Consider the following 144,179-nt stretch of genomic DNA (forward strand, 5'->3'; position numbering starts at 1 on the left):
CCTTTTGGCTAAGATCAAGTGTATGGACGGCAGCCCATGGTCGGCCGCACTTGGTCGAGGTCATTAGGTTATGCTGAGGCTTCATATGTTTCATATGAAGCAATTTTTAAAAGCGGCATCTTGGCCTTTTGGCTAAGATGCAAATGAGCTCAAGTTTTGGAGGAGGAACCTCCCCCTTCTCCAATCAGCTTGGCTCATGTAGATCAGGCCCAGGACAGGGTGGTTTGGTCACTCGCCCTGTCTTGTCAGCCTGGATCTGAAATGTCTCAACTTGTTGAGACTCTGAATTGGATTTGATTTGATTGAATTGGAAAAGTATAAAAAAAGATTATATGGGGGGGGGGGGAGGGGCGCATGTTGGCAGTCTCGAGGAGTTCTCGCGAGATCTGGGAAAGGGGGCGGGGCGGAGAGTGCGCGGCGACGGGAAGGCCCCGGGCTCGGAGACGCACAGTGTGTGAGAGAGAGAGAGAGAGAGCGCGATCTTGTCAGTGCGATTTGAAAGCCAGCCGCCATGGAGGACATCAAAGAGGAAGCGCAGCCGGTGCAGCACCTGGAAAACACCCAGCACGAGGAAAACGAGACGCCGGTTAAAACGTAATGAATTCTTCCTCCCTCTCCTATTTTCCCGCTCAGTCTTTGGGCCTGAGTCTCAGGCTTCTCCCGGCCTCTCTCTGCTCAGCCTCCCGCCGCCACCTCTCTCTTTCCTCCCCCCTCATTCACTCTAAACTTCTCATGAAGTTAGCGCCCGGCCTTCCACCTCCTCCCCGCGGGACTTCCAGTGGGGCAGCGAGGCCGGCATCTCCCCCCCCCCCCCCCCCCTTAACCCAGGCGCCTCTGATAGTTGCTTTGTTGTGCACTTAATCCATTATAATCTGTCCCGCCGCCTCTCAACTGAAAAATTTGAATTTTGACCCTGAGGTTTTGTGGGGGATGTTTTATTTTTATTTTTTTTGCAGCCGTCCAACGCAAATTCTGCCTTTTGTCTTTTATATTTCCCCCTTCCCCTCCTTTTGAGGTGAAAGCCGCTACCGTTTTGAAATGTATTCATGGCTTGTTGTGGGGGGTGGGAGGGAGTTTTACTCATACCCTTGGGGGAAACTTACCCATTCGTGGTTTCAAAACAATTAAAATAACTGCTCCTCTCTGCAGCCCTCAGTGTAAGTGGGAAGATTTATACTCCTTGGATTAGATATCACTCACTCGGCTTGGATCTAAATATGTGACATTTACCGTGGTCTAAAACGTTTTCCTTTTTATTCTTGTACCTTTTTTTCCCTCTCCCCGTATCGTGGGCAAATTGCCCTGATTGTTCCGTCATTGTACATCTAACAAAGAAAATGCCCACGTGGGACTTGGCAACCGTTTTACAAATGCGAGTATGGTCATTGGAGAACAAAACTGCCCATTGGAAATAAAACATTCCGCCTGTTTGTAGAGGCACTTCTATTGTACAGTAACACTGCTCAGAGAGAGAACATTTATTCCCTACGGTTAAATGTGGAAAAGATCCTAGTGCGAATTCAGTCTGTCTGGTACAGTAACTTATCTGCAAGAGGAAAGATTGCCAGTTGGATCCAACTTATGATTTCAGCCCTCACACGGCCTCTGTTGTCTTTCAAGCATTGCATCTTTTCCAGAAAGCCATGGCTCAGATCATACTTTTTACTCTGCTCTGAGGAAGGGTCATCCAGACTCGAAACATTGGCTCTATTCTCTCTCCACAGATGCTGTCAGACATACTGAGATTTTGCAGCATTTTCTGTTTTTGTCTCAGATCATACTTACCTGGCAGGGATGAAATCATGATCAAGCAGGTGACGAGGCTAGCCCATTGAACTTGGAATGTGCCATCGCCTGGTTTGCCTAGGCTAGGGTTGAGTAAAGGATCAGGGTAGCCAATGAGGCTTTACGTGCAATTTTTCAAAGCCACCTTGGCCTTTTAGCTATAAGGTGAAGCGTCAGATCAAGCCAGGAATGGGGTGCAATGCCTCATCCTATCAGCTTGGATCTTGTTTGAGCAAGCCCAAGATGGAGTGCAATGTCTCATCTTGTCACTGTGGATCTTATTTGTCTTTTACGTGGGGACCATGGATTGGATTCAATTTGAATTGGGTTTTTTGGTTGGAATAAAAGTACCAAAAGTTAGCAAAAAAAAAGGCTAAGATCAAGCCCAAAATGGGGTGCAATGCCTCATCATGTGAGCTTGGATTTTGTTTGTCTCTTCTGGGGATCATGAATTGGATTCATTTGGATTTTGAATTAGGTTTTTGGAGCAAGCAAGGAATGAATGGATTTGGGTTTGCTGGTCCACTCTGAGCATTGGCTCTGTAACTTTAAGGACGGAGTAAACAATTATTTTTTTAAAAAATAGTAATTCGCAAGTTAGTTAATGATAAAGTCCTGAAGCAGCAAGCTGCTAATTAATTATATTTTATACATTTCATTGCTTCCAGATTTTACTCAATAATATTAAACGTTCAAGGTATAATTCCAATTCCAGCATCCTACCAGACCAACTAATTTAGTATGGATGAGCTGAGCAAACTGAGCGACATCCTTCTGACTACTTGTTTCCTCGGTTTGTTTCTCAGTCTGGGACTGATGGCAAACTAATTAGATGAACACCGTTTGATTTCTCATTGATAATGAGTCAGTGGTTTGCATGCGATATTTATAATGCTGACCTGTGGTGTCCAGGACCCATTTTTTCACGAGACACAAGAGCTACTGTTAGAGACTGCTAACGGTGACTGTCTCTCCATCCATTTAGCTCTCCTACAACCCAGACTGCAAGATTATTGTTTAATTCAGGTATCAGCAATATTGAGTCAGAAGGTTGTGCCTTCTAGCCCTGTTCCAGGATAATCCAGGCTGTAGACCTGCTGTAAATGCCGTTGATGGGTCAAGAAATTAAATTGAGGGTCTGTCAGGCGCATATTGGGAATTCCTATATTATCATGTAGAGTGGCGTTCTCTCTTTTCTCACAACCAACAACCCCAAGATAAGTTTGTCATTGTGATAAAGACATTTGGCGTTTCAATTGGACTTACTGTATTGTGTCGAAGAAACATAGGAGAGGACCACTCGTGTCCAGGTCTTCCGTACCACTGCTTTTCGTGTTCCCTTTCCTTCCCTTAAAAACACCTGCTGGGATGTGAGTGTTGTACAATCTATCTGTGGCAAGGAATTTACTCAACAAGCTTTATTCAAAAATAAGAGTTCTGGTATTTTGGGTTACAATTCTTTTGAACGTTCTTTCTAAACATTTTTAAAATAATAGGTTCCTTAGTTCACTTTGGCTCTTCTATTTGCTTATGGTAGACACATGCAGCTATAGTAAGCAATTAGAAAATCAAATGGATACAGTTTCAATATGCAGGTACAGGATGCAATTAATAACCTATTTATTTAAGCAAATTCAGTATAAAACTTCCCAAGAGGCCTCAAAGGAGCATTATAAAACAATGTATGACAGTCACAAAGGAGATTATAGGTCATATAGCCAAAAACCCTTGTCAAAGAGGTAGGTTTTAAGGACTTTTAAAGGAGCAACATGATGTGGAGAGCTTGGAACCGAGACATGGCCACCTATAGTGAAGCAATTATGATGGTGAATGCATGAGGCTAAAATTTGAGCGCAGGTTATCTTGTGAGGTTGAAGAGAATTATAGAGATAGGGAGGGACAAGGTCATAGAAGGATTTGCAAACAAAGATGAGAATTTTTAAAACCAGACATTGATTGGCTGCAACCTAATGTAGGTCAGCAAGCACATGGCTGATAGCGGAATGGACATTGCTGAGAGTTAACACAGGCAGCACAATTTTACAAAGGGTCAAGTGTGGGAGACCACCCAATAGTGCATTGAAATCGTGAAGTCTAGAGACTACGATGACATGGATGAGAATTTCAGCAGTGGACAAGCTGAGACAGAGGTGAGAAAATATGATTCTATCATGGGCACAAGTATGAAGTTGCAAGCTCATCTGAGTCAAATGTGACAGGTCACAAGAAGCCTCTTAATCTCAGACTATTGCCAGAGAGTGGGATGGAGTCGGTAGTTATGGAACAGGATTTGGAGTGGAGACCAAAACCCCTAGTTTTAGTCTTGCAATATTTAATTGGACAAAATCAGAGCATATGGTATATTTGGTTTTATTATTAAGGAAGTACAGTATAAGAGTAAAGTACTGCTGCAGTTACTAAGATCTTGGTGAGACCATACCTGGAGCACCATGTACATTTTGGACTCTAATATATACTTGCATAAAAGCAAAATACTGCAGATGCTGGGAATCTGAAATAAAACCAGAAAATATTGAAAAAACTCGGCAGTTCTTGTAGCATCCGTGGAGAGAGATATACTTGCCTCAGGAGTGCATTGTAGGTTGACTAGACTGATACTTGGGATGATGAGTGATTGAGTAGATCTTAGATATATTATCTGGAGTTTGAAAGATTGATAAGGCAATATAAAATATTTAATGGGCTCAAAAGAGTTGATTTTTGAAGGATGTTTCCCTCGGTTACAAATTTTGAACTAGGTGTGCATTCAAAATAAAGAATTAACCATTTAGGACTGAGATGAAGAGCAATTTCTTCACTTGGGGTTGTTGGAACTTTTTTCCTCATCTGGGGACGCTCAGTCTTTGAATATATTCAAGACAGACGTTGGTAGATATTTGGAAGCAGAATCGCAAGGTAGTGGGGAAAGGTGGAGTTGGGGAGGCAGTCAGCCATGATCTTATAGAATGATGGATCAGACTTGAAAGGAGTCTGACCTATGTCTGTCCCTACTTCGTGTGTTCCATGCTTTTAAAATCTGTAATAAAGTTAAGTTTATTTATTTATTAGTCACAAGTAGGCTTACATTCACACTGCAATGAAGTGACTGAAAATCCCTGGTCGCCACAGTCCGGCGCCTGTTCGGGTACACTGAGGGAGAACTTATCATGACCAATTCACCTAAACGAGGGAGGATGATGAGGTGCAAGCAAGGGCTGGCTCACGCAGCTAACTCACTAATCACAAAATTGATTCATGGTCTAGACTCTGCTTTTTGGGGGGAAGGAACTATATAATGCACAGAACATGGTGAAGTTTGTTTAATGTGTAATTTTTCAATTATAAATCCTATTAAAATATCTGGTTGTTATCGGGTTGGAAGGTGCTGATATTGTGTTGGAATTTTCAGACAAATTGCTCCTTTTTTAGAAGATTTGATTTACTGTTGTATGAAAGTTAACGTATTTTTCTTTAATACCTAGTGAAGAGGATGAGCCTTCAAAAGACGAGACTTCAAGTTTGAAGGAAAAATCCACAGGAAACAAGAAGTCTAGTAGATTTCATCCATATTTGAAAGAGAGGACGACAAATGGAGACAAGAAGGGTTCTAATCGTAACCGAGTGTTTATTAGCAACATTCCATATGATACAAAGTGGCAAGTGATTAAAGACCTTATGCGAGAAAAAGGTAACTTATGGAAGCAGTTTTCATACATGAATAACAATGCTTTCCAAAACAAATCCATATTTTAATACTTTAGGGTTCTGTTTAATTTTACTGAAGACATAGTAAACGGGAACACAAAAGTGCAAGCATAAATAAAATTGAAGCAAAACCTTCTATATTCATCTTCTGTAAACAGTACTCCTGGCATCATATTCTGTGCTTTGAATTTGGCCTCAAAACGTTTGCCTTATGTGAAACATAGTATGCAGGACAGATCTTAAAGCTGATCTTTTGCTTTGAAACAAATGTACGCAATATTTTATTTGGTCCAATCTGTAGTAAATTAACCGTGCATAAAAATGAGAATTGTTATCTTATAGTGGGGTGGAACAAAAGAGAAAGTGTTTTAAGAGCTCCGCATCATGCTTACTTCATGTGCTTTAATTTTTCCAATAGCCTATGCTTTGCAAGTTGATGGGCCAAATGGCCTCATGCCCTGTAGGGATTCTATAATAATGTTTGAAGAATTTCTAATAGTCTGCCACACTTTTGATGGTAAGAAGTTTAACAACACCAGGTTAAAGTCCAACAGATTTATTTGGTAGCAAAAGCCACACAAGCTTTCGGAGCCCCAAGCCCCTTCAGGTGATCTTGAAGAAGGTGATCCTGAAGAAGGGGCTTGGGGCTCCGAAAGTTTGTGTGGCTTTTGCTACCAAATAAACCTGTTGGACTTTAACCTGGTGTTGTTAAACTTCTTACTGTGTTTACCCCAGTCCAACGCCGGCATCTCCACACCATGACTTTTGATGTACAGACAAGGATTTTCTAGTCCGTTCTGTCTTGCAAAAACACAGCATAAAAAATATCAGGCCCACATGACACCTGAAGAGCTGCAGCTCTAGGATATTTGTGTAGCAAAAATATTCTCTGTGGGATTGAAAAACAGCCACCTGGAGAGCTTCTCTTTGGGGACATTATGTAAATACAAGTTGTTTGTTGTTGCGATGTCTCTTGTGATGCAGGCTGTTCTGAAAACCTTTTAAAAAGCATGGAAATTATGCTGATGGCTTCCAAAATATGGCTCTGGAACAAACTTGTGCTGCTTTTTTTTTTCAAAAGACAGCAGGGTTTTTTTTGGCCAAGGAGGGTTGACACGAGACATGCAAAGGAGTGGCATCTCTGTGTTTTTTTATTGCTGTCATCACCATCCCATTGCTGTTGTAGATTGCAGTGGATTACTTTTGAATCATTTGGAGCAAGGTTTTTTTTGGAGAGGGAGTATGATGAAGTCTATACTCTCTTTCACTTTGTTTGAAGTCTTTCTTGTCCTAGTCCTCTCTGAAAATGATCAGAGTCAATTTCTTGGAATGGTATGAATTTTCTGAATATCTGGATTCCAGCAACTTTTTTTTTGGAGTGGGGCGGGGGGGGGGGGGGGGGGGTGCATAAATTTATAGAGCCTGAGCTTCATCAAATACTTTGGAGTCCCATCACTGCATAACCAAAGAGAGCCTATATTCATTCTAGCAAATGGAGTTTTGGATATAATTCTGTGGTAACCCCAAAAATGAATTGCTTGTGCAATTTGGACCTAAAGATTCTGGAATCCTATGAAAAGGTTCAAGATAGTAATACCATTACAGATCGGATAACGCACCCAAGAGGTTGGAAGACAAATGTATTTTAAAAACAGTAAGAAGTCTCTCAACACCAGGTTAAAGTCCAGCAGGTTTATTTGGTGTCACCAAATAAATATCACCAGTGATGCCAAATAAACCTGTTGGACTTTAGCCTGGTGTTGTGAGACTTCTTACCGTGCCCGCCCCAGCCCAACGCCGGCATCTCCACATCATATTTAAAAACAGTTTGATGTACGGTCACTCGAAGAAATTGCATCCGCAAAACTAAAGAGAGCATTTTGTTCCCAGCTGCATAGCGATTGGGTATAATTCAGCGACACCACACACACACACACATCCCAGCAGTGGAAACTCTTGGAATCATATACTTGTATTCTGTGGATCTATCTACAAATTTAATTTGAATTGTTTTTGTCTGATGTTTTAATTACAACTCCGTAGTGTGTACCACTTAAACTGTGAGCAAAAACAGGAAAGGTCGAGGTGCCTTTTCATTTTTTTTAAAGCTGTAGGTTGCCATAATTTGTCACAAGATAAAGCATTTATCTAATTGCTGCATAATGGGAGCTTGTTTGCTTAGCAATTTCCTTGTTACGCTGTCCATTGCCTACCTCTAGTGAAAGACTTGGTTGTTTGTTTTAATATTCTTTCATGAGATATGCGCATTACTGGCTAGGCCAGCGTTTATTGCCCTTGAGAAAGCTTTCGTGAACCGCTGCAGCCTACGAATCTCTGCATGCCATGTCCATCTGTCTTTGGAATTTAGTTTCTCATTTAGTGCTGTCAACTTATTAATATTCCAGATTGTTGAGCTTCACTAAACTGCCTTATCATACTTGAGCTGATAGGATTACATCCGACGTGTTTTATTTTTATCTTGGGAAATCATGTTTCCAAATTTCATTCCTGTACTGAAAGAAAGTTGATGCTTGTGCACGGAAAGGAAGTGAATGTGTAGGATTATGGTTTTTTTTTTTCTGGGTAAAGTTTTCCTCCTCAATGGCATCCTTGACAATCTTGTGATGAAGCAATTTTTGGTAATTTGGCTGTTGGCAAGCATAAGCATGAGACCTGGCTGTTCAAGAAAGTTGGTGCCCAGTCAGGTGTGACACTTGCTGTTGGCAGGTCCTTCAAGTAACTTCCATGCTCCGTTAATGTCCTTGATTTGATGGCTATTTTACAATAGTCAGTTCAGATTTGCCTATATACAAATGATTTCCAATAGCTTTTGTGTACTGTATTTCTGGAGTCAAATGTGAGGATCAATTTTGGATTCCTTTGGTTTTTATTCAGCCCCACATGCAAAGCTTCTTTCCCTATTTCCCTACTGTCATTAAAACTATACAAACCCTTTTTTGTTACTTAGAATTTTTCAGGACCCTAGGATGTAACCACATGTTGAATAAATGTGTATATGTTTTGGTAGAGCACCTGATGAAAGCATGAACGAACCTCTTGAGGGACAGTATTTCTGATATGTCCTCTTAGTACTATAACAGTTTTTTGGGGATGAACTATTAGTGAATATATAAGAAATTGCACCTACGGTAGGTAATTAACATTATACGAAGACTTGATGTTATTGCAGTTCGCTGCAATTGTTCTGATTTTGGGTGCTGGTAAATTATCAAACCGTTTGATTATTATGGATGAGTACAACTTAAATTTTACAAATTTTCAAAACCTTTTTTATTATTATCCAAAATAGTGCATATTTTTCATATTTTGTACAATCTGATTTATGAGTAGATGAATGACCAAGAGCAATTTGAGACTATCTAGCAGAGCCGTGTAGGCATTTGAGACAAAGCATCAAACAGTGTAAAGGCCTTCCTAATAAGGATTTGTTCTGTTCGCAGCCATTTGTCTAATTTTGGCTTTGTTAGGCCTCGGGATGGATTATTGAAGTCCTATAATTGATGGTTGAGCATTGTAACTTCTAAATACATAGAAAGTGAAATTTCCTTATTGTGAACATGGCAATGTAGGTTTTTCTGGTGAAAGGAAATTGCATCTGGAAGAGAAAATGTAGAAAATTACTGATGCTTGCCTTTAAGTCATAGGAGGAAACTGGAAGTTGTTTTACTTCCTTTATCATCCGTACTAAGTAAGATGGACATTGGTTCCAAGTATCGTTATTTATACTGTCTTTACTATTGAGCCAATTACTGGAGCTTAAAATGAACTTGTGCTAAGTACAATGTCTGTAACTTTTGATTTCTGCATCTGTTGTAAGGTGACACAAAGTTTAATTGTGAAGCTCAATGTCTTGGATTTGGATTTAGATTTTTATGCCATGATATGGCTGAATTATTGCTTGTGTGTTGTGCAATAAGCATTTTCATTGCAGTATTGTGTTTATGTATTTGTGACTTTACACATCCAGGGTTGTAAGCTTTGTCACCTTAAAACAGTGTATTTTGACTGCCACAAAGTTGGCTTTGATAGGAAAATGTATCTTGTTTTAGCAATGTTGGATTGTTTATTAAATGGTAGTAACAACATTTGTTATTTGTTCACCAACTATATCATACAGGCCAAATCTGTTTAAATAGTTGCTATATGATGGTAAATGTTGTTTGAATCTGATTCGGATGCTGCAGGTGACAAATCTTTGGGTAAAATGTTGATTTTTTTTTTCATTTTTAAAAAATTGTTATGTATTGTAATTACTAGGAGGTGTGCTGGTCTGGTGTTGATTGTTGGTGAATAATGGGTTGTTCCTCTGTAGTGTTGTGTAAGCGGCAACAGTGAAGTAAGTGTGTGGTCTTTTAAATGCATTGTTTTTGGTATTTCCCCTCTGTATATCTCATGTAGTTGGTGATGTTATATACGTGGAACTCTTTAAGGATGCTGAAGGAAAGTCAAGGGTAAGTGGGAAAATCTGCTCGGGGGTTCATAAGGTCCTCAGCAGTTTTATTTTTTTAATTTATTGTTTAGTACAGGTAGCTCAATTTAAGGTGTTTGTTAGCTGGGATGCCCTTGTATTTACTTGCCAACTCTGCTTTATGCTGGAGTTTGATTGTGTTGTCTGGCATTAAGAAAGGGATAATCTGCAGGCCTGCAGTGGATATTTTCATGTTTAATTGATTGGACTGGTGTTACTATAAACAAGTTGTAATGCATTGCTTGCTTTTACAGAAAAGTAATCCTAAAATATAGGAGGTAGATGCAGCAAGGGCCTGTTATATATAATTACAGTAGTTCTTTTGCGAATCCTTTTCCTGCATATAGTAGTAAATAAAATAAAACATTAAAGAAAATTGTGTAACTTCATGTACTAAACTATTTTTTCTTCTTCCCCTTTGCATTGCTTGTCATCTGACTTTAGGGTTGTGGGTAAGTAACTCTCTATCCATAATTAATGTTCAGTTGTTAAAAGGGAAATGAAAAGTCTGTTGAAACACAACATTTCTGTATCTTGGAATAATTCATTTTTGATTTAAGGGTGCATCATACTAAAAAGAACTATGCATTCAGTTGTATTAACCTTCCAATGAAAATTCCAGTTGCCATATTTAGGTCATAGGTATTTTGAGTGGCGGCTTTTATTTTGGTTTCAGAGGGGTGCATGTGCTGCTACTTTCAAGGTACGGACTGCATGCACTGGCTAACTGTCTCATTTTAAACTTGCTGGATTCAGTTTGCTATAATCAGTCACCAGGAAGATCAGGCAAATTTACATGGGCCTTTCCCGTCCCGCAGCCATTCTCAGGGTCAGAAACTGGTCAGTATTTAGTGTGTTACAAGAATATAGGATTCACAGCTGAGAACAATTTGCAATTGATACTGCATTGCTTTGTTATTTAAAAATCAAAGATACATTTTGTATTATGCAAATAGAATCCTGTAAAAAATTCTAGTATTTTACTGAGCTGTATGATCTTGCACATCCTTGTTGATTAGAGTCCATTAATATTTGGAAAGTAAAGGGGGACATACAGTTGCTTATGTATTTGGGCAATCTTACCCAGTATTCAGAATATTTATTTCAAGAAAATATTGCTTATTAGCATTGCAACTATATGAACAGAATTCCCATGACTTATAATTTGGAATTTTGAGAAGAACTAGCCTAATTGCTGATTAAGAAGAACATTTTAGTGAGGAAACTCACTGTAGCATAAAATGTTACTTGGTGGACAGGTTATATCGATAGCAATCAGTGCAAGATGCATGGACTGATTCTCATTTAATTGAGACTCACTGTTGTACCTTTTAGAATAGATTGAAATAAATTCCTGTTTTTTAAACAAAGTATTTTCCATTGAAATCTACAGTGTTGTGGAATTCAAAACTGAAGATTTAGTTTCAAAAGCTTTAGATGTTATGAACAAATATGATCTTGGTGGAAGACCACTGAATATAAAAGAGGTGAGTAGTAAGTCATTTCTCTAGTTCTTGGTGAACCGGTTCTAGCAACTTGTATTTGAACTAAACGTTTCTCATTTATGCAGTTACAAGCATACATCTGCTATGGTAATGTAAATTGGAGGGATGGGGGGGGGTGTTTGGACAAAATATAACAAAATGGTTGTTTATGCTTACCGCTTATCCATTCAAATATAATGAGGTATGGTGGGGAAGTGGGCAACTGTCATTTATTTACTTGATAAAATCTCAATATTTGAATTGACCATGTCAGATTTTCATGGTTTTCCATGTTTTTTTTCCTGTCAAAATGGCATTTCAATTTCAGTAACAATGTTGGGTAGTGGGGGACGGATGGCAAAAATGAAGCTCAAAGCTTGTTTTGCATATGTCATGCAGTGTCATCAAAGAACTCGTCTTTCATGATGAGCACTTGAAACACTATCACATAATAGAAGGTTACAGAGCAAGTGTTGGAAAATGGCTAGAATAGATAGATGCTTGATGGCTGGTGCAGGCATGATGGGTGAAGGGCCTTTTCCTGAGATGCAAGATGCTGAGTCAATGTCCTCAGTCGCAGTCGATAACATGACATGTTGTGTGATCATTGGTGTAGTCAACCAATTTCCACAGTGCAGTATTCCACCAACGCCAAGTTAGATAAATGATCAGGAAACCTGTGTAGAAAATTGCAAAACTAAAAAACAAATCTGAGTTTTTTTTAAAAACAGGATAATACGCCTGCGTTTTCCCTTTAACATGACCACAGCTTCATTTACAACTCGTTTGCTTTGTCTAAACAACATTGTGGCCATAGCCATTTTGCTGGATTTGCTTGTTAATTGGCTATTAAGTTTAGACAAAGTTAAATCTGGTAGGCTTGAGTAACCTTAACAATACTATAATTGTCATCATCCCCTTGACCTAGAAATGGAACAATGCAGATTGTGGAGTTTTGTTCCTTCAGATTGTAAATTAAGATTAACCAATAAAAATAAAAATTAATAAAAATCTTGCTCTTCCTATCATTTTCTCTCTCAATCTAGTCTTTCTTTTCCTCTTTATTTCTCTTTCTGTGCCTGATTGGATTCTAATCTGTCCTTGTTCTGAGTTGACTGGAATTCTCTGCCCACTGAAGTGGTGGAGGCTACCTCGTTGAATATGTTTAAATCACGGATAGATGGATTCCTGTTCGGTAAGGGAATTGGGGGTTATAGGGATCAGGCAGGTAAGTGGAACTGATCCACTTCAGATCAGCCATGATCTTACTGAATGGCGGGGCAGGCTCAAGGGGCTAGGTGGCCTACTCCTGCTCCTATTTCTTATGTTCTTATGTCCAATTTCTCTCTCTCTCCTTAAATTCACTGGTTAAGGAAATACATTGTTAGTTCCACCTTTCACTAGGGCCCCAGATATCCTGTTGCTATCTTCCACCCTGTTATAATCCCATACTGTAAGGAGTCTAACAACACCAGATTAAAGTCCAACAGGTTCCAACAACCTGTTGGACTTTAACCTGGTGTTGTTAGACTCCTTACTGTGTTTACCCCAGTCCAACGCTGGCATCTCCACATTAGGGGCGGCACGGTAGCACAGTGGTTAGCACTGCTGCTTCACAGCTCCAGGGACCTGGGTTCGATTCCCGGCTTGGGTCACTGTCTGTGTGGAGTTTGCACGTTCTCCTCGTGGGTTTCCTCCGGGTGCTCCGGTTTCCCCCCACAGTCCAAAGATGTGCGGGTTAGGTTGATTGGCCATGCTAAAATTGCCCCTTAGTGTCCTGGGGTGTGTAGATTAGAGGGATTAGCGGGTAAAATATGTAGGGATATGGGGGTAGAGCCTGGGTGGGATTGTGGTCGGTGCAGACTCAATGGGCCGAATGGCCTCTTTCTGTACTGTAGGGTTTCTATGATTTCTATGATTATAATCCCATACTTCCAGCAAATTAGGCCACAGAGAAAAAATGAGGCATGCTGCAAGATGATCCAATCCATTACAACATTGCTTGAATAGTGAAAGTCCAGTTGTTTAATAGATAAGTTTACGTCATTTCTAACACGATACAAAACAATTTGTATGCGCGGTTTTGAGGTTGTGCATTTTGATTGCAGTGTTAATGTCTAAGGTTAAAGTGCAAAAAAAAATGATTTGAGTATCAAACCAGGGAGTTGCCTTTTCTAGACTGAATTGTACAAAGGCTGGCAAGATTAGTTACGTTCACACCCACAAGTAAATAGAGGGTTTGGCTCCTCAATGATACACCCACAGGAATCAGGAATGCTTTTGTGTGAAAATGCATCCTTTTTTTTCAGCCATTGCTTAAGAGGGAAAATAAATTACATATATGACCCACAAAGCTTCCTGGAGTAAAGGAAGTGATGGAATAAGTATGTGGGAACCCCATACTATTGTATAGGTCCTGATTAGTCTGCACTTGAGTTAGATATTTGGGAAACAGTGGCATGACAATGCTTTGGGCTGATGAGAGTCTCTGGGCCTGGTGGATTCATGGCATTTGTCAGAAAGAGGATCACATGTAAGTCTGCCCTCGCGTACAGCTCAGGAGCAATATTGGAATTCATGTATTTCAAAGATAGTGCAATAATAAAGTTTTTGTAACAGACATGAAACAAACTATCCCAAAACCCTTTTGGAGCTTACCCCGCCCTTGGCAAGTTTGTCAGAGGTGCTAGCATATTAAATTTGTGTTGTTTTATTTGGTTACATTTATCTTAAATTCACTGGTTAAGGAAATACATTGTTAGTTCCACCTTTCACTAGGGCCCCACATATCCTGTTGCTATCTTTGAAGTTGGATTGCAACTAATGAAAACATTTTCTCTAAAATAAGGGTGCAGAGATTTTTGGGAACAGGGAATGGCACTGTAATAAAAAAATGTCTACATTAAATTTTTGATTTGGGATCCATCATTACAGGACACGGTCGTAGACATTAGTAATACAGGAATGCATGGACTTTATCAGTCGGGAATGTTGCGTCAAAGAGCATATCGACTGTGTGATGAGGACAGTTCGTGCCTAGATTATGTTGAAACGTGGATGACTTCAGATGCATTGTTCCCGAGAAACATTTAACAACTAACTCTTCACTGTTTCTTTGTTTGGCATTTGCTTACAGGCAGGCTAGGTCCTTGATAGTTTACTGGCAGTTCTTGTTATAATTTATGGAGAGAAACATTTTAAATAACTCGCGTGAATGGCACAGTAGTTTGATATTGAGAAATGCAATTGTCTGATGATGTAGACGGGACTGGTTTAAACTGTTCTGTGATTGATTCAGTGGTCTAATGTAATTGAGGGATATTTTTGTCTAAAGCTGTGGATAATGCAAGATCAAAAGTAAAATGCTAAAAACATTCAGCAGGTTAGTCAGCATCTGGGGTGAGTAGATAAGTTAACAGAACTGTTCTGATGTAGACTTGTACCTGAAACATTGTGTATGCTTTCTCCATAGGTGCTGGCTAACCTGAGTATTTAAACATTTGCAGTTTTTATTTCTACTGTTGACAATTTCAGAGTTTTAACTTATTAAATTGGTTAAGCAACCTGCGATTGCTTTTCATAATGTCTTTGCGGTTTGACCCTTCCAAATTGAAAGGATTTGGAACTATATTTTAGTGCGAAAACTAGATAGTCGTTAAGCATCCAAAGCAGCAGAATGACTGAATTTTGGTAACCCTGTGGTAATGTTCTGCTACATAAGTAAATATCTGTTTTCCATCTTTGAACAATTTCACCTCTTCCTCCCTTTAAGTTGCACACGGTGCAGGGGACAAACAGCCACACACAAGAAGGGAGCCCTTTAAGACATGTGCAAGGGTGTTCATGCAGCCATCTTAATGAGGTCAGCACAGCAAAGGGAAATTAGAAGGAACATTCTCACTGCCTGGCTATACCCTCCAATGTCCAGAAACGCACCCCAATCAGATCATCTTTTAACACACATTCCCATTTTAATTGGGGGGGGAAAAAACTGAGCATGATCAAGTGGCCTCTGCTTCAAATGAACACTGAGTTAGAAATGAAAATTTAGTGCTTATGTATTTTTTTTTTCATGGGGTGTGCAATTTTATTGGTTTTAATGTCTTATATCTTACAGGATGCTGATGGAGAACATGCCCGGAGGGCTATGCAGCGTGTTGGTGGTGGCTCATACCCTGGTGGAGCTGGGCCAGACATGGGTACACCAATTGTTAATTTGCCACCAAATCTTGTCAACAACCCAAATATCCCCCCTGAGATTCTCACTGCTCTGCAGGCTGGAAGACTTTTACCAACTGTGTTTGTTGCTAATGTGAGTATAATTTTTCCACATTTCCCTTGGGGGGGGGAGGGGGGGGAAATTGAAAGACTATTGTGCTGTTTTGAACTTCTTTTTAACTGCCTCCCTTTGTGTTTAGCTTGACTTTAAAGTGGGTTGGAAGAAGCTGAAAGAAGTATTTTCCATGGCTGGGACAGTAAAACGTGCAGATATCAAAGAAGATAAGGATGGCAAGAGTCGTGGGCTAGGAACTGTGATTTTTGAACAGTCTCTTGAAGCCGTTCAAGCTATTTGTATCTTTTCCCCCGCACTCATGGTTTAAGATAACGTGCTTTGCGAATATCTTTGAAGAAAATGTTCGAAATTTCTGAATTTGCAATTTAATGGAACCTTGATTATTTTTAGATGTTACGGTGGAATTCAAATAGAGACCTAGAATTTTCTAACGTGGGCATCATTGTCTACTGCTGGGCGGCACAGTGGTTAGCACTGCTGCCTCACAGCGCCAGGGACCCAGGTCCGATTCCCAGCTTGGGTCACTATCTCTGGAGTTTGCACGTTCTGTTCCAATTTGTTTTTGCTTTTTTTTCCCCCTAAATTCTATGTGACGTTAAAGGCCCTTTTTATTGCCCAACCCTTGTTTATCTTGGATCACAAGTGCTAATTTGTATAATTGGGCAGATATCTGGTTAGGACCGCATGATTGAAGGTACCAAATACAATTGATGTGAAATGATCAGTCTTGACAGGTGAAGTAACTTGTTCCAGATCCTGGTTTGATGTATCTGCCAGATAAAATCTTTGAAAATTGTGTACAAGTAATGTACATTTATTGGAGTTTTTATAATAGACACATCCCTTTGCAATTTATGTTTCTCTTAAATAACAAGAGATTCTTGTACAGAATTAGGTACTGTCAGCTTGTCACTTGTCCTTAACTTGTTCACAGCTATGTTCAACGGACAGCTTTTGTTTGACAGACCAATGTATGTGAAAATGGTAAGATTTGATTGCATTATTACAACAATGATGTGGAAGAGTTTGGAAATAGATCAATTCTCTGGTTACACACACATTCCTTTTTATAATACAGGATGATAGATCTGTTCCACATGATGACTTTCGTTCCATGGATAACAAGACTCCACAATTACCTCGTAAGTCTAATGTCTGATACTATAATATCCGAACATGTCTTTTCTATGATAGTAGCTGGCATGAATAAATTTGCTGCTTTGCATAGTGCCTCTATTGTACCAATTTCATGCCTGCTGTTTTGATTTAAGGTGGGCTTGGAGGTATTGGAATGGGACTTGGACCTGGTGGCCAGCCTATTGCTGCAAATCAACTGAATATGAACAGTGCAATGGGCAATATGGGATCTGGAGGTATGAGGCTTGAATGATGTTGCCTACCATACTGTGTAACATATTTAAATTAAATATAAGCATATAATTACTAATCAACCTCTTGTCTTAGGAATTGGGATGGACGGGCCAGCCTATGGAGGAATGAATAGAATGGGTGGAGGTGAGTTTTCTGTCCTAAGAACCCCAAGTTTTTAAAGTGTAAGTTTATTTATCTTTTATTGCAAGACTCTTCCTTCTTCTCCCCCCCCCCCCCCCCCACCTGTAGGAATGAGTGGTCCCAGTGGTTTCAGCAGTGGAATGGACGTAATGAATAACATGGGAGGATACGGTGGTGGAAACATGGGAAGCATGGGAAATATGGGTCGCATGGCAGGTAATTTTTTTTCTCTCTCTGCTTGCTTTGAGGCTTTATTATCTTGCCAAGTTTGGTGACCCTTTTTATTTTCTATCACAGGTATGGGCACAATGGATGACTTCAGAGGAAATATGGCCACGGGAATGGGAAACATGGGAGGAATGGCTGGAAATATGGGAGGAATGGGCAGCAACATGAGCGCCATTGGAGGGATGGGCAGCAATGTAACTGGAATGGGAAGCAACATAGGAGGTAAAGGTTTTATTTTAATATTTGCTGTGTTTCAATATATTTAAACTTTATTGTAGTTGCAGTCACTTGGGCTTACTGTTGGTGTACTCATTAATAAATATCAGAACTAATTCCATTATGCCATTCCCCAAATGTTTTAGTGAGTTTATGCACTGAATATCTGAAACATAAACTGAGAAAATCCCCGGTTGAGTTAATGTTTTGTGTAAAGTTAACTAAAGAGAGTGCACCAAGTGGTTTTGGTGCCCTTGAGTTTATTTTTTGAGAGAGAAATGGGTACCTGCTTCTCTTCACTGTCCAGCAACCCCATTATGGAGGAATGTTGGAGGAGCACTAAATCAGACTGGATTACGTTGTAGAAGATTAACTTCTGAAACAGATGAATGAAGGACCTATTGTCCTGCTGCATGATTCCATGGGAGTAATTATGAAGAGCAAGGTTAACCCCTCTCAGTTACTTAACTTAAATATATAACTCTAACCATATCTCAAAGGTTTTCTTGCGTATGAAAACCATTCTGTAAACAAAACTTTAAAATATTTATACAAATGGGTAAAACCGCCAGAAGTTTTTTATTTTCTGCACAGACTCAACTTTGAAAAGTATATATATATTTTTTGCTGTATTGCATTTCAAAACCAGAATATAATTTTTCTGTATTTTTTTTCCAGACATGTACCGTGCAGGAATGGGGTCAACTGGCATGGCAGGCAGTTTCGATCGCGATTTTGGAAGAAGTGACATGGGAATGAACCGTGGCTTTGGTGACTCATTTGGAGGAATGGGTAAGAAAGTGAAGACACTTTATTTTTGTTTGATATATATAGTAAGCTGTGTACATTGTTTGCCAAAATTAAGACTAAAGAAAAGAGGTGCCATTTAAAATGTTCTTTTTGTTGTGACTCATTTGAGAGAACAAATTTTTTTCAAAATCTCACTTCTTTTCTACCGTGCAAGTTATTGCATTGTTTTGATTGCATTATTTTTGTTTGAGCATTCAGTACCAGTCTTTGAAGGATCCAAGAATGAGAACTTCATGCCGCTCGATTGGTCTAGTTGGACCAAGGAGCGGCACAGGCTTGGAGGGCCGAAGGGCCTGTTTCCTGTGCTGTACTGTTCTTTGTTCTTTGTTCACACCCTGAATCGATTTTATATTTAAATTTTAAAAAAAATCAAACTCCCAGTTATGAAATGGAGGTGAGTAGCATGATGGGAAAATGAAAATTTCTACCTGATTTACGAAAATGTAGACCGCTTCACGGAACTGTTGTCCTATTTATCACTTTTTGCTTGAATTGCAGCTCGTTTTCAATATAGAATCCTTACAATGCAGAAGGAGGGCTTTCAGCCCATCATCCCTGCACCAATGACAATCCCACCAGGGCCCGATCCCCATAACTCAATGTATTTATCCTGCTAGTCCCCCTGACACTAGGGGCAATTTAGCATTGCCTGCACATCTTTGAACTGTGGGAGTAAACCAGAGCACCCGGAGGAAACCCACACAGACACCAGGGTGAATGTGCAGACTCCGCACAGACAGTGACCCAGGGCTGGAATCGAACCTGTGTCCCTGGCGCTGTGAAGCAGCAGTGCTAACGACTGTGCCACTGTACGTTGCACGTAGAGAATCACATGATGGTAGACTGTGTTGAGTCTAGAAGGAGCCTGCGTGGAGACGGCACCCGTGCAGGGCTGTACCTTGAACATGTGTATAGTTTGAGTTGTTAATGAACAGTTGATGTTCAACCACAAAAGTCTCCAGACCTCTTAATGATACACCAAACAGCCCTTACAACACTGCCCCGTGTGAATACAAACCAGCATATTATGGAAATGTGTTAGCTACGCACTGGAAGACTTATCTTTGTTGAACTGACAATTTTTAAAAGAAACTTAGCTTTGTCCGTTAATTTGTGTGTAATTTACATTGGTTCTGATTTCTTTTGAAGTTTAAGCCACAAAAAATTGAATTTTGTTGCTAATTTTAAGGCTTTCTGAAATAAATTTGTTACTCCTAAACATTGGTTGGTTTGAGAAGAATCATCAACGCTGATGCAGCAGAGGTCATTTTCATAACCGGGCTGAAGGGCATTGTTGGTGTAGGGAATGGGAGGGTACTTGATATCACACTGCATACCCAAAATCATTTGTTCCTTTTCCTGACACTAATCTCATTTTACCAAATGCAGAAATTACCTCCAGTCATTTGAAAAATGACAGACGTTGGTCAGAATGTTTGGTTTCGATACCAAAGTAAAGTTATTTAAGCCTTCATCTAATTCCTTTTTATGCGCTGCCTATCTTAAGAAATCATGGATATCACTTCTGTGGAGCTGAAATATGACATTAATTTTCCAAGTGTTTTTTCTTGTTTTCCTTCACCATCCTGAATAACACGGGGCGGCGCGGTGGCACAGTGGTTAGCACTGCTGCTTCACAGCCCCAGGGACCTGGGTTCGATTCCCGACTTGGGCCACTGTCTGTGTGGAGTTTGCACATTCTCCTCGTGTCTGCGTGGGTTTCCTCCCACAGTCCAAAGATGTGCAGGTTAGGTTGATTGGCCATGCTAAAATTGCCCCTTAGTGTCCTGAGATGCGTAGGTTAGAGGGATTCATGGGTAAATATGTTGGGATATGGGGGTAGAGCCTGGGTGGGATTGTGGTCGGTGCAGACTCGATGGGCCAAATGGCCTCTTTCTGTGCTGGAGGGTTTCTATGATTTTGCTGTCTGTGCCATGTCCCCGTTTCTCATGTGAAACGATTGCTGTAGAAATCTAATGAGAAGGAAATGCCTTAACTATTTGCAGTGTGTATTTGGAAGGATAAATGTACAATACAGCTTTTGCTCTTAAGATGAATGCTGTAGTACCTTGTGTAAAGGCGTCTTCCTTTTGACCTTATTTGGCAATTGTGATTCCAGTTTAAGAATTGAGAAATACAACCAGGCATTTTAATAGTTTGATCTTATCATTTGTGGCTGCAAATTGGTCTAAACGCTTTTGCTTAATGTGAAAATTCTCTACCTCTGTTAACGAGTTGTCTATAAATGTTTTTCATTGGTTTTGTTCTCCTTTAGGAGGTGGAATGGGTGGAGGTCTTGCAGGAAGCATGGGAGGTGCGATGGGCACCACTGGCATGGGCCCCATGCCATCTGGATTGGGTACGTTTTGATTCCTAATTGTGCAGTCATAGAATCATACAGGTTTACAGCATGGAAACAGGCCCTTCAGCCCAACTTGTCCATGCCATCCTTTTTTTAAAAACCCCTAGGCTAATCCCAATTGCCCGCATTTGGCCCATATCCCTCCATACCCATTGTACCCATGTAACTATCTAAATGCTTTTTAAAAGATAAAATTGTACCCGTCTCTACTACTACCTCTGGCAGCTTGTTCCAGACACTCGCCACCCTCTGTGTGAAAAAATTGCCCCTCTGGACACTTTTGTATCTCTCCCCTCTCCCCTTAAAACTATGCCCTCTAGTTTTAGACTCTATCAATATCTTTTGGAAAAGATATTGACTATCTACCTTGTCTATGCCCCTCATTATTTTATATTCCTCTATAAGGTCACCCCTCAGCCTCCTACGCTCCAGAGAAAAAAAGTCCCAGTCTATTCAGCCTCTCCTTATAACGCAATCCATCAAGTCCCGGTAGCATCCTAGTAAATCTTTTATGCACTCTTTCTAGTTTAATAATATCCTTTCTATAATAGGGTGACCACCCGTTTAACATTTTGAATGGTCTTCCAATCTGGAGATAGCAGAAGGTTGTTTTTCAAACTGTTTGAACTGGGAGATTACCACTTTCTGCTGTGATTGTTTTTGCATTGGCCATTAAACAGTAATATGCTCTAATTTGGAGATTGTTTGGGATGGAGAGGAAAGGCCTGAGAATTTTGGTATCTTTATGATAATTAGCTTGGTGGTCTGCTAACATAAACAACACTATGACAATTCAAAATATTCTGCACTGAAATTAGGTGAATCCAGGATGAGAATCTAATCCGTCCTAGCTTTCTCATGTGCTGGCTTTGTAAAGATATCGCCTTTACAAAACCATCAGAACAAAGAACAATACAGCACAGGAACAGGCCCTTCGGCCCTCCAAGCCCGCGCCGCTCCCTGGTCCAAACTAGACCATTCTTTTGTATCCCTCCATTCCCACTCCATTCATATGGCTGTCTAGATAAGTCTTAAACGTTCCCAGCGTGTCCGCCTCCACCACCTTGCCTGGCAGCGCATTCCAGGCCCCCACCACCCTCTGTGTAAAATATGTCCGTCTGATATCTGTGTTAATCCTCCCCCCCTTCACCTTGAACCTATGACCCCTCGTGAACGTCACCACCGACCTGGGGAAAAGCTTCCCACCGTTCACCCTATCTATGCCTTTCATAATTTTATACACCTCTATTAAGTCTCCCCTCATCCTCCGTCTTTCCAGGGAGAACAACCCCAGTTTACCCAATCTCTCCTCATAACTAAGCCCCTCCATACCAGGTAACATCCTGGTAAACCTCCTCTGTACTCTCTCCAAAGCCTCCACGTCCTTCTGGTAGTGTGGCGACCAGAACTGGACGCAGTATTCCAGATGCGGCCGAACCAACGTTCTATACATCTGCAACATCAGACCCCAACTTTTATACTCTATGCCCCGTCCTATAAAGGCAAGCATGCCATATGCCTTCTTCTCCACCTGTGACGTCACTTTCAAGGATCTGTGGACTTGCACACCCAGGTCCCTCTGCGTATCTACACCCTTTATGGTTCTGCCATTTATCGTATAGCTCCTCCCTACATTATTTCTACCAAAATGCATCACTTCGCATTTATCAGGATTGAACTCCATCTGCCATTTCTTTGCCCAAATTTCCAGCCTATCTATATCCTTCTGTAGCTTCTGACAATGCTCCTCACTATCTGCAAGTCCTGCCAATTTTGTGTCGTCCGCAAACTTACTGATCACCCCAGTTACACCTTCTTCCAGATCATTTATATAAATCACAAACAGCAGAGGTCCCAATACAGAGCCCTGCGGAACACCACTAGTCACAGGCCTCCAGCCGGAAAAAGACCCTTCCACTACCACCCTCTGTCTTCTGTGACCAAGCCAGTTCTCCACCCATCTAGCCACCTCCCCCTTTATCCCATGAGATCCAACCTTTTTCACCAGCCTACCATGAGGGACTTTGTCAAACGCTTTACTAAAGTCCATATAGACGACATCCACGGCCCTTCCTTCGTCAACCATTTTGGTCACTTCTTCAAAAAACTCCACCAGGTTAGTGAGGCATGACCTCCCTCTCACAAAACCATGCTGACCATCGTTAATGAGTTTATTCCTTTCTAAATGCGCATACATCCTATCTCTAAGAATCTTCTCCAACAACTTCCCCACCACGGACGTCAAGCTCACCGGCCTATAATTACCCGGGCTATCCTTCCTACCCTTCTTAAATAACGGGACCACATTAGCTATCCTCCAATCCTCTGGGACCTCACCTGCGTCCAGTGACGAGACAAAGATTTGCGTCAGAGGCCCAGCGATTTCATCTCTCGTCTCCCTGAGCAGCCTTGGATAGATTCCATCAGGCCCTGGGGATTTGTCAGTCTTTAAATTCTCTAACAAACCTAACACTTCCTCCTTTGCAATGGAGATTTTCTCCAACGGTTCGACACTCCCCTCCGAGACACTCCCAGTCAACACATCCCTCTCCTTTGTGAATACCGACTCAAAGTATTCATTTAGGATCTCCCCTACTTCTTTGGGCTCCAAGCATAATTCCCCACTTTTGTCCCTGAGAGGTCCGATTTTTTCCCTGACATCCCTTTTGTTCCTAACATATGAGTATCAGTTACCATCATATGGTTGATAGGTTTACAGAAAGCTGTCTTTTCAACACTAATTGGAATCCTAATGAAAGATTAAAATGACTCAATCAAAAACTGGAAGTTCTCATCACTGCAGTAGATATACCTTTTAAGATTGGGGTTCAGATCGTGGTGCCCAAAACTGATTACTGGGGTCTGACCATGGTGAAGTAAAGTAAAAAGTAAAGTTTATTTATTAGTCACAGGTAGGTTTACATTAACACTGCAATGAAGTTGCTGTGAAAATCCCCTAGTTGCCTCACTCCGGCGCTTGTTCGGGTACACTGAGGGAGAATTTAGCACGGTCAATCCACCTAACCAGCATGTCTTTCGAAATGTGCTAGGAAACCAGAGCACCCGGAGGAAACCCATGCAGACATGGGGAGAATGTGCAGACTCCACACAGACAGTGACCCAAGCCAGGAATCGAACCCGGGTCCCTGGCGCTGTGAAGCAGCTGTGCTAACCACCATTTATACAAACTGAATTTACTGAAACTGGATTTATACAACTGAAGCATCATTTCCTTCCCTTTTGTATTCAGATCCCCTTAAGATAAAGACCACTCTGTTAGCCTCTTTAAATCTTAAACAGAATTTTAATTTGTGTACTTCACACTCCCAAAACATTTGCTCCCACACTGGTTCTATTATTTCTCTCCATTTAGAAAATACTCTGATTTATCTTTCTTGAGTTCAAAGTGGTTGACTTCACATTGAACTCCATTTGCCATAGTTTTTGCCCACAAACTGAAATGTCTATCCCTTTGCAACTTCCTGCTTCCATCTGCACTGCCTATCGGCGAACTTAGATGCGTAACTCTGCCTTCGTCCAAGTCACTGTTAAATCTGGTGAAAAGTTGAGGGCCCAGAATAGATCCTTGGGAATACCACTTGTTGACGCCGAGGGACCAAAAAAGACGTCCTTGGAAAGAAAAATTGATCTCTAGTAAATGTGGTGTTCGTAGCCACATTAGAGATACCTTGTTGAAAATCCAAAGACTTCTGTGTTTGAATTGGTAACAGCACAAATTTTGTTTTAAACATTTGGGTTGACAATTAGTTTAGCTAAAATGGGAAAGATTTGTATTCACATAATGTCTTTCACAACCTCTGAACACCCCAGGTGCTTTAGTCACTCGAAATACTTAAGTGCAGTCACTGTTGTAATGAAGGAAAGGTGGCAGCTAATTTGTGCACAGCAAATTACAACAGTGACGAGGTAGCCAGATTTAATGTGGTGGTGGTTGAGGGATAAATATTGGCTAGGACAAGGTGACTGCCTCTGCGCTTCTCAAGTAGTGCTGGAGGATCTTTTTATGCCTAACTGAGATGGCAGCTGATGCCTTGGACTTCTGACAGTACGCTACGCTGTTGCTGCTGCACTAATGTAGCCAGTCCAGCTTATGTACTAGACTCTGGAGGGCTGGAACCCGCAAGCTTCTGACTCCGGAGCAAGAGTGCTATCATAGCCAAGGCAGAATGTAAGATAATTTGGTACATCACTGTTAAAATGGTGGACTCTGCTATTGAAAAGCCTTTTTTGATCTGTTTTGCACCATAGGTGGTGGAATGCCTGCTATGAACAGTATGGCAGGAGGCATGGCAATGGGTATGGATCGCATGGGTTCCAGTCTTGACCGGATGGGAACTGGAATGGGAGTAGGACTCGACAGGAGTATGGATATGGATCGTGGATATGGAAGCTTGAACACTGGATCCATGGGAAGTGGATTAAGAGACCGTGGAAGTGGGTTTCGAGGCTGCCAGATTTTTGCAAGAAATGTAAGCAGCAACTTTTTACTTTTAAAGTTTTTCCTTTCATGTGAGAAGAGACACGTAACAATTGTAAATACTTTTTGTTTTCAGCTTCCATACGATCTCACATGGCAGAAGCTAAAGGAAAAGTTCAGTCAGTGTGGTGAGTGTTTACCTAGGCCTGTTGTTTTGCCCTAATGTTCTCACTGGTGATATGGGAAAATTGATTTTCTTGTGTTGCCTTTTAGGTCACGTAATGTTTGCTGAAATAAAAATGGAAAATGGCAAGTCCAAGGGTTGTGGGACCGTGCGTTTTGATTCCCCAGAAGCGGCAGAGAAAGCCTGCAGAATGATGAACGGCACAAAGATCAGCGGGAGAGAGATAGATGTGCGCATGGATCGTAACGCATGAATGAAAACCATGCAATGTACAGAAAATCACAGCATGTCTGATTAGCTTTATTGTTCTGCTTTTTGTTTTGTACCAAAATGATTTCCAACAGCTTAGTGGAAGCTTACATGTTGTGTGAGCTATACTGTAATTTTAAAGATTGCCAACCTTTGTAATTGAATATTGAGACTGTTGTATGTTTACATAATTTCTGTTATCAATGTCTGATTTTTTTTATATATATATAATAGACAACACATCGCTGGTCACTTCTGTTTGAATGGTAAACTGTTTTTAATAAAATGTTGTCTGACTTAAAATTGTCTGACCTTAAATTATTACTAAAATCTGTTAACTAGAATTTATTTAGTGTTATTATGGCATTACATAATTACTACTTTAATTCATGCAGCCAACCAATCAACATTTAATTGCACAACTTCAAGCCACTCTTTCTGCCCCCTCCCCCCCAAATTGTCTCAAAGTGCCTGGTCTTTGCTGGGGAAGTACCAGGTCTCTTACGTTCTTGATAATTAACTGAATTTGCTGCATGTTGTTGCTGTCTACTTAAGTGCAATGTGCTCAGTTCTTGCCCAGCCCACATCAGAATAGCTTCTCTCGATGTTGGTGTCAATGTGACACTCCACAAGCTTTGATATGGGTTACTTTGAATTAATTGTTGAGTGTTAAACTTTTATATGTAGATGTTAACCTTGTTGGTTGGGGCCAAAGTTGGTGAACTTGGCGTGGAATTAGCTGCTCTTAACAACTGAAACAAATACTTTCTGAAGATGGTAATTTTTTGTATCATTGAAGAACCAGTCAGTTCAGGTTAAAAGCCGGTTATTCTGTGAAACTAGTTGTTTGTTTGGATCTCCGCGATAAGTGCATTTAAATTCTAATACACTGAGTTTACCTGCTTACTATGTACAAGAAAACTTTGGTACTTCATTTTCAATAACTAATCAGTAAATCTGCCACTTAATGTAATTTCTACCTAAACTAAACAAGGGACTTCAACAAGCTGAAGTTATGCTGAAACAAAGTGCAGAATTTGCCAAAAATTCAGGGAGGATTTGGAGTTGTGAATTAACTGCCTGTGTCAAAGTCCACCTTCAGGTTGAAATACTGAATAATTTCTTACTGTTGCTTGGAGGATTTAACCAAAAGAATACTTACGCATGTACTTCATTAATTTGGCCTCAAATAATTTATTGTGATGTTGTGGTGTCTAATTTTAATGGTGCTTTCCCTACTCCCCTGATATTTACTCCTACTCCAGAGGTAGTAAAGAAACAAGTGGACAAATCCATTAAACATCACCCAAACAGTGAATGGGCTGCTTTGTGGTGTGAAAGGTGTTTGTATCTGAAGAATGGGAGCCTCCAGGCTTGTAAGCTTTTTAAAAAAAACGTCATTTTGCTCGAGGTCATGTAGACAATAGCAAGGCTGCGACACATAGATTAAATAATGTGGAAGAACTAAGTCACAACTTGGCTATTCAGAGCTTGTTTTACTTTGGGTTAGGTAACCAAACATCGCATTTTAAATTCATTAAATTTAAATGTTTTTGCATTCATGTCCAGAAAAAGCAATAGAATACTTGCATTTTGTTTGTGATGAATCCTTAAAATAGTCGCATTTGAATCTTGCAAAATATTATGAATTCTGTACTGTTCATTTTCAGGAGCAATATTTGTTCTCCAACTGTTCTTCTTTCCCAAATATCAGTGACTTTCCTGGATCCCCCCAGGTCTGAATATTATTACATTCCAGTGCATAGTATTTTTTTTCCTTTGGCTAACATTGTGAAAGCTCTTTAAGCAAGTATAAAATTAATTTTCATCCAAACATATGGATTAGGCGTAGGCCACTTGCTGCGTCATTCAACATGATGATGGCTAATCTCACATTAACCACAACTCCACGTTCTTGCCTACTCCAATAACCTTTTACCCCCTTGCTTACCAAGAGTCTTATCTACCTCTGCCTTAAAGATATTCAATGACTCCACCTTGGCCATCTTTTTGAAGAAGTCTCTCAACCCTCAGGAAAACATTCTTCCTTGTCTCTGTCCTAAATGGCTGACCCCTTATTTTGAAGCAGTGACCCCAAAATCTCAGTCTTGCACCCGTAGAAACTACTGGTATCTCTAACAAACTATTTGAATTGACTTTTTTCAAAAAATGATTCATGCTTGTCTAGGTGATGTTGTGGTTTGTGTACCATGTCTGGAATCTGTTCGGAACCCTTTAGTCGGACTCTTCCATTCAAATTCTTCATTCAAGATGGTCCAGAGCAAGATGTAAACTGTTTAAATCAACTGCAGCATGCATTTTAATAGCACCATTGCTGTAAAACATCCCACACTGCTTCACAGGAGCGGAAACAAAGAAAATGACAACTATAAAGGTGGACACGTTCGAATGGATCAATCAAAAGCTTTTGTCAATGAGGTAGGTTTTAAGGAACATCTTTGAGATATTTAGGGTGGGAAAGCAAAGCTTTCGCACGAAGGCAGGATGGTTTGGGGCAAAGGAAGTGGGAATGGCACAAAGGTTAGAATTAGAGGAGATTGGATATGAGGGATTTTTAAATAAGGCTGAGAATTTAACATCTGGAATGCTGGTGGACTGAAGCCTATGTAGGCTTATAGGCATCGGTGAACATCAGATGGGCAGGAATGGAACTAAACCAGGTCAGTCTCTGGTGGACAATGGAGGTGAGGTGTGATTAACTGAAAGGGCGCAGACAGGTAGAAAAAGATGAGAGCCTATGTTACCTATGACTGATTCTGACAATCAGGTGGAGACTTGGTTGAAATGTGAGTTCTGGGAAAGCTGGGCACAGATTTGGGAGATTGATTGTGTTCAGGGACCTGAGTGGAAAAGGGATGGAGTTGATAGCACTTGTTCTCAACCCAAGTTAAATTATTAAAAACGGAAAAATCATTTAAAAAAGCATCTTTGGTTATAAATTTGTAATAATTGCACTTCAGTCACAAGTCCTTATGAGAGTGTTGCCGAGTATTCCCAGTTCATTGAGGATGGAGACAGTGAGAAAAACCATGTAAGCAAACAAACACGTTGCTCCAAGCTTCTTATCTAGTTTCCATCCATTGACTTTAATCGCCACAAATATGAAGATGATGGAAAGGAGGAGAGAAGCTGTGGTGTAAGTCATACCATTGCTGTTCACTTTTGCAGGTGATGTGTCAATAAATGCAGTTTTAATAAACCAGGGTATGCCTAGACACAGCATATCAAATACATTGGAGCCTACGATGTTTGACATTGCCATATCGCCTTTGCCTGTGAGTGGAGGGAGGAAAAATATTGTTTTATTATAGTAAAACAATCACATGCCAACATCACTTTTATAGAGAATAGGGCAGAAGAATCCCACAGTGCAGAAGGAGGCCATTTACCCACTGAGCCTGCATCGACAACAATCCCACCCAGGCCCTATCCCCGTAACCCTGTGTATTTACCCTGCTAATCCCCTGACGCTAAGGGACAATTTAGCTTGGCCAATCTACCTAATCTGCACATCTCTGGTCTATGGGAGGAAACTGGAGCACCCAGAGGAAATCCAAGCAGACATGGGGAGAATGTGCAAACTCCACACTGTCAGTCACCCTAGGCTGGAATTAAACCCAGGTCCCTGGTGCTGTGAGGCAGCAATGCTAACCACTGTGCTACTGTAGCCCATTGTTGAAGTGTCAAAAGTGTCATCAGACAAAAAGACAGCATACTGACTGGTGACTAAAATGAACTGTGATAAAGTTTACTTAAAGGTGAAGGATCTTGGATATAGAGGGGCAGAGTTTAGAAGGAGATGTAGAGCCTGGGGCATCCAACAGTCCTGGCTTCTTTTCCCACTGCTTTATGATAAATGGTCATTTGGTCATAAAAAAACTTGTGTTGCTGAAAACGAAATTTGTTGTTCAAGCTTTTATTCTTGCACTCACCAGGACATTCACAAGGTTACAACGCAAGGGAAATTAACAAATATATTGTGTGTGAGAAGAGTGCTGATTGCTTGGCAAGTGGAGTCTGGTAGAGGCATTCCTGTGAAGAATGAACCAGTTGATGGTGCTAGACAGTTAACTGCCAAGCATTATTTGAAATTTAAACTAGGTCGCTCAACTCTGATCACAGCCTTGCCTTGAGGAATGAACATCACTCATTTTGTTTAGCTTAAGCAGGCACAATTTGTGTTTATGCACAAAGATGTGCAGGTTAGGTACATTGGCCATGTTAAATTGTCCTTTAGTGTCCCAGTATGTGTAGGTTAGAGGAATTATCGGGGTAAATATATGGGGTTACAGGGATAAGGCCTCTGGGATTGTTGTCGGAGTAGACTCGATGGGTCGAACGGCCACCTTCTGCAGGGTTTCTACGTTCTGTCTGCAAAGAACAGGGCACTGTATTATAATGTAGTTTCCAGTAGGCCACACTGTGAGCCCGCCTGAATCTTAAATTGGTCAAAAGTGTAACTCTAAGCATACTTGAGGATTATTTAAGCAAATGTCCAATCGCAGCATCACTGAATCACATCTGAGTGGACATTAGGGATAAAAGACAGGAGAGCTTTGAGTATTTTGACAGCAGACGGAGGGAAGTGAATGGGGTGGAGCAGTTATGGGGTCTGATGGAATGCTGATGAATAAGTTTTACTGGCAGTGGAAACAACTGGCACAACTTAAACCAAAACATTACAAGAGCCACACACACTGAAGTTATCGGCAGCAGTTGAAAGCAAAAACTGTAGTTTCAAATGTTTAATAAGTGAAAATTGCAGCTCAGAAGAGCAGATGTCAGCCAGCACAGTGGTCATGGCAAAGCAGAGTAGCGATGGAGAGATTGGGGTTTAGTGCTTCGATTTCTCAAAAACCTTAAATCAGGAAATTACCATGCCAATTTACCAAACTCTTTTGAAAAAAAGAGGGTTTGCTACTGCATCTAAAGCAAGGATGCCAGAACTGCAGTCTAACCGCTGACCTAGTCAGAATGGTAATATCGCAGAATGAGTAATCTAGGAATCTTGGCTGATACTCTGGGGAATAGGTGCAAATTCCACCATGGCAGCTGTTGGAATTTAAATGGTGGCCATGAAACTAAAACCGATCTGTTTCACTCATGTCCTCTAGGAATGGTCTAGCAAGCCCTTCAGTTTAAGGGCAATTAAAGATGGGCAATAAATGCTGGCCTTGCTAGTAATGCCGCATCCCATGAAAGAATAAAAGGGTGGTGGGGGAGGGAAGTAGTTATGAAGTATAGCCATGGTTATGGTAAGGTAGGTAAAATGGCAGCCAATTTGTACAAAGCAATCTGATATTTAAAAATTGGGTAACCTGGCATTATAATTTTGATGTGGAGATGCCGGCGTTGGACTGGGGTAAGCACAGTAAGAAGTCTCACAACACCAGGTTAAAAGTCCAACAGGTTTATTTGCTACCAAATAAACCTGTTGGACTTTAACCTGGTGTTGTGAGACTTCTTATTATGATTTTGGCCAGGCTATTGGGGGAAATTTGCTTACTCCTCTGTACCATGAAACCTTTTATTTCCATCTGTGAAGGCAAACATCTCATCTGAATGATAGTACAGCACTCCCTCAGTGCTCCACTGGAGTATTGGTTTGAGTTTTATGCACAAGTCTGAAGGTTGGAAAGCTCTATTGTGCCATTAGGTTCTCCAACATTAAAATGGTGGCATAGTGGTTAGCACTGCTGCCTCACAGCACCAGGGATCCGGGTTCGATTCCCGGCTTGGGTCACTGTCTGTGTGAAGTTTGCACGTTCTCCCTGTGTTTACATGGATTTCCTCCCACAGTCCAAAAAGATGAGCAGGTTAGGTGCATTGGCCATGCTCAATTCTCCCTCAGTGTACCTGAACAGGCGCCGGAGTGTGGCGACTAGGGGATTTTCACTTCATTGCAGTGTGAATGTAAGCCTGTTTGTGATTAATAAATAAACTTTAACTTTATTAAAAGGTATTCAAATTGTGACTATAGAACTTAATATTTTTCTGCAAGGTTTTCCTTGCACTTAAAGTTACATCCTGTCTGTCGCAAAATACAATATATATTCTTTAAAAAGCTCTCTCGAATAGCTACAATGTGGGGATAGGAGTCTGCAACACTTCTGATTGGGATTCTCATCAATAGTAACTTGGAGAGTTATTTTTGTCTTGGACACAATCTGTTTTCTACTTGAGTAACTTAGTGAGGAGAGAACCTCTTAATCTTTCTGCCAAGGTGTAGGCTTTGGATGAGTTGAATCGTTGCAGGTACAATGTTGCCATTTCAGAGCTAGTCAGAAGGAAAAGGTCTTTGGTGGAAAAAGTAATGCTGTTTAAATGTGTGAATAATCTAATTTTTCCTGTCCGAGGGTGAAACAACCATTTGAAACTGCAGCAAGTCTTTGAATGTTCTAACTTTTATCTGAGGTAAATGATATCAGCAGAGCTGAACTGGTGCAGCACAACATTTAGCAGGCAGCCAATTTTGTTTTTTATGGGTGTCCCATAGAATCCGTGCAGTGCAAAAAGAGGCCATCTGGTCGATCAAATCTGCACCAACTCTCTGAAAGAGCACCTTACCCAAGCCCACCTCGCCCCATCCCCGTAACTACACACATTCACCATGGCTAATCCACCCAATCTACACACCTTTGGACATTAAGGGGCAATTTAGTAGTGAGTCTACCTAACTTACACATCATTGGACTGTGGGAAGGAACCAGAGCACCCGGAGGAAACCTACGCGGACACGGGGAGAACGTGCAAACTCCACACAGTCACCCAAGGCTGGAATTGATTCCAGATCCTTGGCGCGGTGAGGCAGCAGTGCTAACCACTGTGCCACCATGTCACTTGCAGCAGGGATAGTGAATTGCAAGGTGGCATCAAAAGCTGCTCTGTAACTGGAATAGTCTCATTAATAAAATCCAGTTAGCCAGTTAGGTAGATAGTACCCTTCATGCCTCTTGCACTAGTGTTTAAGGTTTTACATTCTATTAAAATCTGCCCTTGCAGTTTCACATTAAGATAATTTAATACTGTAATGGAATATACAGATTAATTACCCATACTATGCTGCTGATTAGCAAATTTCTAGCACCAATTACTTACCTCATTTTTATGGTTGCCTTTCCACCTGTGCATAAAAATCAGTTATTTTTGTATCAGGTTAAAAATGTATTCGTACCTTCTCTGGCAACGAGTACACTGGCCACCATGTCCGGAATACTGGTGCCTGCTGCCAACAGTGTGAGACCCATTACGGTCTCGGGTATTTCCAGAGTTTCTCCTGAATTATAAGCAATTGAGTAGTGTTAAGTGTTTTAAGTCGTCCGAGAGAATTAACAACCCTCCCCTCCCTTCCACAGCCTGCACTTTGTAATAGCTGTATAAAGTCACAATATTTGAAAATGAAACATTCAAGGATTTAAACACAGGACATATCAGGCATCAAGTAAATAAGTTCTTTACAATTTATCTTTTCAAGTTTTGATCGGTTGTCATGACTTATCTTTCACAATCTCAGCACAATAACCTTATTTTCCAATTCAGTTGATATATGGTTTTTGATACAGCTTGCCACTTTCAGCTTCCAAGGTCCACACTTTCTCCGATATAGATCAAGAGGAATGACATGAAATTACATTCACGCTCCGACATTGAATACTCATTCAAGTTTTGCGATATTTATTTTCTGTGTGTGTGCTGCAAATTACACCGAATGGAGTGCTTCAAGGTCAGAGGTGGCATCAGATAAATGGCTATAAAATATCTCATGTGCAATTTGAAGGGGGCATTCTTCCTGTACCCAGGTCAACCACCACAAAAACATCCAATCTAAGGAGTAGTGCAGCATTGTCACCAGTATGTTCAAATCCAGATTTTACAATTTATTTAATATCTGTCGTTCATGCATTAAGAATCATAGAATCCTACAGAAGGAGGCCATTCGGCCCATTGAGTCTGCACCGACCGCAATCCCACCCAGAACCTATCCCCATAGCCCCATGCGTTTACCCTAGCTGGATCCCCAACACTAAGGGGTAATTTACTATGGCCAATCCACCTAACCCGCACATCTTTGGGCCATGGGAGGAAACCGGAGCACCCGGATGAAACCCACACAGACACGGGGAGAATGTGCAAACTCCACTCAGACAGCGACCCAAGCTGGGAATCGAACCCGGGTCCCTGGCTTTGTCAGGCAGCAGTGCTATTCACTGTGCCACCATACAACCTGTAGATATTAGCCATCTTGGTGAGTGGTGGGGGGAGGGTGGAAATAATACCCATGCTAATAATTATGGAAGAGAGAATAGTGGCCATATCATATTAAGTAACTATAGCCAGTGAACACACACATACATATATCCTGCACATAGTTAGCTAACAAGCTGCTTCGCAAAGACTGCCTGTTCAGATCGGAAGTGGAGGGGAAAGGCCATTAAGGCAGACGTTAGGGTGATTTGTTTACATGACTGTCCTTCCAGATTAAGAAGGGAAGATAAATAAGTCTTAGCCTGGGGAAAGGCCATTAAGGCAAACATTGGGTTGATTTGTGTTCTAACATTCAGACACAGCTGGGATGATAAAAGATAGTTGACACAATACCCATTTGATACAGATTGAATATTATAATTAAGCAAGCGTAAGGTGATTGGTTTTAATATCCGAATGATGCAACTTTAATTAATAACTCTTGAGTGGACAGAGATAGCTCCTACACCGTGATTGGTACATAATCTAATTTGAAACTATAACTGCTTGCGTATTGCCGAATTCTGGGCTCTGACTAGTTGCCGGCACTGACCTGTGGCTTTTCAGGGATCAAGCTATATCACTTGATTAAAACTGCTGTTTAAGAGAACTCTGTGACTTGGTCTGGTTACTTGAAGGGTAAAGTTGTCATCAATTAAAAGACTAACATCAAAGACCTCAACACTTGGGTTTGTCCATTGAAATTTATATAGGTTTGACATAGCAATCACAGCAGTGTCACTTATCCTTTATTTACCTCTTGCTGTGCCAATGAATATTGAGGATAATAATAAAATTGTGGAAAGCCTATGTATTTCCATTTATACAAGACCCAGAATAAGGCTATTTCAATAGGTTTTTACCTGCAAGTGTGAAATGCAATAATTGACATTTTAAGCCTGCAGCTTTCTGAACTGTGTAGATACCAGTGTTCTGTGAGCACTCTTTTCCTTCTTGTCAGCTTTTTCTATGTTACATAGAGTCGTCACAATACTGATTGATCACCTTCCAATCACCCATAATTTGTTTTCAATTTGTCGGGTAATTTTAGAGCCAGATGTCCTTCCTGCCACCCCTTAGCACTCAAAAGGCAATTATATCCAGCTAGATGTTTAGTACCTTCTCTTTGTGGTCAAAGAGACTCAGCCAAGTTTTCCATTTCCAAAATTTTGTAGAGTAGGGTTAGCAAGTCTTGGACTTAAGATCATTGGTAAGCATTTGCAAAGTTAGTAACCTGGTAAGAGAATCTATTACTGAAAATTTTAGTTTCCATAACAAGTTAAGTAAAACTGATAAGTTTTAAGTTTATTTAGTGGTGTCACAAATAGGCTTACATGCTGTGAAAATCCCCTGGTCGCTACACTCCAGCGCCAGTTCAGGTGCGCAGAGGGAGAATTTAGCATGGCCAAAGCACCCAACCAGCACGTCTTTTGGACTGTGGGAGGAAACCGGAGCTCCCGGAGGAAAGAGGAAACCCACGCAGGCACAGGGAGAATGTGCAGACTCTGCACAGATGGTGACCCAAGCCGGGAATTGAACCCGGGTCCCTGGCGTTGTGAGGCAGCAGTGCCAACTGTGCCAACCCAATATGGGTTTGACAAATTTGAAACAGGAAAGGTCACTTATCTCGCGAATAAATGTCAGCCAGGCTATATAGAGGTAATAAAAATCAGTGGGGAAGTGAACCTTTTACAAACACTACCAAGAGGCAAAGCATTGAAATTTTATTTATATCAAGAGAAACAGATTGAATTATTTGTTTATTTTAGTTTTCATTTATTAGTCGCAAGTAGGCTTACATTAACACTGCAATGAAGTTACTGTGAAAATCCCCTAGTCCACACTCTGGCGCCTGTTTGGGTACACTGAGGGAGAATTTAGCATGGCCAATGCACCCAACAAGCACACCTTTGGACTGTGGGAGGAAACCAGAGGCAACTCACGCAGGCACGGGGGGAACATGCAAACTCCACACAGACAGTGACCCAGGCCAGGAATCGAACCGGGGTCCCTGGCGCTGTGAGGCAGCAGTGCTAACCACTGTGCCACCGTGCCACCCCGAATTAGGCATAACTGAGATCATTCTTACCGACTATGGATACCATCCAAACTAAGACGTATGTAAATCCAGAAATCCACACAGCACTCATGAAAAAGGTTAGCATGAACCACTTTCTCCAACAACGTCTGCGACAGTCCGGGGTTGTTACAAACAGCAATACAGCGATGGGAAGAGACAGCACCCACATGATTCGCTTGGTATCCGATTCAGGCATCACAAAAACACGAGATTCATCTGTACGTCCATGTAAAAAAAAAACAGGTCAAATAATTCAACCATTAAAAAGAACATCCAATCATCATAGCTTAACGTTGTGGAATCCAATGATGCCAAACTGATCAGGCTTAATTATTTCATTCCTTGGACTCATGTGTGAAGTGCTGTGGAATGTTCCCCCTCCCCCCATGTTAAAAATATTTAAGTTGATACACAAAAGAACCTGGAAACACTGAAGTCAGCAGCACCTCTGTGCTGAGCAGAGAGTTGGTATGAACCGTTTCCATGAAGTGGTCCTCAAACAGAAGTCTGGAGAAGGCCACTCAACTCTTAGACCTTACCGTTCCATTCAGTCGTGGCGGGTTTCTTTAGAAGACGCCAATCAAACATTTTGGATGAAATGCTTTAGATCTAATTAAAGAACACATTTATTTTACAGAAACAAGGATCCAGATAACTCTGGAAGCAAAACAAATCGGGCAGGGCCAGCATATACGGTCAATATGGCGCAGAAATCTAAGTGGGGTTATGGATAAAAATGAGAAAATAATGTGGAAAGGAAGCAAGAAATGCAAGTGGAATGCTTGTTAAATGATGTGGCAAAACATCTCAGATGAAGTAACAGGATGGTAATGAAAGAAATTCGACAGATGGATATGGGAATTACGTGGGTAATGGGAAAACTGAGGAAAAGGGGAGAGACGAATGGTTCTAGCCAGTTGATTGGTTCTCATCCGAGACAAAAGGCCAAGAGGAGGTTTGATAGAGGTGTTCAAAATCATGAGGGTGCTGGACAGAGTAGATCAGGATAAACTGTTCCCTGCTCGTAAAGAAGTGGAAAATGAGAGGGCACAGATTTAAACTGATTTGCAAAAGAAACAAAGGTGATGCAAGAGAAATCTTTTTCACACAGCGGGTGGTTGGGGTCTGGAATGCAGTGTCTGGGAGTGTGGTGGAGGCAGGTTCAGTTGAGGCATTCAAGAGGGCATTAGGTGACGACTTGTACAGAAACAATGTGCAAGGGGAAAGGCAGGAATGGCACTAAGTCACAATGCTCATTTGGAGAGTAGGCCAATAGGCTTCCTTCTGATAAAAATAAAAATTTGGAAAACCTGGGGATCGGGTTTGTAATTTCAACAGCAAGTGCTGGCAAGATGTAGTGCCTTGCTCTCTTTGTTAAGCTATTTTCCATCTTGGGACATGCTGTACTTTGCCAGCATCTTGTGTTTTGATTTTGAACTTGATGTTCTTTTGGTTTGGTTTTTAAAGAAGGAGCTTGCGTCCATTTATACATGCTGTCTGAGTGTTTCCAGAATTTTCTGTTTTGGTTTCGGATTTCTAACATCCACATTATTTCCGCACCTCTCCCATTTTGCCACTTCTTTAAAAAATTACTTCCATCACCTTAGTGGTTAAATTTCTCTAATACTTTGTTCTATTACTTGACTGAGAAGATGTATTACTACAATCAGCCAGCAAGTATTCCAGTTTAGGGTTACGGCACCAAGATGGGCAGATGTTCCACAAATGCTACAGCGTTATTTTACCCCTCCCCTTTCCTAATGCTATTAATAGACTTGTTTATCTCAGCTTTTTAGTATTGAAGGACAACAAGCTCAAAACATCAACAGATGGGAGACTGACTGGTACAAGTTTATGCTTCAGCATTTGCAAAATCTTTGGCTTTCATTTGAACAGTAAAAGATGATTTTTTAAACCACAGATTCTACAATTATCTAACATTGTTCATCATTTTTTTTCTTTTAACTGTTTATCTTTTAACTGCAACAGCACGAGGTCATGGTTCAACTTAGAGTCAAGGTCCAGCTGGACTCGAAGTGGTCACAGGTTGGTTGGGAGCATAATATTCAGAATCCCTACAGTGCAGATGGAGGCCATTCAGCCCATTGTAGTTACACATGTAGTTACACAGACTCGATGGACAAGAGCTGATGCAAAGAGGGATAGCAGCAAGCGCACTGTGATTTCTGGAAATTCCAAACACCACACTTTCCAAGTTGTTGAAGGCAGTCAGCGAGAAGACAAAGAGGACGGACCCAAGGAATCCTCCGAGGATGCCCATTGAGCCTGCACCAACAACAATCCCACCCAGGCCCTACTCCCGTAACCCACATATTTACTCTGCTAATCCTCCTGACACTAAGGGTCAATTTAGCAGGGCCAATCAACCTAACATGCACATCTTTGGACTGTGGGAGCACCTGTGGGAAACAATAGCACCTGAAGGAAACCCAGGGAGAATGTGCAAACTCCACACAGACAGTGACCAGAGGCCAGAATTGAACCCAGGTCCCTGGCCCTGTGAGGCAGCAGTGCTAACCACTGTGCCACCATACTCCTTGCAGAGTTTAAACACTGTATGGAATATAATTCTGGTGCATTAGAAATAGAAATAGAAATAGAAACCCTACAGTGCAGAAGGAGGCCATTCGGCCCATCGAGTCTGCACCGACCGCAATCCCACCCAGGCCCTACCCCCACATATTTACCCGCTAAGCCCTCTAACCTACGCATCTCAGGATTCTAAGGGGCAATTTTTTTTTTAACCTGGCCAATCAACCTAACCCGCACATCTTTGGACATATTGTCAAATGCCTGAGACAAAGTGCACATGGGAGACTTGGACTTAGAATCAGAATGGTTACAGCACATAATGGAGGCCATTTGGCCAATTGGATCCCTGCGGGCTCTCGAAGTTGACAGTGGCAGGACCAGAAGACCCAACCACTGGCCAACAGCAAGCCACGTCCACAAATAAAAATACCATGTTGTTGTGGGGGTGGAGATGAGAGAGTTTGAGAGACATCCCACTCCATGCTTGTGTCTGCCACCATCTTACTCTCAAGCAGTGCACTCTAGTCCCTAACCATTCGCTGCATAAAAAAGGTTTTCCTTCACGTGGCTTCGGCTTCTTTTCTCAATCACTTTAAAATCAGGACACCGACTGAAGTCTGTGCCCAGAAACTCTCGGCTGATGCCAGATTGTTAGCTTCAACAGAAATTCAGGATGAAAACCAAAAGGCAAATTTGGATTTCAAATTAAATTACAAGAGGAGGGACAAGTGGACACAGGGACACAAGTTAATTAAAAAAACAGAGGATAGATGATCAACATCTGGAGGCACAGTGGCACAATGGTTAGCACTCCTGCCTCACAGCACCAGGGACCTGGGTTCGATTCCCAACTTGGGTCACTGTCTGTGCAGAGTTAGCATGTTCTCCCAGTGTCTGCATGGGTTTCCTCCGGCTTCCTCCCCAGTCCAAAGATGTGCAGGTTAGGTGCATTGGCCGTGCTAAATTGCCCTTTAGTGTCCCAGGATGTGTAGGTTAGAGGGATTAGCGGGGTAAATATGTGGGGTTATGGGGATAGGGCCGAGGTGGGATTGTTGTCGGTGCAGACTCGATGGGCTGAATGGCCTCCTTCTGCACTGTAGGGATTCTATAATAGATTTCCAACAGGAGTAAAGTCTGAAATTGTTGGCAAAGAAGCTGTAAAGATGATTCTGGATGGATGAATAGGGGCCATCGTCATTCTGTGAAATGCAAAGGTCTGTTTATTTTTGAAGAATGAGAACAAATCAGGTGAGCCTTTTTGGGGTCTATAATTTAAAAATCTGATACGTTCAACATAGATTAGTTTTCAGCATTATTCATATTTGTATCAGCAGAATTTTAGTGTTGTCTAAACCCACTGGTCGAAATAATTCAACTAATAGAAATAACAGCTCAACATTTTAAACTACAGAAGGTGGCAATCATTTAAAAATCTACACCAAGGTTTATAAGCCCCCTGACTGTAGGACAGAGTATACAGGAAGAAAAGGGATGTGTAAAAAAGGTACCACCATAAATCATTGGCCACTTTAATTTACGTGTACATTGGGCACTGACAAAGATGACCTGGGAAATGAGTTTATTGATGTATAGAAATCATAGAAACCCTACAGTACAGAGAGAGGCCATTCAGCCCATCGAGTCTGCACCGACCACAATCCCATCCAGGCCCTACCCCCATATCCCTACATATTTTACCCACTAATCCCTCTAACCTATGCATCTCAGGACACTAAGGGGCAATTTTTTTAGCATGGCCAATCAACCTAACCCGCACATCTTTGGACTGTGGGAGGAAACCGGAGCACCCGGAGGAAACCCACGCAGACACGAGGAGAATGTGCAAACTCCACACAGACAGTGACCCAAGCCGGGAATCGAACCCAGGTCCCTGGAAGTGTGAAGCAGCAGTGCTAACCACTGTGCTACTGTGCCGACGATTTCTTATAGTACATTCTGGAGCTGACCATGGGGCAGGCTATTCTAGATTTGGGAATGTGCAATGAACTAGAATTAATCAATAATCTCATGGTAAAGAAGATTCTGGGTAACAGTGATCATAACATGATGAAATATGTGGGCCGGGGTTTTCCAAGGTGTGATACAACCAGAAATAATGCTTCCATCTATGGTGTGATACAACCAGAAATAATGCTTCCATCTATGGGCCCCTGCTCTGCCCAAGACCGCAAGGAACTACAAAAGGTCGTGAATCCATCACGTGAATCAGCCTCCCATCCATTGTCTGTCTACACATCCCGCTGCCTCGGCAAAGCAGCCAGCATAATTAAGGATCCCACGCACCCCGGACATTCTCTCTTCCACCTTCTTCCTTCGGGAAAAAGATACAAAAGTCTGAGGTCACGTACCAACCGACTCAAGAACAGCTTCTTCCCTGCTGCTGTCAGACTTTTGAATGGACTTACTTTGCATTAAATTGATCTTTCTCTACACCCTAGCTATGACTGTAACACTACATTCTGCACTCTCTCATTTCCTTCTCTATGAATGGTATGTTTTGTCTGTATAGCGCACATGTTAATACATGTGACAATAATAAATCAAATCAAATCAAAGCGGCTGCAAAAAAAAAGAATTTGGGCTAAAATATTTCAATATTATTCTGAAACGGTCTGAGCAGATTGGAAAATAGCAAAAGTAACACCTTTATTTAAGAAAGGAAAGAGACACAAAGCACAAAACTATGGGCCAATTAGTCTAACATCTGTCAAAAGGATCTGTCAAACATCTGCTGCAATTCATTATTGAGGAAGTAATAGGGGAATACTCCGAAAATCATTACAGGCATCAGGCAGAGCCAATATGATTTTGTGAAAGGGAAATCATGTCCAAGAGTTCTTTGAGGAAGTAACAAGCAACATGGATAAAGGAGAACCTGTTGATGTGGTGTTCATGGATTTGTAAAAACCAGCACTGATGCACAGTGGCAGCAGTTTGTACCATGTACAAAACGACCCACAGCAACTCTAAAATTCCTTCGATAGCGCCTTCCAATCCTCTTAGAACAAGCAAAGCAGATGCATGGGAAAAAGATGCAATTTCCCCTCCAAGTAACACATGATCCTGACTTGGAACTACATTGCCGTTCCTTCACCGTCGCTGGGGGTCAAAATCCTGGAATTCCCTTCCTGTGGATGTGACTACAACACGTGGACTGCAGTGTTTCAAGAAGGCAGCACACCACTACCTTCTCAAGGGCAATAAATGCTGGGCTGTCTTGTGGCGCAGTGGTTAGCGTCCTTGTCTCTAAGCCAAAGATTGGAGTTCTACCCCAGAACTTGATAGCCAAGGAAGGAATGTTCATAACGCAGACAACCAACTGCATCAATCTGCAAAATCCTTCCAACAGACGCTATTGGCAAGTGGTGGGAGCAGGAGAGACTCTTGATCAGTCATGCTTGATACTGAGTATCAAGCTACAAGCCTCTGGTGACAGGCTAGCAACCTATTCCAGGAAAAAAACTAGCTATGGAAACTGATGAAAGTCAGCCTTGTGCACCACTAGGGGCAGGAAGTCACAAACAAAAACAGCAATAAATGTTAGCCTAGCCAGTGACACTCACAACCCACGAACAAAAAAACATTGATGCAAAACTCTATTGAAAAGATCAAGATAACTCAATCTAGTGCGCTAACATTTCTGAATGCTACATTTGTGTGGAACATATAAAAAACATATTTGGAAACAACTTGGACTCAGAACTTTATAAGCATATCCAAATTTCAAGCCATCATTCAAAGTATGATGCATGCTTATTCAACTCAGTACACATCGGCCAGACCAGGTGAGGACAGCAGATTTCTTCCCTAAAGGACATTAGTGAACCAGATGGGCTTTTACAACAATTGATAATCAACACTGCACCACTGTCCACCATCTCCCCTCAAATTTAAACAATTCAGAACTGAAGGGGTCACTCAGCCCATCATACTTGTGGCTAACTCTTTAAAAAAAGAGCTATCCCCGCTCCCTGTCCCATTCTTGGAACATCTCCTCTATATATTGATACCAAAGGCATGATGTTTACACTCCTCATGTTGGCCAAACACAAGATCTCCTCCACAAAAGACTTGTTCTACAAAGATGAACTCTCATGTAAATGTTTCTGTGTAAACCAAATGGCTAATCCGTGCGTTACCTTCAATGATCTCAGAGAGTCCGTGTAAACTAAGAGAGAGTTGGGAGTAATCAGAGTCTTCTTGAAAGATCCCACTGTCTGATCGAGAACGTCGATGTACCAATGGCCCATTTTTCTCTTGCCAATCCATCAGTGGTTGCTGCTCATTGCCTTCTTCCACTGCTCGCGTTAGACAGGTGCAGCAGGGGCTAAATTTTTCCATTAGGCACCGATTTATTCGAATGTCAAAGCACAGAACCACAATGTATAACGCATAGATCAGCAACATCAAGGCAGACTCGTACCTAGAAGGCAGAGCAGGCAACTTCTATAAATACCAATCTTGTACAAATACCAATTAATTCATACATTGTGGGCACTCAGCATTGCAATATAAAAGTTAATTCAACCACTTACTGGGAATTTAGCATCTTATTACTGCAGGGACCGGTGGTGGGCTAACTTTTGTATATTTGCAAATAATGAACAGCTGTACACACAAGTAGTTAAAACTTTTTCCTTAAAAAAAAGTACAAAACCTTTTCCTTAAAAAAAGTGTAAAACATTTTCCTTAAAAGACAACCAAAAAGTATATTTTTTCCTTGGACTAAAAGATAAAAAGCTGTTAATTAGAGATTAGAGGGCTCCAGTAATTGTGCAGAAATGGACCTGAGTTCTCGAGGTTCAAGGTGCAATCCCAGCTTCAGTTCAGATTCACAATCAGCTGTGTCCCGAGGGATGGTTTCACCATTCCAGGCCAGATTGTGAGGTCGGGTGGGTGGGAGAATATGATCTTGCATACCATTAAAATCAATCCACTCAAAAGAGCAATATGGACAGAATTTATGGGTGAGCTTAAACAGTGGTTCATAGAATCCTTAGATTACAGAGGAGGCCGTTTGGCCCATCGAGCCTGCACCAACAACAACAATCCCACCTAGGTCCTATCCCTGTAACCCCACGTATTTACCCTGCTAATCTTTCTGACACTAAGGAGCAATTAAGCATGGCCAATCAATCTAATCCGTAGATCTTTGGGCTGTGGGAGGAAACTGGAGCCCCTGGAGGAAACCCATGCAGACACGGGGAGAATGTGCAAGTTTCACACAGATAATTACCAGAGGGTCGAAATTGAACCCAGGTCCCTGGCGCTGTGAGAGAGCTGTTAAGCACGGTGGTGCCCAAGGTGAAAGAGAGGTATCATTAATCGCATATTAAAATAATTAGCCATGCAGATATGAAATCGCTCAATTAATGCCATAGTTTCCTCTTGGCACAGGTGTATTTTTAGTGCTTAAAAAAAGCTAAGGAAAATCAGTGTTGGAAAACAGAAGACTGTTATTCTTCCTTACGTAGCCCATTTTCCCCATGCAGATTAAAGCTCTTTCCACACAGCCCTAAGCTTAGAAGAGTTTTGAAAACTGCTTCACTGACTTTCCGCACATCAATCATACTGTGGCTGCCAAGTTAATTTAATAGTTTTTCTGCCCACAAGATGATTGGAGCTGTCCTAATCTCATTCCACAAAATCCTGAGACAGATCCGGCTGCCAAACAAGCTAGATTTGAAACTAGGCTCTGGTAGGTGAAAGATGAGTCTTCCAACCCACTGCACCACCTGATCCAAACAAACAGTCATTCTTTTAAAGTTTTAATAATTGTAATTGTATAACTTGTATAATGTCTTGAAATGTAGGGCAGCCATAAAAAGATACATTGGGAGCACATTGAGTCTGCAAAGACAACAATCCCACCCAGGCCCTATCCCCGTAACCCCACATATTTACCCCCTGACACTAAGGTCCAATTTAGCATGGCCAGTCAACCTAACCCACACATCTTTGGACTGTGGGAGGCAAACCATGCAGACATGGGTGATGGTACAAACTTCACACAAGCAGTGACCCAAGGCTGGGTCCCTAGCGCAGTGAGGCAGCAGTGCTAACGAACTACTGTGCCACCCAACAGCTATATAATCCATCGAATTCCCATAGTGCAGGAGGCCACCATTCAGCCCATTGAGCCTGCATCAGCTCTCTGAAAACAGCATCCCACCCAGGCTCTCCCCACCGCCCTATCCCCATGCATTTCCTATGGCTAATTCACCTAACCTACATATCTTTGGATACTAAAGGGCAATTTAGCTTGACCAATCCACCTAACCCGCACACCTTTGGACTGCGGGAGGAAACCCATGCAGACACAGGGAGAATGTGCAAACTCCACACAGACAGTCACCCAAGGCCGGAATTGAAACTGTCCTAATCTCAATCCACAAAATCCTGAGACAGATCCGGCTGCCAAATGAGCTAGATTTGAAACTAGGCTCTGGGAGGTGAAAGATGAGTCTTCCAATGATGATCCCTGGTGCGATGGGACAGTAGTGCTAACCACTGTGCCACCCACACAGTGAACAGAATAGCTTTGTATAGAAGGAACTACCCAAAGGCCAGTGACTTGAACATTCTGAAGTAACCAACACGGGGAATGCATGAGGGCGACATGGTAGCACAGTGGTTAGCACTGCTGCTTCACAGCTCCAGGGACCTGGGTTCGATTCCCGGCTTGGGTCACTGTCTGTGTGGAGTTTGCACATTCTCCTCGCGTCTGCGTGGGTTTCCTCCGGGTGCTCCGGTTTCCTCCCACAGTCCAAAGATGTGCAGGTTAGGTTGATTGACCATGCTAAAAATTGCCCTTAGTGTCCTGAGATGCGTAGGTTAGAGGGATTAGTGGGTAAATCTGTAGGGATGTGGGGGTAGGGCCTGGGTGGGATTGTGGTTGGTGCAGACTCGATGGGCCAAACGGCCTCTTTCTGTACTGTAGGGTTTCTATGATTTCTATGAATAGTCCAGGGATGCAAATTGCCCTCAGAATTGTGGCTGAAATTAGGGAGTCAGGAGCAAGAGTAAACCAAATCACAGTTCAAAATCACTTCACCAACTGGATTATTTGGTGGGGGAAATAACTAGACATTTAAAATTATATTTTAATAATAGACAAAGAAAATTCTTACCAGTAAATCGTATTGTCGAAGATGATGACAACAAGTGCTGCAACACTGATTGCATAAGCAACACAATCTCTGAACAGTGGCCAGCAAGTCAACCTACAAGCCTGGAAAAGTTGATAGAATTATCTCATTACAACAATTTAACCTTTTTTTTCACCTCCACTCCACCTCCTGAAAGGTTGTTCCTAACACAGAATATTTAACAAAATAATTTCTCAACCTCCAAAGAGTCAACCTGCAAGCCTAGAAAAGTTGATAAATTTAACTCATTACAACAATTTAACTTCCCCCACCACCGACCCCCCCCCCCCACACCCCCTCAACAAACACTTAAAGGTCTTTCCTAAATATATAAAGAAAATCATTCTCCAAAGAGGAATTTTACACGAGAAACACAGTTTCTGTCTAGAATACTTCCCCAATCTATGATTGATGTTTTGACAATCGCATCTTGTGTGACTGGACTTTACATCAATAAATTCTAAATGCAAGACCTTAAAGCAAATTTAACCTGGTTAGATTTTGTTATCATTCATGCATAATTTAATGAGAGGTAATATTACAGTTCGCTTTTCCTGCCCTACTAATGCAATGATCTTCAAATTGGGTCTCCCAAGTGCCAAACTGGCGTAAGCTTTACTCACTTCTTAAATTGTGTCAGTACTAGGATTCTCTTTACGTACCATGGTGGTTAATAACCCACACGCAGCACTGATGCCAAGCAAATTGTAAACTGCTGACCCAACTATTGTACTGACTCCAATATCTCCCTTTGTCACAAAGACTCCTGTGGACAAGAGAGAAGGATCAGGTAGCAAAAATTCTGAAATGTAGCATCCCACAAATATGCAGAGTGCGTTGTTCAACTATATCTAAAGTGGTCCTGTGAGTCCAGTTTATAGTAATTGGCTAACTCATAGAATTCCTACAGTGCAGAAGGAGGCCATTCGGCCCACCGAGTCTGCACCAACTTTCCGACAAAGCATCCTACTCAGGCTCTATCCCCATAACCCCACGTATTTACTGCACTAATCCCCCTAACCTACACTTCTTTGGACACTAAGGGGCAATTTATATTTTAGAATGGCCAATCCATCTAACCTGCACATCTTTGGGACTGCGGGAGGAAACTGGAGTTCCCGGAGGAAACACACGCAGGCACTGGGAGAACATGTAAGCTGGACTTGCGGATAGCGAAGAGCATTGTCGGGCAATACAGCAGGATGTAGATAGGCTGGAAAATTGGGCGGAGAGGTGGCAGATGGAGTTTAATCCGGATAAATGCGAAGTGATGCATTTTGGAAGAAATAATGTAGGGAGGAGTTATACAATAAATGGCAGAGTCATCAGGAGTATAGAAACACAGAGGGACCTAGGTGTGCAAGTCCACAAATCCTTGAAGGTGGCAACACAGGTGGAGAAGGTGGTGAAGAAGGCATATGGTATGCTTGCCTTTATAGGACGGGGTATAGAGTATAAAAGCTGGAGTCTGATGATGCAGCTGTATAGAATGCTGGTTAGGCCACATTTGGAGTACTGCGTCCAGTTCTGGTCGCCGCACCACCAGAAGGACGTGGAGGCGTTAGAGAGAGTGCAGAGAAGGTTTACCAGGATGTTGCCTGGTATGGAGGGTCTTAGCTATGAGGAGAGATTGGGTAGACTGGGGTTGTTCTCCTTGGAAAGACGGAGAATGAGGGGAGATCTAATAGAGGTGTACAAGATTATGAAGGGTATAGATAGGGTGAACAGTGGGAAGCTTTTTCCCAGGTCAGAGGTGACAATCACGAGGGGTCACGGGCTCAAGCTGAGAGGGGCGAAGTATAACTCAGATATCAGAGGGACGTTTTTTACACAGAGGGTGGTGGGGGCCTGGAATGCGCTGCCAAGTAGGGTGGTGGAGGCAGGCACGCTGACATCGTTTAAGACTTACCTGGATAGTCACATGAGCAGCCTGGGAATGGAGGGATACAAACGATTGGTCTAGTTGGACCAAGGAGCGGCACAGGCTTGGAGGGCCGAAGGGCCTGTTTCCTGTGCTGTACTGTTCTTTGTTCCACGCAGACAGTCACCCGAGGCCGGAATTGAACCAGGGTCTCTGGCGTTGTGAGGCAGCAGTGTTAACCACTGTGCCATCCTGCTGCCCTAATGCAAGTATCCAGGATTGTTTTAAAGAATACACTTTGATTGGAACTTCTAAAGTGCATGAAGTTTGTATATTTACATATTGTGCTTCTGGAAACAATTGCCAACACTTTTTTCAAGGGCACTTATAGTTTAAAGTTTATTTATTAGTGTCACATTAGGCTTACTTTAACACTGCAATGAAGTTAACGTGAAAATCCCCTAGTGGCCACACTCCGACGCCTGTTCGGATGCACTGAGGGAGAATTTAGCACGGCCAATGCACCTAACCAGCACGTCTTTCAGACTGTGGGAGGAAACCCATGCAGACACAGGCAGAACGTGCAGACTCCACACAGACTGTGACCCAAGCTGGGAATCGAACCCAGGTGCCTGGCGCTGTGAAGCAGCTAACCACTGTGACACCGTGTCGTCCTAAATAATGGGACCAAAATAAGTTTTAAAAACATTTTCCGAAATTCCCTGTGGATAAACATTAAAAAAACAATCTAAGCATAACGCAATAAATTAAGGAAAGATATTGAACTCCGACACAAATGAAAGTAAACACTGAACATTATGGTCTGAGCAATAACATTATCTGTGTCCATTCACATTAAAATGAATATAAACGTTACCTAGAAAAGCGGTGACCAGTTCGGGTGCAGAACTTCCAGCGGCCATAAATGTTGCTCCAGCCACATCCGGAGTGAGACCAAGACCTAGCAGTCAATTGCAAATGCTATTTTACTCCACTATTGAAATTTTATGGGTGAATTAAATATGCATTTAAGTGAAGTCAGCTAACAAGAAAAGTACAAAATTGTCTAGAATAACTTGACAGAATGTTTTATTTTTTTCTCCAAACTCGACTATGGTGCACCACAGGATAGCAATTACAAGGGGGCACAAGTTCAAGGTAAGGGGGGAATGGTTCAGTGGAGACATGTGGGGGAAGTTTTTTTTTTTACACAGAGGGTGTTGTGGGGCTTGGAATGCACAGCCAAGTGAGGTGGTTGAGGCAGACACGTTAGCCACATTTAAGACTTATCTGGATGGACAGATGAACAGTCAGGGAGTTGAGGGATACAAACGGTTGGTCTAGATAGGACAACGTGATCGGAGCAGGCTTGGAGGCCGAAGGGCCTGTTCCCGTGCTGTACTGTTCTTTGTTCTTTGTACCGAGAGATGGTCAGCCTTAGGAGTCTCACATGGCTTGACTCCAATGCATTCCAGATATGATGACGACAGAACTCCGCAGTTAAACTGTACATGAATGCAAATCTGGCAGCACAACTGAAGCCTTGAGCCAAGCCCTACAGATACACGTCAGAAAGTTCATTGCAATAAAAATAAATATATTAATTAAGTTTCTGCAATGCAGTTGGGACATTAAGAGCTCAGATAGAGAAATCAAATACCCTAAAGAAAACTCAGCCCAAAAAGGAACACTGCAGAGCAGTTTTCAGCGCTCTGGTTAACAGCACAGTGAATCCTTTCTGTACAAGATGCAAAGCCTCCCAGCTCCTGAAGTCAAGAAACAAAATATGCACTACATGATAAAACTAAAAGGTTATCACCTGTTCAACCCCATTTAATGAAGTGAAATAAGTTTAAACTGGAAACCTTATTGTCTAAAAAGTAGAATTCACACATTAAATTGGAAATTCTACTGCCCCATCCGCCATGGAATCGGAGCGGGCGAAGGGAGGACAATGGAAATGTCCGTTGACGTAGAATCATAGAATCCTTGCAGTGCAGAAGGAGGCCATTTGGCCCATCAAGTCTGCATCGACCACAATCCCACCCAGGCCCTATTCCCATAACCTCACACATTTACTCTACTAGCCCCCCTTGACACTAGGATCAATTTATCATGGCCAGTCCACCTAACCCGCACATCTTTGGACTGTGGGAAGAAACCAGAGCACCCGCAGGAAACCCACGCAGACACGGAGAGAATGTGCAAGCTCCACGCAGACAGTGACCCAAGGCCGAAATTGAACCCAGGTCGCTGGCGCTGTGAGGCAGCAGTGCTAATCACTGTGCCACCACTGCCCAAATCCTTCAGGTGGGATTTTTCGGTCTCAGGTCAAGCGAGGCTCCATCCCGCTCCATGACGTTTTAATAATTAAAATCCTGACAGCTGAGGTCCTAAATCTTCATCATACACAAACATAAAGTCCAGAGCAACAATGGTTCATTCAAGAACAACTTGTAAGGTAACATGTGTCCCAAGGTCTTGCGATGCATCCTTGCTTCTGAGCCAGAAGTTCCAAGTTCAAGTCCCAGGATGTGATGGCCAAGGAAGGTGCATTCATAACGCAGTCAAACAGGTTAAGTATTAACCCGCAAAACATTCCAATATGGCAGGTGTTCAGAACAAGGGAGTTCCCTGATCAGCCAGAGCCTGCAGAAAGCAATGGCAAATCACTGCAGTACCAAGACAAGCATAACCATGGAAGTCCATGGTCACCAACGCTCTTTTACATTTTGGTACCCAAGGTGCTTCACAAGAGCATTGTTTTTGACTCCAAGTCACATAAGGAGATATCAGATGACTGAATGTTTGGTCAAAGAAGAAGTGCCTTAAAAGGAAGAAAATGAGGGAGAGAGGCCGAAAGCTACAAAGACAATGTTCTAGCATGAAGGATCTGAGGCTAAGGCAACTGAAGGCATGGCCACCAGTGGTGGAGCAATTAAAATTGAGAATGCCAAGAGGCCAGAATTAGAGGAATGCAGATATCTTGAAGGATTGCAAGACTGGAGGAGATTCCAGAGATGAGGAGGGGGCAGGCCATAGGGAAATTTGAAATTCAACACTGACCCGCATTAGCTCCCAGTCAAGCAGTGAGCAGAGGGGTGATTGATGATACTGAGTTAAAGCATGGACAGCAGAGTTTTGGATGACCTCAGGTTTAGAGAGTGGAACATGGGAGACTAATCAGGAGTGCGTCGGAGTAATGAAGTCCAGATGTAAGGAAGAGCTTACTGCGGGTTTCAGCAGGTGGGCTGAGCCAGGGCCAAAGTTACAGAGGTGGAAATAGGTAGCATTAGTGACGGAAGCTCCTCCCAGGGTCAAAATGACATATCAAGGTTGCGAACAGAGTGGCTTAATCCACTTATTGCCAGGGAGAGGGATGGAGGCAGTAGCTTGGGAACAGAGTTTGGAGTGGTATCCAAATATAATAGCTTCTGTCTTTCTGTTATCAAACTTGCTCTGTTACTTTTCAGAGAACCCCGTCACTTGACATATGTTCCACATCATCTTGTAGGGGTTTAAAAAGAAAACACTAATATCAAACTTTGCTAGGGAAATGTGAATTTTGTAACTTGCATTCCCCAATTTTCTGTTGCCAATTTTACAGTACGCACTAGACTAACAGCAACTGCTAACCAACTGTTAATATAATGACTTCAGTGAGGCTCATGCAGTTGGCATCTTGGAGTATGAGCTCCCTGATTGAGGTCATGATTGTCTGCCCAATCAGGGAGCCTCACCTGTATATAAATGTGGTAGTGTCTGGGCTATTGACACTCCGGATTCTGACTTTTTACCTGAAGTCTTTTAGGAGTGGAATAGCATTTTAAATAAAGGGAATCTAGTGAAGGGACATCAGTCTCTGAGGAGTTATTTCACTTAATTCTTGCCTTATTCACAAGATTGTTGCAATAGTACTTTAAACAGTAATTTGAAAGAAGCACAGCCTAGCTTATCTCCTGCGGTATTGTAAATGGGCCATGCAGACAAATCAAGCAGTATGGGGCAAATACTAGTCATCTTAATTTTTATACAATACTTTGATTGGACACAGGTAACAAACTTAGGAAGCAGAGAGAGTTTTAGAGTGTAGATGTTTGGAGTTGCAAAGTTAGAGGTACTGGAGGACCATCGCTGGTCAAATGGGTGTTAGGCAGGGCCAAGTTTACATAAGTTCTATTATAAATGGGGGAATGTGAATTTACAATACAAGTGAATACTTAAGAGTGATAACAGCAAGTAAAGCTTTGTAGTCCAGTAGATGCAAGATTATTTATACAAGTTAACATTTACACTTACATTCACTGATAACTTCTAAGGAAGGTAAGAAATAATCTTCACAAACTATATCAATAGCCAACAGCATGTAGAGGATGATGATAAAATGAATAATTATCCCTCCCTCCTTTCTCTCTTCCAGTGTAAAAAATCCTTCAGGGAATTCACCCGCAGGAGAATGCAAGCACTTGGTTCCATTGTCTGCTGAGAGAGAGAGAGAGGAATATAATTGCCTTAGAATGAGAATGAATCGAAAATTATCTGCATATTTACTGGCAATTAAAACACTGGCACAGCCAGGAATTTGTTAAATGACCAGTCTCATGATGGAGCACATCCTTAAACAATCCACATTGATCACGTTAAGGTAGTTAATAGGAACTAACCTGTTACAGCTCGTCGAACTCGTTCAGCACTGCCCAAGCTGGAGGAGACAGCTTTGTGAATGACATGAGCGATCCCATATAGGACAAGGCTGATCCCCACCGCCAGAAAAATCACAGGCGTTCGCCTTTTCCTGGGGTTCTGAAATACTGTTGTACTCATCATCCTTGATCACTCACCCCCAACAACGTGTACTCTTAACGCTGCTCTCTGGTCTCAAGAAGTGCTTGTGAACCTCTCTGTATCACCGCACGCTCACACTTGGATGGGTAAATCATCAGAGTGGTCTAGTTTTGATTCGCACAGAGAGATTGCAACTCTCATCACAAAGTACCCTTTTAATTCCACTGTATGGGAGCTCAGATGACTCGGATCACGAGTTGTGCTCGCTAATCATCCAGAGTCAAAGCTTTCCCGGGAGGACCAATTAACGTCTTGAGCAGGGAAAAGAAGCTTCAGCTCAGAAAGGGAGTGGTTGTTGAAGGGCAAGGAGAAAGGTTGTAGTTTTATCAGACGTGTATTGTAACTATTCATTCATAACTTTCAACAACTTTAGAAACAAAAGAGTAAAGTCATCTTTTTGCTTTGAAGATTTAGTGGTTTGCAATTAGAAAGAAAGTTTGGAACATGTGTAAAGACCAGCGTAAGTACATTTTGAATACAGATGATTTTACGGCTAATTCTCATTGATTGCATTTCAAAATTTTTAAAAAATTGCCCCCAGCCATATTACTTTTTGGATCATCTGTTTTACTGGAATCACAGCTATTTTCTCGTGACTGTGGAAATAATGGGGCTTTCAGAAATATGAATCCAAGCCCAAAAAAAAATGACCCTGTACATCTTGTTCCCCACTGAACGAGTTGACTTTTTCCTGGGTTGGGGCGGGTCCTACTCACATTCCTTGGCCTTCATGACCTTGTCCAAGACACTGTTACCCGCTGGCGAGGCTGATAGTGGTAGTTATGAGCGAATGAGAAAGAGCGCACTTGTTTTTGGGGTGAAATCCAGTATTCAGAAATCTTCCCTTTCAACAGTGACCAGGACCAGTACTCAGGAATAAGAAACATAGAAACATAGAAGATAGGAGCAGCAGGAGGCCATTCGGCCCTTAAAACATGCTCCGCCATTCATACTGACCATTCATGGCTGATTGTCCAACTCAATAGCCTAATCCTGCTTTCTCCCCATAACCTTTGATCCCATTCACTCCAAGTGCTGTATCCAGCCGCCTCTTGAATACATTCAATGTTTTGGCATCAACTACTTCCTGTGGTAATGAATTCCACAGGCTCACCACTCTTTGGGTGAAGAAATGTCTCCTCACCTCCGTCCTAAATGGTCTACCCCGAATCCTCAGACTGTGACCCCTGGTTCTGGACTCCCCCACTATCAGGAACATCCTCCCTGCATTTACCCTGTCTAGTCCTGTTAGAATTTTATAAGTCTCTATGAGATCCCCCCTCACTTATTCGCCTGAACTCCAGCGAAAACAATCCTAACCTAGTCAATCTCTCCTCATACATCAGTCCTGCCATCCCCGGAATCAGCCTGGTAAACCTTCTCTGCACTCCCTCGAGAGCAAGAACATCCTTCCTCAGGAAAGGAGACCAAAACTGCACACAATATTCTAGGTGTGGCTTCACCAAGGCCCTGTATAATTGGAACAACACACCCCTGCTCCTGTACTCAAAGCAAAATAGCTATTTCCACCACCCCCATCGCTTCTATGTAGATGACTTGACACCAGACAATGTATTTCAATAGAGAAATAAAATATTTGTATATTAAGCCTATTTTCTTGTAGCTAATTGCTGAATAATATGCATGGGAGTTGGGGGGGCGGGGGGCAGGTCGAGGGAGGAGACTTTCATTGCAGGATTGTGAAATTTGATCATGAACTTAAGATGTTTGACTATAATTTGTGCATAGAGGTTTTTACAGTACATGATATTCCCTTCCATATTGTTTTAACAAAGTACATACACAGTGTAAAAGGTCAGCATGTGTGCGTCAAATGCTCACTGAATTTACTGCTTTCAAACCTGTGATATTTAAGGCTTTTGAAAAGATGTGCTCTTTTAACCACATGTCGGGAAACTCGTGTGTAGATCATGCCCCTTGTGATTTGGTAGGCTGCCTTATAGTTGGGCATTTCAGAGCTAACAATGATCTTACTTTGCAGCCTACACAACAATCTATGGCTGCATTCCTACTAGGGTAGAGACTATTGCATTGAACTAGCAACCTCGAATTCATGACTATTAATTCCATTCTGTTAAATTGTGAAATTAGAATTAATGAATCTGCTAGTTAAGGGATGGGTACTAATTTAAAAAAACTCTTGGCTAACTGTGACTCCAGTCCCACACTGGTTAATCCTTGGTGTCATAGCAACTGTGAAATCAGTTAAAATGAGTTTCTATTCTGGCAAGGCATTGAAGAATGGGTAATGAATGTAGGAGTGTCATCCTGCAGCTCAGGAATAAACACAAAACGTCCCCTGGTGTTTCTTGTCTCTTGAAAGACAAATATATTGGTATGGGACTGAAATCGCTAGCTAAATGTATTTACACTCAAGCAATTGTTGAAAGTAAATACAGCTCAGCATAATACACACTTATAATATTCGATAAACAGCCTGCAGTTACTCTAACATTTCAAACTTCGGACCTCCGTCAGTGGACACAGGTTAATCAATTTGCCCTACATCAAAATGTCTATTGATTCTGTAAAATTGCCATTTGTATAACATAGATGTTCGATAGTTTCTCTCTTCTAACCTCAGCTGAAGTGAAACTTTTTTTATTCATTTGTGGGAGTTGGGTGTCGCTGGCTGACCAGCATTTATTGCCCATCCCGAGTTGCCCTTGAGAAGGTGGTGGTGAGCTGCCTTCTTGCAGTCCAAGTGCTGTAGATTGACCCGTTAGTTTTAAAGTTAATTTATTAGTGTCACAAGTAGGCTTACTTTAACACTGCAATGAAGTTACTGTGAAAGTCCCCTAGTCACCACGTTCCGGTGCCTGTTCGGGTACACTGAGGGAGAATTTAGCATGGCCAATGCATCTAACCAGCACATCTTTCGGACTGTGGGCGGAAACTGGAGCAACCGGAGGAAACCCGTGCAGACATGGGGAGAATGTGCAGACTCCACCCAGACAGTGACCCAAGCTGGGAAATAAACTCGGGTCCCTGGCATTGTGAGGCAGCAGTGCTAACCATTGTGCCACCGTGCTGGGGGAATTCCAAGATTTTGACCCAGCGACTGTGAAGAAAGACATATTTCCAAGTCAGGATTGAAGGAGGAAATTTTCCAGAAAACCATATTTGCATCATCAAACATATTTTTATTGGACTAATTGGCACCACTCATAACGGGCCAACAATGCAGAGGGGCACCCCCGGATGGATATTCGATCGGGTCTCCCCCTGCACAGCTGAGAGACTCACGAATTTCAGAAACTACGGAAGATCCCTAATCTGCCTAGCAACAGCACGTAGCTGCATTTTTAAACTGGCCAAGGCAGACATAAAAATCTGATAAACTAAGAGATAAGGATAAGAGGTTAAGAATGAAATACCCCAGACACCCAACAGGACAGGATGACATTAACACTCAATCTCACAAGCAGGAAACACAGACACGGAACAATAGGATCAATTTAAATAAGAGGACACATAGAGATGGTAATGGGAAACGCATTTAGACACCGGGGCAGGACCAAGTAATCCCATTAACACGAACACACACCATACAAATGCTAATCCATGAAACTTCCTAGGGACTTTTGAAACTGACAGACCACTTTATACATTGTGTAAAAAAAAGGCATAATCAAATGTTCCCGCGCGAATTTTGGATCCCTATAAAGATCCAGAGCTGATGTGATTTAATTGAGATCAACGTGGCCAAGCCACTGTTTCTGAGCTGGCTACGGGGGTCTCCCTGGGATCCCAGTAATTGTACAATAAAGACACGCTTTGAACCTTGATTTGCGACTCAACTTCTATTCTGCACTGGTAAGGGATATTTCCCTACAACAAAATGGCGTAGTCGGCAGGATTTGATATCTGACTTCTGACTGATGGCCACAGTTTGAAAGTCGGGATCAAATTTAAACGAATCTGATACAAATCCAGAGCAGTCAAAGGCGAGTGCAGGTCTCCGTTCAAAGTGAGGTACCTTTAAGGGTTAGGGTTTGTCTGTTTTAAGTATTGTTGTCTTGTAGAACTGTATAATCTTGCCTAAGTTTTTAAATTGAAACAGAAGTCCGCACTGAAGAGGTACAGGTCAGAACGACCGCGTGGAAGAAGGTAAGTAACTTTTAACTTTAATAGGAGTAAAGGACCAGAGGTAAAGATAACAGGTTTTGGGCTATTTGATAACAGGAATTAAGACTAATATAAAGATAAGTACCGCATGCAGAACTAATTGGTGTAACTAACCCAGGATTGTAAATGAAACCGCTGTCTGTGCCAAGGCAATAGGACAAGGGAGTGCTTGACTCAAGGTGCCCTACCCTAAACTGGACGTTAAGAGGAGAAATCTCCCACGCTAAGGTTGGGTTTTGAAACGGGCGCTAAGAGGCACAGGCACTCAGGGTGCAAGGCACGGACAGTGTAAATCGGGTAACAACACTGACTCTGAAGGGACGAACAACCTCAGAGTCGATACAGTTACTAACTATAACAGGGGCTTTGATAACAGAATACATGTGTGTAAGTGTTGAGGAAAAGGGGACCCGATCCATCCTGACCAAGAGACACGACGACGGAGGATCCATTAGGGACCCGGGCGGAGTTTGATAACCTTGTTCGTCTGTAGGGAACACCACAGCCCATAGCAGGATACCCGGTTTTGGGGTAACGGATCAACCCTGCTAGTGGGGGTGGTGGCCGAGCGGGAGGCGTTGTACTTAGAGGGGCTGGGAACAGGGGCGGACAAACCCACTAAACAACCAGCACACATCCCAATAAGACAACACGAAATAGTCCAAGCGTGAGGTGTCAGGAATAGTTGGGGGAGCCCAGGGGAAAGAGACCCACTGGAACCCCACTACGAGGCCCTACAGCAATACAGACGGTGCTGGGGCAGTATCAGTGACAGGAGATAAGGGAGAGAGTTGAGGCACTTTTACTGTAGCAGCCAGCATACGGGGGTTGCAGGACTGCTAGACAGAAAAATGGCAGACCACGTTGTTAAGGGAGAAACTGCAGTAGCTCTCATTTTGAAGTATCTGTTAGCCAGAGAAGCGATTGTTGCAAAGATGAAACGGAACGGGTGGAACGCATCACAAACTTTAGAAGATCAAAGAAAGTGGGTAGACGGAGTTAAACGGGACAAAACAAAAGTAATGGGAGTAATATTAGTGACCCAGTTAGCTGGACTAATTGAGGAAGTAAATGCCTCAATGGAGGAGAGACACAAAGAGACAGAACAAATTAAAGTATTACAGGAGAGAGTGAGGGAATTAGAATACAGAAACCACACTGCGGAGATAACGCAGAGATCAGAGGAAACGGACCCTCGGCGCCCATACGAGTCAGTGCAGAAACATACAGCCACTCCAGCATCAAAAGAAAACATAGACAATTATAATCTAGCGCCAGTCACGAGAGGAGGGACGTTAGCACAACCAAAGGCAACCTATAAGCCTTTTACGCCAGGGGAAAGGCAGCAGATTATGGCATCCCTGGGGAAGTTAAAACCCAGAAGCGCAAACATGGAATTTTGGGGCGAATTAGATTCGCTCTGGGTAGGACACCAGTTACATTTAAGGGACATACACCAGCTGGTCAGGGCAGCCTGTCCAGCGGATAAATGGAGGTTGGTGGCAGGAGGGCCAGCGACCCAAGCAGCACAGGACTATAATGGAGGAAGGTGGACACATGCCGTTCCTACAACGGCTGAGATAGATGACCAGCAGGCACCTTTTACATTATTCAAGACCGAAGTCCAACGGGTCTTAGGGAACTCCCCCACTAATTGGAGCAGGATCACAAACACTAAACAAGGTCGGGGGGAAAATGCATCGGAATTTGGAGAGAGATTATTCCGGGTATATAGGGAATGTTCAGGACGAGACGACGCGGATAGGAGAGACAGGGCTTTTGTTCAGGCATTTAAGGACGGGCTCTCAGAGGCACACCAAGAGATCCTTAAGATGGGGGTGATAGCATCCCAAGACTATGACGAGCTAGTCGAGTGGGCTAGCGGGATAAGAGAAGAGAAGGCTGCCCAAACCAAGCCCAGACGAGAGAGAGTTGGAACCCCCCATAACGGAGATAGGGGAAGAACCGGGTTCAGCTGCTACACATGTGGCCAGCCAGGGCATACGGCTAGATTCTGCAGGGGGGCACCAGTCAAAGGGAAACCTGAGAATGGCGGGCCTCGCTGTGACCACTGCCACAAGGCAGGGCACACTGAGGCAACATGTTGGGGGAAGCATGGGAGACCCCAAGACAACTATGGAACAACCCCGGGGGCACCACATTCCCGGAATCCACCAGGGTGACTAGGAGAAACCTTAAGCCAGGGAGATGGGAGACGAGAGAGGATTAGTGTAGCCACGCCCACAGAAGACAGTGAATCCCGACAAAAGCCGGTGTCCGTCCACTCCACTTATCGGCCAACATTGGTCGAAATCTCACAACCCGTAGCTCCCATCCAAAACAGGAAAGAGGGGGAGAGAATATATGTAGATGCCTTGAGGGGGGCTGGGAGAGTGTTAAAACTGTTAAAGATTAAAGTGATAGGATTTCTTGAATTTACTTCTGTTTTGAGTTAATTACAGTTTGGAAGAAAGAAGAATAAAAGCGATTGTCTTAATCAATGTTCTGTATTCTCTTTGAATGTTTTACACTCATCCCAGTCTGAAATGATAAGTTTGAATGAAAAAGGATGTACTGTGGAATGACTTTTGGAAGCTTCCATGTGTGTATGTGTGTGTGTGTTTAAACAAAGTGGTTGCGTGGATGCTTTGTTGTTGTTTGTTTTAATGTTAAGAAAGGATTTAAACCTTGGAAGGAAGCATGTGCTCTTTCCTTTGTCTTGAAGTAGAAATTATAAGAGTTAGTTGAGGAGTTAAGAGAAGAAAATAAGTTATTTTGTGGAAAGGTAGAAAAGCAGGAACAAAAGACTGAGGTCTATGAATTAGTTTAAAGTGTATCAAGTCAGTGAAATACAGTATTAATCGCAGAATATCGCGATTTGCGAACGTCAGATAGTTTAGTATTCTGAACTAGTTAAAATTATGTACTGCCGTCAGAATTTCATGAGCCATCAAGGTTCAAGGTTTGCCAAATATAAAAGCACTGCAAAGCTTAAAACCTAGCCAGTTAAGAAACCAAAATGTTCCTAATCAAATAACTGGTATGTATTGTACCTGCTTTGATTTTGATTCGGCGCCTGTTACTTTTCCTAGAGTGCGGGGGTTTCGATCTGGAGCTCAGTTTAAAAAAAAGAAACGGCTTAAATTAAAAGGGTTTGGATATCACGGGTACGATGTGTAAAGTGGTATGATACAACTGCCGCTTGATTATTTTCATTATACAGTATAGCACTGCCATATAGACACAAGAATAACATCAAATCCTGAAAAGCCTTAACCAACTTTGTATGATATATTCATATACTATATTGGGCATTGATAAAGACATAATTATTTTGTGAAGTACTGTGGTGTAGCGCTTGCACGCAAACAAATGATCAAATTAGAGATAATGTAAGAGTACATCATATAAAGATCGGAACTGTATGGCATGTGATTTTAATGGGGAAAGCGATGTCTTTTGATAAGATTACATACAAATGAATGGATGTCCAATTGCAGCCAAAAAAGGCCAGTACAAAGTGTTATTTAATTCACACTAAGCTTGCTATGGATGGGGGATGCCAATTCCAAGTTGATTCGGACCAGGGAACACATTTCACAGGAAAGGTTCTGAAAAACATTTGCCAACTATTAGGAATAAAACAAAAATTTCACATCCCCTATCACCCACAAAGTTCCGGGATGGTGGAGAGGATGAATCGGACTCTAAAAACAACAATGGCAAAAGCAATGCAATCCTCAGGTAGAAATTGGACAGAAGTCCTACCTGCAGTTCTGATGAGGCTTAGGGCGACCACAAATCGAACTACCGGCTTGACTCCATACGAGCTGATGACCGGGCGAGCAATGCACTTACCCGAAAACATTATTACAGGCTGGACAGATGTGGGTCCGATAAAAGATAGGATCCGACAATACATCCGAGACCTTAGCACCCAATTGAAGGGGATGCGCCGGTCCGTAATTTCTAATCAGGCACAGGTCGACGCAGAGGGGGACTCAGAAATATTACCAGAAGTCCCAAAGGCCGGGAGCCGGGTATTAACAAAAGTGCTTCCTGCAAAACCAGGATTTGCCCCAAGATGGCACGGACCTTACGAGGTCATTATTAGCGGAGATACCTGTGCCTGTATAGATATAAGGGGACAGGGGGTCTGGAAACACTGGACCCAATTAAAACTATATGAGGACAAATGAACTAAAAAATACCGTTTTGCTCATTCAACTTCCACAGGAACCAGGACCAGATCTACTATCAAGACGTCGGAACCAACTACTTTTAATTTGATTGCCTGTTTATTTTCTGTATATACTGTAATTGTAAAATACTGTTGAAAAAAAAAAAGAGCGATATGGGAACAGGGACATATCTGATAATAACCCTGACCATTGTAAATACACTCCAACATATGGGGGTTAGGGGAGCAGAACCACCAATCATGGAAGGAAACCTATTCCTGAAAACACACATCCAGATCTATGGGAATAGGACCGCTTGTTACCCCTCAGCGCGATCAGTAAACTCCCTATTCATCGCAACACCAGGGTGGCTCCCACAAGAGTTATTCACTATTGACACATCGGGGGCACCCTGCAAAGAACATATTGGGTACTTTAAGCAAGGGATACAAGGAGGGTGTGTAGAGCTCACTGAGCCGGGAATTCTAAGGGGGACGGGACCCCAACCGGAGGAGACACATGGGAACTACCCACAATGTTTTAAGGGAGAGGGATGGGGGTGCGTGCATGCCTTTGTCCCTAAAAATGATTCGTGCGCTGAGGCACATTGTGCTCTCCAGGAGTGCCGGGTCCGGGAAGGACACTTCACTTGTGACTGCAAGCAACAAAAATGCATTGCAGTCACCGCGGGTAGGCAGCTTATGTGTGGCAAGTGCAACAGCACCCACGTAAGCTCAGCCTCAGGGACATATCCATTTGATTCTCACCAAGAGGTACAATCAAGTGGACAGTCCAGGGGGAGGGAAGGTTCCACAAGATGGGGCCATGCGGTCAAACGACCCCAGGGTAATGCATGTTATCGGGTTAAAGACGGGTACGTGTTTTTATTTAAAAATGTATATATGACGGCCACAGACAGGCCTCCAAGGTTCTTTTCCGTAGGGACAATCAGACCTCTCACGGTTCCATGCCCAAGTGAAGGGCATGTCCAGAAACGCATAGTGACCAGGGCCATCAGCGCAGAATTTTGCTCCGACTGGCAGGCCCCTGTCACACTAGGGTCTTCTTTAGGATATGGATTTCTGGGGACACTATCCCTGGGAGGCGCCGCAGGGGTGATCAGTGCCAGTAATAGGAACTTCTTCATATGTGGACTGACCATTTTAGGAAACAACACCCTACAAGCATTAGGCGCAATTGACCAAGAACTCGCAGAACTCAGACTATACACACAACAAACGAGATATGCGGTGGACTATCAGCTAGCCAGACAAGGGGGGGTATGCACCATCATCAAGGAAAAATGCATCACATACGTACACGACGAGACACTAAACATAACAGCAGCCATGTCCGGGATACAAAAGCAATTGGATAACTTTAAACAGGGGTTAACAGGGACTGATGGGTGGTTAGGATGGCTGTTTAACACAGTTTGGGGAGCATATATTATGAAGGGATTAATCCTAGTAGTAGCCATCCTGTTCACACTCTGCCTTGGCCTAACCTGTATTAAAGTGATATGTGCAAATATTACATCAAGAATGCTACCCACTGCCAGTATCCAGATGCAAGAACTTAACAACGACCCAGAAGAGGAGGAACAACGGCAAGGACAACAGCTGTACAAATCACTGTTCCTCTGAAGGTCGTCCATGGGGGGTCAGCCATGAATGGCACCCCCTGGACGAGAGGAGGGACTGAAGGAGGAAATTTTCCAGAAAACCATATTTGCATCATCAAACATATTTTTATTGGACTAATTGGCACCACTCATAACGGGCCAACAATGCAGAGGGGCACCCCCGGATGGATATTCGATCGGGTCTCCCCCTGCACAGCTGAGAGACTCACGAATTTCAGAAACTACGGAAGATCCCTAATCTGCCTAGCAACAGCACGTAGCTGCATTTTTAAACTGGCCAAGGCAGACATAAAAATCTGATAAACTAAGAGATAAGGATAAAAGGTTAAGAATGAAATACCCCAGACACCCAACAGGACAGGATGACATTAACACTCAATCTCACAAGCAGGAAACACAGACACGGAACAATAGGATCAATTTAAATAAGAGGACACATAGAGATGGTAATGGGAAACGCATTTAGACACCGGGGCAGGACCAAGTAATCCCATTAACACGAACACACACCATACAAATGCTAATCCATGAAACTTCCTAGGGACTTTTGAAACTGACAGACCACTTTATACATTGTGTAAAAAAAAGGCATAATCAAATGTTCCCGCGCGAATTTTGGATCCCTATAAAGATCCAGAGCTGATGTGATTTAATTGAGATCAACGTGGCCAAGCCACTGTTTCTGAGCTGGCTACGGGGGTCTCCCTGGGATCCCAGTAATTGTACAATAAAGACACGCTTTGAACCTTGATTTGCGACTCAACTTCTATTCTGCACTGGTAAGGGATATTTCCCTACAACAGGATGGTGAGTGGCTTGGAGAGGAACTTGCAGGTGGCGGTGTTCCCATGTACCTGTTGCTCTTGCCCTTCTAGATGGAAGTGGTTGTGGTTTTGAAAGGTGCTCTCTAAGGATCTTTGGTGAATTTCTGCAGTGCATCTTGTAGATAGTACACACAGTCCAGTTTTAAAGGACATTTTTTTCACTCTTTCTGGTTTAATTAGCAAGGAAGAAAAACTCACTCAAAGCATCTAGGAGCAACTTATAAAGGTTGCCCCCCCCCCCCCCACCCCCCACCCCCCCCACCCCCGCACCCTCATTAATCATGACTTCTGAATTAAGTTCTTATCTGGTAATGAGTACATTTATACTCAGTGTTTGGATTCTTTCTGTTATCACTTGGTTGTAAGCCTCAGCAAAAACAAATTTTATTTCGCCTCACCTTCACAGTGATAGTCAGTGGAGAAACATGTTCTGCATATTAAGAAGCTAAGATTAAAATAGGATTTTGTGTAAGCTTTTTCCATCAAGCTTGAGTAAAAAAATCATCACAGTATCGATGCTGTTTTATTCTGCGGCAATATTTACACATGCATATATGATGGAAAGGCATCAAAACTGTTCCCTCTGCAATTGATGCTACACATACACTGCGACCAGCCATTGTTCCTATTCAACTCACATCTTTTCCTGAGGGAGATTTCAATCAAAGCTTTGCCTGACCTTCCATGGTAATTAAGTGGAACTTCAGCATATCTACCTGATTATGTTGTTATTTAGACGTGACAGCTTACTTTCCACAAGTGACATTTGAATGGTTCTTTTGGTGTCCTGATGTTATTGACTATTTTGGGATTTTGATTTCTACCCCTCTTGTTCGATCAGCATTGAGTGCTATTGGACATCTTATAAGGGTACTGGTGAGGCCACACCTGGAGTACTGTGTACAGTTTTGGTCTTTTTACTTGAGAAAGGATATACTGGCACCGGAGGGAGTGCAGAGGAAATTCACTAGGTTGATTTTGGAATTGAGAGGGTTGGCTTATGAGGAGAGACTGAATAAATTGGAACGATACTCATTGGAATTCAGAAGAATGGGGGGGATCTTATAGAAACATATAAGATTATGAAGGGAATAGATAAGATAGAAGAGGGAAGTTGTTTCCACTGGCAGGTGAAAATGGAACCACAGGGCATGGTCTCAAAATAAAGGGGAGCAGATTTAGGACTGAGTTGAGGAAGAACTTCTTCACCCAAAGAGTTGTGAATCTGTGGAATTCCCTGTCCAGTGAAGTAGTTGAGGCTACCTCATTGAATGTTTTAAGGCAAAAATAGAAAGATGTTTGAACGGTAAAGGAGTTAAGGGTTATGGTGAGCGGGTGGGTAAGTGGAGCTGAGTCCATGAAAAGATCAGCCATGATCTTATTGAACGGCGGAGCAGGCTCGAGGGGCCAGATGGTCTACTCCTGCTCCTATCTTGTGTTCTCCATTTCAATGGGATAGTTACACTTTCTACTTATTCCATCATATTATCTGAATAGCTGGATCTATTATAAAGAACCCTATTCAATGTGACCAAAAAGCGATACTTACTGTACAAGTTTTATATTAACATTGCAGATTCCATGGGATTACTTTCCTTCATTCTCTCTGCACCATCCATGCCCTGAAGTGTGGGTAGCTAACACTTGATTGTCTCAAATATCTACCGCAATGTGTTAGTGAGGTTAGCTCCAGCGTATGAAATTGTCCTTCCGATATGGGCACTGCAAGTGTAGTGTAAATTCTGCTTGGTCTGAGGTGACTAAAACCAATACCCTATTCATGTAAAATACCATGTTCACATTTGTGTTGGCATATATTGACTTAGGATGTGAATCAGCTTTGCTGAATAGGCCAACAGCACTTACTGGTGTGGTTTAGTAACTTTCATTTAATTAAACAAGGGGTGGCACAGTGGTTAGCACTGCCACCTCACAGCACCAGGGACCCCATTCGATTTCGGCCTTGGGCGACTTGGAGTTTTCACATTCTCCCCATATCTGCATGGACTTCCTCTGGTTTCCTCCCACACTCCAAAGATGCGCAGGTTAGGGGAATTGGCCATGCTAAATTGCCCTTTAGTGTCCAAAGATGTGTAGGTTAGGTGGATTGGCCATTGTAAATTGCTCCTTATTGTCCAAAGACATGCAGGTTAGGTGGATCGGTCATGGTAAATTGCCCCTTAGTGTCCAAAGATGTGCAGGTTAGGTAGATTGGCTATGGTAGATTGTGCAGGTGGGGTGGGGGGCCTGGGTAAGAGATCCACTATAGACGGGATGGGCCAAATGGCCTCCTTCTGCATTGTAGGGATCCTATGGTTTTTCTTGCTAATGCTTTTTGTTTCCTCTCTTCCTTTTCTGAATACAGCTTGCCAGATATCATTCTACGGATATTGAGAGATCCCTAATAACTTGACCAACTAGTTTGTTCACCTGTGAGCTTCTGCATACTATTCAACGCCTGAGGCTATCACCTTCCTGATCTGTATGACCTCGACATCATCATGATCCAGTTTCTGGTCGAACACTGTCCTCAATTTCTTCAAAGCTACTACCATCACTCCCTTTCCTAGGAAATCCACTTTCAGCTTCTTCCACCCCTATGCAACCATGTGCTAACTATCTCAAGTCCTCTTTACTCTTAAAGTCTTGGAACACATTGTTGCCTTGAAACTATCTTTCCATCTCTCTTCATTTCTTCTTCAACTCCCTCTCTATTTGGACTTCTGCTCTGTGACATTGCTGAAACTGCACTGGGCAAAGTCATAAATGATGCTGTGTGTGCATGGTGCATATAATGTGGTTTATTACCCTTCCTCATGTTCCTCCACTCCCTGCCATATTCAATGAAGTAAGTTGCTTTATCTCCCTCCAAAATTATTTATTTTTAGTCCAGCTCCAGGGCACAGTCCTCTCTCCTGGTTCCACTCTTACTTAAATGGGAATGGCATTGCTACCAATGGCTTCTTGACCGCTATACAAATTATCACCATGGCCACATCTTTGGCTCTGTCCTCTTCAATATACATTAGTGTTAGAGTCCCAGACCAGAGCCCCAAGGTATATTGTGAAGCCAGACTGGACCCCAACAATTTTTCTATTTTGGCATAAATGTGAGGAAAGGATATTTCCTTCCTGGAATGATTCCACTGACAAATTAGAGATTTTTTTTAATAGTAAAAGAAACTTTATTAAATAACACAGTTTCAATATAACTCTAACAAATGAATCAACTTAACTATTAACAGGTGAACAATATTTAAAAATGAAAAGGAAACAGCTTTAGTTTCTAACTTATCACCATTTCAGTTCCAAATAAGCAACATTCCTCTTACAGACTTAAATACCACTTTAAATACAATTAGCAGCCATAAGTATACTTGCTATTGTGAGTGTAGATGGTCTTGAAGCTTTCAGAGAGAGATAGGGTTCCAGAAGCCTGCAAAATCCTTCTAACTTCAACCCAGGCTTCATCTGCAAACTAACCGCCTTCTGCAGAAGCCTTTTTGCTTTCTCTGCTACAGTCCCAGGACTGCACATAAACCACATTATCACATGGCCCTGCCGATCATTCTAATCAGAAATCCCAGGGGAACTTGAGTAAACAAAAGTCCATTAAATCTACTTAACATAACCACTTGCAAGGCTAGAATGAGTAATTATCCTGCTCCCCCAGCACCTGAGTTACATTCCAGCCAGACATACCGACTGCTTGTAGCATAAAGCTAAATTTTTAAACATTCCCCTCAAATACAATATATCCATATCAATTGCAACATTATCATCACGTTTTTGAATGGAGGGCTGTGACAAGTGGCATTCCTCAGGGATCAGTGCTGGGACCTTTGCTGTTTGTAATATATATAAATGATTTGGAGGAAAATGTAACTGGTTTGATTAGTAAGTTTGCGGACGACACAAAGGTTGGTGGATTTGCGGATAGTGATGAGCATCGTCAGAGGATACAGCAGGATATAGATCGGTTGGAGACTTGGGCGGAGAGGTGGCAGATGGAGTTTAGACATATGTGAGGTAATGCATTTTGGAAGGTCTAATAAAGATAGGAAATATATAGTAAATGGCAGAATCCTTAAGAGTATTGATAGGCAGAGGGATCTGGGTGTACAGGTACACAGATCACTGAAAATGGCAATGCAGGTGGAGAAGGTAGTCAAGAAGGCATACGGCATGCTTGCCTTCATCAGCCGGGACATTGAGTTTAAAAATTGGCAAGTCATGTTGCAGCTTTATAGAACCTTAGTTAGGCTCCACTTGGAATATAGTGTTCAATTCTGGTCGCCACACAACCAGAAGGATGTGGAGGCTTTGGAGAGGGTACAGAAAAGATTTACCAGGGATGTCGCATGGTATGGAGGGCATTAGCTATGAGGAGAGGTTGGAGAAACTTGGTTTGTTCTCACTGGAATGATGGAGGTTGAGGGGCGACCTGATAGAAGTCTACAAGATTATGAGGGGCATGGACAGAGTGGACAGTCAGAAGCTTTTCCCAGGGTGGAAGAGTCAATTACTAGGGGGCATAAGTTTAAGATGCGAGGGGCAAGGTTTAAAGGAGATGTACAAGGCAAGTTTTTTACACAGAGGGTGGTGGGTGCCTGGAACTCATTGCTGGGGCAGGTAATGGAAGCAGATACAATAGTGACATTTAAGGGGCGTCTGGACAAATACATTAATAGGATGGAATAGAGGGATATGGTCCCCGGAAGAGTCGGGGGTTTTAGCTTAGCCGGGCAGCATGGTCGGTGCAGGCTTGGAGGGCAGAAGGACCTGTTCCTGTGCTGTAATTTTCTTTGTTCTTTGTTCTATCACACAAGAATGACCATATATGTAACGGTCTTGTATGCTGGATGCACTGTTGTTTACTTGTTTGTGTGGCTATTGTCAGGTAACGGACATCAATTGGATTAGTTCCGTAATGAAGATGGCTATTGTCCTTGGCAAGACTGTTCTCCAGGCAATCTCCAGGCAAGACTGTTCTCCAGGCAATCTCCAGCCATCACCAGGCAAGACTGTTCTCTTCCTGTTGGGGAGCACTTCAGCGGTCACGGGCATTCAGCCTCTGATATTCGGGTAAGCGTTCTCCAAGGCGGCCTTCACAACACACGACAGCGCAGAGTCGCTGAGCAGAAACTGATAGCCAGGTTCCGCACACATGAGGACGGCCTCAACCGGGATCTTGGGTTCATGTCACACTATCTGTAACTCCCACAACTTGCCTGGACTCGCAAAGTCTCACTGGCTGTCCTGTCTGGAGACAATACACATCTCTTTAACCTGTGCTAATGCTCTCTCCACTCACATTGTCTGTACCTTTAAGACTTGATTAGCTGCAAAGACTCGCATTCCAATCATTATTCATTATTCTGCAAATCGAGTTTGTGTCTTTATGTGGCCTGTTTGCTGTTTATGAGCAGATCTCCCACTCACCTGACGAAGGAGCAACGCTCCGAAAGCTGGTGGCGTTTGCTACCAAATAAACCTGTTGGACTTTAACCTGGTGTTGTGAGACTCCTTACTGTGTTTACCCCAGTCCAACGCCGGCACCTCCACATATTGTCCTTGGAGACAGACTAAATGAATTATTCAGATCAATGGGTTTCCCAAGAAGGAATCAAGCCATTCCATTGTAAGCAGCCCATGGTATATTTGTTTGACAACTGCTTTCTGGTGTTCTGTGAATCTCTGAATCCTTTAATATAGTTATGAGTAACGCTGTTTTGAGTTCCTTTTCTGAGGGAACTCAAAACAAATTTGAAGTTGTATCCAGGATGGTAATACATGAATCTTTCTATCAGTCTGAAGCAAGTAGAGGCACAAGGATAGTCAGTAGCTGTGGTCAAGTGCAAAAAAGTTGGTTTCATGTATCAGCTCAATGTTGAGCATTATAGCATGGAGAATTTAGCATGGCCAATGCACCTAACCAGCATGCCTTTCGGACTGTGGGAGGAAACTGGAGCAGTGGGAGGAAACCCACACAGACATGGAGAGAATGTGCAGACTCTGCACAGACAGCGACCCAAGCAGGGAATCGAACCCAGGTCCCTGGCGCTGTGAGGCAGCAGTGCTAACCACGTGCCACCGTGCCGCCCGTACTGCAAAGGCTAACAGAGCACCAGTCAGGAAACCACCCTGACTATAATGACTATAATCAGGCCATTGAAGTTGGAGTGTTGGAATATGAACTCACTGATTAAGGGGTCAATTGATGGGCCAATCAGGGAGTCTTTTCAGTACAGCACAGGAAACAGGCCCTTCGGCCCTCCAAGACCATATTTCCTTGTATTTAACCAGGAGTGTCAGTTCCTCTGGCACTCTCGAAGATAGACTGCTGACTGATAGAGCTCTGTGTACTGCTGTTGGAATTGTAAATAAAGGGATTTTGGTGAAGGGACTTCTGTTTCCAATGACTTATTACAGAGCAGAAGATGTGTCTTTGTTGCTTTTGATAACTTGGGGATGTTGAAGTTAGAATTTGTGAATGTGTTATTTATGCTGCTTACTACCTACTTACGTCAATAATTTGTCTCCTTATTTGTAGCCTAAGGCAGGTTGTGGCAGAGTGTATATACTTCCAATGAAGATGAAGTGATCACATGAAAGCATGTGAAAACTGGAATGTAATGTTGAGGGTGGTTTCCTGACTGGTGCTCTGTTAGCCTTTGCAGTAGGGGCGGCACGGTGGCACGTGGTCAGCACTGCTGCCTCACAGCGCCAGGGACCTGGGTTCGATTCCCGGCTTGAGTTGCTGTCTGTGCGGAGTCTGCACATTCTCTCCATGTCAGTGTGGCTTTCCTCAGACTGCTCCGGTTTCCTCCCACAGTCCGAAAGGCGTGCTGGTTAGGTGCATTGGCCATGCTAAAGTCTCCCTCAGTGTACCCAAACAGACGCTGGAATGTGGCGGCTAGGGGATTTTCACCGTAACTTCATTGCAGTGTTAATGTAAGCCTACTTGTGACTAATAAATAAACAGACTTTAAAACTATAAACTTTAAAAACTATGCACTTTAAGGACTGAGCAGTCAAGACAGAATAAGTAACACAATAACTTGGGTTCTTTATTCAAGGAAGGCTCAGCCATGAATAGACAGGTCTGCACTGTACAGGTCTCTCCAGACTGCCAACATACAGAAGTCTCATGGTATGTTACATCACGTCCCTTACACTGCTTGTACATTGGAAACATAGCTCGCCTCTTAAAGGTGTCCCATAACATCCTGGGCCTTGCTTGGGGGCAGGTCAAGGTATACTTTGGTTGGAACAGCCAATGTTACTGAAACCAAGTCAATATCAAATGCAAATCCCCCAAAAATGTATGGGGTCAGCTTTCACATGTATGCCAATAACACTTGGCTCTGTCATTTTGTCCCCTTCCCCTGTTGACACTCACTCTCAAAGTGCTTGTTCAATATCTTGTAGGGTTATAGGGCTGGATGGGATTACAGAGGTAGAGGGGGGCAGACCATGTCGGGATTTGAAACCCAAAATGAGAATTTTAAAATTGAGGCATTGCGTACTTGGGAGCCAGTGTATGTCAGCAAGCGCAGGGGTGATGGGTAAATTAGATTTGGTGCAAGTTCAGACAGAAGTAGCAGAATTTTGGATAAGCTCAAGTTTATGGAGGGTAGAATGTGGGAGGCTGGTAAGGAGTGCATAGGAATAATCAAATTTGGACATAACAAAGACATGGATGAGGGTTTCAGACCAGCTGAGGCGGGAAAGAGACAGGTGTGGGTGTTGATTAGCTCAGTTGGCTGGACAGCTGGTTAATGGTGCAGAACAATACCAACAGTGTGGGTTCAATTCCCGTACTGGTTGAGGTTATTCCATAAGACATAGGAGCAGAGTTAGGCCAGTCGGCCCATCGAGTCTGCTCCATAATTCAATCATGGCTGATATTTTTCTCATCCCCATTCTCCTGCCTTTTCCCCATAACCCCTGATCCCCTTATTAATCAAGAACCTATCTATCTCTGTCTTAAAGACACTCAATGATCTGGCCTTCACAGCCTTCTGAGGCAAAGAGTTCCACAGATACACCACTCTCTGGCTGAAGAAATTCCTCCTCATCTCTGTTTTAAAGGATCGTCCCTTTTGCCTGATGTTGTGCCCTCTGGTTCTAGTTTTTCCGACGAGTGGAAACATCCTCTCCACATCCACTCTATCCAGGCCTCGCAGTATCCTGTAAGTTTCAATAAGATACCCCCTTATCCTTCTAAGCTCCAATGAGTACAGACCAGAGCCCTCAACCTTTTGATTTGATTTGATTTATTATTGTCACATGAATTAACATACAGTGAAAAGTATTGTTTCTTGCGCGCTATACCTACAAAACATACCGTTTATAGAGAAGGAAACGAGAGAGTGCAGAATGTAGTGTTACAGTCATAGCTGGGGTGTAGAGAAAGATCAACTTAATGCAAGTTAAGTCCATTCAAGAGTCTGGCAGCAGCAGGGAAGAAGCTGTTCTTGAGTCGGTTGGTACGTGACCTCAGACTTTTGTATCTTTTTCCTGAAGGTAGAAACATAGAAACATAGAAAAACTACAGCACAAACAGGCCCTTTGGCCCACAAGTTGTGTCGAACACATCGCTACCTTCTAGACCTACCTATAATCCTCCATCCTATTACGCTCCATGTACTCATCCAGGAGTCTCTTAAAAGTTCCTATTGAGTTCGCCTCCACCACCACTGACGGCAGCCGATTCCACTCGCCCACCACCCTCTGTGTGAAAAACTTACCCCTAACATCTCCCCTGTACCTACCCCCCAGCACCCTAAACCTGTGTCCTCTCGTAGCAGCCATTTCTACCCTGGGAAAAAGCCTCTGAGAGTCCACCCGATCTATGCCTCTCAACATCTTATACACCTCTATTAAGTCTCCTCTCATCCTTCGTCTCTCCAAGGAGAAAAGACCGAGCTCCCTCAGCCTATCCTCATAAGGCATGCCACTCAATCCAGGCAACATCCTTGTAAATCTCCTCTGCACCCTTTCAATCTTTTCCACATCCTTCCTATAGTGAGGCGACCAGAACTGAGCACAGTACACCAAGTGGGGTCTGACGAGGGTCTTGTATAGCTGCATCATTATCCCCGGACTCCTAAATTCAATCCCTCGATTGATAAAGGCCAGCACACCATACACCTTCTTAACCACCTCCTCCACCTGCGGGGCCGATTTCAGAGTCCTATGGACCCGGACCCCAAGGTCCTTCTGATCCTCTACAGTACTAAGAGTCTTTCCCTTTATATTGTACTCCTTCATCCCATTTGACCTACCAAAATGGACCACGACGCATTTATCTGGGTTGAAGTCCATCTGCCACTTGTCCGCCCAGTCTTGCATCCTATCTATGTCCCTCTGTAACTTCTGACATCCCTCCAGACTATCCATAACCCCACCAACCTTTGTGTCATCGGCAAACTTACCAACCCATCCCTCCGCTTCCTCATCCAGGTCATTTATGAAAATGACAAACAGCAAGGGTCCCAGAACAGATCCCTGGGGCACACCACTGGTGACCGACCTCCATTTAGAAAAAGACCCATCTATACCCACTCTCTGCCTCCTTTGGGCAAGCCAGTTCTGGATCCACCGGGCAGCAGCCCCTTGGATCCCATGCCCTCTCACTAGAAGGTGGAAGAGAGAATGTCCGGGGTGCGTGGGGTCCTCAATTCTGCTGGCTGCTTTGCCGAAGCAGCGGGAAGTGTAGATAAAGTCAATGGATGGGAGGCTGGTTTGCATGGTGGATTGGGCTACATTCACGACCTTTTGTAGTTCCTTGCGGTCTTGGGCAGAGCAGGAGCCATACCAAGCTGTGATACAATCAGAAAGAATGCTTTGTGTGGTGCATCTGTAAAAGTTGGTGTTCCTCATACAACAAGCTCTTCATTCAGGGCTCATTCTTGTGAACCTCCTCTGGACCCTTTCCAAGGCCGGCACATCCTTCCTTCATGAAGGAATTCACAAAGGCCCCACCTGAGGTGTGGTGATCCTCAGGTTAAAATCACCACCACCAGTCAGCCTTCTCCATCAAAGGGGGATGGTCCTCATCAAAGCCTGTGGTCATCTGGAACTATGGTGACATTGCCTTTTTTTTAACAGAGGTGCAAATAAGCTATTTTGGTGACGACATGTATATAAAAACTCACTGTGGCGATAATAAAAGATCAGAAGATAAATGTAGTTGATGCAGATGTAATAGTTGCCTATTCGTCATTCATTAAAAAAAATCATCGAATCCCTACAGTACAGCAGGGGAAATAAATGACAAATATTAATATTAATTACTGCTACTTGGCTTTTGGCTTGTTTTATGCCAAGCTGGACAAAGCATTGTATTTACACAATTGCCTGGCACCGTGATTGTTTCTTGGAAAGTTCTGGATGTTGTGGCAGCATCTTCCTTTTTCAAATCTTGGAGAACGGAGTGTAAAATTCGTAACCGGGTGCAATCTGTGTTATTGAATATGTTATCGAAATTGTTGTGGAAATAACATCGCGATTCAGGCAGGAAGGCACCTGCAGCAATGCTATTTGCCTTGCCACTCAGGACCCAAGTGCGATGGCACTTTTCCAATGTCATTTTTCTATTTAAAACAAACACCAGAGCGCAAATTGCATCTGGCTGGAGGTTTTACATTGCATTAGCTATTCCTTTCCGCTTTCTTTGTTTCACGTCATGTTTTATGCAGTGGCGAGGAATGGCAAGTGCTCCCATCTTTTAAAGTGTGAACATCGACACCCTGTGGAACAGAGTCAAGCTGAGGTGCGACAGGTTCACTTGCCACAGAGATGTGGGCAGGACCTAAAGACTCATTCCCTATGAGGTTAAATATTAATAGCTCGTATCAGCAGTGAGCAAGTTTAACAGCAACTTAAAACATTGGGTCCAAATAGCCTTTCTAACAAACTCAAAATCTGCCTCATAATAATAATGGACAAATAAATAAAGCAAAAAGATTAACCACGGAATTGAGAAAAAGGCATATAATTAATTATTAGGAACAAATAGATTTATACAAAGTATGTACACATGAAAGTTCATCAATTGAGAAGATGGGAAAAACAAAGCAAAATATAAGTGGTTTTGAAGAAGGTCCATTTTTTATCATCCCTGGAATTAATATTTACAAATCCTAGCTAGATTCCGCATGTGTCTTGAAAAGAGGAAGCTGGAAAATCTCAGTAGGTCTGGCAACATCTGTAAAAAGGTAAAGTAAAAAAAGTAAAGTTTATTTATTAGTCACAGGTAAGGCTTACATTAACACTGCAATGAAGTTACTGTGAAATTCCCCTAGTCGCCACACTACGGCGCCTGTTCGGGTCACTGCACCTAACCAGCACGTCTTTCAGACTGTGGGAGGAAATCGGAGCACCCGGAGGAAACCCACGCAGACATGGGGAGAATGTGCAAACTTCTCACAGACAGTGACCCAAGCCGGGAATCGAACCTGGGTCCCTGATGCCATGAGGTTAATCACTGTGCCAAGTGCAAAATCGAAGTTAGCGTTTCATCCGGTTTCCTCCCACAGTCCAAAGATATGCAGGTTAGGTGGATTGGCCATGCTAAATTGCCCCTTAATGTTAGGGGGACCAGCAGGGTAAATAACGTGGGGTTAGAAGGATAGGAACTGGGTGGGATTGTTGTGGGCATTTGATGGGCTGAAAAGCCTCCTTCTGCACTGTAGGGATTCTATGATTTTAAGTCCTTTTGGTTCTGATGAAGGGCCAAAAAACATTGTTCTCTCCCTACAGATGCTGCCAGACCTGCTGAGGTTTTCCAGCATTTTCTGTTCTGGTTTCAGATTCCAGCATCCGCAGTATTTTGCTAATCCTTTGAATCTTGTTCTCTTGACTATCTGATTTATTATGGTTTGATAACAAGTAGCCATTGTGTATCGTGTGTATAATTGCACATTAACAAATGTTATGGTGCAAGGTGACCATGAAGATGCAGAAAGAATCTTACTTATGCTGTGTCCTCATGGAACATTTTAAATTGTATAACACAGAAATGGGGGGGGTCAGGTTATGGCTGCAAATTATACCCAGCCGGAGTGTATTGGCTGATGAAACGTAGGCAGTTCCATCAGTGCTCACGTTTCTTACTCATGGGTTTGTCCTGTTTGATGTTTGTGGATTAGGGAACACGGAAAGGGATGTTCCAAGATTGTTGCTGTATTGCTGGATATAATCTTTATGCAGATGTGCCAGACCCATTGCTGGGACTGAGTAAAATTTGAACTGACTATACATATAATGGCTTACAAGTGGGTGCTGATAATGGGGGTGAAGGGCCTTCCTCTATTCACCACGGGGTGAAACTTCATTCAAAATTTTCATGCTCGTGTCTTTTCGTAGATTCATGGAATGGAATCCCTACAGTGCAGAAGGAGGTCATTCACTCCATCGAGCCTGCAGTGGCAACAATCCCACGCAATTCCTGTCCCTGTAGCCCCACACATTTACCCTGCTAATTCCCCCTGACACAAAAGGGCAATTTATCATGACCAATCGGCCTAACCCACACATCTTTGGTCTGTGGGAGGAAACCAGAGCACCCGGAGGAAACCCACGCAGATACTGGGAGAACGTGCAAACTCCACACCGGCAGTGAAGCAAGACTGGAATTGAACCTGGGTCCTTGGCACTGTGAGGCAGCAGTGCTAACCACTCTGCCACCGTGTCACAATGGCCCATCTGAATGTAAAGTCCTTAAATCAACACTAGTAATCGTAATATGCATTAAGTTTGAGGTGAAAATAAAACCTGCAAGCTGTTTGTTTTAAAAATTATGATTAAGCATTTTCTATAACTTGTTATGAAATATTCAGCACGCATTAAATGTATTTAATCTTATTCATGGGGTCTTAGTGAGTGCAAGTGCCCAACTTCAACCTTGCGGCCTGTTGAGATAAGGGAGAGCCATTTATGACAACATAATTTCTCTATTTCAAGTGACGGGCACCCTAGCCGAGTGAGTGGCCGTATGATCTCTCCTTCATCTCAGCAAGATTGAAATCGGGCTTGATTTTGATTTTTGATTTGAATTTGATTTGATTTATTGTCACATGTATTAGGATACAGTGAAAAATATTGTTTCTTGTGCACTATACAGACAAAACATACCGTTCATAGACTACATAGAGGAGAAGGAAAGGAAAGATGTAGAATCTAGTGTTAAAGATAGGGAATAGAGAAAGATTAGCTTAATTGAAGGTAGGTCCATTCAAAAAAAATCTGATGGCAGCAGGGAAGAAGGTGTTCTGTTCACTAATCATGACCCCATGAATAAGATTAAATGCATTTGCTACACGCCGAATGTTTCATAAGTTATAGAAAATGCTTAATCGTGTATATATTAATAGAACTGTCATCAAAATTCAAATGGTTAAAAAAAAGGAATATTTACATTTTGCCAGAGACAGGAGTAGCGGAGGGTACAATTTTGTCTTTTAAAAAGCGTTTAGACAGTTACATGGGTAAGATGGCTGTAGAGGGATATGGGCCAAACGTGGGCAATTAGGACTACCTTAGTGGTTAAAAAAAAAGGGGTGGCAAGGACAAGTTGGGTCGAAGGGCCTGTTTCCATGCTGTAAACCTCCATGACTCTATTTTGGACACAGAGGGAGTGCATGGCTCTCAGTGTTGTGAGCACTCAGCACGCACCTCATTTCACTTCACTTGCTCTGGCTTTATATGTGCATCACTTCAGTTAGACCAGTAGGAAAAAACTACATGGATGGAAATCAGTGGAATGTTCCAACCCTGCTTATGGGCAATGGTCAACAAAATACACTCAGAATCCAGATGGGCCGCATGTGGCCCCTGGGCTGTAAGTTGCCCACCACTGTTCTATTTGGTTTATCGTAAATACCCACCTGTGAAAAATGTATTTAAATTGTCGGAACAAAATTAATTTGTGCCCAAGCTCTCTTGAATGTCCTCAGACAGTATGGTGTTAATTTTCTACAGTAAGAAGTCTCACAACACCAGGTTAAAGTCCAACAGGTTTATTTGGTAGCAAATACCATAAGCTTTCGGAGCACTGCTCCTTCGTCAGATGGAGTGGGTCTTGCAACTCGGCCAACATTGTCTACCTGATACGCTGCAGGAAAGGATGTCCCGAGGCATGGTACATTGGGGAAACCATGCAGACGCTACGACAACGGATGAATGAACACCGCTCGACAATCACCAGGCAAGACTGTTCTCTTCCTGTGGGGAGCACGTCAGCAGTCACGGGCATTCAGCCTTGGATCTTCAGGTAAGCGTTCTCCAAGGCGGCCTTCACGACACACGACAGCGCAGAATCGCTGAGCAGAAACTGATAGCCAAGTTCCGCACACATGAGGACGGCCTAAACCGGGATGTTGGATTTATGTCACATTATCAGTAACCCCCACAGCTTGCCTCCTGGGCTTGCAGAATCTCACTAGCTGTTCTGTCTGGAGACAATACACATCTCTTTAACCTGTGTTTAATGTTCCCTTCACCCACATTGTCTGTACCTTTAAGACCTGGCTGGCTGTAGGATTCGCATTCTAATCAGTATTCTGCAACTTGATTTTGTGTCTGTTTGCACTGTTTGAGAGCACATTTCCACTCCATCTGACGAAGGAGCAGTGCTCCGAAAGCTTACGGTATTTGCTACCAAATAAACCTGTTGGACTTTAACCTGGTGTTGTGAGACTTCTTACTGTGTTCACCCCAGTCCAACGCCGGCATCTCCACATCTTAATTTTCTTTACAGTTTCATTCTATAGTGCCATCTGCTATTAAATATAATTGAGCGCCTGTCTCCACCAGGATGATATGAGGCACTGACATGTAAACCTCATCACCACATCCGGTGTTTGAGGAGTTGATAGGATGCTCACCTGGTCTTGATGGAGAAACATCTTAGGATGGCACGGTGGCACAGTGGTTTAGCACTGCTGCCTCACAGCGCCAGGGACCCAGGTTCAGTTCCTGGCTTGGGTCACTGTCTGTGTGGAGTCTGCACGTTCTCCCCGTGTCTGTGTGGGTTTCCTCTGGGTGCTCCAGTTTCCTCCCACATTCTGAAACACGTGCTGGTTAGGTTCATTGGCCATGCTAAATTCTCCCTCAGTGTACCCGAACAGGCAACTAGGGAATTTTCGCAATAACCTCATTGCACAGTGTGAATGTGAGCCTACTTGTAACACCAATAAATAAACTTTACTTTAGTGAAGGATTTTAAGCATTTTTTCAGAACTGTGGTCAAAGACATCTTGAGAACTGGACCATACATCATCACTAAAAATGAGTAAGTCTTGAACTTGCTTTTAAAAATCATCTCAAGATTATTGTACTTATAATGGATTGAATGCAAAAGCTACACAAGATGCTACTGGATAACAGTGTTCAAACAACAACGTTGCTAAAATCAACTGCTTTGTTGCTGGTTAAATATTTGAGAGAAAAAGTATATTTTATGAAACCAAAAGAGAAAATGCTGGAAAATCTTAGCAGGTCTGGCAGCATCTGTAAGGAGAGAAAAGAGCTGACGTTTCCAGTCCAGCTGACCCTTTGTCAAAGCTAAAAGGCATAGAAAGTGGGAGATATTTATACTGTAGGATGAGGGAATGAAAGATGAGCCATAGCCACAAAAACAAGGGGAGAAAGCTGCTAATAGCAGCCCATAGAGAGAATGGAAGGTGTGAATGGCCAAGCGGCAGAGAAGCTGAAATCAGAGGGTAAGCTGTGACAGGTGAAGATGTGGGGGGAGGGGAGAGATGGGTGGGAGAGAGGTAAAATTGAGAAAAAGGGGGAAAAGGGAAGCAAAAGAGTGAAAAGGTAATAAAAGGGGGGAGAATAAAAAGTATCGCAACACCTGGTTAAAGTCCAACAGGTGTATTTGATATCACAAGCTTTCGGAACGCTGCTCCTTCATCAGGTGAGAGTGTCGATATGCACAATCTTCTTGGAGATCCTCTCCACTTTGAGCCAGCGGTTTGCGGTGTCGGTGGTAGCCATGATATGGAGATGCCAGCGTTGGATGGGGGTGGGCACAGTAAGAAATCCTTTTATGAAATGCTTTTCAAGGCTTTGACACCTACCCTAAAGGGTGGTGCTAGAATTGGGCGGTACGGTGGCACAGGGGTTAGCACCACTGCTTCACAGCGCCAGGGACCCAGGTTCGATTCCGGCCTCAGGTCACTGTCTGTGTAGAGTTTGCATGTTCTCCCCATGTCTGCGTATGTTTCCTCCGGGTGTTCCGGTTTCCTCCCACATGCCAAAGATTAAGGTTAGGTTGACTGGCCATGATAAATTGCCCCTTAGTGTCAGAGGGATTAGGAGGGTAAATATGTGGGGTTATGGGGGATAGGACCTGGGTGGGATTGTTGTCGGTGCAGGCTCATTGGGCCAAATGGCCTCCTTCTGCACTGTAGATTCTATGATTCTATGCAGTCTCACAACACCAGGTTAAAATCCAGCAGGTTTATTTGGTATCACGAGTTTTTGGAGCGCTGCTCCTTCATCTGGTGAGAGCCACTCTCCCAGTTTGCGTTGAGAAACATTGCAGCAAGCCAAGGACAGAATGCGGGCATGGGAGAAGGATCATGTGTTAAAATGGCAAGCAACTGGAAGGTCAGGGTCCTGATTGCGCACAGACCGAAGGTGCTCAGCCAAGCGATCGCCCAGTCTACGTTTGGTCTCTCTGATATAGAGGAGACCACATTGGGAACAGCGAATGCAATGGACCAAATTGAAAGAGATGCAAGTGAAACACTGCTTAACCTGGAGTGAGTGTTTTGGACCTTTTGGTAACCAAGGAGGAGATAAAGGGGCAGGTGTTACACCTTCTGCGGTTGCATGGGAAGTATATTTTATGCCTTGGGTAGGTAGAATTGGATTAAGCATTATTGGAACACCTCTGCAGACCTCTCCCAATCCCTGCAATCCACTAAAATAGATGAAGCTGTAGACCAATCAAAAAGATAAACACTGCTTCAATGATAAAGCGAATCATATCGGAAAATGCCATCGTTAAATGAATCTGCTCCGTTTCAGGGAACTCGTACTTGACTGAGGTCCCGGGGCCAAACCCCCACCACTAAGCTATGCATTTTTTTTATTCCTACAAATATAACACACAACTCAACAGGCTGGCATTTCTGAAATAATGGGATTATCAAGTCAAATTGCTCCACCATTACTTTTCTGCGATTGCAGCCTGCCTCTGTTTGACAAAGCATATTATAAAAGGTTAGAAAGCAACTTGCTTATTTATAGGTTGCTTAGATGTTTAGAATTGGCCAACAGCTTTTGAGATGGAGCTTCAGTGGAGACGCTTTCTTAAATTTGATTGAAGTGGCAATATTGTTTTGAAAAGTAGCATGATTTAGGACTGTTCTAAAGAAAGTGAAAACAGCACTAAAAGATCACTTGCTTTCGCTCCAATTTCCCTTGGGTGTGTTTGCAGTTCTAATTCATCCCTCCACAAATGAAGGTTTATTATAATTGATTACCTTATTCTGCCTGCAGGAAAATGTCAAGCTTTCTTCTTTTTGTTGGCCGACAGCGGCTCAATATCAGTGTCTATTATTGAATATTTTTGAAAATGTATTTTCTGAAGGATTTTGTGTTGGATGTGAACGGGCCTTTTTGAGCTACTCTCTTCTGTTGGGGATCTCGAACGTTTAAAATGCTACGAAATCAATGTTGTTAATTGGTTGCTTTTCACGCATCGAACTGCCCTTTTCTGGTAGATTTTAGAGACATTTTTAAAATTCGATGTTGTCAATTGGCTGCTTTATGAATGTTCTTATTCATTTGCAAACGGTTAAATGTATGTAAGATTTAAATGAATAAATAACATGGATTGCCAAGTTCTAGAGGGTGCAATGCCTTGAGTCACTGCGAAATAATTTTCTGAGTGAACTTTTATGGGGAAAAACTTTTGCGTGTTGTCGGTGTATGTTGACGTATTTTCTGATGGATACTGGTATGCAGACAGAAAACCCAGGCCGATATACTGTCTCTTTTTCTCTGGCTCGCTCTCTCTGCACTTGTTCAGGTAAACTGCTGGCATTTTGACTTTAAATAGTAATATAAATAGCATGCCAGTAAAAGTCAAGGCCCTATTGACGGGCGAGTGGAAATTAGCTTTTTATTCTTGACATTTTTACCTAGCTTTCTATTTCCTCTTCTCAACCCTTCTGTCCTAAGAATAATGGATCTTACTCTATGGCTTGTGGCATACCAGGGAGGTGATAGCTTAGTGGCATTATCACTAGACTGTTAAACCAGAAACTCGGCTAATGTTTTGGGAACCTGGGTTCAAATCCCGCCACAGCAGATGGTGGAATTTGAATTCAATAAAAAATATCTGGAATTAAGAATCTACTGATGACCATGAAACCATTGTTGATCATTGGAAAAACCCATCTGGTTCATGAATGTCCTTTCGGGAAGGAAATCTGCCATCCTTACCTGGTCTGGCCTACACGTGACTCCAGAGCCACAGCAATGTGGTTGACTCGCAACTGCCCTCTAAAATGACTGAACCAGCGAGGGGATGGGCAATAAATGCTGGCCAGCCAACGACGCCAGTGTCCCATGAATGAATAAAAAGAATGTGGTCCATGTATGTTGGCAGCCGTTTGGTCCCTCATACGCTTGGCTGTTTTTTTATAATTGAATCAAGATAGTGAATGTTGGCAGTTTGTTCTAAAGGCCTTTTAAAGTTCAGCAAGATCCCTTCCTCAAACTTCTACTCAAGAACACTTGCCAACAGGGGAATAGCAAGTGGGAGCACCAACTCTATTCAATATTTTCCTTCACAGTCCAGGACAATGAAGACCTCCATAGCACCTCCATTAACTGGAGGAGACCTCCTCCTCTTTGCACGGTGGCTGTCAGAGGGTATTGCAGATCTGATATCCTTACATAATACCCCACTCTGTCCTCTGTACTGCTACAGGCAAAGTTGGAAAGCAGAAACTGAAAATCGGACTGTAGGGTCTGAGAACAGATGACAAGAAATTATTATTCATGCTTGTGCCGTGAGATCACATTGCAGCACTGGCCCAGCTTAGCTTACTGCTCAGAAAAGAGGGTGTCACCCCTTGAGCGTTGTGTGGAAATACAAGATATGCACAAGATATGATATTGGTGCGAAGGTTTAGCTCACTACGGTGTGTGAATTGCCCTGGGTCTTCTGCTACATGCAACTTCGGACATTAACATTGGTTTTGGACCACCCTGGGAGTCAGGCTGCCTCTCAGCTGTGGGGCTTTCCACTGAGCTGCTGTTTGTTTGGATCATCTGAATGAGCAAGACTTCAAAGTGAAGCAATTAAACGGTGCCATTCCAATAGACTGCAAGAAGATTTTGCAACTTGTTCTTCATTATGTTGCTGTCGGTGTTTCGCTATTCCTCTCCAAATCTCACAATTCTCCTCCCCATCATTTTTGCAATTTTAAAAAATTACCAGTGACGCCTGTGATCATAGGACTTTAGGCAAATCATGAAGGGTGGCACACTGGTTAGCACTGCTGCCTCACAGCGCCAGGGACCCAGGTTCAATTCCGGCCTCGGTCACTGTCTGTGTGGCGTTTGCACTTTCTCCCCGTGTCTGCGTGGGTTTCCTCCGGGTGCTCCAGTTTCCTCCCACAGTCCAAAGATGTGCGGGTTAGGTGCATTGGCCATGCTAAATTGACCCTAGTGCCAGGGAGATTAGCAGAGTAAATGTGTGGGGTTATGGGGATAGGGCCTAGATGGGATTGCAGTCAGGACAGACACAATGGGCCAAATGGCCTCCTTCTGCACTGGAGGGATTCTATGATTCTATGAAATGCTACATATAATGCAGTGATTCTATAAGAAATAACAGTGGAATAAATTGTTAAGTATTCTAACAGCAATGAGATGCAGCATGGAATAATTTTTAACTTTATTTTTCTACTGTGTTGTTACTCAGTAAGACTCTTTTTTACTGTCACTGAATGATGAAATATATGTTTGTGTCCACACTTCCCTCCAGAGATACTGAGCTCCTTACACTGTTTTTGTCACTGTGGAAAGGCGGACAGGGATCACACGAATTCTTATTAATAGAGGGAATCAGATGAAGATTAATGCTTAGCCCAAGTTTGTGTACCTTGGGAGATAACTTATTCAGGAAAGCAATGACAGAAATATAGTAGTACATCATCATCTTAGAGACCTTCTTACGTAACACGGGGAGAAAACTACCTTTTCAAAATTGCTGCTGTGTTTATTGACAGTATAATTGCAAACCCTTCTTCCTACTGCAAAGGTGGTGACACATATTGGATTTTGAATCAACAGGCATGGACAGTCCTCGGAGCTGGCCATTTTTTCGATTGTAAACTTGTGTTGGTTGTTGTCGGACTCTCTGGGAATCAAGAACATGCTTTGAACATTTGAACTCCGTAACAACTGATCTCAAAGATATGTTTTTGCGCAATTGAAGTGTTAATGCTAAGGATAATTTTCAGACGGTACAGTTGGGTCACGTCGGAGGCTAGATATTGACATTTGTGTTAACTGCCAAAGATGAATTTTCACTTATCCTCAATAATGATGGCACTGTGACATTTATTCCTAATCCAAAGCTGTACTGAATAGGTTGGCACGCTGACACAGTGGTTAGCACTGCTGCCTCAAGAGCGCCAGGGACCTGGGTTCAATCCCAGCCTCGGGTCACTGTCTGTGTGGAGTTTGCACATTCTCCCCGTGTCTGTGTGGGTTTCCTCCGGGTGCTCTGGTTAGGTTGATTGGCCATGTTCAATTGCCCCTTAGAGTCAGGGGGATTCGTAGGGTAAATAGGTGGGGTTACATGGATCGGGCCTGGGTGGGATTGCTGTTAGTGCAGGCTTGATGGGCTGAATGGTCTCTTTCTGCACTGTAGGGATTCTATGAGTCTAGGTGGCAGAGACCAACCCCTCTTGCTTTGTAGAGATTGTTTTTTTATTTCGGCTGTGTGGTTAGGTCTAATTCGCCATGTCCTTCAGTGGGAATGTTTAGCTGAAGTGGTTCAGTGAGTAGCCCTCATGACTGAACTGAACTCTCTGAACTGAAAGCCTTGAGTTGACGTCCACCTCCAGAACATGTTGGCTATGAAAAAATGCTGGTGCATGACTGGTTCCCAGCCCAGATAAGTAGGGGGAGTGAGTGGCAGGAGACACAACTGTGTGTAAAAGCACCCTCACCCTCCAAATGGAAAAAAATGACGGTTGATATGAAGGTGATCAATCAGCATTGTGACGACTGAGTGTAACACGGAGCGGCACGGTGGCACAGCGGTTAGCATTGCTGCCTCACAGTGCCACCCGGGTTCGATTCCCAGTTTAGATCACTGTCAGTGTGGAGGCTGCACATTCTCCCCGCGTGGGCTTCCTCCGGGTGCTCCGGTTTCCTCCCACAGTCCGAAAGATGTGCTGGTTAGGTGCGTTGGCCATGCTAAATTCTACCTGAACAGGCGCCGGAGTGTGGCGACTAGGGGATTTTCACAGTAACTTCATTGTAGTGTTAATGGAAGCCTACTTGTGACACTAATAAATAAACATTAAAAACTAAAAGAGAAAGGAAGGGTCCAATGGGAATATTAGTCAGATTTTCGTACTGGCCACAACTGCAGTGTAACAGTCAAGATTTCAGAATCATCCCCTTTTTTTTAATATCCCACTTCCAAACTGCTCATTTCCATATCCTACCTACAAAAATAAATTTCCTGTGTTATCAGAAAGAATTTGAAATTGATGGAACTGGGTCAGTTAATTTATAGTGGCAGATTCTCGAATGAGCTAATGACTTGTAATTATTCATTTGGTTGCTGGATTCTTGTTGCTTTTCGAAAAGGTCATCGAATGTCGGATGCAGTGATTCCAGTTTGCCAAGCTCCCCGAGTGATTATTCATTTCCTTCAGGAATGGAAATGGAACTTTTTAATGGGTTATTGCTTAGATGGTCGCTTTATTTAAAAACAACTGCTCAGACTCAGTATTGGTTCGTTTTTTAATATAAATTGGAAGCCAGAAGCCAACAGACAAGGCTTGTGACTGCTTCCAGCAATGGTTCGAATAATTGCAATATCTACCCCTTGTTATTGCTGTATGGTAAAACTAATGGTTTGTGCAAAATGTGAAATATTTGTTTCCCTTCCTCAAAAATGTTCAAATGAATGTTCTTGCCCCCCCCCCCCCCCCCCCCCCCCCAACCCCATCTCCGGTGGCACAGTGGTTAGCACTGCTGCCTCACAGTGCCAACAACCCGCGTTCGATACCCGGCTTGGGTCGCTGTCTGTGTGGAGTCTGCATGTTCTCCCTGTGTCTGCGTGGGTTTGCTCCGGGTGCTCCGGCTTCCTCCCAAAGACGTGTTGGTAAGGTGCATTGGTCATGCTAAATTCTCCCTCAGTGTACCCGAACAGGTGCCAGATAGTGGCGGCTAGGGGATTTTCACAGTAATTTTATTGCAGTGTGAATGTAAGCCTACTTGTGACTAATAAATAAACATTACTTCTCCATTTTATGCCTTAAGGTTAGTAATTTCTTGGTTAGTGCAATGGGAATGCACATTACTAAAGCTGGCACTGCGGGGGAGTGTGACTTGCACTGCAGGGGAGTGTGACTTACACTGCAGGGGAGTGTGACTTATACTGCGGGAGAGTGTGACTTACACTGCCGGAGAGTGTGACTTATACTGCGGGAGAGTGTGACTTATACTGCGGGAGAGTGTGACTTACAGTGCGGGAGAGTGTGACTTATACTGCAGGAGAGTGTGACTTATACTGCGGGAGAGTGTGACTTACACTGCGGGAGAGTGTGACTTACACTGCGGGAGAGTGTGACTTACACTGCGGGAGAGTGTGACTTACACTGCGGGAGAGTGTGACTTACACTGCGGGAGAGTGTGACTTACACTGCGGGAGAGTGTGACTTACAGTGTGGGGGAGTGTGACTTACACTGTGGGAGAGTGTGACTTACACTGCGGGAGAGTGTGACTTACACTGCGGGAGAGTGTGACTTACACTGCGGGAGAGTGTGACTTACACTGCGGGAGAGTGTGACTTACAGTGTGGGGGAGTCTGACTTACACTGCGGGAGAGTGTGACTTACACTGCGGGAGAGTGTGACTTACACTGCGGGAGAGTGTGACTTACAGTGTGGGAGAGTGTGACTTACACTGCGGGAGAGTGTGACTTACACTGCGGGAGAGTGTGACTTACACTGCGGGAGAGTGTGACTTACAGTGTGGGGGAGTGTGACTTACACTGTGGGAGAGTGTGACTTACACTGCGGGAGAGTGTGACTTACACTGCGGGAGAGTGTGACTTACACTGCGGGAGAGTGTGACTTACAGTGTGGGGGAGTCTGACTTACACTGCGGGAGAGTGTGACTTACATTGAGGGAGGTTGTGGTGTAGTGGTAATTTTACTGGATTCGGAATCCAGAGGCCCAGGCTAATGCTGGTGAAATTTAAATTCAATTAATAAATTTGGAATATAAAGCAAGTGTCACTGATGGTGAAACTGTGATTAATTGCTGTGAAAATGTATCTGGTACACCAATGTCCTTTAGCAAAGGAAATCTATCGTCCATACCTGGTAGGTGACTCTTCGTGGCCTAGCAAGTCTCTAGGTTCAAGGGCAATGGGGATGAGCAACAATGCTGCTCTTGCCAGCAACACCCATGCCCCATGAAGGAACAGGCACCTTTCATGACCACTAGTGTCTCAAAGCACTTCTGAAGCATTGTCACTGTTACAATGCAGGGATAGAATCATAGAATCCCTACAGTGCAGAAGGAGGCCATTCGGCCCATCGAGTCTGCACCAACAACAATCCCACCCAGGCCCTATCCTCATGACCCCACGTATTTACCCTGCTAATCTCCCTGACTCCAAGAGACAATTCAGCATGGCCAATCAACCTAACCTGCACATCTTTGGACTGTGGGAGGAAACCGGAGCACCCGGAGGAAACTTGCGCAGACACGGGGAGACAGACTCCACACAGACAGTGACCCGAGGCCGGAATTGAACCTGGGTCCCTTGCGCTGTGAGGCAGCAGTGCTAACCACTGTGCCACCGTTCAGCAGGGCCTGGGGGAGGGAGTTGCCTGAGGAGCAAAGCAACGTCCCCAATGCCTAGCAGCAGAAGGCAATGGAAATTGCCTTTAAGTTGAACATAGCCAGAATGCCCAGGCTTAGTTGACGTTGGGGGTGTGGGTGGGAGGTGAGGGGGGAGGGGGGGGGGGGGGGGGGTGCTTGGGGGATGGGGGGGCGGGTGCGTGGGGGGAGGAGGGGGGCACTGTGGTGGCCACAGAGGTAGCATGGAAACAGGCCCTTCGGCCCAACTTGTGCATGCCGCCCAGTTTTTACAACTAAGCTAGTCGCAATTGCTGGCATTTTGCCCATATCCCTCTATACCCATCTTACCCATGTAACTGTTTAAATGCTTTTTAAAAGACAGAACTGTACTCACCTCTACTACTACCTCTGGCAGCTTGTTCCAGACACTCACTACCCTCTGTGTGAAAGAATTGCCCCTCTGGACCCTTTTGTATCTCTCCCCTCTCACCTTAAACCTATGCCCTCTAGTTTCCCCAAGTTGAAGAATTGACCACCTTGAGATTTAGGTTGACAGATTTTGAGTTTGAATAAATGTCTCTTTGTAAAACTTGTTCGTAATGTTAATAAAACGAATGTTTAGAAACGTGATAAACTTTGGTTCATTCCTTCCAATGATGACCCTAAAGAGTTAAAGCAGTTCATTCAAATAGCTACAAGGAATGCACACCGCTGGTCACAGGCCTCCAGTTTGAAAAACAACCCTCTACAACCACCTTCTGTCATCAAGCCAATGTTGTAATGCAGGGATAGATCAAAGAACCCCTACAGTGCAGAAAGAGAATATTCGGCCCATCGAGCCTGCACCGACTACAATCCCACCCAGGTCCTCATAGAGTCATAGAGGTTTGTTTACAGCATGGAAATGCTGTAAACCTCCCAGGGTAGTGCGCTCCGAGGAATTCTCAGGACAGCTTTGATGTGTGTGGTTGTCCTCCTCTGCTACTTTATTACACCCCTGCAGGAGAAGAAAGTTGTGCCCGGAGCTGAGGGCAAGAACTGGGTAGCTGCGTTCCATTGACTGAATTGCTGTTGTATCGCTAAATTGGTTTTATTTATGTTCCTTGGTGTTATTTGAATGTAAATTGATGCTTGAACGATCTGCAGCGCAATATATCAACTTGCAAAAGAAGTCAGACCGGAGTTACTAATTGTTCAATGTGTTATTCAATGGAACATTACGGAGCTTGAACCGTGAAGTGACTGCTTGCATTCCAGCTAGAGACTGCTTAGGTTCAAATATTTGTTTTTGAGGGATTTTCCTCTGGGTTAAGGTTAGCCCGAGTTTGAAGATGGGCGGGTGAAGTGGGGGGGCGGGGGGGGGGGGGGGGGGCGGGCGGGGGGGGGCGGGGGGGGGGGGGAGTGGGGGGGGGGAAAGGTCGTTTGGAGAGGTTAAATCCTGCCATATTGCAATCAATTTATACAGCAGTAGATTTTTATTACAAAGTGATGTGATTTAGCAGCCTGTAAGGACAGGCTTTGTTGCCATTTCTTGATTTGAATGAAAATGTTTTCAGGTATTAGGTGTTACAGCAAGATACGGAGAGACTGGAAATTGAGAGAGAGGAGTGCTTATGAACAATATCGAGTTTGGACAGACACTCCGGTTAGGCCCCTTATCCCTTTTTGCATTAAGGCTAGGAGGGATTTGGGGCATTAATCAACGTGACAGTGCCGGTAATATTCAAAAGTGAAGTCTTCATTTGTCTCTTGATTATACTGAATTCCTGTAGCACACCATCCCGTATCAGGCTGGGTTTACATCTAATTTCACCATCTTATTTTAAAGTGATCATTAAATGTGGGGCAGCAAATGCCGGCTTGGCCCCTGTCCAGCTCATTGCTCATCAACATGAGGCACCAGGGTGAGGAAGAACAGGTGAGGTTCCAGGTACATCACTCCTGTTTTTTGATCGGAATGGGTATCTCTTCTTAAAAAAAAAATTTGGTACTGTGTGACATTTAAAGGGATCGCCCTCTTGGGGCGAGGAGGAATGACAAGCAAAGATTAGTTTCACAACTGACCGAAAGAGGCCCAAAAACAAGCCCTAGAACCCGTGATGTCCTCTCCCAGGTCCTGAATTTAGGAAACACAGCAGCCGACTTGTGCATAGCAAGCTCCCACAGATGGGGCAATCTGTTGGGTTATGTGGATCGAAGGGTAAATGTTGGCTAGGACAGCAGGCATAACTCCCTGCTCTTTTTCTAAGTAGCGCTGGGTTGTCTTTTATATTAACCTGGGCCTCGGTTTAACACCAGGTCCAAAAGACTGGCACCTATGACAGCGCAGCATTCCCTCAGTACTGCACTGAAGCATCAATCTTGATTGTTCTGCTCCAACCCTGGAGTGGGACTTGAAACTGGAGTCTCGTGAGTCAGATGCAAGAATGCTATCAACAGCGGCTCCTGGCAAAGATTCTGAAATCTAATCCCAAACTTCCTCTCTCTGCCTGACATGCTGAATATTTCCAGCATGTTCTTTGTTTATTATTGGAGATTTGCAGCACTTGCACTATTTTGCTTTCAATATATTAATCAGGTCCATACAGTGGAGTAGAGCACATAATGCTTGCCAATCTTTCTTGCCTCAGTTGATGTTGAGCCATTTTATTAGCTGGACTCCGTTTCCATTTGACCTCATGCTAAAGGGTTGCAGAAATGCACAATACAACATAGAAGTTTAAGTTTATTTATTAGTGTCACAAGTAGGCTTACATTAACACTGCAATGAAGTTACTGTGAAAATCCCCTAGTCGCCACAATCCGGCGCCTGTTCGGGTTACACTGAGGGAGAATTTAGCATGGCCAATGCATCTAACCAGCACGTCTTTCAGACTGTGAGAGGAAACCGGAGCACCCGGAGGAAACCCACGCTGACACAGGGAGAATGTGCAGACTCCGCACAGACAGTGATCCAAGCTGGGAATCGAACCTGGGTCCCTGGTGCTGTGAGGCAGCAATGCTAACCACTGTGCCACCGTGCTGCCCAACTGAGGCCTCTTCTCTCCTTCCTGCCATAACAAACCTTCAAATGTATCCCAACACAATCCGTTGGCCTTCAAATAATTAAGAACAAAGTTGCTGGTGGTTTCCACAAGATCCCAATTAAAATCGCTGCTTTTGCAACTCTCCAAATATGTGGAAATTACTGATTTATTCCAAAGTACCAGGTGTGCCTCCAATTTTTGTAGGTATCCAGTCACTTTTTTTATTATTCATTCATGAGAAATGGGCGTCGCTGGCTGGCCAGCATTTATTGCCCATCCCCAGTTGCCTGGGGGCAGTTGAGAATCAACCACATTGCTGTGACTCTGGAGGCCAGACTGGGTAAAGACAGCAGATTTCCTTCCCTAAAGGACATTAGTGAACCAGATGGGTTTTTCCAACAATGATCATCAGTAGATTCTTAATTCCAGATATTTTTTATTGAATTCAAATTCATTGGAATTTGAACCCAGGTCCCCAGAACATTAGCTGAGTTTCTGGATTTATAGCTTAGCAATAGTACCACTAGGCCATCACCTGCTCAATGTTATCTGATGATCAGAAATAGAAAAATTTAATGTTTATTTATTCGGCACAAGTAGGCTTACATTAACACTGCAATGAAGTTACTGTGAAAATCCCCTAGTCTCTGGCACACTCTGGCACCTGTTCGGATACATTGAGGGAGAATTTAGCATGGCCAATTCACTTAAGCTGCACATCTTTGGACTGTGGGAGGAAACTGGAGCACCCGGAGGAAACCCACGCAGACACCGGGGGGAGAACATGCAGACTTCACACAGATCAAATTGTGTGCTTTAACACAGGTTTCAATAATAAACCCAATAAGGGGACCTTATTAACTGTTTAAAATGATGCTTAAACAAACTGTATTCAAAGAAATATAACTTCAAATTGGAGCATGTGGCATTATCATATTACGATTATTGTTCTTACAGTGATCACTATAGTAATAGTGTTTGCTCACATATGATGGTTATGAGTAGTTTGGGGCTCAGATCATGTTTCTAGTGTTCAGTTACTAATCTGGCTAGTCTCCTTAAAGCCAATACTGAGGAATGCCTTGTGGGAATCCATCCAATTATAGGTGCTTGTAATTTTCACGAGACAATTAGACTTCAGTGTTTCGATCGTAAATGTCGGACTGCAGCATGAAATACTTGACTTTTGTTTTTAAAGGTTATTCCTCTGTAGAGAGTGTTTGACAGATGTTAGAGACGGAGTACACTGCTGAGTTTGAATTCATGTTCAACCCTACTTTCACCTGAAGTTTTCTGTTATCCTTTTGAAAGATGTAATGCAATCGATAAACATTGGACACGCGGCCTTTTAGTATATGGCGTTCTCCAGTACAGGTCAAAGAGTTGATGGTATTTTCTTTGTGTCCTGCTGAGAGACTGTTTCCCCTGACTTGAGTCTGCAACCAGTTCTTGTTTCAGGATATGTCTTCGGCCATTTTGGAGGGAGCGGAATTTCTTCAAAGGGATATTTGGAATTCTCAACCCCAGAGAGCTATGGATGTGCCGACATTGAGTATATTCAAGAAAGAGATTGTTGCACAGAAGGAATTGAGTGATATGGGGATAGGACGGGGAAGTGTTACCGAGATAGATTAGTCTTTATCTTGGTGAATGGTGGAACAGACTCAAGGCCTATCCCTGCTCCTATTTTTTATGTTCTCATTAACTGCTGTACTTTCTGCGCATCCAATTGTATAAGTTGCAGATTTTAAATGGGCCTTGGAACTGCAGTGGAATTGGCCATCCACCATCATGTCTTCAGCTACCTTGTCGAAAGCTCCGAATTCCCTCTTTAAACCTCTCTACCACCTCGAAGATGCTCCATAAAACCTGTCGCTTTGACAAATTTTTTGGTCACCTGTTTTCATATCGCCTTCTGAGGCTTGGTGTTAACTATTGCTCAATAAGTGCTAGGCAATGACCACCCCCTGAGAGAGAGGCTCTAACTATCGCCCCTTGACATTCAATGGTATTATCCTTGCTGAATCCCCCACTATCAACATGCTGAGGGTTACCTTTGATCACAAACTGAACTGACGAGCCTATTGTGACAACAAGAACAGGTCAAAGGCTGGAAATCCTGCAACGAGTAACTCACCTGGGGCAGCACAGTGGCACAGTGGTTAGCACTGCTGCCTCACAGCGCCAGAGACCCGGGTTCGATTCCTGGCTTGGATCACTGTAGGTGCGGAGTCTGCACATTCTCCCCGTGTCTGCATGATTTTCCTCCGGGTGCTTTGGTTTCCTCCCACAGTCCGAAAGACGTGTTGGGTAGGTGCATTGGCCATGCTAAATTCTCTCTTAGTGTACCTGAGTAGGCACCGGAATTTGGTGACTAGGGGATTTTCACAGCAACTTCATTACAGTGTTAATGTAAGCCTACTTGCGACACTAATAATTAAACCTAAACCTCCGTAATCCCCAAAGCCTGTCTGCCATCTACAAGGAACAAGTCAGGAGTGTGATGGAATACTCTCCACTTATCTGAATGAGTGCAGCTCCAACACTACTCCAGAAGATCAACACCATCCAGGACAAAGCAACCCACTTGTTTTGTACCCCATCCACAAATATTCACTTTCTCTGCCACCAAAGAACAGTGGCAGCCGCATGTACCACCTACAAGATGCATTGCAGAAACTGAAAAGGTCTTCTTAGACAGCACCTTCCAAACCCATGACCATTACCATCTAGAAGTACAAGGGCAGCAGATACATGTGAACACCATCACCTGGAAGTTTCCCTCCAAGCCACTCACCATCCTGACTTGGAAATATATCGTTTTGTTAAAATCCTGGAACTCCCCTAACATCACTGTGGGACTACCTACACCACACGGACTGCAGCGTTTGAAGAAGGCAGCTCACTACCACCTTTGCGAGGGCAATTAGGAATGGGCAATAAATGATGGCCTAGCCAGTGACGCCCACATCCCATAAATAAATGAAAAGAAAATGCTTCTGTGAAGTGCTTTGTGACGTTGACTGCATTAAAGGCACTACATAAATGCAACAAAAGCAAACAAAAGCTGGAAAATCTCAGCAGGTCCAACAGCATCTGTGGAGAAGAGTAGAGCTAATGTTTTGAGTCATAAATGCAAGTTAAAGTAGTTAAAGTCCTACAAACTATTTCAATGTTGGTTTAAAGCTGAATTTTGGGGTATAATGTTTTGCAGTATAAAGGAGCAAGGAAGTGCATCTTGGATTAGTAATGGGGTCATGGTGTGACATTAACTTTGTCAGAATTTTATTATTTGTACTTTTCTCATCATGTTTCCTACATTCAGGAGTTGGGACGTCTTGTTAAAGTTGTACAAGACATTCATAAGGCCACACTTGGAATACTGTGTGCAATTCTGGTCACCCAATTATAGAAAGGATATTATTAAACTAGAAAGAGTGTAGAAAAGATTTACTAGGATGCTACCGGGACTTGATGGATTGAGTTATAAGGAGAAGCTGAATAGACTGGGACTTTTTACTCTGGAGCGTAGGAGGCTGAGGGGTGACCTTATAGAGGTCTATTAAATAATGAGGGGCAGAGACAAGGTAGATAGTCAATATCTTTTCCCAAAGGTAGGGGAGTCTAAAACTAGAGGGCATAGGTTTAAGGTGAGAGGGGAGAGATACAAAAGTGTCCAGAGGGGCAATTTTTTCACACAGAGGGTGGTGAGTGTCTGGAACAAGCTGCCAGAGGTAGTAGTAGAGGCGGGTACAATTTTATCTTTTAAAAAGCATTTAGATAGTTACATGGGTACGATGGGTATAGACGGATATAGGCCAAATGCGGGCAATTGGGATTAGCTTAGGGGTTTAAAAAAAAAATAAGGGCGGCATGGACAAGTTGGGCCGAAGGGCCTGTTTCCATGCTGTAAACCTCTATGGCTCTATGACTCTATGTTGGATACAGGTGAATGTTCACACCTGGGAACACTGTGCCTTAATGTGTGTTACACACTAGTCCTTCAGGAAGAAAAGCTGTTACTCACTGGAAAGATCAGTCTACGGGTCCACAGATACTGTGCAATGAATTCAATGCAGCCCTGTGATACATCAACTTCCAGTAACATAGGATCAACCACAATGCCTAGTTTTATTAAGAATTGAAAATTGGATATTGTTGACATTTTTCTTGAATTTTCTTGTCAGTATTACAGTGCAATTTGTTCCTGCCGCAAGGCATCCGCCACGACATTGGGATTCTTAGACTAGGAGAACTTTTCAGTTGTTGAGAATTTTGGAAGTTAACGAGGAATTTGAGAAGTTAACAAACTTAACAGTTGAATTTGAGATGAAAACAAAATAACAAGCAAGTAACAAGATTAGCAGGCGTCTAGAGGAATAATGAGATGTGATTTGCCCAGTAACTAGATTAACAGGTGTCTAGAGGAATAATGAGGTGTGATTTGCCCAGTAACTAGATTAGCAGGTCTCTAGAGAAATTGAGGTATAAATTGCTGTAATTAGAAAAACTTTTTACCAGAGATCAGTGGGACCTTACAAATGATAACTTCTAAAGGTAAGGAATTTGAGAGATGTAGGGAGCTGAATCCACAGGGTGGAATATCAAAGGAACTGAACAATATAACTGTTAGCAACCTCATTGGGACGGAGGCTAGTTTTCCATCCAACAGTCAGACCGAGGCCTGTTCCATCTAACATTTAAAATCATGGCAAATTGCAGATATTTTCCTCTAAAAGACACAGTTTTGTGCCTTCGCCGGACCAGGAAAGATGTTTTCCCAGACTTGGTCACCTAAGCTGTATTGTGTGGCAACTATTAGCTGGATTTGACTTATAGGCTGGAACGCTATCACCCCGTCCACCATGGAATTGGCACGGCAAGGGTCCGACAACGGAAATCTCTGTTGACCTTGGGCAGGAATTCCCGGTCTTTCCTGAGCGAGGCTGTAAAATCCCAGTCATAGCATTACTACATTGGATGTTGTTTGGGAAAAGGGGCGTCTTAAGTGAGTTCAGGGAATGTGGGTATATTTTGGAATGGGAGGTAATTTCAGGTCATGGAAATCATGGAAAGCCTACAGTGCAGAAGGAGGCCATTCGGCCCATTGGATCTGTACTGACAACAATCGCACACCAAGCCCTATCCCCACAACCCCACACATTTACCCCGCTAATCCCTCTAACCTACACATCCCGGAACACTAAAGGGCAATTTAACACGGCCAATTAACCTAACCCGCACATCTTTGGACTGTGGGAGGAAACTGGAGCACCCGGAGGACACGGGGAGAACGTGCAAACTCCACACGGACTGCGACCCAAGCCAGATGGAGCCCAGGCCCCTGGAGCTGTGAGGCAGCAGTGTTAACCACTGTGTCACTGTGCCGCCCGAAGATAAATGGCGTGTTTAGTTATTAATATGCTTGAGTGTCATAATCTATATTAGTCTTTCTTGTTGTGCGTTTTTCTTTTTTTCCTTTAATAAATACTCTATTAATTTTTTACGCAATGACTGGCCTGTTCCCACACTGGGTTGTACACAATTCCTCACGTTATTCCAAACAAATATACAGCACTAAGAACCAGTATTTAAAGCTATCCTTCAGGATTTTGAGACACTCTCGCAGTTAGCATCAGTGGGGTTCTTAACACAATGCATCACCTTCATTAACATTATAGACTCTTCATTCTGAATCCGCTGAGGGCTGTAGGACTGGAGGAGAGTTAGGGAGAGGTGAGACCTTGGAGGGGTTTGAGAACAAGAATGAAAATTTTAAAATCAATGCATTACAATACTATGAGCCAGTGTAGGTCAGTGAGGAAAGGGGTGGTGGGTGAACGTGAGCAGAACGTAAACCTTCCGCCGCATCTTTGTGACATGGATTAAATTGGCCTGTCCTTGGGCAAGCCTTTATCAGCACATAGTTTGCTAGGAATGCTAAAGTTAGGCTTTCTTGTCATGAAAAGGGAAGTGATAGCATAGTGGTATTGTCGCTTGGCTAGTAATCCAGAGACTAGGGCAATGTGCTGGAGACCTGTGTTCGAATCCCACTGTGGCAGATGGTGAAATTTGAGTTCAATAAAAATCCTGAATTAAGAGTCTAATGATGACCATGAAATCATTGCTGGTTATCATAAAGACTTCACTGATGTCCTTTAGGGAAGAAATCTCCTGGTCTGGTCTACATGTGATTTGATTTGATTTATTATTGTCACATGTATTAACATACAGTGAAAGATATTGTTTCTTGTGCGCTATACAGCCAAAACATACTGTTCATAGAGAAGGAAACGAAAGAGTGCAGAATGTAGTGTTACAGTCATGTCTAGGGTGTACAGAAAGATCAACTTAATGCAAGGTAAACCCATTCAAAAGTCTGACAGCAGCAGGGAAGAATATGTTCTTGAGTCGGTCGGTATGTGACCTCAGACTTTTGTATATTTTTCCCGATGGAAGAAGGTGAAAGAGAGAATGTCCGGGGTGTGTGGAATCCTTAATTATGCTGGCTGCTTTGCCGAGGCAGCGGGAAGTCTAGATCTCCAGATCCAATAGTAAGTAGTCTCACAACACCAGGTTAAAGTCCAACAGGTTTATTTGGTAGCATGAGCTTTCAGAGCGTTGTCCCTTCATCAGGTGAGTGTTCACTCACCTGAACACTCACCTGATGAAGGGGCAACGCTCGTGGTACCAAATAAACCTGTTGGACTTTAACCTGGTGTAGTGAGACTACTTACTGTGCCCACCCCAGTCCAACGCCGGCAACTCCACATCCAGATCCAAAGCAGTGTGGTTGATTTTTTAAAAAGAAAAACGACCTTTGAAATGCACTTGAAGGGCAAATAGGGATGGGTAATAAATAATAAACGGTGGCCCAGCAAGGAATGCCCATGAATAAAAAAAATCCTATTTTATGCTGGATGCTTAGGTCCAGAGTAGTAGTAGCCTCGAGTTCCCACCAGTCCTCTTGCCTTCCTTTGTGTGTGAGTGCAGACAGAGATTATTGGTATGTTACTTGAAGAACTGACGTTGATCTGTTCTGACGAGTTGACCATGCGCCAAACGCATTCCAACAGGGATCATCGGCTGTGGAAAACCGACCAATTTTTGCTTTCTCCCACCTCCCGATTCAAGGATATTGAATCTGTTTCACTCCGAGTGGAGTGCTGGCTATTACGGTATTCCGCGGTACCAGCGGAATCATCAATTCATAACAGAAATCAGCCAACGGTATCTACTTTGTGTACAGAATGTGAGAGCTGAGTGATAAAGCTGTGGCACATGGGTTTCCAAATATTTAACTCACTTATCTGGAAACCTCCACCTCGCTATTTTAGTACAGGTCGAATCCATTTAAAAATAAATTGGTTAACATCTGCACAGAAATGAGAGAGAAAATTTAACTGAACTACAGGGGCTGTTTTTAGACATGCAAGCTGGTTATATTATAGTCAGTGGCAAGATAATATAATCACATTATTCTATCAGTAATTCTGAATTAATTTTACTTTAATTGCCCTGCATGTTTCCTTTATTCGGTTTTCTGTAAATTTGTCAGATAATGGCTCATCTATTTTACAACAGGCAATTTGATGAGTTGTTCCATCCTCTCAAACTTGTATGTTTTCTGAATATGAATTCCCTTGTTTTAGGCTGCATGTCCTTCGGGACATGTACTCCATTAATCTGGGCCAGTTTTAATTAAACTTGAGCACATAAGCTAAGCCGATGTTCCCAGTGAAGTAATCAGAGATGTTTGGCCTTGCTTGTGGTGCCATACCCATTGGATATGATGTTAACTTTAGGTCCTCTTTGCCCATTGCTCTGGTCCCATTGTATGGTTTGAAGAATGGAATTCTCTATGTCCTAGCTGATGAATTAGATTAGCTGGTTACTGTATTTGACACCACTGTGCAAAGATTGCCCGTCGTGTTTGCTTGCACAAGAAAGATTGCATGATGTGTAAAATATCTGGCAACATTTCTGAGAGATGATCAGATTCTACAATAAATGTAAATTCTTCTTTCCTTAAACTGCCCTTTAGTGTATGTGATATATTAATCTAGTTTGTTGAGCAGAGGAACATTTAATTGATGGTGCAATTTCGGAAATGGAAATCTCCTTCAGTGTAATAAATTTGTTTACAATCATTGTGTGTTGCAGACCTTAAATTATTTGGCCTTTGTAGCAATCCTTCATCTGCTTTCAAATTAATAATGCTACTCATATTAATTGCATAAATATGAAAGATGTTCTTCAAATATCCCTGGGAAAGTGAGAAAAAAAACACACACACACACACTTCCCCATGAAAATCATTTGCAACTGTACTTTCAAGCTGTGAAGTGCCTAACCTTCGGTCTTCCATTCACCGTGTTCCTTCTGCAGCTGTGGATTTGCTGAATTGGTCCCACGCCTCCATCCTTAATGTCGTCGTCATTAGAAAATTTTACAAGCTCCCATTCTGTCCATTACCCCTGTGATGGTCAATGCCTTCATTCTGTCCATTACCCCCGGAATGGCCAACCTCTTCTATCCCTCAAGTTCAAGGCGTGCAGCCTTAAGTGTAGTCCGCGCGTAGACAGTTTGGCAAGCCACTGCCAAAGCTGGCAGGACCATGGACTACATTGAGCACAGCAGGGCTGGAAATCTCGGATATCCCAAAACACTCAACAACTGATTAAATATTTTTGAAATATATTTGCAGTAATGAATAGACAATGCTGCAGCCAGTGAGTGGAATTTAACCCCCCCTCCCTCTCCCCAAGGAGCGGGCTGGTATACAGGGGACCCATAATTTGGTGGAAAGTCATGGGATAGAGGGCCTGTTACCTTCCCGACTCCCCCTATTAAGTCAGGGGCTGGGGTCAAGGATAACTTCTTCCTGCCATGCCAATTGAGGCCTTTAATTGACCAATTAATGACCACTTAAGGACCTTATCTTGCCTCTATTTGTATTCCACCAATGGTATGGGGACCCTACACAACATGAAGAGTCTGCCAGGTGTACCCATGTTGATTCCCAGCATACTCAGGTGGAGAGTGGAGGTGGGGGGTGGAATTAGAACATAGAACATAGAACATAGAACATTACAGCGCAGAACAGGCCCTTCGGCCCACGATGTTGCACCGACCAGTTAAAAAAAAAAACTGTGACCCTCCAACCTAAACCAATTTCTTTTCGTCCATGAACCTATCTACGGATCTCTTAAACGCCCCCAAACTAGGCGCATTTACTACTGATGCTGGCAGGGCATTCCAATCCCTCACCACCCTCTGGGTAAAGAACCTACCCCTGACATCGGTTCTATAACTACCCCCCCTCAATTTAAAGCCATGCCCCCTCGTGCTGGATTTCTCCATCAGAGGAAAAAGGCTATCACTATCCACCCTATCTAAACCTCTAATCATCTTATATGTTTCAATAAGATCCCCTCTTAGCCGCCGCCTTTCCAGCGAAAACAATCCCAAATCCCTCAGCCTCTCCTCATAGGATCTCCCCTCCATACCAGGCAACATCCTGGTAAACCTCCTCTGCACCCTCTCCAAAGCCTCCACATCCTTCCTGTAATGTGGGGACCAGAACTGCACACAGTACTCCAAGTGCGGCCGCACCAGAGTTGTGTACAGTTGCAACATAACGCTACGACTCCTAAATTCAATCCCCCTACCAATAAACGCCAAGACACCATATGCCTTCTTAACAACCTTATCTACTTGATTCCCAACTTTCAGGGATCTATGCACACATACACCTAGATCCCTCTGCTCCTCCACACTATTCAAAGTCCTCCCGTTAGCCCTATACTCAACACATCTGTTATTCCTACCAAAGTGAATTACCTCACACTTCTCCGCATTAAACTCCATCCGCCACCTCTCGGCCCAACTTTGCAACCTGTCTAAGTCTTCCTGCAAACTACGACACCCTTCCTCACTGTCTACCACACCACCGACTTTGGTGTCATCAGCAAATTTGCTAATCCACCCAACTATACCCTCATCCAGATCATTAATAAATATTACAAACAGCAGTGGCCCCAAAACAGGTCCCTGAGGTACACCACTTGTAACCGCACTCCATGATGAATATTTACTATCAACCACCACCCTCTGTTTCCTATCCGCTAGCCAATTCCTGATCCAATTTCCTAGATCACCCCCAATCCCATACATCTGCATTTTCTGCAGAAGCCTACCATGGTGAACCTTATCAAACGCCTTACTAAAATCCATATATACCACGTCCACTGCCTTGCCCCCATCCACCTCCTTGGTCACTTTCTCAAAAAACTCAATAAGGTTAGTAAGGCACGACCTACCTGCCACAAAACCATGCTGACTATCACCTATCAATTCATTACTCTCCAAATAACTATAAATCCTATCCCTTATAATTTTTTCCAACATCTTGCCGACAACAGAAGTGAGACTCACCGGTCTATAATTCCCGGGGAAGTCTCTGTTCCCCTTCTTAAACAATGGGACAACATTCGCTAACCTCCAATCTTCTGGTACTATACCAGAGGCCAACGACGACCTGAAGATCAGAGCCAGAGGCTCTGCAATCACTTCTCTTGCCTCCCAGAGAATCCTTGGATAAATCCCATCCGGACCAGGGGATTTATCTATTTTCAGACCCTCCAGAATATCCTGCACATCCTCCTTATCAACTGTAATACTGTCTATTCCACTCCCTTGCAACCCAGTGTCCTCCTCAGCTATATTCATGTCCCCTTGCGTGAACACCGAAGAGAAATATTGGTTCAATGCTTCACCAATCTCCTCCGGTTCCACACATAACTTCCCTCTGCCATCTATAACTGGCCCTAAACTTGCCCTAACCAACCTTCTGTTCTTGACATACCTATAGAACGCCTTAGGATTCTCTTTAACCCTATCCGCCAAAGTCTTCTCATGTCCCCTTTTAGCCCTTCTAAGCTCGCTCTTCAACTCCCTCTTAGCCAATCTAAAGCTTTCTAGTGCACTACCCGAGTGCTCACGTCTCATCCGAACATAAGCCTCCTTTTTCTTTTTAACCAACAAAGAAACTTTTTTGGTGCACCACGGTTCCCTAGCCCTACCAATTCCTCCTTGCCTGACAGGGACATACCTATCACAGACTCGCAGTAGCTGCTCCTTGAAAAAACTCCACATGTCGGACGTTCCCAGTCCCTGTAATCTCCTAGTCCAACCTATGTTTCCTAATTCTCTCCTAATAGCCTCATAATTACCCTTCCCCCAGCTAAAACCACTGGCCCGAGGTTCATGCCTATCCCTTTCCATCACTAAGGTGAACGTAACCGAATTGTGGTCACTATCACCAAAATGCACACCAACTTCCAAGTCTAGCACCTGGTCTGGCTCATTTCCCAGCACCAGATCCAATATAGCCTCACCTCTAGTTGGCCTGTCTACATACTGAGTCAAAAAACCTTCCTGCACGCTTTGAACAAAAACTGACCCCTCTAACGAGCTAGAGCTATAACAATTCCAGTCAATATTAGTCAAGTTAAAATCCCCCATAACAATTGCCCTATTACTTTCACTCCTAAGCAGGATTGACTCCGCAATCCTTTCCTCAACCTCTCTAGAACTTTTAGGAGGTCTATAAAAGACTCCCAACAGGGTGACCTCTCCTCTCCTATTTCTAATCTCCGCCCATACTACCTCAACAGATAAGTCCTCATCAAACCTCCTCTCTGACACTGTGATACAATCTCTGACCAATAATGCTACCCCTCCCCCTCTTCTACCTCCTTCCCTACTTCGACTAAAACATTTGAACCCCGGGACCTGCAGCATCCATTCCTGCCCCTGCTCTATCCATGTCTCTGAAATAGCCACAACATCGAAGTCCCAGGTACTGATCCACGCTGCAAGTTCACCCACTTTATTGCGAATACTCCTGGCATTGAAGTATACACATTTCAAACCCTGCTCCACCCCACCTCTGCAATGCCGTGCATTGCAGTCCCCATCCATGCATCCCTCACTTTCAGCCCCACTACTCAGGATCCCTCCCCCCCCCCGAATCAGTTTAAACCTCCCTGCATGGCCTTAGCAAATTTACCCCCCAGGATATTGGTCCCCTTCTGATTAAGGTGTAGACCATCCTTCTCATAGAGGTCACACCTTCCCCAGTACGAGCCCCAATTGCTTAAGTACCTGAACCCCTCCCTCCTGCACCATCCCCTCAGCCATGAATTCAAACCTTCCCTCTCCCTATTCCTCTCTAAACTATCCCGTGGTACAGGCAAGAGTCCAGAGATAACCACTCTGTCAGTCTTGGCCTTTAGTTTCCACCCCAACTCCATAAATCCCTGCCTAATATCCCCTTCCCCTATCCTCCCTATGTCGTGTGTCCCCACATGTACAATAACTTGTGGTTTATCTCCCTCCCCCCTAAGAGTCCTGAATACCCTGTCAGACACATCCCGGACCCCAGCCCCTGGTAGGCAACACACCAACCCTGAGTCCCTACCTTTAGTTCCGACCCTCCTATCTGTCCCCTTAATTGTGGAGTCCCCAATCACAAGGCCCAGTCTTTTACAGCCCCTAACCACCTGAGCTTTCTCACTCGGCTCACCCCCAGAGATCTGCTCTCTATGCTCAGTTGATTCCTCCTCAACTGTAGCCTCCAGCACCGAAAACCTATTATGGAGGGGAACCGCCCCAGGGGATTGTCTTCCCGATTGCTTCTTACCCCTCCTCCTGGCATTGACCCAAGCCTCATTTCTAGGAGTTACTATTTCTCTATAACTCCTATCAACTTCCACCTCCGCCTCCCGAATTATGCGGAGTTCCTCTACCTCCCCCTCCAGCTCCTTTGGGTGCCCTATGCTCCACGAACCATCCCCCTCCCCCCCCCACCCTCCACCTCAGCACCAGTGGTAAGGACCACCCTTGCTGTGGGTGTTGTGGGTATTAATTTCAACCCAATGTGTGTGCAAGGCAAGGTCACATGAACAGTCAATGTGATGTTGAAATTAAACTGTTTGTGGTGATATTGGTTGAGAGTGAGATATTGGCTGGAATTCTCTGGCCGTTCACACCCCACCACCGCTGCCAGCGAGAACGGAGAATTTGCCACTCAACCAAATCTCCGTTCACTGCAGCGGGACTGGAGAATCCCAGCCATGAGTGGGGTCAGAGAATTCCAGCCATTAGCTAAAATATCAGGAGCATTCTTTGGTCATGTTTGGTTCTGGTGTAGAATCTTTAATGTTCACTTGAATAGGGGCTTTGATGTCATTATCTAGACTTTATGGTCAGCGGGGAAGGACTGCTTTGTGATGACATATGATAATTGGGGATTCAATAGAACCTAATGCTCTCTAATGGGGCCACTGTGAACAGGGCAAACAATAGATCCTTTCAATCTGTCATATCGAAGAATCCTCACTTCACTCATGCAGAGTGTGGTGAACCATCGTTGGTTACCACTGTGGGGTTATTCCAATGTTACTGTTGGGTTAGGGTGTTGCCACTGTGGGGTTGTTATAATGTTGTTGTTGGGTTAGGGTGTTTACACTGTGGGATTAATATACCTGTGGTGGATGCTGTTATGGTACATCCCGGTCGGGCCCCGCCTCCTGGGGAGAGGTATAAGACCCTCTGCTTAGGCGGGACCCCTCCAGTCTGGATTGGTGTACTCGTGTTGGATAGTTCCATTGTTTGTCAATAAAAGCCTTCAATCGCTGAAGCCTTGTACCTCGTGCTTGATTGTCGCGCATCAATTTTATTGACAAACATAAAACTCTCGACAGTAAAGAGAGTATGGAGCAAATGCTGAAACCAGAGCGCCTGACGCTGGACCCACGTGCGGTCGGTGCCTCTAACACCTTCGACCACTGGCTGAAGTGTTTCGAGGACTACCTGGCGGCCTCTGCAGCAGTTACTACGGACGACGACAGACGAGGGTAAGCGACACGGTCTACCTCGCGATTCGTGCGGCCACCACTTACCCGAGGGCCATCGAGCTCTTGAAAAAACGATACACGAGACCACCCAACGAGATTCACGCTCGTTACCTCCTCGCTACACGACGTCGGCAGTCGGGCGAAACCATGGAGGACTACGCCAATGAGCTCTTGCAGCTTGCCAGGGGCTGCGACTGCAAAGCTGTGTCGGCTGAGCAGTATATGTACGACCTCGCCCGAGATGCGTTTGTAGCAGGGGTAGGGTCCTCGTACATCCGGCTTAAGCTATTGGAGAAAGGGAACCTCAACTTGACCCAAGCGATGGAGATGGCTGAGATGCTGGAGGCAGCGTCGAAAAGCTTGGCTCTGTGCCCCGAAGACCACGTGGAGACAACGTGGCAGGAGCAAGCACAAATCCCTCCTCGCCCCACGGGCTCGCGCTCCCATATCGACCCGACGACGGCGGCAGCTCCAGGCGGCCAGCGGTGCTATTTTTGCGGTGGAGCCAAGCATCCACGGCAACAGTGTCCAGCTAAAATGGCGATCTGCAGTCAGTGCGGTAAAAAAGGGCACTACGCTAAAGTCTGCAGGTCGAAGCCCAAGAACGGCAGTGCAGCCTGTGACCCTCCAGAGCGGAGACAATCTCCTTCGGCGTCGCAGTACCCGCGAGGCCCGACCACGTGCGAATCCAGGACGGCGCCATCGTGGCTGACGGAGGAGGAGGATGACCACCAGGAGTCGCTACGCTTGGCGCCCTCACCCACGTGCGATTCATGGGGGCGGCCATCATGGTCGACGACGACCAGGAGCGACCAGCAGGGGTCCTCAGTATCAACCTCGGCTGCATGCAGTGACGCCCAGGGGCCAACGGTGGCGTCGATCTCTCTGGACCAGACAAAGCATCACAGGCTTGACAGTTCGATGATGAACATCAAGGTAAATGGTCGTACTGTGTATTGTCTGTTTGACAGTGGGAGCACCGAGAGTTTTATTCACCCTGACACTGCGAAAAGGTGTGGACTCCGGGTTCTACCTGCCAAGCAGACAATTTCTATGGCATCACGGTCCCGGTCTGTACCGATCCAAGGACGTTGTATGGTAACCCTAGAGGTGCAGGGCACAATTTACGAGCGATACAGGCTCCTTGTGTTGCCGCACCTTTGCGCGCCAATTCTCCTCGGACTAAACTTTATGGTCCACATGAAGAGTGTGATCCTACAGTACGGTGGGTCACTCTCTTCGCTGGCAGTAGGGAATCAGCCGCAGCCTCCAAATTGCCCAAAGCGCCCCGCATGCAATCTTTCCACACTAAAGATCACCACACCTTCTTTATTTAAGAATCTGGTACCAGGCTGCAAGCCCATCGCTACTAAAAGTAGGCGTTACAGCGCTGAAGACCGGATCTTTATCAGATCTGAGGTTCAGCGGCTCCTCAAAGAAGGGATCATACAGCACAGTGCTAGTCCGTGGAGAGCGCAGGTCGTGGTGGTTAAAAGCGGGAACAAACTCCGGATGGTCATCGACTACAGTCAGACCATTAACCGTTATACGCAGCTGGATGCGTATCCTCTCCCGCGCATATCTGATATGGTCAATCAGATTGCGCAGTACCGGGTGTTCTCCACCATAGACCTTAAGTCCGCCTACCATCAACTCCCCATCCGCCCAGAGGACCGACAATACACGGCTTTTGAGGCAGATGGTCGTCTATATCAGTTTCTTAGGGTTCCATTTGGTGTCACCAATGGGGTCTCGGTCTTCCAGCGTGCTATGGACCGAATGGTGGACCAGAACGGGTTGCGGGCTACCTTCCCGTACCTGGATAACGTCACCATCTGCGGCCATGACCAGCAGGACCATGACACGAATCTCCAAAACTTTCTGCGCACTGCATCTCGCCTGAATCTGACCTATAACAGGGAGAAGTGTGTATTCCGTACGCGCAGGTTAGCTATCCTTGGATACGTGGTGGAAAACGGGGTCATCGGCCCTGATCCAGACCGTATGCGCCCCCTTACTGAACTTCCCTTGCCTGCTAGCGCAAAAGCACTGAGGAGATGCCTCGGCTTCTTTTCTTATTATGCGCAGTGGGTCCCCAACTACGCGGACAAAGCCCGTCCGCTCATCAAGTCCACGACTTTCCCACTCACGCCGGAGGCCCAATTGGCCTTCAAGGCTTTGAAGAGCGACATTGCGAAAGCCACGATGCACGCGGTGGATGAATCCATCCCTTTCCAGGTGGAAAGTGATGCATCGGATTTCGCCCTGGCCGCCACACTAAACCAGGCAGGCAGGCCCGTCGCGTTTTTTTCCCGCACCCTTCAAGGTCCCGAAATTCGGCACTCAGCGGTGGAGAAGGAGGCTCAGGCCATTGTGGAGGCCATCAGACACTGGCGCCATTACCTGGCGGGGAAGCGGTTCACCCTGATCACGGATCAACGATCCGTGGCGTTTATGTTCAGTAATACGCAGAGGGGCAAGATCAAGAATGATAAGATCTTGCGGTGGAGAATTGAGCTCTCCACCTATAATTACGATATTATGTATCGTCCAGGGAAACTCAATGAGCCCTCGGATGCCCTCTCGCGCGGAACATGCGCTATCATGCAGGAGGACCGCTTGAACACCCTCCACAATGACCTGTGCCATCCTGGAGTCACTCGACTCTACCACTTCATAAAAGCCCGCAACCTGCCCTACTCGGTGGAGGATGTCAGGTCAGTAACAAGAAGCTGTCGGATTTGCGCGGAATGCAAACCGCACTTTTATCGACCGGACCGGGCACAATTGGTCAAGGCCACTCGCCCCTTCGAGAGGCTGAGTGTGGATTTTAAGGGCCCCCTTCCCTCAACGGACCGGAATGTCTATTTTCTCAATATCATAGATGAATACTCCCGGTTCCCGTTTGTTGTCCCCTGTGCGGACACGTCGACTGCCACAGTGATTAAGGCATTCAGTGATCTTTTTACCCTGTTCGGGTACCCCTGCTACATACATAGCGACAGGGGCTCGTCGTTCATGAGTAACGACTTGAGGCAATTCCTGCTCTCATACGGGATTGCCTCTAGTAGAACCACGAGCTACAACCCGAGGGGTAACGGACACGTGGAGAGGGAGAATGCTACAGTCTGGAAGGCTGTCCTATTGGCGCTGAAGTCCAGGGGCCTTCCAGTCTCCCGTTGGCAGGAGGTCCTTCCAAATGCGCTTCATTCCATTCGCTCCCTCCTGTGTACGGCAACCAATGCTACTCCCCACGAGAGGATGTTCTCATTCCCTCGGAAGTCGTCCTCGGGGATCTCCTTACCAGCCTGGTTGACGTACCCAGGACCCGTCCTTCTGCGGCGACATGTGAGGGCCCGCAAGTCCGACCCCTTGGTCGAACCGGTCCAACTCCTCCACGCCAACCCTCAGTATGCCTATGTGGCATATCCTGACGGGCGAGAGGACACGGTCTCGATTCGAGACCTGGCGCCCGCAGGGGACGTAGCAACTCCTGTCGCTCCTATACCCCCTGTCACGAACCCCCTTTCACTTCTTTCTTCCCCAGACGTGGCGCGGTCAGCACCGGGACCAGTGCATAACAGTTATACTCCCATGTACAGCTTGCCTGAGACTCGGAGATCGGCGCCACCACAGAATGTACCAGGATCCCCTGCACCACCGCCTCACCAGGGTCAACCGGCTCGTGAGTCCTCGAGGGGACAGCCGGACGCTGTTTTGGAGAGAACGCCACCGCAAGCACCTGCTCCGGTGTCGCAACCGGTGTTGAGGAGATCACAGCGACGGTGCGGTCCTCCAGACCGTCTGGACTTGTAGATTTTGTATATATGTAATCTGTTTTCGCACCCCGCCGGCCTTTGTTTTTAAAGGAGGGGTGAATGTGGTAAACCATCGTTGGTTACCACTGTGGGGTTATTCCAATGTTACTGTTGGGTTAGGGTGTTGCCACTGTGGGGTTGTTATAATGTTGTTGTTGGGTTAGGGTGTTTACACTGTGGGATTAATATACCTGTGGTGGATGCTGTTATGGTACATCCCGGTCGGGCCCCGCCTCCTGGGGAGAGGTATAAGACCCTCTGCTCAGGCGGGACCCCTCCAGTCTGGATTGGTGTACTCGTGTTGGATAGTTCCATTGTTTGTCAATAAAAGCCTTCAATCGCTGAAGCCTTGTACCTCGTGCTTGATTGTCGCGCATCACAGAGTCTAAGCAAGAAAGTATACATTAGAATATATAATTCACTGTAAGATCACACACATAAAGAAAGTTGGGATAGCGGGAGAAAAGGGACAAAGATTGAAACAAAATATGAAGAAATAAGAATCACACTTGTAAAACTAACTTTTTTCAGAGCCAGAGGCTGGAATTCTCCCATCTCGTCCATCACTGGAATTTTAGTGAGTGACTTGCGGACAATGTGAAACCCCGTTGACAGTTGGGCAGGAATTTCCGGCTTTTAGACCAGGGCGGCCGGAGAATTCCGCCCAGAGAGTGAGTTTGGCAGTAATCATGACTCATGACGCCGTTAACATATTAATTTGAATGCACCAACTCTAACCCTTCTTTGGCAAGTTTTGTGGGTCACCTCCGCAACTTGGCAATGCATCAGTGCAGCAAAGCCTGTGGCGGAGCCGAGTAACTTGGGCAGCGACTTCAAGATCTCCATCTTTTAGTGTACATATGTGACGCTGGAAGTTTCTGTTGTGCTTACTCCATAATAATGAGTGCTGATAGCTTCACCTATGTGCGGTTTCAACAATGTGGCACCCTTCAATGCTGTGCTGAAGTGATGGCTGGGATTGTGTGCCTGGAGTAGGGCTTGAACCCACAACATTTTGGTTTTGAAGGCTACCAGCTGAGCCAAGCACATCCCCTTTTTAAATTTGAAAACAAATAAATCCTGATGCAATATTTTCACTCTGTGTACTGTGGGCCTGTAAAGCAATGGCAATGTTACATTTCATACCACTGTTAATGTAATCAGAGAATATAATGCCATGGAGAGACATAGTTCCAATTTCTTGGAACTCAATCTTGTTTTTCCCTATTTAATACACTAAGAACTTCAATTATTTTTGACAAGCTAGAGCTAATATAAATGCAAAATGTGGTGATATCTGTAAATTGCTAATTTGTGAGGAACACTGATAGGCTTTGATCAGATTTTGTGACTTAATTGGTCTCTCTGTGGGATTCATAATTTCATACTTTTTGGACAACCTTCTAGCTCCGCACAGGCAAATTAAATATGGTCATTGGCCAAAAGAAGAAATAAAGCATCTGCCGGTGATCAAAGAAAATTACATGGGTGAAATTCTTCTTTCCCGGAGCATCAGGAAACTGCACTTAATGACCTGCTTTTCAAATTGCACCAACACAAATGGTACATCTCAAAGCTGCTATTCCCATATTTGATTGGGTCATTATTAAGAGTTTTTTCTCTCTCACGGTGGCACAGTGGTTAGCATTGCTGCCTCTCAGTGCCAGGAGCACAGGTTCAAACCCTGGCTTGGGTCACTGTCTGTGTGGAGTTTGCACATTCTCCCCGAATCTGCGTGGGTTTCCTCCGGGTGCTCCGGTTTCCTCCCACAGTCTTAAAGATGTGCAAGTTAGATGCATTGGCCGTGCTAAATTCTCCCTCAGTGTACCCGAACAGGTGCTGGAGTGTGGTGACTAGGGGATTTTCACGGTAACTTCATTACAGTGTGAATGTAAGCCTACTTGTGACGAATAAATAAACTTTACTTTACTCCTTTTATCAAAAGAGGAATTTCACCCCTTATAAATATGGGATGAAATAATATTCACCCTTAGGGCGGCACAGTGGTTAGCACTGCTGTCTCACAGCACTAGGGACCCAGGTTCAATTCCGACCTCGGGTTACTGTGTGGAGTTTGCACGTTCTCCCCGTGTCTGCGTGGGTTTCCTCCGGGTGCTCCGGTTTCCTCCCACAGTCCAAAGATGTGCGGGTTAGGTGGATTGGCCATGCTAAATTGACCCTAGTGTCAGGGGATTAGCAAGGGTAAGTATGAGAGGTTACAGGGATAGGGCCTGTGGTCGGTGCATACTCAATGGGCCGAATGGCCTCCTTCTGCACTGTAGAGATTCCATGAGGTTTTGATAATTCCCACAGTGCTTCTGAAGACAGCAGAAATGTTCTGACTATGAAGTATGAAGCTGGCACAATTCCTCATGAATACTCATTGATTCTCATTCCGCATTTCCTTTTCTTTTCCATCATCCTCTGACTCAGAACACCAGCTGCTCATAATTAAAAAGGATCTCTGTTTCCCTGAAATAATATTCAGCCTTATCCTGATGGTTCGATCGGAAACCTTTCTTTGAAAGAAAAAAAATGCATGCTGAATACAATTTATAATGTGAATAACGAGGCTCCTGTATAAAGCTCTGGGCAGCTTCCTACGCAGTTTCTGAAACATGGGCAAAGTCAAGGGGAACTTGACTGAGAATGAATAGAGGCGAGCCGTAACCCAACTAAGTATGAAAACATGTGGAAGCTGCACCGGGGCGAAAATGCCACGACATATGTCTGAGTAATTAACGTCAAATGGAAGGACTGACCAGGTTAAGGGAAATTAGGCCCACAGACTCTGACCTTTGACCCCTGGAAATGGTTTTAAATCAAGCTTTGGCTACTGGGTGCACATGATGTAAGAATTCTGCACATCACATCTGTCTTTTGGCTAAGATTAAGCGTCAGGTCAAGTCCAAGATCAGGTGTGATGCCTTTTCTTGTCAGCTTGGATCTTGGGGTGGCACACTGGTTAGCACTGTTGCCTCACTGCGGCCGGGAGCCGGGTTCAGTTTATTTTTATTTATTTATTGGTCACAAGTAAGGCCTACGTTAACCCTGCAATGAAGTTACTGTGAAATTCCCCTAGTCGCCACACTCCGGCGCCTGTTCAGGTCAATGTACCTAACCAGCACGCCTTTCGGACTGTGGGAGGAAACCGGAGCACCCGGAGGAAACCCACACAGACACGGGGAGAACGTGCAAACTCCACACAGACAGTGACCCAAGCCATGAATCGAACCTGGGTCCCTGAGGCAGCAGTGCTAAGCACTGTACCACCGTGCCACCCCTTCCTGTCTTGGGTGACTGTCTGTGTGAAGTTTGCACATTCTCCCCGTATCTGTGTGGGTTTCATCCGGGTGCTCCGGTTTCCTCCCACAGTCCAAAGATGCGCGGGTTAGGTTGATTGGCCATGCAAAATTGCCAATCAGCAGTATCAGGGGGATTAGAGGGTAAATACGTGAGGTTAAGGGAATAGGGCCTGGGTGGGATTGTTGTTGGTGCAGGCTCGATGGGCCGAATGGCCTACGTCTGCACCATAGAGATTCTATCATTCTATAATTCTATGGTCCAGCACGTCTCTTATGTGGGGACCATGAATTGGGTTCAATTTGAATTTGTGCCAGTGCCAAGATGTCTGGTGGGCATTAGTGAGATGTCAGGCTAGCAGTGCCAGGCTGGCACTGTCCAAGGGGCACCCTCCCTTGCCCTCAATCTCCCTGGGGAACCTCAATGGCCTCCAGTTTACCAGCAAGGGCAACAGGACTGTTGCCCATTCGTGGGGGGCAATTGTTTTCCTCGCTGGAGAGAACCTCTCCGGGCGAGACCATGAAGGCAGTGAACCCGGACGATTGAGCGCCGGGTTTGCTATTCACGTGTAGAACACAATGTCAATAAATTTAAATAATTATATCAGCCTCTCACCCATTCCCCGTGAGAGGCCAACGTCGCCGGAAATCCGGCTCTCTAAGATCGCGAGAACACAATCGGGCACGATCCTGATTTCTCGTCTCTCGACCGATTTTACCAGCCCGCTCCACACATCGATGGGCGGGGCAGAGCCAGTAAAATTCCACCTTCGGTGTTTGTTTTAAGCAGAGCATTTGTGTTTAGTTAGCTTCCCCTGGGGGTCTCAGAGTAGAGTTTTGATTAGGTTAATTGACATGGACAGAGTCCATAAAACCATTAGACCACAAGACCATAAGACATAGGAGCAGAATTAGGCCACTCGGCCCATCGAGTCTGCTCCGCCATTCAATCATGGCTGATCTTTTTTCTCATCCCCATTCTCCTGCCTTTTCCCCATAACCCCTGATCCTCTTATTAACCAAGAACCTATCTATCTCTGTCTTAAAGACACACAATGACCTGGCCTCCACAGCCTTCTGCGGCAATGAGTTCCACAGATTCGTCACTCTCTGGCTGAAGAAATTCCTCCTCATCTCTGTTTTAAAGGATCATCCCTTCAGCCTGAGATTGTGCCCTTTGGTTCTTCCGACTAGTGGGAACATCCTCTCCACATCCGTGTGCTTACTAGAAGGAGCTAAACTAGCAGGGGAAAAAAAGAGTTTTCGGTTCATTTTAAAAATAAAAGCAGTTGCTGCTTGGACTCCCAGGAGAAACAGGTCTCTCTCTCTCTCTCCAGAGCTGTTGTGGAAGCTCCAAAGCCTGGTAACCTAAGTTAGAGCAAGTATACCTGTGTTTTGCTAATTTTAAAGAGGGGTTTAAGTCTATATGAGGAAAATTGTTTAAACTGGAACTCATGGTGAGAGCTTAGCAGTTAAGAATTGTATCTTGTCTTGTTTAAACATTGTTCAATTGTTAAAGGTTAAGCTAATTCATTTGTTATAGTTAATCTGTGTTGTTAAATAAAATTTATTTTGACAAAAGCTTCCTCGTGTGTCAGTAGAATCGTTGTGAAACATTCTATCCTCATATTAATGCCAAAATAGAAAATTGTTGGGGTTTAGTCTGACTTCATGATATACCTTGGGGTTTCTGATCTGATATCCGAATGCATCTATTTCTTATGTTTCTGCAAAGGGATTTTGAGGGCATTATCAGTTTCTCACAGAGATAGACAGTAAAGATCTGGAGCAACTTCCTAAATCACCCTGGTAAGCGTGGGCTTCTGTCCTCAGAATTGTCTCGGGAGCTGATTGCAGCCTCTATAGTTTTGGCCTGTAAATAAACTAGTTCTGTTTTCCCTAAACTGGTGAATGAGCAAGAAGGAAAATGTGCCGTTGTAAAATTACACCAGAGAAACATCCTGTCTCAGGGGCGGCATGGTGGCACAGTGGTTAGCACTGCGGCCTCACAGCACCAGGGACACGGGTTCAATTCCGGCCTTGGGTAACTGCCTGCGTGGAGTTTGCACATTCTTTCCGTGTCTGCATGGATTTCCTCTGTGTGCTCTGGTTTCCTCCAACACTCCAAAGATGTGCGGCACAGGTTGATTGGCCATGCTAAATTGTCCCTTGGTGTCCCAAGATGTGTAGGTTAGAGGAATTAGCAGGGCAAATATGCAGGGTTACCAGGATAGGGCCTGGGTAAGATGCTCTGCTAGAGAGTCAGTGCAGACATCAATGGGCTGAATGGCCTGCTTCTGTACTGTCGGGATTCTAAGACATATTTGCAGATTCGCATGGCAGCCAGAACTGAAAATGTTACACGTTGTGTTAGTTTTGGGAACTATTCTGTTGTTATGTTGACGAATGACAAGTGGCTTGACTCCGCAGGAAGGTTGGAGTCCCCATGAAACCTTTCAGAGCGTTTCAAAACTCCAAGTTTATATTTGCAACTGTTTCTATTTTTGAAGCACTTGCCTCTCTCCTGAAGACTACTGAAGACCTAATTGCCAACTTATTGGACACCACCTCAATGGTAACTGTTCGGGTATTGTCATTGATCACTGTTCCATTGCGTTCTTAAGGGCTTTGAAATTGGTGTCCTTTTGCTTCTTTCCTCCTGTACATTTTGGGATAGGCGCTTCGAAACATGAATCGACAGATATATATACCTTTATCTTAGCCAGTCCTACCCAAACAAATGCAATCTCAGACAATAAGGCGCTCTCCTTCTTACCTTACACTGCACCATGAAGCAAGCTGCCTGGGAAAGACATTGGCCTGAGTTCTCCAGCCGTTCACACCTCACCGCTGCTGCCAGAGGACACAGAATTTGGCACTCAGCCAAATCTCCGTTCACTGTAGCGGGATCGGTGAATCCCGCTGGCATGAACGGCGGGAGAATCCTGCTCTTTGTCTCCGTTAGTGGAAATCCGTAGAACCACAGAATCCCTACAGTGCAGAAAGTGGCCACCCGGCCCATCAAGTCTGCACCAACTCTTCGAAAGAGTGTCCCACCTGAACCTTCCCCTCTGCCCTATCTCCGTGACCCTGCTAATCCCCCTAACCTCCACAAGGGGCAATTTAGCATGGCCAATTCATCTAACCTGTGCATCTTTAGACTGTGTATATAAATGTTAAGTATAAATTCTGATGAAGTAAGGGCGATTGGGGGAGGCATTGGCCTTGTGGTATTATCACTAGATTATTAATGCAAAAACTCAGCTAATGTTCTGGGGACCTGGGTTCGAATCCCGCCACGGCAGATGGTGGAATTTACAATTTAAAAAATCTGGAATTAAGAATCTTCTGATGACCATGAAACCATTGTCGATTGTTGGAATCTAGTCTAGTTCACTAATGTCCTTTAGGGAAGGAAATCTGCCATCCTTACCTGGTCTGGCCTACATGTAACTCCAAAGCCACAGCAATGTGGTTGACTATCAACTGCCCTCCAAGGGCAACTAGGGATGGGCAATAAATGCTGGCCAGCAAGCGACGACCATATCGCACAAATGAATTTTCAAAAAATTAATAAATGAATTAAGAAACACAACCTAAAAATTTTGAACAAGTTGTTTAGATTTACTGTAATTACGGTGGCACAGTGGTTAACACTGCTGCTTCACAGTGCCAGGGACCCGGGTTCGATTCCCAGCTTGGGTGACCGTCGGTGTGGAGTTTGCACGTTCTCCCCGTGTCTGCGTGGGTTTCCTCCGGGTGCTCTGGTATCCTCCCTCATTCTGAAAGACATGCTGGTTAGGTGCATTGATCCGAACAGGCGCCGGAGTGTGGCGACTACGGGAATTTCACAGTAACTTCATTGCAGTGTTAATGTAAGCCTTACTTGTGACTAATAAATAAACTTCAACTTTAACTTTAACAATATGGGCATTTGACTGCAAACCTGGAGATGGCAGTACAGAGCTACCCAAAATTCAGGATCTCTGACTTATTCCTCAGTTCTTTCCTGAATGGTATCGATTCCTCCGTTGAAAAGCATTTCCTGCTGTGCTGTTACATTAATCGGCTCTGTGACTTGATTACAGATGAAACATTCTTTCACTGCGATAGATATACTGTTTTAAGTGAACTAGAAAGTCACAGCTGATAATAGACCCAAAACATCTCAGTAAAAAGGTTGATCAGTCTCAGAAATGCAAAGTTTGTACCTGCGCTGCTCACTTATCCTGCATGTAATGAACAGCATACGCAACCTGTGGAGGAGCATTTTAGGGTATTATGTTTTTTTCCACTCATTCCCATTGAATTTAAATATCCTTTTTCACACACCATATCCAGATTTCTGAAATTAATTATCCCTGTATAGGAGTGAATTTCCTGTGTGGGTTGGTTTAGCTCAGTTGGCTGGACAGCTGATTTGTGACGCCAACAGCATGGGTTCAATTCCTGTACTGGCTAAGGTTATTCATGAAGGCTCCACCTTCTCGACATTGCCCCTCGCCTGAGGTGTGGTGATTCTCAGATTGAATCACCAGCAGTCAGCTCTTCCCCTCAAAGGGAAGAGCAGCCTATGGTTATCTGGGACTATGGCAGCTTCAATTTCTTTTTATTCGTGGGACATGGGCATCGCTGGCTGGCCAGCATTTATTGCCCATCCCTAGTTGCCCTTGAGAAGGTGGTGGTGAGCTGCCTTCTTGAATCGCTGCAGTCCACGTGCTGTGGGTTGACCCACAATGCCATTATCTGGGAAGATGGTGACTTTACCTTTTACCTCGAATAGAATCCCTGCAGTGCAGAAAAAGACCATTCGGCCCATCCAGTCTGCACCAAATCTCTGATAGATCTTCTTACCCAAGCCCTATTCCTGTAACCCCACATATTTACCCCACTAATCCCCCAATCGACACATCTTGGAACACTAAGGGGCAATTTAGCTTGGCCAATCAACCTAACCTGCACACCATTTGACTGTGGGAGGAAACCGGAGTACCCGGAGGAAACCCACACAGACACAGGGAGAATGTGCAACCTCCACACAGACAGTGACCCGAGGTTGCAATTGAACCCGCGTCCCTGGCACTGTGAGGTAGCAGTGCGAATCACTGTGCCAGTGGAGTGTATGTTTAATTCTGAATTAAATAATTCATTTCCAATCATTTTATTTACTTTTCCTTATTCCACTTTTGAACATTTATTTAGTGTTATGTTTTATATTTTACCCCTGGCCCCCAGAATCTGACTTGACCTCTGAAAAGGTGATGGTCTGAATGGGAGTGCAACTTAGTTCCAGTAGGTAGCTCCTAGCAGATCTGCTGTGGCACAATCCATGGTGATGATGGTGTTTTATAGGCACAAGTGCATTATAACATGCAATGGACAAGATAAATCCTGCTGTTAAGGTTTGAGTTACATCCCTATAGGGCCGTTAAACGCGGATTCTGTTCATTCAGTGGTTAATTGATGCTTGGTTGGGTAATTTTGCAGATTGGAAAGTGCTCGTCCATTTTAGGCTGCAGGCTCGCCTTCAGTATTGGCCAGCATCAGCTGTACAATTGGGAAAGACAGTCAGAGATATTGGGACTCCTGTGTCAATGAGAGAGTTTCTGTAGCTCCATCCAATGCAAATGACCAACTTTTCTCTGTATTTTCAAGACTATGAAGTGTGGCATAAAGCAAGTGTGATTGGTATTTATTTTTATTTCCTGGGACGTGGATGTCTCTGGCAAGACCAACATTTGTTACCCATCCCTTGAGAAGGTGGTGGTAAACCAGATATATCATTTTAATGTATAAAGATGATTTATAAAGAAGAGGCTATTGCCCTCTTTGTGCCAGGAATAGAGGCGGTGGCGTAGTGGTATTATCATTGGAGTAGTAATCCAGCAACTCAGGGTAATGGTCTGGGGACCTGGGTTCGAATCCCACCACCGCAGATGGTGAAAGATAACCATCAAACCATTGTTGTAAAAACCCATCTGGTTCACTAATATACTTTAGGGAAGGAAATCTGCCATCATTACTGGTCTGGCCTACATGTGACTCCAGGCCTACATGTCACTCCAGACCCACAGCAATTTGGTTGATTCTTTACTGATCTCTGAAATGAAGGGCAGTTAGGGACGGGCAACAAATGCCCATAAAATGAATTTTAAAAAGATCTAAAACTTTCCACATTTTGCTTCGGACATTTAAGAATGTTTTGCGTTTTCCCCCGGGATATTGCAGAGTAGAGCTTGATTAGCTTGATTGACATGTGAGGTTCCGTTCAATGCGGAGCGAGGGCCAGATATTTAAGGTGATATTTTTATCCTCTGATATGAACTCTCCTTCTAATAACAAAACAATTACAGATTTTATCATTTCATTTTGCAATAATCACCATTGAAGTATTCACGAATCCAAATGAAAACATGGCAGCACTAGCTTCAGAAAACCATGTGAAACTGTCTCTTCATTCGATGTTCTTCCCCTATTTCCCTGGTCCACTGGCATTGCTGCCCCTCAGGCATTTTTCCACAAATGCCACACGCCAACGAACAATGTCAGACATGGCAGCAAAAAACGCTGGAAATGTTCGGCAGGTCAGGCAGCATCTGTGGAGGGAAGGAGGGCGAATGTTTCGGGTTGAGATGACCTGTCGTCAGAACAGGTGAGAACAGCGGGTTCAAGGAGATCTGGATATTTTGGAGATATCAGTAATCACAACATAAAGGGAGGAATTTAAATTGGGATCCACATGGAATAAGGTGAAGCCAGAGAGAGATGCTGAGGAAGGAAATGTGGCTGTGGAAGCTTTTAATTTTTAGATATAAGAACATAACTCGGAGCAGGAGTAGACAATTCAGCCCCTCAAACCTGCTCCACAATTCAATATGATCATGGCTGATCTCATCTGGGCCTCGTCTCCATCTTCCTGCCCACTCCCCATAACCCTTCATCCCTTTACTGATTGACAAAGAGCAATACAACACAGGAACAGGCCCTTTGGCCCACCAAGCATGCGCCTATCTATCTCCTCCTTCAATTTGTTTAGTGTTCCGGCGTCCGCTCCACTCTGGGGTAGAAAATATCTGATCAAACATGTGTGTTAAGGACCAGATCAGAAACTCCAAGGATATTATACAGTTAGCCTCGAGCCCACCAATTTTTACATTTGATTTTGGCTTTAGGGTGAGCGTAAGGTGTTTTACTCCAGGTATGATCCCAGTGACCCACTCGGAAGCTTTTATCAAAACAAACTTTATTTAAGAACATAGTTAGAATATAACAAAAAGAATTAGCATAAATTTTACCAATTAAAATATTTAAACATGACAAAATATAATTCTTAACAGCTAGCTATCTCTATTGTTCCAATTCAGCAGTATCCCCCCATGGACATAAATCCCCTCCTTAGAACCAGCTAGCACAGAAACCAAAGATGCTTACATGGGTACTAGATTTTCAACCTTTTTATAGTTGTCTTTTAACCTGTCTTTTAACTCTCATGCACAACTTCCAGAAAATGCTCCACCTCCAAACAGTAGAATCTCAGAGAGAAAGGCTTAATTCTTGGAAGATTCCAGTCTCCACTTCAGACAGAGTAAGTGATACAATGAAAGCAACCTCTCTTTAAAAATCCCAAAAGCAGACTGCCTTGAGTTCTCTGTGAAAGCTGAGCTGTACCCAGTCATATGGCAATACCTGTCAATCAAGCTGATCAAGCTCTCCTCTGCAGTATCCCAGGAGAAAACGCAATGCGACAGAACCCAGCATTAATTCAGATCAAAACAAACACTGCATCAGTTAAGATCAATTATGCTACCGCAGTAACAATAGAGTGCTGCAGGATCCAGACAAAAGGACTCCAATAAAATGGAAGGGACTAGTAAATGCATTCAACACGGAAACATGACTAAAATACATTTCTTAAAGGCACAGTATCGTCACATGTGAAAGGAAATAGAAAGTTAAGTGTAGGTGAACAAGGTGGATGAGGCAAACATAAATTTCAGAGAGGAGAGTAGAACTTCTTCAAGATAGGCATTCCTGGGAGAGAAATAGCAGTGAATTAAACACTAATACGAAAGGGAAGTGCTGTGGACACTGGAAATCTCAAGTAAAAACAATAAAGCGCTGGAAATGCTCAACAGGTCAGGCAACATCTGTGGAAAGAAACAGTGTTCACGTTTGATGATGGGATGACCTTCCTTTTTTTTTGCATTGCAGATTCTCCAGCATCTGCCTATTTTGCTTCTGTCTTATAATTAGAAATTGAGTTTGCAAGACCTGAACAGGGCAGCTCTCCACTTGTGCTAGAACAAGGCAGGATAGGGCCTGGGTGGGATTGTGTTCGGTGCACCTGATGGGCCGAATGGCCTCCTGCTGCACTGTAAGGATTCTATGATTATATTCTCTGTGCTCTCACCTGTTTAGATTTCTCGTGTAAGTGATGGCGAGAGATCCATGTGAAATGTCATTAATTGTCTGCAGCATGGTAGGAGAAAGACGCAGGTTATCAGGCCATGTGATCCAAACCCTTTGAACACTAATGGTTTTGCCACAAAGTGTGATAAGGCTGGAACACAGCACGGTGGCACAGTGGGTAGCACTGATGCCTCATAGCACCAGGGTCCCGGGTTCGATTCCTGGCTTGGGTCACTGTCTGTGCAGAGTCTGCATGTTGTCTCCATGTCTGCATGGGCTTCCTCCGGGTGCTCCAGTTTCCTCCCACAGTCCAAAAGACGTGCTGCTTAGGTGCATTGGCCGTGCTTAATTCTCCCCCAGCGAGCCCAAACAGGCTCCAGAGTGTGGCGACTCGGGGATTTCCACAGAAACTTCATTGGAGTGTTAATGTAAGACTTCTTGTGACACTGATAAATAAATAAGGAGTCTTTTGGAACCCGGGCTTTATGTGAATGGAGGGCAAAGACATTTGGACCTGAATTTTACCAGCCCCTGGATGGTGGGAGTGCAGCAGATTTGGGGTGGTGGGTGGGGGGATGGAATTGGGGCTGGCAGAATATTAGGAAGCCATGTAGGATGTCTCTCTAACACAGTGGTCCCACTGCAGGGTGAGTGTAGATGCTGCAAGGAGGGGGGCACCTATTAGCAGCATCAAAGGCCCAATTAAGAGCTATTTTACAAGACTGCTGACACTTGGCGTGCAACGGGGCGACCCCCTGCCATGTGGGGAGGCCACCAGCTTAATGGAAGTGGCCTCCTTGTGGCAACCTCAGGAGAACGGGGTGGTGCCATGACAGCAGGAGATTCAGTGACACAAAAAGGGGAGCGGGCATCGAAGGCAGTCTCCATAGCAACCTCCCAATATGGGTTTTCCCTCTTACCCTCGCCCTCTTCGAAAGTTTAACCCTTGTTGTTTTGGAAAATACCTGCTGGAAGCTCTCAATCTCCTGCTTGCCTCAGCAGTGACCACCTCGTTGGGCTTGCAGCATCCTTTGGATGGTGGGTCCACAGGCAGCCAATTAAGAGGCCTCCTGCGGTAAAACCACTGCGCAGGTCCCACTGCCGACCATTTGCGGGCTCCGGACCTGCTTTTCGCTGCAATGTCAGCGTCTTTGAAGCCCGCAGTAAAATTCAAGCTTTAGGCTGTCAACCACTCACCATTAAGGTCATGACAGCCATTGACTTTGACCCAAGGGAAATGTTCAAGTCTGCCAACAATATGAAACTTGAATGATCTTAAACAGAAAACCTAGTAGCTGGGTTATAATCAAGAAATAAACATTTTATTATTTCGGTGAAAAATTCTAATGAGAATATATCGTAGAATCCCTACAGTGCAGAAGGAGGCCATTCGGCCCATTGAGTTCACCGACCACAATCCCACCCAGGCCCTATCCCCGTAACCCCACATATTTACCCTGCTAATCCCCCCCTGACACTAGGGTCAATTTAGCATGGTCAACCAACCTAACCCTGCACATCTTTGGACTGTGGGAGGAAACCGGAGCACCCGGAGGAAACCCACGCAGACACGGGGGGAACGTGCAAACTCCACACAGACAGTGACCCAAGCTGGGAATTGAACTGGGGTCTCTGGCGCTGTGAGGTTAGGTTGATTGGCCATGCTAAATTGCCCCTTGGTGTCCCGGGATGTGTAGGTTTGGGGGGGATTACCAATGCCTGCGACAGTTGGGTTGAAAAAGAGTTTTTATCCGCTAAGCTGACCCACCCAGTAACCACTGTGCCATCCAACCACCCACGGTGAAATGAAACTTCTGATTTAAGTCAGTGTTGTGATAGAATAGCTCGAACTCGGAGTTGTATTTTGTGAGTAGGCCAACATTGTCATCATGACAGTACAATAGTTAATTACCAAATCAAATGCCATGTGGGCTATTTGTAGATGCAGACATATTTGATATTCTGAAAAATGCTGCCGTCTTACTTTTTTTTTAATAAAGTGTCACTCACATTGAAACCACTTTTGAAATATTTGGGTTATTGAATCTTTTGAGAACTTGACAGTTGTATACTTAACAATCAATAAGAATAACACAATCAAACTGGGGTTGACAGCTAGCTCAGATGACAGATGGCTGGGTGAATTAATGATAAAATGATGAGAGAAATGCTCCAATTTCAGTTCCAGTCAGGGAATACAATATATTTGTGGGTCAGCTTAGCAGATAAACAGTCAAAAACTCTGTTTCAACCCAACTTACCGATAAAGCACTGATAAACTTTTGTTTTCTTCATGTATTGCGTTGAATGATCTGTTACTGTCGCGTGTATTGGTAATCCCCCCAAACCTACACATCCCGGGACACTAAGAGGCAATTCAGCAAGGCCAATCAACCTAACCCACACATCTTTGGACTGTGGGAGGATACCGGAGCACCCGGAGGAAACCCATGCAGACACGGGGAGAATGTGCAAACTCCACACAGACAGTCACCCGAGGCTGGAATTGAACCAGGGTCCCTGGCGCTGTGAGGCAGCAATGCTAACCACTGTGTCACCGGGCTGCCCATTTCTCTGAGGCTTGTGTGGCTGGAGGGTAGGCCCTGGAGGGATTTGCAAACAAGGTTGAGAGTTTGAAAATCAAGGTGTTGCTTAACCAGAAGCCAATGTAGATCAGCGAGTCGGGGAGTGATGGTGAACAAGACTTGGTGCGAGTTAGGACACAGGCAGCGGTACTTTGGATGACCCCAGGCTTACGGTGAGTGTGACAGGTGGTCAAGGAGTTGCTCTGCCGCTTTCATTCTTCGGCAGTCTCAGGTTCGGCAGCGCTTGTCTCCACTAGACAGCCTCAGTGGTCAGTTCCTGAGGAAACCCACTCAGACACAGGGAGAATGTGCACACAGACAGTGACCCGAGGCCGGAATTGAACTAGGGTCCCTGGCGCTGTGAGGCAGCTGTGCTAACCACTGTGCCACTATGCCATGTATGGTTTGGTTAAACCTCCACTCTTGGGTGCCACACAAAGTGTAGCTGAAAATCCTCTCTCTCTCTCTCTGCAACTGTCTCCCCTCTTTGGCCAAATCCACCTCATAGTTAGACCCTAAGTTTTAAGACAGCATGCTTCAACCTCGAAGGAGAGTTGTTTGGGCTCTAATTGTATGCCATAAGCTGAAGCTGCATGGGTGCATTGCTGCCATTGAATAGAGATGGCACTAATCAGTGTACTTCTCAACCCTTCCAAGTAGAGCATCAAAGAACTATATTGTTGGCATCCACCTGACCCCTGGCTACCAATGTGGGTGCATATGTGGGATGAACACTTGCACAATATTATCAATATTGTCCTGTGTTGTTCAGGGCTGCCTTACTGAAGAGATCGGCCAGCCATTGTTCAACGTGGCAAGCAGAATACACTCGATCCCCAGACGAGGCTGCCAGCAACACACCATCTGTGAAAAGAATTCTTGTAACTCTTTCAGGAATGCATGGAACAGACATTACCATCCCTACAATACCGTCCGACACATCATCCATTTCATAATTAAAACTGCCAGCTACCGCAAAATGCTTTGTGTGACTTGTTTTTTTGTTTGTTTGTTGGAGCCAGGATTAGACGCCAAATATTAGCTCTCTCAATGGCTCAGTGAATTTATAAATTGAGTGCCTTGAGCCACACAGACTAGAATGATCCCAATTCTGTGCTCCATTGGCTTATCTTATGCAAGGTCTGGCAGTATTGACCACAGCAAACCTGGGTCAGGGAAACAGAATTCCCCGGAGTTCTGACTCCTGATCGTCAATCAGCACTGCCCCCCCCGGGATTATGTTGGAAATAGATGTCCGATCGGGATTGGGTCAAGCTCAGCTGTGATGCTCTCGACAATCAATGTTAACACTCCAATCGATGATTCCACACGGGTAAAAGCCATTTTGTTGAGATATTGGGTGATTGCCTCTCGAACTGTATTCAGCAGGGAGTCAGTGCCTGAAAAGAGAGGAGAATGAACTGGTTTGAATTAAAAATGAGCAGTATTGCTGCCTCGATGAGCTTCAAGCAGACACTGAGAACACACTATTACAGCACAGCTCTGATCATTGCTGCTCTGGGTTCGCAATCTTTCTTACGTTTCGGGCGGAATTTTCCCGTCCTGCCCTCCACGGGAATCGGAGCGGGCGGGGGACGGACGATGCAAAGGTCTGTTGACTTCGGGCGGGATTTTCCAGATTTTTGGGCGAATGTGGCTGTAAATTCCCTCCCTTAGTGATTTTGATTTGATTTGATTTGATTTATTATTGTCACATGTATTAACATACAGTGAAAAGTATTGTTTCTTGCGCGCTATACAGACAAAGCATACCGTTCATAGAGAAGGAAATGAGAGAGTGCAGAATGTAGTGTTACAGTCATAGCTAGGGTGTAGAGAAAGTTCAACTTAGTGCAAGGTAGAGAGTTTAAAAGAGTTAGAATTAAGTTTTAGAAGCATAGAATGAGTGTAAAAGTTAGAATTTGAAGGTTTGCTAGGCACGGCTTGCAAGAAGTCACCTTGCTCCAGCGCCATCTTATTGTGCATAATGTCCAGCATCTTTACCCTTTTTAACACTTCATAAGCCTTTAGTCCCAGTTACATCGCAGCTGGGTGGCACAGTTATCAGCTGTGCTTGACCCAATCCCGATCAGACATCTATTTCCAACATAATCCCAGGGGGGCAATGCTGCTGCCTCACAGCGCCAGGAACCCGGGTTCAATTCCAGCCTCGGGTCACTGTGTGTGTGGTTTGCATGTTTTCCCCGTGTCTGCGTGGGTTTCCTCCGGGTGCTCCAGTTTCCTCCCACACTCCAAAATTGCTGCTTAGTGTCCCAAGATATGTAGGTTAGATGGCACTGGCCATGGTAAATGTGTGTGGTTGCGGGGATAGGGTGGGAGAGAGGGCCTGGGTAAGATGATCTGTCAGAGAGTCGATGCAGGCATCAATGGGTCAAATGTCCTCCCTCTGCACTGCACAGATTCTATACAATGAGGTAAGGTGACTTCATTCAAAGTTTTCAGGTATCTATCATGGAGAGATGATTACTCATTGTGCTTATTGAAATAGGACATATTCTGACACATTTCACTCCTGAAAATAAATAATACATATTGCCAATAGTAGGTATTGTATTATGTGTCTGCATGCCATTATAATATAAAGGTGCTCATCTGAGCAAGGGTTAATAGTGGACTGGAGAATAGTGTTGCCCACTGTATGATGTATAGAGTCACATGGTTAAAGACTGAAATAGAAACAGAAATTTGTAAATAAGCAGCCTATCTGCATGGAACATCTCCCATGACCATATCTTGGATCGGTAAACAGTTAAAGACTCGCAATAAACAATTCATGTTTAAATCTACAAGTTTCAAACCCTCTTCGTCAAAACATTACCAGACACCATATTAGAACAGTGACAGTCCTGCTTCACTATGTTGATTGGAACGTTACATCTTTGTATGTACGGCAAAATCTTTCTCTAAGATGCTGAACTGTTGAAATAGCCCTTAAAATGCTTCAGCAGATCAACTGTTATATTGCTTATTAAACCTTTGCTCATGGCCTAGTTACATCATTAACCATAAACAAGGTACCTGGAATGTTGGTGCAATAACTTGTCCACAACATTCCTGCCTGTCTGGCCTGATGTGTTACAGTAAGTCAGAGAGGCCTGTTTGTATGACAGACTTATAGATATTTCATAGAATCACTGAATCCCATTTGGCCCATCGAGTCTGCACCGACCACAATCCCACCCAAGCCTATTCCCGTAACCCCACATATTTACCCTGCTAATCCCCCTGACACTAAGGGGAAATTTAGCATGGCCAATCAACCTAACTCGCACTTCTTTGGAGTGTGGGAGGAAACCGGAGCACCCGGAGGAAACCCATGCAGACACGGGAAGAATGTGCAAACACCACACAGACCGTGACCTGAGGCTGGATTTGAACCCGGGTCCCTGCCGCTGTGAGGCAGCAGTACTAACCACTGTGCCACCCCAAAGTAATTTGTTGGTTGAAGATCAGCGTGACCTATTTAAGGCCAGTTCCCAATTCTCAAAATGGAAGGTGTGACTTGGGAGATGCAGAAAGCTAAGTGAAGTACTTTATCTTAGGAGGAAGGCAGGAGGAAGAGTTATTTAATTGTATTTAGTAGCTCAGTATTACAGTAATAAAACTATTCATATTTGAGCAACGTTAATGTGGGGAATTAAAGGTTTGCTTGAAAAACACTAGGCTGCATTTGTATTGTGGTTGCACTGTGTATCATATGAAGAGATACTGCAACAACTCACCAAATCATCTTCAAAAGCATCTTCCAAACCAGAGATCTCTTAACACCTAGCAGGTGCATGGGGACACCACCACCTGTAGGTTTCTCTCCAAGCTGCACACCACCCTGACAGGGAACTATCACTATATCACCATTCCTTTACTGTCGCTGTGTCAAAATCCTGGAGCTTCCTCCCTAACAGCATGGAGGGTGTACCTACGTGATGTGATTCAAGGAATTGGCTCACCCAGCTCCTCAAGGGCAACCAGGGATGTGCGACAAATGCTGGATGTGCCTGCGACATTGACATCCCATGAACAGATTTTTCAAAAGTGTCCCACCCCAAATCAGACTGGATAGTGGCAGGAAAATTAGGCAACAATGTATAGAGGTACGGGTGACATCGGCATGGTGGCACAGTGGTTAGCACTGCTGTCTTTCAGCACCAGGGACTCGGGTTCGATTCCTGGCTTGGGTCACTGCCTGCGTGGAGTTTGTACGTTCTCCCTGTGTCTGCATGGGTTTTCTCCGGGTGCTCTGGTTTCCTCCCACAGTCCGAAAGACATGCTGGTTAGGTGTATTGGCCTTGCTAAATTCTCCCTCAGTGTACCCGAACAGGCATCGGAGTGTGGCGACTAGGGAATTTTTACAGTAACTTCAGTGCAGGGTTAATGTAAGCCTGCTTGTGACACTAATAAGTAAAGAGCCACATCCTTGCTTGGAACTGTTTCTGCCAGCCGATGTGAATATGATGGGCCGAATGGTCTCCTTTCATGCTGTAAGTGTCTTTAATTGCTCCCCACTGTTAACATCGCTGTGTGCCAGCACTTATCACCAATCACACTGCCAGGCACTGTTGTGTAAATTAGGAGTTCCAGGAATACTTGACATATACCAAATATGCTGTATTTTAAGGAGTTGTTTGTGACTGTAATGGAGATTACAGGTTATTTCCTAAGTGTGGGCTGACCCTATAGCTCTCAAATATGAAAACATAAGTGGGTTCTAGTTAATGGCAGTTGAGTGGGCACAAATCCTGTTCCACAGCTTGTCAAGTTTTCTGTTTACATCCATACACTAAATACCCGAAGTTACAACAATTAAATGTAATTGTGTTTGCTTCAAATGTGAACTGTATTGATGTGCAGACGATGGACTAGTTTCACAAGTGCCGTAGGTAAATTTGAGGCTAGGAATGGTGACTCCAGAACACTATTTCAGTTATACTGATATTAAAACAAGAGGCACTATTTACTTTAAATAATTCCGGGGATGATTCCGGGGATGGCGGGACAGATGTATGAGGAGAGATTGACTAGGTTAGGATTGTTTTCGCTGGAGTTCAGATGAATGAGGGGGGATCTCGTAGAGACTTATAAAATTCTAACAGGACTTGAGAGGGTAGATGCAGGGAGGATGTTCCTGATGATGGGGGAGTCCAGAACCAGGGGTCACAGTCTGAGGCGTCAGGGTAGACCATTTAGGATGGAGGTGAGGAGACATTTCTTCACCCAAAGAGTGGTGAGCCTGTGGAATTCATTACCACAGGAAGTAGTTGATGCCAAAACATTGAATGTATTCAAGAGGCATCTGGATATAGCACTTGGGGGTGAATGGAATCAAAGGTTATGGGGAGAAAGCAGGATTAGGCTATTGAGTTGGATGATCAGCCATGATCGTAATTAATGGAGGAGCAGGCTCGAAGGGCCAAATGGCCTCCTCCTGCTCCTATTTTCTATGTTTCTAAATAGGTGGAAATAAATTTACAACTAATGTCAGATATCACACCACATGAAGAGAGAGATCAGCACGTGGAACGGATTTCAAAATAAGTCAATGGAGGCAAAAGAAACTCTGGAATCGCATTTGCAGGGGGAATTATTTACAGGGTGATGGAGGACGAGCAGGGGTATGGGATAAATTGGGATAGCTCGATCTAAGATGGAATGAATGGCCACCTCCTGTGCAATAGTATTCTGTGGATGGTGGGGCAAAAATGGGCTTTCTCACCCATACATAGCTGACATTATGGTGAAGAATGTAGAAATCTGATGTTTAAGTTTAAATTTGCTGAAGTTAGGGAGCAAAGAGCTCATTCTTCACGTAGTTTCACAGTGGAAAGTAGGAGCTTTGTAAGAACATAAAAACTAGGAGCAGGAGTAGGCCATCTGGCCCCTCAAGCCTGCTCCGCCATTCAATAAATCTTGGCTGATCTTTTTGTGGACTCAGCTCCACTTACCCACCCACTCACCATAACCCTTAATTCCTTTACTGTTTAAAAATGTATCTATCCTTGCCTTGAAAACATTCAATGAGGTAGCCTCAACTGCTTCATTGGGCAGGGAATTCCACAGATTCACAACTCTTTGGGTGAAGAAATTCCTCCTCAACTCAGTCCTAAATCTGCACCCCCTTATTTTGAGGCTATGCCCCCTAGTTCTAGTTTCACCCACCAGTGGAAACAACCTCCCTGCTTCTATCTTATCTATTCCCTTCATAATCTTATATGTTTTATAAGATCTCCCCTCATTCTTCTGAATTCCAATGAGTATAGCCCCTTAATTTGTGGTTCGCAATATTATGAAAAAACTTCTAAGTGCCGAACGATCAAGAAAGAGGGAGAGAGTTGTGCCGGGTTTTTTTCCGGTGAGCTGTGTGTTACAATCTTATGGCACTTAGTGAAAAACAAATGCCAGGATGCGATTCTCGTCAGTGGGGGGAGGGTGGTGGGGGGGAACCTAAGCTCACCAGTGAAGCTGCTGAGCTCTTGGGGCGCCATTGCTATACCGCCTAAAGTTATCACCTCCCCCCCTTCCCTTTCGTGTTTCGTCGCCGGCAGAAGAATGCCAGTAAGATCGAGGGAGGTGAAAACTGGGCCCAAATTTGGTTTTCCGCCTCTCACCCAATCTTACCACCTCACCTCACCAAACGAGGGGTGGGACAAGGTTGTAAGATTGCTCCCTCAGTGTTTAACTGGTAGATCTGGGCAACATTAAGCCGTATTTAGAAGAGAATAAAACACAGTTTTCGATTCAGCTTTGAATTTGATGAACAGCCATGATCAAGATGAATGGCGGAGCAGGTTCCGTGGGCCGAATGGCCTCCTCCTGCTTCTAGTGTCTATGTTTCTGTGATTCCTTGGGAGATGCCTTTTGGACATTGAAGTCTGAACATGAAAGAAGTGTGGTGGAGGATTGGAATCTGCGTTATTATGGAAGATTTGACTTTGTATTGTTATAGAGGGTTTGAATCTGTGTTGTAATATACCTTTAGCTTCTTGTCACCTCTTTTTCACAGACATACATTTAAATATATTGAAATGGAGAAAACGTTTCATGCGTGACCTTGCACTAACAAATTTCAATAATTCGAGTAAAGTTAAGAAGGAGCTTTTCTGGAAACTGAAAGTGTTGACTTAAACACACACACACACACATCTGTACGCATCCATTTTCTGTCAAAGGAGATTGCAATGCTATCTATTGTAACAAGTGTGAATGCTGATAAAATTAATCAATAGCACTTTGTCGAAAGGATCACTAAGTACAGGGATGAGTCACTTTTGACGTTTTGCCATTTAAAAAGGGTTAAGAGATTAGAATTGGAGCACGTTTTAAATAGAAAACAACACTAATAATTAAAACTGGCTATGAAATTTAATTCTCCAGTGCTGGTGTTTGCTTAGGTTTTAGGCGTATAATGAAATCTAAATTGCCTTTGTCTCCGGGGATGGTAACAAGATTGTGGAGGAACAAAGAGCCTTTTCTGCTGCTTAATGTTGTAGAGATAACATAGAACGGTGATATGTATTATTTTGCATTGTGCATAAAGACAACATGACATTGAGTCTAGAGGGATAAACATTGCCTGCCTGGATCAACAGCTTTTACAGATAATTTAATTAATGAGGCACCCCGGTTATGGCTGATCCTTTGTCAGCATGCCGTGTTTGCTGCTGTCTTGAAACTTGTAGATAAATTATAGAAATGCTAAAAAATAGGGAGCGAGGGCGTCATTCTCTCATGAGAGCTCAAATCACTTTGTATTTTGTTCTCAAACTATACTACAGTGTGAAGACTTCTTTAAACTTGTGCCTCTTTTTTTTTGGAGATGATCCCATAGGTTTGAGACTCCATATCCATATTTTGTTATCAGAGGTGAGTGGACTATAATTAATCCATTTGGATTATAAACCTCTCTCATTTTAATAGTAGGTGGTTCCCATTCTTTCCGACCGGCCTAAATTGTAATTCAAAATGCATGCCTGAATTGCTTCAAGACTGTGATTGAAATGGTCTCACTCTTGGGGAAAGTATTGTTTAGTTTCTGGAAGAAGTGAAGTATTTTCGCACTTTATCTCCCAGCCTCGATGTCGCTCCAGTGAACACTATGAAACAATACGTGTGACAGATGGTCTGCAGTTTTGGGTCACTCACTTTATAACAGTAAACAGCCAGAGCAATATTTACATGTATTCCATGGGAAAACTGTGCAGTTAAAGGGAAAACTTGGTCTTGACTCATCCTAACCAAGCAAATCGTGTTTAAGTATGTGTAGGAGGTGCAGCATGGGGGTTGTAATTCAGAGCTTGTTGCAACTGGCCAGCTATTCCAAGTGTTGATTGTAAATTCTAGGTATAGGAGCCTTTACGTTTCCCCCAGCATTTCCGCTCATCATACACTCACACTCCAGTCCCAAGGAAGCACGTTGACATTGCCCAATGTGATCTTCCTTTCCCTTGCGCCACCACATAGCTCTGATACTGTAGGGTTTCATTTTGTTCACATGCCTGGTCATGCAGACATGTAGAATTCCTACCAATTTCAGAGATTCATAGAATCCCTACAGTGCAGAAGCGGCCATTTGGCCCGTCGAGTCTGCACTGGTCCGGTTTCCTCCCACAGTCCAAAGATGTGTGGGTTAGGTTGATTGGCCATGCTAAAATTGCCCCTTAGCGTCCGGAGATGCGTAGATTAGAGGGATTAGCGGGTAAATATGTAGGGATAAGGGGGTAGGGCCGGAGTGGGATTGCGATTGGTGCAGACTCGATGGGCCAAATGGCCTCTTTCTGCACTGTAGGGCTTCTATGATTCTATGATTCCCTCTTCCCTGTAACCCCACACATTTACCATGGCTAATCCATCTAACTTACACATCTTGGGACACTAAGGGACAATTTTGCATGGCCAATCCACTAAACCTGCACATCTTTGGACTGTGGGAGGAAACTGGAGCACCCCGAGGAAACCCATGCAGACACGTGGGGAAGGTGCAGACTCCGCACAGACAGTGACCCAAGCTGGGAATCGAACCAGGTTCCCTGGAGCTGTGAGGCAGCAGTGCTAACCACTGTGCCACCGTGCCGCCTTCTTTCAATTTCAATGAAGTTGCTACCCTGTTTAAAAGTAAATAGTTTTACAACTATGTTAAAATAATGGAGGCAGAACACGTGTTAACCAGTGAAATGCCAAGAGCAGAGAGAATAAATTTAACTTCCTTGTCACCGTACAGTTTGTTTCAAACCAGAGGCATTACCAATCAAAGTCAGGAATGGAATACATTGCATGCACGCATAGCTTACACTCTAGAATATGGATTATTTCAGCCACTCTCATAAACATGATATGTTTCCTGATCAATTTAGTTGATAACATAATAGTGAAACCACTAGAAACAGCTCCAGGCACATTATGTGGTGTTAGGGTTACTATTTACCGCAATCAGTAAGGATAGGCAACAACACCTCCTCCGCGGTCATCCTCAACATCTATGCCCCACAAGGCTGTGTTCTCAGCCCTCTACTATACTCCTTATACACCTATGACTATGTGGCCAAATTCCCCTCCAACTCAATTTTCAAGTTTGCTGATGACGCCACCGCAGCGGGTCGGATCTCAAACAATGACGAGACAGTGTACAGGAAAGAGATAGAGAACCTGGTGAACTGGTGCGGCAACAATAATCTCTCCCTCAATGTCAACAAAACGAAGGAGATCGTCATCGACTTTAGGAAGCGCAGTGGAGGACATGCCCCTGTCGACATCAATGGGGATGAAGTAGAAATGGTTGAAAGCTTCAAGTTTTTAGGTGTCCAGATCACCATGCCGACACTATAGTTAAGAAAGCCCACCAACGCCTCTACTTTCTCAGAAGACTAAGGAAATTTGGCATGTCAGCTACGACTCTCACCAACTTTTACAGATGCACCATAGAAAACATCCTTTCTGGTTGTATCACAGCTTGGTATGATTCCTGCTCTGTCCAAGACCGCAAGAATCTACAAAGGGTCGTGAACGAAGCCCAGTCCTTCGCTCAAACCAGCCTCCCATCCATTGACTCTGCCTACACTTCCGACTATCTCGGAAAAGCAGCCAGCATAATTAAGCACCCCATGCACCCTGGACATACTCTCTTCCACCTTCTTCTGTCCGGAAAAAGATACAAAAGTCTGAGGTCACATACCAACTGACTCAAGAACAGCTTCTTCCCTGCTGCCGTCAAACCTTTGAACGGACTTACCTCGCATTAAGTTGATCTTTCTCTACACCCCAGCTATGACTGTAACACTACATTCTGCACTTTTTCCTTTCCTTCTCTATGAATGGTATGCTTCGTCTATATAGCACGCAAGAAACAACACATTTCACCGTATACCAATACATGTGACAATAATAAATCAAATGAATAATAAATCAAATCAAATTTACCATGTAGTGTACATGTCAAAATAAATTGTCCATCAGAGGGTGGAATTTCTGGGCCCTTGGCGAGATATTTGGCCCCATTTCTGGCATGATTGAGGAATTGCAATGGAGCTGAAATCGATGACTAGGAAAACACAAGAAACAGGCTTAATAATTTTCTGATTTCCAATGATGGTGGGAACTTGGCTAAAATCTAACTAACATTCGGATGTGCATAAACAGATCCAGAAAGGAAAATGGCAGAGCTATGGTCAAAGATCATGTTGGCCAGTGTTGAAAGAATACTGTGGTTGAGGAAATTCTGTTACAGGAAAGGATACTTTGGAGAAACTGTGAGAAAGAAATGGTGCCTTTACAGGAAGCAGATTGATAAAGAAGCATAATTCATGTCCATGTATTGGGTGAGAGATGTGTTGAAACTGAAAGCGTCCAGGTAATTAAATTTTCAGAAGAGTGTAGGAGCAGGAAGCAGCATCAACAATCATCAGTGTACTGGCCAAATACTTCAGGGACTTGGATCTGATTACAAAGCCCACAATATGATGGATGCAACAGGGATTGACACAGGTTCCCAAAGCACGACCTTGTATCTGAAGAAAATGAATGGAGTTGGATGAGGAGTTGTTCAAAGTGAGGATCCCTTAAGCCAGGCGGAGATGCTGGTGATGGATGGGAACTGGGTAGTTTGGAAACATTGCTGAACATTGAGTTAGGATGCAATCTGATGAGGTAGGAGTCCAGGGAATTAACTAAAGACCTTGCTGAGGACTGGTCATTCAGCAAAGGAATGGTGGTACAGTGGTTAGCACAGCTGCCTCCCAGCACCAGAGTCACAGGGGTTCAATTCCAGCCTCGGGTGACTGTCTGTGTGGAATTAGTATGTTCTCCCCATGTGGGTTTCCTCCGGGTGCTCCGGTTTCCTCCAAAGATGTGTAGGTTAGGTGAATAGGCCATGGCAAATGTGTGGGGTTATGGGAATTGGGTGGGGGAAAAGAGCCTGGGTAGGGTACTCTCTCAGAGAGAGTTGGTGCAGACTTGATGGGCCAAATGGCCTCCTTCTGCACTATAGGGATTCTATGATTCTATGGCTTTATAGAAAGATCAGAGGGAGGGGTATAACGCAACAAGGTGAGCAAGAAACAAAATGAAGAGAAGGAGTGCTGTGAGAATTTGCCAGTATCTGAGAATTGTTTGGGTATCTATTTTGTTGGGTGAAGGTGCTAGATTAGATGAAGGATGATGTGGTGCTAAAGGCCAAGAAATCAATGGTATGGATTCAGCAAATGCTGTTAGAGAAATGTCAATAGCATGTTTGTGGCATAAGTAGACAGATCAATAATTGTTACAATAGTTCCTGAGTTGACCCAAAAGCGGAAAGGTAAAACTTGAGCAAAAATTCACGTGGAAAGAGTTGGAGCACGTGCTAAAAAGGATATGGCTCTAAAAGTGGATCTAGGAAGAGTTTTAAAGTCTATTTAGTTGTGTCACAAGTAAGCTTACATTAACACTGCAATGAAGTTACTGTGAAAATCCCCTAGTCGCCACACTCCGGCACCTGTTCGGGTTCACTGAGGGAGAATTTAGCATGGCCAATGCACCTAACCAGCACGTCTTTCAGACTGTGGGAGGAAACTGGAGCACCCGGAGGAAACCCACGCAGGCAAGGAGAGGACGTGCAGACTCTGCACAGACAGTGACCCAAGTCGGGAGTCAAACCTGGGCCCCTGGCTTTGTGAGGCAGCTAACCACTGTGCCACCAATTCTTGGATACTAGCAAATAGTCACAGCTCCTTCTCTCTCACCAACTGTTACAGATGCAACATTGAAAGCATTATTTCTGGTTGTATCACAACTTGGTATGGCTCCTGCTCTGCCCAAGACCGCAAGGAACTACAAAAGGTCATGAATGTAGCCCAATCCATCACACAAACCTGCCTCCCATCTACTGACTCTGTCTACACTTCCCACTGCCGCGGCAAAGCAGCCAGCATAATTAAGGACCCCACGCACCCCGAACATTCTCTCTTCCACCTTCTTCCTTCGGGAAAAAGATACAAAAGTCTGAGGTCACGTACCGACCGACTCAAGAACAGCTTCTTCCCTGCTGCTGTCAGACTTTTGAATGGACTTACCTTGCATTGAGTTGATCTTTCTCTACACGCTAGCTATGACTGTAACACTACACACTGCACTCTCTCCTTTCCTTCTCCATGAACGGTATGTTTTGTCTGTATAGCGCGCAAGAAACAATACTTTTCACTGTATGTTAATACATGTGACAATAATAAATCAAATCAAATCAAATCAAACCTTGCTGTCCTGGATGGCCAGAGGGTCAATGATAGAGACAAATGGAAATGACGATGAAGAGAGGGACAGAGCTTGAAGGTGGCATTCCGGGACAGTACAACAGAACAAATAATAAGTGGAAAAACTTGTAAACTGCTGGAAATCTGAAGCAAAAACAGAAACACGCAGGCCGTTCAGTGATAAGGGTATAATTCTTGGCAGGGTACTACCCATCTTCATGCTGCTTAGATTTCAAACCTGTTCATGCCTGAATATGCAGGAATTTTATTCTTCTTGGACGATTTAATGCACCTTGTGAGACAAAACGGTGTAATTTGATGATCAGAGGGGGATGATTTCAAAGCTGCGTCCAAAGCTGAGGTTCAGAACATGTGCTTTTTTCAGAAGAAGCAAATCTGAAAGACCAATTTGTGTTTGAAAAAAAAAGCAGGAGGGGGGGAAAAAATCCCAGAAATTGAGCATTCTGGCAAAGAGATTTTTAAATCCACCCCACCCCCCTCCTCCCCAACTCTCCTAATATCCCCCATTTTCTAATGGCTATTTAATTCAATTTAATGGGCTCCAGTTTGTGGCATTCGGTTCCACACTCTAGCCACCCTCTGTGTGGAGATTCTTTTTCCTAACTTGCCTTTTAATTCTTCTTGTACTGATCATAAATCTGTGCTGTTTGTTACTTTTTATTTTGCTGATCGGCAGAAAACAGCTTATTACTGTTTACCTTATAATAACCCTTCTAATGATCCGAAGCCCGCATGTGTGTCATTTGTTAGCCTTCCAGTTCCAGCTGGCCAAGTCTCTCATTAGCCACAATTCCTCGTTCCTGTTAAATATTAAAACCGACCTGCTTTTTAATTTTTACTATGAACGCTGTAAATTCTTCGGTTTTAACTTATACTAACATTTGCAGCGACATCTGCTAATAATGTACAAAACGCAGCATTGTGAGGTTCCTTTGTCAGTGGCTGCATTGAATAATTCACAAATGCGAATGTTAATACGTGGAATTTCAGCAATTCTTAAACAGCAAAATGCAGATGATGCGAAGGCTCACAGCAGGCACGTCTTCAGAAGCTAAGGCAATATATTCACATTATAACCTGGATATTCCTGTTGGTGTAATTGTGCACGCCAGTTCCCAAACACTCCTGCTTCCCACCCACTGAGCGCTGAGCTGTAAATTACAGTAAAGCCTCTCATTAATACAAGCGGGCTCATGCCTGGATTTTCCCTGTTCCCACACACCACACATTATTCTTGCTATTTTCGAACGAGTGTTGAGGCCAGCCACATTTCTGACATGTTGCAACTCTTAAAGCTGCATTCACTTGTTTTTTACTGCCCCCTCGCTTGGAAGCTACAAAGACCACATTCGCTGCTTTTCTCCATGAGCTAAACTGGACTAAAAATGGGTCATGTCACCGGGACTGGACTGCTACCAATATGTCACACTGTAATTCATGAACCCAGGCTAGCTAGGAAGGCACCTTCTCCATGGATTCAGGCTCAGAGTTGAGCTCAATGCGTCAAGGTGCTTGGGGCTACCCTCCATCATAGGAATAGCAGTGCCAATATCAGTCAAAGTAATCGTAACCTTCAACTTTTATGTCCGTGCCTCTCTCCAGGCTAACGGAGAAGGGTATTTGTGCGGTATTGACTAATTCCCTCTGTAGTTGATAAATAGGTGACTGTTTATCCACTCAGCCGGGCCATCATTGCTCAGATGGAACAGCAGCAGCCTGACAGGGATGCCCAATTTCACCACACTGGATGTCCCAAAACACAGGGAGTGATTGGCAGCCATGTGACAATCCAGGCTCCGGGATACAATACTGGTGAATAGAAAGATGTCGGTTGATGTGCAACTGGTCCATATAACTGCAACTATATATCAATCCTAGACAAGAGGCATGACTCTTTCATTTTAAACTAGAAGTAGAAAGGGTCGAGAACTTCAAGTTTTTAGGTGTCCAGATTACCAACAACCTGTCCTGGTCCCCCCATGCCGACACGATAGTTAAGAAAGCCCACCAACGCTCTACTTTCTCAGAAGACTAAGGAAATTTGGCATGCCAGCTACGACTCTCACCAACTTTTACAGATGCACCATAGAAAGCATTCTTTCTGGTTGTATCACAGCTTGGTATGGCGCCTGCTCTGACCGCAAGAAACTACAAAAGGTTGTGAATGAAGCCCAATCCATTACGCAAACCAGCCTCCCATCCATTGACTCTGTCTACACTTCCCGCTGCCTCGGCAAAGCAGACAGCATAATTAAGGACCCCACGCGCCCCGGACACACTTTCTTCCACCTTCTTCCATTGGGAAAAAGATACAAAAGTCACGTACCAATTGACTCAAGAACAGCTTCTTCCCTGCTGCCGTCAGACTTTTGAATGGACTTACCTCGCATTAAGTTGATCTTTCTCTACACCCTAGCTATGACTGTAACACTACATTCTGCACTCTCTCGTTTCTTTCTCTATGAACAGTATGCTTTGTCTGTATCGCGCACAAGAAACAATACTTTTCACTGTATGTTAATACATGTGACAATAATAAATCAAATCAAATCAAATAGAATCAAATCAAAAATAAACTAGTCAGTTGCTTCCAGAAGGTGAGGGAAGGCTGGAGCAATGGCTCCACCAAGATCCAGGCTCCTCATTCTTTTCATATTCGTCTACGGGGTGTGGGTTTCACTGGCTAGGCCAGCATTTATTGCCCATCCCTAGTTGCTCTTGAGAATGTAGTGGTGAGCTGCCTTCTTCAACCATTACAATCCATGTGGTACACCCACAGTTCTGTTAGGGAGGCTATTCCAGGACTTTGACTTAGCAACATTGAAGGAACGACGATATATTTCCAAGACAGGAATGTGCAGAGCTTGGAGGGGAATGTGCAGGTGGTGGTGTAAGTCTAGGCTTGCAGCAACCAGAGCCAAGAGCAGAGTTCAGCTGCCAAGACATCCATCGGTATCTTGAAGCAGCACTTTGAACATCTTCTCGTGCAATCCTACCTAGGGTCTCCAAGATCATGTGTGCATACTGCACACTGTCAGACAAATAGGTTTGCTTCTAAGGAGGAGATGAATCTGCAATCAAAGCCAGCACAGAGTGCAGTTACCGACCAAAAGGCCCACTCGTGAATCGAAAAGATTGATGCAATGAACTTCTCCATTTCGATGTCTTTGCTGCCTCTCCCTGGAGTCCTTGTGTCCACACGGCACTGAAAAACATTCACAAACTTCTGCACAGTGGCACAGAGGTTAACACTGCTGCCTCTCAGCGCCAGGGACCCAGGTTCAATTCCCGGCTTGGGTCACTGTCTGTGTGGAGTCTACACATTCTCCCTGTGTCTGCGTGAGTTTCCTCCGGGTGCTCCTGTTTCCTCCCACGGCCTGAAAGATGTGCTGGTTAGGTACATTGGCCATGCTAAATTCTCCCTCAGTGTACCCGAACAGGGTGTGGTGACTAGGGGATTTTCACAGTAACTTCATTGCAGTTTTAATGTAAGTCTACTTGCAACACTAAATAAACTTTAAACTAAACTATCTCAATTCACAGTTATTTACTGTACTGCCTCTTATTCTTTAAAATCAGAAAGAAATTCTTTTTGGGGAAAGTTCAAACAAAAATTTGTCAATGTTAAGTGTTGGGAACCTCCCCCCCCCCACAGCTCTGGTTCACTTTGTGCAAGACCCAGTTCTTGACCTGTGACTTGCTTCCTTTGTAAAAGGAATAATTAGATTGACTGACATGTGGCATTCAGCAAGCCCTGTCTTGAATTTCTAACTCATTCAGTTATATCCATCACCATAGCTGGGCTGGTCCTGTCTGCTTTCTGAGGCATCATTTTCACAGAGGGACTGGGTGTGACATTGCCTGAAGAAACATTAATCTGGGACCAGAGGGTAGCAGTGAAGGGCTGCCTCAAGGTTCTCTTCCCATTATCCCTCAGAAATTTTTGAGCAAGCAGGAGAGCCCCTTATCGATTGGAGCCTAAAGCCTCTCTAGAAAAGCCTGAGTGTTTTAAAGGATTATTCCCACTGCACTTAGGCTCTCTCTCAATGGAAAGGAAGATCTTTTGCAATTGTCCCCAAGTTCCCCTGTACATCAGTGGTTAGTACTGCTGCCTCACAGCGCCAGGGACCTGGGTTGTGCAGGTTAGGTTGATTGGCCATGCTAAATTGACCCGGGTGTCAGGGGATTAGCAGGGTAAATATGTGGGATTGTAGTCGGTGCAGACTCGATGGGCTGAATGGCCTCCTTCAGCACTGTAAGGATTCTATGATTGGAGGAAATGTTTGTCTACACTGATGTGGCTGGTGAACTCATCCACACTCCAAGTCATATTCGTAAAGGGCGGCACAGTGGTTAGCACTGCTGCCTCACAGCTCCAGGGTTCCGGGTTTGATTCCCGGCTTGGGTCACTGTCTATGTGGAGTTTGTATATTCTCCCTGTGCCTGCGTGGGTTTCCTCCGGGTGCTCCGGTTTCCTCCCACAGTCCAAAGGTGCGCAGGTTAGGTTGATTAGCCATGATAAATTGTCCCTTAGTGTCCTGAGGTGTGTATGTTAGAGGGATTAGCGGGGTAAATATGTGGTGTTTCAGGGATAGGACCTGGGTGGGATTTTTGTCGATGCAGACCCGATGGGCTGAATGGCCTCCTTCTGCACTTTCTGGTTTCTATGACTTTGGATGAAGTCAAATAATCTCTAGATTATCCAATGCAGACAATAATCTCAGACGTAGTCTTGTTAAGGTTTCAATCCCGAACAAGTGCAGCTGAGGAAGGAATGAGATGTTTTCTCCAGCTGGAATGCCCGTGCTCCTTCTCTGTCAACAACCCTTGTGTTATACTGTGACTCACCCAGCACGCATTTCTCAATATACACCCTTCTGGGCATGTGCTATTTTACGATTGTTTATAAAACTTGCTGAGAATGTTGCAAGGTGTGGACTTGCTCAGGGTTTTGGCAGGGCTGTTTTCTCCACATGCACAACACGAGAAGCCAAACAATTGATGCTTTATCCAAGAGATATGTTCAGACAGTGTTCACACTGGAGTCATACTTTAAAGGGCTGAAGAGTCACTTGTGGTGAGACATGTGTGTTCTAGGCTAACATGTAAAGACATACAAGGTTTACCTATACTTTGCTACCGTGCGTGTCTGTTTAGTGAACTTACTGCCTTGGAATGGATCCAGTAGCTCAACTGGTCATTTTGTTTGGCTCCATCACTTAAAGTTGGGTTTCCTTTGTGCTACTTTAAGATAATATTGTTCGCATAAATCTGAACTTTCAAAGGTCTTGCAAGGTTTTAGGAAACTTTGCATGTTGTTCAGAAGTCAGCAAAGGGTTTAAAGCAGCAGGAAATGAGTCAAGTTTCACGAGGAAACATTCTGTGGCATTTGATAGCTGCTTGGTATAGAATGCACATTGCGAGCCTTATCTTGGCAGCTTTCTTAGTTTATTAAATCATTGGCTAATTTGATATCCTGCTGTGTAAATATATATCATTAAATGTTTTTTTTGACTCCAGTGTGATTGAAAAGGGTATTTTGTTCAGGATTTTTGCCTTAAGATATTACGTTTGGGGAGGGCTGTAATATTTTTCACTGTGTAGACTCATACCTGGAAGTTAGTTAATATTCCCTTGACTTGATTTATATCTGTCTGTAGCTTATCTTTGCACGAGAGAAGTGATTCACTTGTGCCGTGTCGGGTGATCCTTTTGTTATTTTAGTATTTGTCATTGGTTGCTTTCCTTTTTTTAGGTTTGGAGTCACTTTTTTTGTTTGATGGCCATTTTTTTTAAAGGGACGTTAACCTCAGTTTTGGATGTTGTTGCGGCAGACGATTATTTTCATTGACACTTTGAGCCAGATTTCTAACAAAGCCAAGAAGACTCGATGGGCCCTATTTTACCATTTTAATTCTGGCGGACTTGAAACTGGGAGTGTTTCAGATCCAACTTTTAGACTTGTTCTCAGGCGACCCCTCCCCCCACCCCCATACACACTCTGCCTGCAAATATAGCAGCAATTCTGAATTGCGCTGTAGAAGCCTGTGGTTGGGGCTGCAACTCCGATCGGCGCCTTCAACTACCAATGCGCAGTAAAAAAAATAGAGAAACGCTCCTCTGCCACTTCGCTCCTGGGCCGGTTAATGCCTTCCCCCTGGTCCCCACGGGCACTGACCCCCTTATCCTCCCAGCCCCCACTACCCAGATCGATTGCGGCCCCCTGCCCCCCTTCCCCCCCACTGATCACATGCAGTGTGGCAGCGGACACCCCTTCCCCACCCCACCGATCACCGATGTGAGGTGGGTAGTGCGATCTGTGCCCACCCCCACCCCTGTCCCCCCGCCTCCCTGCCCCCCAACAGAGAGCCATCTGACCCACCTCCCTCCGCCCCCACCAGAGAGCCATCTGACCCACCTCCCCCTCCCCCCCCCCCCCCCACCACCGATCTGAGTCACAGAGCCGTCGGAAGCTCTGAACGTACCTCCTCAGAAGCTGGAGCGCCCGAATTGGACCTTTGCCGAACATGTCTGTTTTGTGCCAAATTTGGATGGACGAATGTGGTGGTAAAGGGGGAAGTGCTGGTAAGTTTGGGCATCCAGCTCATTAAGTCAATTTAAATGCATGCAAATGCATTTAAATTGATGTCATGCCCATTTCGGGCACGGTCCCGACGGCGGCCATTTTCGGCCCTTGGTAAAGGGGGAGCAGGCGGGAAGGCGGTTGCAGATCGCACTACTCACCTCATACCCGCCTTTACCAAGTTTACACGCTCGAAAAAGGGTGCAAATCGATGATAAAACTGGGCCCGGTGGGCCTTTATGAATGGCAAGTGAGACCCGGATGCATTTTTGACAGATCCAATTGTTGCGAGTTTAAAAAAAGAATTTACTTTATTCTTAAAGTTACAAAGTCAAGGCGCAGAATGAACCAGTCCAAAGCTATGCAAGTTAGGTGGATCGGCCATGCTAAATTGTTTAGTTTTAAAATTTATGTATCAGTGTCACGAGTAGGCAATTAAGTTACTGTGAAAATCCCCTAGTTGCCACACTCCGGCGCCTGTTTGGGTAGAATTTAGCATGGCCAATACACATAACCAGCACATCCTTCGGACTGTGGGAGGAAACTGAAGCACCCGAGGAAACCCATGCAGACACGGAGCGAACGTGCAAACTCCACGCAGACAGTGACCTGGGAATTGAACCCGGGCCCCTGGCGCTGTGAGGCAGCAGTGCTAACCACTGTGCCACCGTGCCACCCCTTAGTGTCCCAAGATGTGTAGGTTAGCTGGGTTAGCCATGGTAAAATGTGTGGGGCTACGGGGATAGGGCAGGGGAGAGGGCCTGGCTAAGATGCTCCTTCAGCGAGTCGGTGCAGATTCAATGGGCCAAATGGCCTATTCTGCACTGTCGGATTCCCTGAAACCCGAATCCGTCTCGTCGCTTGTTCAAAAGGCGAAATTCCAATTGAATCCAACCGGCATCTCCACATCATGACCACAAGAGAGGCAAACAAGATCCAAGCTGACAAGATAAGACATTGCACCCCATCTTGGGCTTGATCTGACGCTTGATCTTAGTCCAAAGGCTGGTGATTCACACAGAAAGGAACTCGGCAGGATCATTTGGACTCAGGGCTCAGTTCAAACAAGTCCCATTCTGCAACCTCCGGCGTGGAAGTCATGAATTGATGGAGTAAGCATAAATGCTCTTAAAGGATGGATGAGGTTTATCTTACTGTCATGAACTTTTGAATTCCCCACACCTTAAACTTTAAAAGAAAGCAGGCTGCAGCTGTCAGTGCGAGTTTAAATAAAACCCTCTGCTAGATAGCTGTAAGGGTACCAGATCAAAAATCCCAAGGTATATTATGAAGCCAAACTAGACCCCATCAATTCTCTATCTTGGCATTAAAGTGAGGATAGAATGTTTCACTACAGGTGCGATTCTACTGACACACTGGGAAACATTTATCAAAACAAACTTTATTTAACAACAGTTTAATTGTGACAGATGAATTAGCTTACCTTTAACAATTGAACAACACTCAAATTCTTAACTGCTAACCTATCCCTATCAGTTCCAATCAAGCAAAATTCCCCTTATAGACTTAAACCTCTCTTTAAAATTAGTTCATCAAACACGGGTATATGTGCTAGCGACTTAAGTTAATAGTCTTGGAGCTTTCAGAACATTTCTGGAAAAAGAGACAGAGAGACATTGCTTTCTTCTGGCAGCCCAGGCAGCAACTGCTTGTATTTTAAAATTAAACTGAAACTCTCTCCTTCCTGCAAACTTAACTCCTCCCATTAAACTCATGATTCTGACTCTGTCAATCAGCATAATTAAAATTCTACTCTGAAACCCCAAGAAGGGGCCTAAGTAAACACAAGTGCATTAGCCTTTCTTAAACAAGTACCCGTGTCTAAAATGAGTACTTATCTTGTCCTCCCAGGTACTCATTTAAAGGTTTTCCTCGACAAACCATCATCCTGCAAAACTGATTTGAACTCTAAACATACCCCTTACAAGAAAAATGATATAAATATATTTCTTAAAGTATCATCACACAGCTTGATTGAAAGGTGCAAATTAGAAAAAAAAAGTGACATCTGGTCGTGAAGTTTCATAGAGCTCTTTGTTGACATTTCCACAAGGGTTATCATTATGTCATTACGAATGCTTAGCTGAGTCTCAAAATATAAAATTATCACAGTAGAGGGTTCTGAGTGCACATTTTGATTGACGGATTAAAGAGTCTATTAAAGGAGCTTTGTGGGGTCAGAATAGAAATTTGTTTCTCTTTAAAGAGATTGACAACTTGAATTTAAAAGCTACGAATGGAGTTTTTACACCATTAAATGTGTAAGAGTGAGAACTAGATCCTTAAGTTGTTTTTCTTTCTCCACATGGCTCCTGAGGTCTCACCCCCTCTCCACC

At 44.0% G+C, this 144,179-nt stretch overlaps 2 protein-coding genes across 2 annotated transcripts; one reads left to right on the forward strand and one right to left on the reverse strand.

The window, feature by feature from the left end:
* The first annotated feature begins 395 nt into the window (after positions 1-395).
* Positions 396-26,056, forward strand: myef2 (myelin expression factor 2). The gene is made up of 18 exons (XM_078241329.1): positions 396-594; positions 5,268-5,473; positions 9,910-9,962; positions 10,424-10,431; positions 11,373-11,466; positions 15,581-15,775; positions 15,882-16,035; positions 16,692-16,741; positions 16,836-16,899; positions 17,029-17,130; positions 17,222-17,272; positions 17,378-17,485; positions 17,567-17,719; positions 18,392-18,505; positions 20,799-20,882; positions 25,155-25,375; positions 25,460-25,511; positions 25,597-26,056. Exons 1-18 carry the CDS (start codon positions 512-514, stop codon positions 25,758-25,760), a joined length of 1,956 nt encoding a protein of 651 aa, XP_078097455.1. The 5' UTR covers positions 396-511; the 3' UTR covers positions 25,761-26,056.
* A 2,677-nt stretch (positions 26,057-28,733) lies between these two features.
* On the reverse strand, positions 28,734-52,511 carry slc24a5 (solute carrier family 24 member 5). Its single transcript, XM_078241879.1, has 9 exons — positions 52,349-52,511; positions 51,984-52,163; positions 48,562-48,645; positions 46,486-46,589; positions 45,806-45,906; positions 42,815-43,098; positions 36,111-36,317; positions 32,952-33,053; positions 28,734-29,050 (listed from the first exon to the last, which is right to left on the reverse strand). Exons 1-9 carry the CDS (start codon positions 52,509-52,511, stop codon positions 28,734-28,736), a joined length of 1,542 nt encoding a protein of 513 aa, XP_078098005.1.
* Between the last annotated feature and the right edge of the window lie 91,668 nt (positions 52,512-144,179).

Source organism: Mustelus asterias, chromosome 24 (genome assembly GCF_964213995.1).
Source record: "Mustelus asterias chromosome 24, sMusAst1.hap1.1, whole genome shotgun sequence".
Lineage (NCBI taxonomy): Eukaryota > Metazoa > Chordata > Chondrichthyes > Carcharhiniformes > Triakidae > Mustelus > Mustelus asterias.

Excerpts from the sequence above, each read along its gene's own strand:
- myef2 (XM_078241329.1), top strand. The coding sequence starts at position 512 with ATGGAGGACATCAAAGAGGAAGCGCAGCCGGTGCAGCACCTGGAAAAC. Across the intron at positions 20,883-25,154 it reads CCCCATGCCATCTGGATTGG|GTGGTGGAATGCCTGCTATG; the intron begins GTACGTTTTGAT and ends TTTGCACCATAG. Across the intron at positions 25,376-25,459 it reads GCCAGATTTTTGCAAGAAAT|CTTCCATACGATCTCACATG; the intron begins GTAAGCAGCAAC and ends TTTTGTTTTCAG.
- slc24a5 (XM_078241879.1), bottom strand. The coding sequence starts at position 52,511 with ATGATGAGTACAACAGTATTTCAGAACCCCAGGAAAAGGCGAACGCCT. Across the intron at positions 46,590-48,561 it reads ACTGGTCACCGCTTTTCTAG|GAGTCTTTGTGACAAAGGGA; the intron begins GTAACGTTTATA and ends TCTTGTCCACAG. Across the intron at positions 43,099-45,805 it reads TTCGACAATACGATTTACTG|GTACGAGTCTGCCTTGATGT; the intron begins GTAAGAATTTTC and ends TCTGCCTTCTAG.